Source organism: Microtus oregoni, unplaced genomic scaffold (genome assembly GCF_018167655.1).
Source record: "Microtus oregoni isolate MIOR12 unplaced genomic scaffold, Mior012 000021F_ref0000039, whole genome shotgun sequence".
Taxonomy (NCBI): Eukaryota; Metazoa; Chordata; class Mammalia; order Rodentia; family Cricetidae; genus Microtus; species Microtus oregoni.
In genome coordinates, this window is record NW_024543080.1 from 28,871,069 (window position 1) to 29,015,247 (window position 144,179).

Genomic DNA, 144,179 nt, shown 5'->3' on the forward strand with positions numbered 1-144,179 from the left:
CCATGAGAATCTTAGCTTTGGATGGTTAACAGGGAAGAAATAAGAGTGTCCCTACCTGTCCACAGGGACCGAAAAGCTCTGATTAGGTCATCTTAAAGTCTGGATAAATCTCATAATCCGAATTTCCTAATGCTTAAAAGGGTGATCTTTTTAGCTACCCATCCTAAGAAGTCAAGTACAAGCATGCAAGTAAATTCACAGGCACGAGGATCCATGTTCAAACGCTTAGGGTAGCTGTGATGCAACACGGCAATGGAGCAGCGACACTCGAGTGTTTCCCTAGTTATTCAACAGAACCCTGAAGCAAACTGCTAGTCTTGTTACATGGCTAAACACTAACATAGCATGTTTTTCCATGGTTTTAGCTTAGCTCAAAGATTGTTTTACACTATTAAGAAAAAAATTAAAGTATTTCCCCTTTTTAAATTTACACAGACGTTTAATTAGCTTTATTTACAGAGCAGGGAATTTGGTTGGTTTTTTTTTTTTTTTTGCAGTCTCCAATGGTGCCTAGATAACATCATCAGGCAAGAATGCCAGTTTAAAAGAAATTTATGCAGAATCCTAAAAATAACAGATGTTGGTGCTCCTCAAGAAGAGGTGAGCTTGGCTGGCAGCAGCTCCCATGCCTCAGTTACTCAGAAGCAGTTCTGTTGCAGTCTCTACATCCCATGATTTTGAAGACAAGGCCACTATTACTGCATTCTGTAAAAAGAGGACAAGAGCAATCACAACTCAAGGAAGCACTTGCTAAGCAATGAAAAACGTCACTAAGGTTTTACACTGAGAATCATGCATTCTTTCCTCTAGCAATGACTGGAATCAACAAAAAGAATCATTATTAAATTCAATAACAAACCACTATTAACCAAAACTAGATTTCTTTTACATTGTAAGTCCACCTGTTCCAAGGACTGGGAGCAGTTTAGAAAGAGGAAATCAAATCAACTCCTCCTGTACTTACCCTATCAAAGCCCATAGCACACAGGTTTTCTATTTTTTTGGTGTATTCTGGACTAGAAACTGGTGCTCCAGCATACACATGTGCCCAAAGTCGAGCTGTCTGCTTGAACATTTCAGGATTTTGTTTGTACTACATGGAGGAGGAAAAAACAATTAACATGACAATACAGTGATAGTCAACACAGCAGCCCAACTAAGGCTCTGACTCCTCTAGAGAAAACATGTCTAGTTAACATGGGACTCCTCTGGGCTGGGGCTGCAGAGATCAATGAATGGTAGTGCTAGCTTAATAATAAGCCCACAATCACAAGGTCAGTTACCAGCACTCCATGTGACAAAACACAAACTGGTATTCGTTTTCCACTGCGGATGTGTCATTCAAAAAATGAAGCTTTGTGAAAATAAAGGACAAAGTTAATACACTTTAAACAAGCATCTATTATTAAATGAACCCATTATTGAAATGTTCTAATCACTGTACAGCAAATCACACAACAAAATCAGCTGCATGTTAAATTACATGAACACTGGCTGATAAATATAAGCAACTATGTTACTGGGCAGAGCTCAAGGTGACACACCTCTCTTGGAGCCGCTCTGTAATCAAGTAAACCCAACCCTAACTTGTATCACTACCATTCAAGAAAATTTAAAATTCAGAATGCTTTTACATAGATTTGCCATATAAATTTGAAAGATGTGAGGTACATTCATTTGTAAAAACTGTCAAACTGTTTAATAGCTCCTTTTTTGTTGTTATTGTTTTGTTGTTTGAGACAGGATTTCTCTGTGAAAAAGCCCTGGCTGTCCTACAACTTGCTCTGTAGACCAGGCTGGCCTCAAAGTTACAGAGATCTGCCTGTCTCTGCCTCCTGAGTGCTGGGAATATGCGTACACCACCATCTCCCAGCCACTTAATATTTCTTATCAAAGTACTATTTGATAAAGATTTTGAAATATTTATTTACATATGTAAGTATGTGTGTATATATGCACATGCGTGTAGAAACCCCCAGAAAGGTCAAGAAGAGGGCAGTATAGAACTGCAGAATGCGGGTGCTGAGATCTCATCTCTGAGCCATCCATCTCTCTAGTCACAAGGCAGAAGGCAAATCAAATCAATTCATTCTTTACTTCTCTCCCCCTCTTTTTCTTTTGTTAAAATAAGTTCTCACTATATAGACTTGGCTGTCCAAGCACTCTCTATATCTACATCAGGCTTGCCTCAAACTTAGAAATCCACCAGCCTCTACTTAGAGAGTACAGTGGTGGTGCATGCCTTTTGTCCTGAACTATACAGAGAGGCAGAAGCAGGAGAGTCTCTGCGGGTTCAAGGAGAATTGGTTCCAGAATAGCCAGGGATACACAGAGAAACCCTGTCTCCAAAAATAAATAAAACAAAAGATATATTTAATGTATTTCAATACTCTATTACCAAACAAGCAAAATTATTTTAAGTGTTAAAAGTCAGCTTTGATCTTAAATCTCAATCTGTGGGAAAATCAAAGCTAAGCTTCTTAAGAAAGACTTCTGCTACCAAAATGAACAAACAGCATGTGTGTGCCAACAGTGAAGAGTCATAACTTCAAATATTTTGAGGTTCAGCAATGGAACTAAGGAGGCATGCATAGAAAAAATGAGATCGTCAAGGAGAAGGAAGAGAAAAAGTTGTCAAAAATATATATTTACATTAAAGCCATAAAGAGAAGCCTGGAAAGGCGACTCAGTGGTTAAAGAGCCCTGGCTGCTCTGCAGATGACGAGAAATCAATTCCCAGCACAAACTTCAGGAAGCCTAACTTCTACTCAGGGTATCCAACAACTTGACAACTTCTTCAGACTTCTACGGGTACTGGCACTCAAGTATACAAGAGATACAACAGAGACACATTTTAAAATATCTTTTTTTTTTTTTTTTTTTTTTTTGATTTTCGAAACAGGGCTTTTCTCTCTAAGAGCCCTGGCTGTCATGGAACTCGCTTTGTAGACCAGGTTGGCCTCGAATTCACTGAGATCCAGTTAGCTGCCTCTGCTTCCAAAGTACTGGGATTAAGGGTATGCATCACCACTGCCCGACAATAAGGTTTCCTTTTCTTTTAAGAGCATAAGGATAAAGAAATTTGGGCCAGAAAGATGACTTAGCAGCTAGGAACACTACCTGCAATAAGCCTGACAAATTGAGTTTGATGCCTGAAAGCCTGCCAGGGCTCCTAGCATTCAGAAGGCTGAAGCAGGCAGTTCTCGGTGAGTGTGATGCCTTCTGCTCTACAGAGTGAGTTCCAGGACAGCCAGGACTACACAGAGAAGCCCTGTCTCGAAGAAATAAAAACAAACAAAATACAAAAAGAGTTTGACGCCTGAAACCTGAGTAACATGGAAGGAGATACAGCTGTCCTTAGACGCAAACATTCCTGCCACAAGGTAAGAGTACCCACACTTAAACATTAAGTAGGCACGCATATGTGTGTGCATGTGCTTACACACACAAGTAATAAGCACTTTTAAAAAATTAAGGATACTTGATAAATGTTTCCTCAAAGAGAAAGCAAGAAAAACAGAATGACATAAAAATGATTATGATCTCAGAACTTCATGATCTCAAATCACAGGTATTCAAAGTGTTAAAAAAGTTACAAAGTGCCCAAGGATAACTTATCAGGAAGAACCTTTGCAATGTAAATAGTAGGCTCTAAGTGAGTGATAGTGAGTTCCTAACCACTTGGTTTTGGTTGTTTGTTTTGAGATAGGTTCTTTGTAACTCTGCCTGGCCTGGAATTTACTTAGTAGAGCAGGCTGGTCTACTAGAGTAGAGTGGTCTGCCCGCGTCTACCTCCAACTGCTGAGATTGGAGTGCACCTCCACACTTGGCAGTCGATGCTGTTTGAAAGAGGATTTGGGGGTTCAGGAAAAAAACTCAAGCACAAGCAGATCCTTGGCGTGCAGTGACAGAGTAGGCACTGTGATTATCCAGTGATCAATGCAAAGTTAAAAATAAGAGTGGGCTACAAAAGTTTTCATTAAAAGAGGGTAACAATGGCCAGGAAGTAGTGGACTGGGAGGCAGAGGCAGGCAGATCTCTCTGAGTTCAAAGTCAGCTTGGTCTACAGAGTGAGTTCCAGGAAAGCCAGCCAGAACTGTTATGTAGAGAAACACTGTCTCAAGAGGGAAAAAAAGAAAGGGAGGGAGGGAGAAGAGAGAGAAAGAAAAATAGAAACTGAGAATCAACTGTAAATATAGGGAGAGAAAAGAGAAGTATTTCATACATTGAGAGATGATGTTGTTTAACAACAAAAATGCTCAGTAAATCAGAATACTTACAGTAGAGGTTGGCAAGCTATGTCTCAAGGTATAGATACTCGTAATATTATTAGTAATTTACGCCTTACAAGTCTCAGAAAGCATGTAAACTGTCCCTATGACTGTAAATGACTCTGTTCCTACAAAATAAGATTACCCAAACCAGCCATAGTGGATGGGCCTTACCTTATCCTTAAAGGCATTAAAGATAAAAAGCAACACACATGAAAATCACTCCTAAGGCCACAACTGTGGACTCCACTTCTTTGGTAGGGGAAGAAGTCAAGAATGTACGGAGAGAGAGCTACACGGGTGCACAAATGATAAGGCGCATGTGAAAATGCTCACTATAGAATCTGGATGGTAGCTACATAGGGACTGCCTGTGGAATTCTTTCATACACTAGGAAATAGCATCTATCACATGCCCAATTAAACCATTTCCAAATGCGCTCCAATAAAGAATGTTCCTATGCTGACATCGTCTGAGAAAGTCTTTCAAAAATCTGTCTCCTTACCTGATTTGCTACTACTGCATCCTGGGGGTCATCTGGTTCTGCAGCTGCCAACAGTGCTTGCAATGACAATAATACCGTGCGGAGAGTCATTGCTGCTGCCCTAAATTTCAAAATAGAGAAATATCCTGCTTAAAACGGGCTATGAATGACGTAAACAAAGTGTATGTATTCTGAATTGAAACAAGAGTTAACAAGTGTGTGTATAATTGCCAATTTTTTATTCTTACAATGAGTCTATTTTTAAGACAATTGAAATCACATCCTTACCCAACCTTGCTTTTTCTCATTACTTTACCTATCCTGTAATCTTTATCTACTTGCTGCATTGTTAATTTGTTTTCTTCTTCTTCTTCTTTTTTTTTTTTTTTTTTTTTTTTGATTTTCGAGACAGGGTTTCTCCGTAGTTTTTTGGTTCCTGTCCTGGAACTAGCTCTTCTAGACCAGGCTGACCTCGATTTGTTTTCTAGATTTTATATGTATGAGTATTTTTTTCTTCATGTATGCATATTCACCTAAACGCGTGGTGTCCATGAAGGTCAGAAGAGGGCTCTGGATCCCCTAGAACTGGAGTTACAGATGATCCTGAGCTGTTGCAAGGATGCTGGGAACATGTGCTCTTAACCACTAAGCGACCTCTCCAGTCCCTTGCCCATAGTTCTTAATAAAGAGATAATTCGTTATTAATATTAATACAACCTATGGGATTTTCTGAAGGAATTTTGTTTTTAATTATAAGAATATTTATGTATGTGCACATAAATGCAGGTGCCTATAGAAACCAGAAGCGGCTGATACCTACAGCTGCGGTTACATACAGTTCTCTGTCACCCAACATGGGGACAGGGAATTCAACTTGGGTCCCCTTTAACCACTGACCCTCTCTGCAGACATCTCTTTTAAGAGCCTGCTAAATAAACTGCCTTTTAGAAGTTCTGCAATCAGTTCATAATATTCCAAACTGGGACAAACAATATTATCACATGGAGCTGGAGACAAATCACAGTTACATAAGTGTACTACTTTTGCAGAAGACCTGAGTTTAGGTCCTAGTAACCATGCTGGACAGCTCACAATTGCCTGTAACTCTAACTCCAGGAGATTTAATGCTTTCTGTCCTCTGTAGGGACTCATACAGTATATATACCAATACAGATACATAATTAAAAATAAAAATAAGCAATGCTTAAATAATGCTTTTAAATATACTTACAACAAACACCTTGTCTTTATGAAGCAACTGTTTGTTTAAAATGAGCTTTACTAATACTGAAATGTTAAAGAATATAAAATCTACAACACAATGTACTAAAGAATCATCAACAGTACAGTTTTCTGAGGCCCTGGAAAGCCTTGTTAAGGCAAGACACTCTACCACTGAGCTACGACCCAGTCCCGCCCGCCCCTAGCCACAAATGATCATTCTACATCAGCCTTTTCTAATTGAGTTTGTAATTCCTAAAAACAAACAAAAAACCCCAGTTCCCAGCCTCATCTACAGAGCAAGTTCCAGGACAGCCAGGGTTACATAGTGAGACTATGTCTCAAAACAAAACAAACCAAAGTAGCGACTATTTGCACTGTCCGCGGAAAATACAAGGCGATCCTAAATGTTCAGGCTACAAGGTAATTTATTAGAAACAGCATGTGTGAGATCAGTCAGTGTCATTAAGTGTCCTTCTCCCCCGATCAGCAGCATCAGCAGGACAAGGGCACCTGTTTTGGGGACAGAGTCTAGCTACAGGATGACGTACTGGTTCCTCCCAAGTACTAGGACTTTGGGACTGTATATCTCATGCTCGGCTAAATTCTCACTGCACACCTGCTCAATTAAACCTGGGGTGGTTTGAACAGATTGTCTAATGAAAATGACAAAAAGTAGTCATTTTAATTTAAGCTAACTGGCAACAGCTGTTCTACACCAACACAGTACGTGCAATGTAGGTTTCTATTCCATAGATTAAATGTTCAGTATGCATCGTTCTCTAAAATGATCTTTGGGAAGCCAGGCATGGTAACACAAATACAATCCTAGCACCTGGGAGACAAAAGCAGGAGGTCGAGCTCAGCCTAAGAAATAAAGCAAGACTGTCTAATTTAAAGGAGGAAGGGAAAGTAATTAGAATAAAAATATTTTTTAAAGATTGATTTATTTATTATGTATACAGTGTTCTGCCTGTATGTATCCCTGCAGGCCAGAAGAAGGCACCTTATCTCACTATGATGAATGGTGGTGAGCCACCATGTGGTTGCTGGGAAATGAACTCAGGATCTCCGGAAGACCAGTCACTGCTCTCAACCACTGAGCCAACTTTCCAGCCCTACAATGAAAATTTCTAATCAATTTATATCTCTAAGGGAAGCTAGAGCAATTAGGAAAACCTGGGATGATGCTTAAAAGTAGCAGCTTTTGCTACTGCAAAGCACTGGCACCTGGTAGACTCAGAAGACTAAGACTTGAAGGGAATCCTCAACTACATAAAGAGTTCTGGGCTACACTGAGACAGAGTGGAGTAAATAAAACAATAATAGGCTGGCATGCTGAATTAGCATTTAAATACAGTAGTTCTTTTCAAAGCTTTTAAAGCACAGGTTGGCAGTGCAAACCTTCACTCTCAAGAGTACTGTAGGCAGAGATAGGCAAGAGTTCAAAGCCAGCCTGGTCTACAGTTTCAGAACAACCTCAGCTACACACACAGTATTTTAAAACAAAACACTTTTCAAATAGCTATATAGCTTTATATGCTAGCCGACAAAGCAAACGATGTATTTTTCTCTAGATCTAGGTGTTTAATTTCCTAAGAACTTCAATTTTCAACCAAGACTTGTTAATATATTTTTATCACATACAGAGGCTGATGAGATGGCTAAGTAGATAAAGAAACTTGTGACACCAGGCTGAAGACCCCAGTTCATCCCCAGAACTCAGGTTCGAAATGAACAGAATCCATACCGATGTCTTATGATCTTCACACAAGCACTACAGACACACCATACACACATACAGTAAGTTCTTAAATAAAAGAGCAAACAGACATAACCAAATTTAGCCCTTAAATACTCATACTTGTCTTTCCATTACATAAAAAGATGAAAACTCATTCCTTAGAAGAGTTTATCACTCTAATTTTTGTGAATTTCAGGGGCTGGAGAGATGGTTCAGTAATTAAGGATCCCTGCTGCTCTTTAGAAGACAAGGTACAGTTCCAAGACCTCATAACAGCTTCCATCTGTCTATAACTACAGACATAGAGGTTTCAACACTCAATGACCTCCACAGGCTCAGATATGCACGTGGTACACATACATACAGCCAAAAGACCAAATATTAATTTTTTAAAAAATATCTTAATTAAAAAAAAACCTTTCCGCCGGGCGATGGTGGCTCACGCCTTTAATCCCAGCACTCGGGAGGCAGAGGCAGGTGGATCTCTGTGAGTTCGAGACCAGCCTGGTCTACAGAGCTAGTTCCAGGACAGGCTCCAAAAAGCCACAGAGAAACCCTGTCTCAAAAAAACCAAAAAAATAAACCAAAAAAAAAAACAAACAAACAAAAAAAAAAACACAAAGAACCTTTCCAAGGTTATGTTTTGTCTCTTCTGTCCTTCGTCTGTCTATCCTCCCGTCATTCTTTTTCTTTTGAATGTGCATTGGAGCTTTGTCTGCATGAAGGTATCAGGTACACTGGACCTGAAGCTAAAGACAGCTGTGGGAGCTGCCATGTGGATGCTGGGAATTGATCCCAAGTCTCTGGAAGAGCGAGCAGCCAGTGAGTGCTTCTGAGCCACCTCGTCAGCCTCTCTAAGGCTATTTTAAAAAGGCACAAGCACATTTAAAAATAGCCTAGATTTATCAGCAAAAGAATGACTTTTACTAGCAAAACACACACACACACAAAACATTTGGCGACCAAATGTTCTAAGGGACTTTGTTTTCAGTCAAGCACTCTCTAACATGGAGATCACGGAGCTTATGCCTAGGTCTACCAAGAACTTTCTTTTTTTTTTTCTTTTTCTTTTTTTTGTTTTTTTTTTTTTTTTCGAGACAGGGTTTCTCTGTGGCTTTGGAGCCTGTCCTGGAACTAGCTCTGTAGACCAGGCTGGACTCTAACTCACAGAGATCCGCCTGCCTCTGCCTCCCGAGTGCTGGGATTAAAGGCGTGCGCCACCATCGCCCGGCTTTACCAAGAACTTTCTTACAGCCTTCCTTTTTGCTCAACATTGTGGAGAAAGCATCTCACTTGGTGTCCTGAGAAGGCCTGGGACTAATGCTTAATTCCTATATTTAAAAAAAAATAATTATGTATGTATTTTGATAAAGTGTTTTTGTTTTTATTTTTGGAGCTAAGGTCTGTTAAATAACAGTGAATAAACTGACATTAGTTGGCCCAGGAAAGGAAGCAACAATGAAATTACCCTTTATAAAGTAGCTTTATTAAGGGAACATCTGAACCACGAGCAAATCTCAAAGAGGTAGAAAAAATAGAAAATAGTATTCATATACATGTGTGTGTGTGTGTGTGTTTCTTATACAGTTTTATATATATACACACACACATATATATGCACACACATCTGTGTGTTTTATATGTGCATATGTATGCAACAATGTAGGCATGCATCTGACTACATTTTTAATATTTATTTAATGTGTATGAGTGTTTTTTCTGCATGTTTGCCTTTGGATCATGGGTATGGCTGGTGCCTGAAGAGACCAGAGGAGTGTGTGGTATCCCATAACAGTGAAGTTAGTTGAGAGCTACCATATGGGTGCTGAAGAGTTGAACCTGGGTCCTCTGGAAGAGCAGACAGTGCTCTTAACCACTCTCTTCGGCAACTACATTATTTCTGTTAAGAAACTATGTTTGGACCAAGAAAAGAAATGTATGTTTGGGGCTGGAGAGAAGGCTCAGCAGTTAAGGGTGCTGACTACTCTTTCAGAGGACTTGGTTTCGATTTCTAGCTCACAACTGTCTGTAAATCCAGCTTCAGGGAACTAGAAACCCATGAAAAACACCAATACACATAAAATAAAAACAAGAAAAAAAATTTTTTTAAAAAGAAAAGAAGTTTGAGCCAGGCGGTGGTGGCACATGCCTTTAATCCCTGCAGTCAGGAGGCAGTAGTAGGTGGATCTCTGTGAGTTCGAGGCCAGCTGGTCTACAGGGAATTCTACGAGAGCTAGGGCTACACAGAGAAACACTGTCTCCAAAAACAAAACCAAACAAAAAAAAAGGAAAAAAAAAGAAAGAAAGAAAGATAGAAGGAGAGGGAGCGAGGGAGGGAGAGAGGCAGAATATGTTTGGTGGAATAGAGGCACTGGTGGCCAGCACTCAAAAAGCAGAGACTTGGGCTGGAGAGATGGCTCAGAGGTTAAGAGCATTGCCTGCTCTTCCAAAGGTCCTGGAGTTCAATTCCCAGCAACCACATGGTGGTTTACAACCATCTGTAATGGGATCTGGTGCCCTCTTCTGGCCTGCAGGCATACACACACACACACACACACACACACACACACAGAGAGAATATTGTATACATAATAAATGAATAAATTTTTTTTAAAAAAAAAGAAAAGGCAGAGACTTGAGGTTCTCTGAGTTTTGAGACCAGCTTGGTATATGGAGCGATTTCCAGGACAACTGGGAGGGAAGGGGGGAAGAGGGAGGGAGGGAGGGAGGGAGGGAGGGAACATGGTTGAATAGTAGCAAAGGAGAATTTAAATATATAAACCTCCTATCAGCTGGGTGCACACCATTAATCCCTCCTGAGGCAGAAGGAGGCAGAGCTCTGCCTGGTACACAGAGCAAGTTCCAAGGAAGCCAGGGCTACACAGAGAAACCCTGTCCTATAAATGGATGGATGGATGGATGGATGGATGGACGGACGGATAAAAACAAAGAAAGAAAAGAAAAAATAAATAGAAGATGACTATCAAAACAAAAACAGAAAATGACAGTTGCTAGTAATTTAATTGTCATTCACTGTTAGCAGAAACAATGTGGAAGTTCCTCAAAATATTAATAGAGGTAATATAATAAAAATTAAATAGAGACCCAGTCACTCTACTTCTGCGAAGAAACAAAAGCAGAGACTTCAACAGTCATTCATACCCTCAGGCTCACAGCATTATATATAATAAGCAGGTAAACACGGTTCCCACTGATGAATGAATAGATAAACAAAACACTTTAATTTTTAATTATTTAACATTAAAATGTAATCTGTGACATGTGCAATGCCACCATACTAATAAACCTCAAAAGCATTATGTGAACTAAAACAAAAGACATAAAAAATCAGATTATATTATGATTCTATTGAAGACAACTGGAGTATTCAAATTTATAGTTTTATCTTTTAGATTAAAAAAAGTCCTGGCCAGGCATGGTGGTGCCTTTAATTCCAGCACTGGGGAAAGAGGCACATGGATCTTCTGTTCCAAGTTCCAAGACAGCCAGAGACACCCTGTCTTGAAAAAAAAAACTAAATAATAAATTAATTCTTGAAACTGTCTGCGTAAAGTATATGGAACTTAAGCAAGTTCATGGAGAGGCCTCAAAGATTAATGACCCTGTGCACATTAAGATGTAAGAAACTGCCAAGAAAGGGTTGAAGACAGGGACTCCAAAGGGTTTACTCCAGAGTCGTCTGGGCTGAATATGCGGTGAGTCTAACTGTAGTAAGGAGGAAGACTTGCAAACCAAGCCTGAGAGATTATTTGCTATAGGGTTAGAATGAAAAGATGTCCTACATAGTGACATGTATTTAAACACTTAGTCCCCAGCTGAGAGGACTGTTTGAAAAGTTTACGGTAATTTTTGAATGTAGAACCTTGCTGGAGGAAGTAGTCAATAAACCAGGCTTCTATAGCCTCCCCAGTTCCAGATCACTTCACTCTGTTTGCCAACGAAATGTGCTAAGTGGGCTGGCTGCTCTGACTGTCTGCTGCCATTGGTCTATGTCATTATGGACTCTTGCCTTCTGGAACCATAAGATAAACTAAACACTTTCATTTCAATGTATACAACATATATGAAATTTTCAAAATAAAAAAGTATTAATTTTTTAAAGTAGTATTATCCAGGTGTGGTGGTGTGCCCTTAAATCCCAACACTCAGGAGGCAAAAGAAGATTTCTGACTTTCAGGTTAGCCTGTGTTTCTAGTGAGAGCTCAACCTAATAAATAATAAGTAGACAGATAGAGATGGATAGACGGATGGACGGACGTGCGGGTAGATGGGCAGGCAGACAGACGGTATAATGCTAGCCAATGATACTCAATGATACTTTGAAATAACTGTTAAAATACCACATAAAGCCAACTTAGTCAACCTTACAAACTATAGAAACGTGATCTTTGATAGCATAGCATTAACACATTTTTATTGTTTTATATTACTCTTTAAAATCTACACTTGTTAATGTGAAAAATTAAGTATCTGACAAAGTCTTGCATTCTATTCATTACTGCCACAAGTGCTGATTAAATTGTACTTCACTGAGCTTTTCAGCACTTCATATGTATAATTAATCTTATTTTAGGAAATACTCAAAGGAAAACAGAAATACGAAATTTCAAAATGTATTTATTAGCTTGGGGTAAGCAAGATAGCTCAGAAGGTAAAGGACCTTGCAGTGCAGGGTGGCAACCTATTCCCAGATTGGAAAGGCAGAAAGAAAAGTTGTCCTCTCACCTCCACCCATGCCCTGATACCCGAGCTCACACACCACCTACACAGAGGAGTGAATTTCCAATAGTAGGAACTGGCCAGCCATGAGGCTCAAAGTTCAATCACCAGCAAGGCAAAAAAGAAAGAGGAAGAGAGGGAGGGAGAAAGAGAGGAACAAAAGGAGCCCGCAAGAGAGCTTCACAACCTGAGTTTAATCCCCAAGACCCATATGGTGGATGGAAAGGGCTCCTCAAAGCTGTCCTCCGTCTGCCACAAGTGCACCAAGGCACACACATAAACACGTAGGCACAGACAGACAGACAATACAAATTTTAATGATACTGCTGAAAATGACCAGAGTAGAGCAGAGTGGGAGACTGAGGGGGACATGCCACTGCGGTCATCCAGATAAAAGGTAAGTGGACTATGAATCAAAGTGACAGTAGGGAAGTTGCTTGTGAGATTGCATGTTTATCAACTGCTTTGTGTAGACAGGGTACACAACACCAGAAAAAAGAAAAACCAGGCCAGGAGTGGTGGTGCATGCCTTTAACCTGAGCACTTGAAAGGCAGAAATCTCTGTGAGTTCAAGGCCAGCCTGGTCTGCAAAGTTACTTCCAGGCTAGCCAATGGCACACAAGGAGTCCCAGAATCAAAAACAACAACAACAACAAAAACCACCAAACCCAAGATCATACTGAGGCTTCCACCTAACCAACTGAACAAATTAAATGAGGAAGACTATGGAAAGAAGCAAAAAAGTATATTTTTTATGTACTTACGTGTATGGGCATGGTCTGTGTACCATGCTTAGTGCTCCCTACGCCAAAAGAGGGTGCTGGATTCCAACCTGAATTCTCTCCCAACGGAATTTTTTGTAAGTTAGTATTTCACTATGTAGTTAGTTCTGACTGACGTGGAATTGTCTATATAGGCCAGATTGGCCTCTACCTAACAAAGAGCTGCCTGCCTCTGATTTGAAAAAGGTGTGCCTCACTAACTCCCAGAACAGCAGATTTCAGATGGTTGGTTTTTAACAGACTTAAGATGTTCATTACCTAATTTAATTACAGATAAGTAGGCATCAACATGGGCTCGGAGTATAAGGAGAATACTTATGTGCTGGCAAGATGGCAAGTGAGGAGAGGCTCTTGACTTCAACACTCATCAAGTTTGATGGTAGAAAGAGGGTACCGACTACCAGAGGTTGTCCTCTGCCTCGCTCCATGCCCTACATTTTTACACGTGCACACACATACACAAACATGTTTAAGTGTGAAAATAAATGTAAATACATAAATAAGGATATCTGTAACCTGCCAGTTTGTAAATGGGAAAATATGAAATTAGAGTAGTTCATCAAGAAGCAAAGATGAAGGACAAGAATCTAAACTGATTCCTGCAGCATTCTCATGGGCAAAGACCAGGGAGACACAAGCAGGTTATGAAGTGGAAACAGGCTAGCTTCAAACTTAACTATCATCCGGCCTCTGCCTCCCCAGAGCAGGAATCACAGCTGAATATTGCCTTACTCAATTTCATTTTATAGTTCTGGACACAGTTTTTCCATTAATAAGATTATGTGCTAATTAAGAGTAAGAACATTCTATGGCTAAACCTGATCCATCAGATTAAGTACTATTAAAATATACAAGGCTTCATTCTAAATATATCAAATGAGCCAATGTATTTAAGTCTCTCAGGCCAATGAAGTAAACATGAACGTCATCACACAAAAGAGAAAGCCAAAGGGCACAAAATCTGCTGATAACCACACAACCTAACAAATGAAAGAAGGGATTTAAATCTGAGGGCTATAAGAACAGGAACTCCTAACCAGTCAACCACTACCAGGAGCAAAGAATATATTCCTATAATCCCAAAACTCAAACAAAAGGCAGGAAGAAAGTTCCAGTTCAAAGGCTAGCTTGGACTACAGAGCAAAATTTTCTTTAAAAGAAAACAAAAACCAAAACCAAAGCAACCCAGTGTCCTTGTATATGCACATGCACCAGCGAACAGTTCCACGAGTGAAGATGCCTGCTTCTTCCCACCAAGACACACTACCTTGAGCTCAGTCCTGGGACATGGACTTCTGCAGGCTGTTGCCTGACCTCCATGGTGTACAGTAGAAAGCTCGTGAGCACACTCACACATACTTAGAAAAAAAAAAAATCAAACCCAGAAATATTTAAATAAAATACAAAAAACTACAAATAACAGGGCAAGTGAAGTGAAACAAATTTATGCAAAAAAAAAACAACTGGTGACACCCAAGTGCCTTAGATGTGCACAATTAATACAACTCTTGCCTATAAATCATCTGAGTAAGACGACCGCTTCAACTTACATTTTCAGTCCACTACAAATACCCTCCTTAGACAACAAAGAGGGAAATTTACCAAAATAAGAAATAAAACTCAAGATTTTTTTAAATGTAAAATTAGTATCTGATATTATTTTAAAAGTGTCCATTTAAAAAGCTATCATATACTTTCAACTATGTGCTTAAGAGACTTTATAAACTTCTGCCTAAAGTATAACTTATGTTTTGGGGAATTAACACACTTAACATTCTTAGTCTTGGTTCTCCTATGCAACAAAGAAGAGAACAAATTCAGAAGTCTCTTACCATTGATCTTTCAGGATATCCAAACAAATAGCCCCTGTGACGGAACTAATATTAGGATGCCATATTTTAGTGATAAACCGGACCTAGAATATAAAGCACACTTGAGTTTTTAAGCAACAAGAGATAAACAAAACAAAAAAAAAAAACAAAACCCCAACATGTAAAGGTAAAATAGAACTAGAAGAAAATGACATCAAGAGAAATGATATACTTTATGACAGTTTTCCAAGGAAGCATATAGAAAGCAAAGCTTTCACAGTATGTCAAGGGTAAGGGCAAAGGTCAATGACATATGTTTAATGTTTCTAACGCACATTTCACATACAAACACACCTAACAGTTATCATATATTTACACTGTACCTAGAATTATGCTAGATGAGAAATAAAATTCAGTATCAAATCCAATAAAATAGCATGTAAAACCAAAAGGAAACATTAAATGATACCTACCCAAGTGTGAGATAAAGTGCATAACAGGCTTAAGGAAAAATAGATGCATATGTACTAGTGGCTTATAATGGTCCTAATTTCTCTATACAAGTTATTCTCAAACATTATTATATAATTCAGAAATATTTGAAGGTCTACTATTATATGTCTAACACTAATGACGAAAACTAAAATCAAGACAGGCGTGGTTGCTAACATCTTTAATTCTAGCACTGGGGAACCAGCAAACAGATCTGTGAGAGTTGGAGGCCAGCCTGATTTACAGAGAAAATTCATACCAGCAACGGCTACAAAAACAAAATAATAATAAATATTAAATCACTGTATTCAATGATACCTATCTTCTCTCAATAGCTCTAAAGAATGATCACTACTGATTGGATTCATTCACCTGGTATAAGATCATGCTATTAGCTTGACTTTAGACCACAGCTCAGACTTCATCCCACATTCTACTCTCTGCCTCAGTATCATATTCAAGAATTTTGTTGTTGTTTTTCTGCCTGAATTTTGTATGCCATTTTTCTCAGTACCATTTTCTATACTCTCTTCTCTGCACTAAGCTCATACTTTTAGCTTCCATTATTTATCACCTCGTCCTAACCTAATCCCACAGCTTTCTCTACTTTTTCCTGTCATACAATTAACTTTCCATCTTTAATCTCCAGTGTCTAAAGGACCTGACACTATTATGACAAAACTGTTATCCTGGGGATAAAACAAGAGCCTGCCCCCGCCCACCTTTTTCTTTTTTAGTTTCTCAAGTGAGGGTGTCTCTAGCTTTGGAACCTCTCCTGGAACTTGCTCTGTAGACCTGGCTAGCCTCAAACTCAGAGATCTGCCAGCTTCTGCCTCCCCAATGCTGGGATTAAAGGCGTTTACCTCTACCACTTGGCAACAAGAGCTCTTTTAAATACAGACAAAGTCACTAAGACATATAGGACTTATGCACAGTAACCATTTCTTTTATTTTTCCAGACAAAGTTTCTCTGTGTAGCCCTGGCTATCCTGGAACTTCCTCTGTAGACCAGGCTGGCTTTGAACACTGAGATCTAGCCTCTGCAAGCATCACCACGGCCCACCATGTACATGTGTGTACACACATGTGATGGCACTTAAACTACACTTGAATGGGTCCCTGAAAAGGCTAGAAATGGATGTCAGGTCACTTGGAGCTGGAGTTCGAAAAAATTGTAAGCTGCCTAAGATGCGTGTCTAGAACTGATCTCAGGTCCTCTGGGAAGGCAACAAGAGCTTTAAACTGAACCATCCAGCCCTCCAGTAACAATTTCTTTGTAAGAGATAAGCACAAAAATGTACTACTTAATAATCAATCAATACATTAAACTCATAAAGACATCAAAGAGTCACTGAAATTATCAGCAATATCTCAAGGAAAGCACAGCATTCTGTAATTTTTTAATATATTTTGAGACAAAGTCTCACTACGTATCCCTGACAGGCCTGGAACTATGTAGATCAGGCTAGCCAGGAGATCTGCTTACCTGTCTCCCCAGTATTAGGATTAAAGGTGTGTTCCAGTACACCCAGCTATACTGCAATTTCTTTGTTTTTAGATTTATTTTATGTATATGAGTGTTCCGTGAACTTTATGCCAAAAGAGGGCATCAGATCCCACTATAAGACAGTTGTGAGCCACCATATGGTTTCTGGGAACTGAACTCATGACCTCTGGAAGAGCAGCCACTCTTCTTAACTGCTGAGCCATCCATCTCTCCAGTAATCTTAAAGCTCTTCAACTTTCTATTTTGTTTTGTTTAGAAAATGATGACCTTGCCGGGCGGTGGTGGCGCACGCCTTTAATCCCAGCACTCGGGAGGCAGAGGCAGGAGGATCTCTGTGAGTTCGAGACCAGCCTGGTCTACAAGAGCTAGTTCCAGGACAGGCTCCAAAACCAGAGAAACCCTGTCTCGAAAAACAAAAAAAAAAAGAAAATGATGACCTCAAACTCAGGATCCTCCCATCTCTGTTTCCAGTGTGAAGAAATTTTAAAGCTGTACTACACTAATATAGCTAGCATTTGTAAAAATAGAATTTTAAATTATTACTAAAAATGCCAAAGAGTATTTTAGGCAAGTAATCTGAGGACAAGTAATCTTGTTCTTGCAGAGAGGGAGTGGGGAGCCAGTGTTGGATCTCAAACCTAGGACCCAGGGAACGCCATACTGCAAAGCACTCTATCTTGTTTTTAAAGGGAAAGGAGGGGGCTGGAGAGATGGCTCAGTGGTTAAGAGCATTGCCTGCTCTTCCAAAGGTCCTGAGTTCAATTCCCAGCAACCACATGGTGGCTCACAACCATCTGTAATGAGATTTAGTGCCCTCTTCTGGCCTGCGGACACACACAGACAGAATATTGTATACATAATAAATAAATAAACAAATATTAAAAAAATAAAAAATAAAAAAAATAAAGGGAAAGGAACCTATATATTATTTATTGAAGCTATACATGTACAGAACCAAGGAATTAAAGGGATCAAGGAAATTGTTAAATTAATTCTTATACTGATGTATAATTTACTGTTACAAAAATTTTGAATATAGATGATCCAAAAAAATAATTTTATTCAAGAAGACGATTATCATCTACCTCTTCAGCAGTGACAGACTAATACACCAGCATTCCATCTCTTATTTCTTTTTTTCTTATTGTTTTAATTACCAGCTTCCTACTTTCTCACTCTGCCTTTCCTGGGCCTTATGCTTCCCCTAAGCAACCACATGCTTTTCACTCCATTGTTCTAACCACCTGGTATCCACTATATATACCAACACTTCTCCCATTTCTTTAATTCCTGAACTGAGTTAACAGAAATTTAAAAACTTAAAAAAATAAAGTTGGCAGGGATGAAGTAAAAACTGGGAGGTAGAAGGAGAATCATAGATATAGGTCATAATTAGTTGTGTAGAGTTCTAGGCCTACCTGGACTGAGACTCTGAAAAAACAAAATCATAGGCCATGTGCTAGGGCACATGCTTTAATTCAGAACCCTTGGAAGGCCTCCGCAGGTGGACTGCTGAGAAGTCTGGGCAAGCATACTAAGTTACTAAGTTTCAGGCCAGCCAGAGATACATAGTAAAACTGTGTCTCAGCTGCTTCTGATGGTGGTGGTGGTGGAGGCACATGGCTTTAATCCCAGCATTTTGGCAGCAGAGGCAGGCAGATCTCAGTGAGTTCGGGGCCAGCCTGGTCTACGAAGTGAGTTTCAGGATAGTCAGAGCTGCTACACAGAGAAACTTGTCTAAAATAAAAAATAAAAGTTAAGGGGCTGGAGAGATGGCTCAGCGGTTAAGAGCATTGCCTGCTCTTCCAAAGGTTCTGAGTTCAATTCCCCGGCAACCACATGGTGGCCCCACAGCCACCTGTAATGAGGTCTGGTGCCCTCTTCTGGCCTGCAGACATACACACAGACAGAATATTGTATACATAATAAATAAATAAATATTTAAAAAAAAATAAAAGTTAAAAAAAAAGAAAAACAAAAATTCAAAACATACTAGCTATAGTGAGTGTTCAACTGCTACACAAAAATCTGAATATTATATATAGAGAAAAAAATTGTTACATAACAAAAGATATTGCTTAATCAGTCATATTAGTAACAATTATTCTCTCTTCCTGTGATCTCCATTTCTGTCACTCTATATCACAGCTCCTCCTCCATGTTAGACACAAGTTCACAATTCCATCATTAACTCTGATGAAAAACTTACAGATGCTATATTTGTTCCATAATAGAAAATACTTCACTCAAAGAAAAGACTGTATTATTTAAATAAAAAAGCAGACCTGCTCCTTAAGGATTGGTATTGGTGGGATGGAGAGATGGCTCAGTGATTAAGGGCACTGATTGTTCTTCCAGAGGACCCAGATTCAAGTCCCAGTACCTACATGGCAACTCTCAACTGTCTATAACTCCAGTTCTAGAGGATTGGACAACCTCGCACAGACAAACAGTGGGACACCAATGTACATTAAATAAAAATACATTTCTTTAAAAAATTACAAAATAATAAAGAAAAGATAGGTAAGGTATTTAATACTCAATTTCAGAGCTGAAGAAATGGCTCAGTGGTTAACAGAACTGGTCATTTTTCTAGAGGACTGGGGTTCAATTTCAAGAAACCAGATGTTTGTTTCTTTTTTTTAAAAAAAAATAAACTGATTTAAAGAGCCAAAGGTGCAGATCTTTACTGTCTTACTTTAATGTAGAAGGATGTTGTACATGCATTTATGTCTGTGCACCATGTATATTCCTGATGTCCAGAAGCCCAAAGGAAGGCACTGGATACTGAAGAACTGGAAGAACAAATGACCATTGCTGTGGGATAATGAACTGTACCCTGTCAATTGTATTTTAATAACATGCTGATTGGCCAGTAGCCAGGCAGGAAGTAGAGGAGGGGCTAGAACAGGAGAATTCTGGGAACAGCAAACAGTCAGTCTACAGTCGTCATCCAGTTGCAGAAGAAGCAAGATGTGACTGCCTCGCGAAAAAAGGTGCCAAGCCACATGACTAACACAGACAAGAATTATGGACTAATATAAGTTATGAGTTAATAAGAAGCCTGAGATACTAGGCCAATCTATTTATGATTAATGTAGACTTCCGTGTGTTTATTTGGGCTGAACGATTGCGGGACCAGGAGGGACAGAAACCTTGATCAACAGACCATGACCCTATGTGGGTTCTGTGACTCAACCAGTGCTCTCCAACTCCAGGGGATACACAGCACTCTTCTGGCTTCCAAGGGCACTGCATGCATGTGGTGCACATACATATATGCAGACAAAAGCATACACGTAAAATAAAAAAAAAACCTACTATTTCATGTATTAAACAGCTACATTGGCTAGTCCAGTACTGAGCTGCCTATACTAACTGGGAATTCAAACAACTATATCCCCAGCCTATCAGCATGTAATTCTAAATTATTTTTATTAACTCAAGAAGAAACCCTGGGTAAAAAGCATTTGCCTAGTAGGCACAAGGCCCCATGTTCAACCTGAACATAACAAAAATAGAAAAGGGGGAAAAAAAAAAAACCTGAAAGGGCTAAGGACATGAGCCAGTGAGAAAAAGCAAGTGATACATAAACCTGAAGACTTGCTACTGAATCTCTCTCTTCTCTCTCTCTCTCTCTCTCTCTCTCTCTCTCTCTCTCACACACACACACACACACACACACACGTGAGGTAATGATTTATTCTTACTCCTTTTGCATCAGGATCTCAGATGAATAATCAGCCCAATAACCTAACATACAAACAACCAAATTCTCAATTATCTGGATGCTAGTTAATCTCTTAGCCCAAGTTCTCTCACCTGTCAGAGCTAAAGGTCATTACAGAAAATGAAAATTCACAGCACAAGTGACAGTTATCACTATCGTTATCTAATACAGAAAATGTAGTGGCTATAAAGTCTATTCCTTCCTGTCCATTTCCATGTGAGAAAAAAAGACACAATAATGCTTGAGTCTAAGAGTTCAAGACCAGCCAGGCAACACAAGGAAAGCCCTTCTCAAAAACAAAAACCCACTGGGCATAGTATCACATACCTTAATTCTAAGGACTTGAGAGGTAGAGGCAGGCAGATCTCTATGAGTTACATAGTGGGACACAGTCTCAAAACAAATAAAAAACCCACTACTAGCCAGATGGCTCAGAGAAGGCACTTGTTACCAAACCAAGTCTTACAACTTGAGTTTGATCTCTGGACCCCAAGAGGTAGGAGAAAAACAACTCCCACAGTGTGTCCTTTAAAAAACATCAAATGTGTGCACATTGGCCCGCTTGCAATTACAGGGCGAATGTTTGTGAATACACAATAAGCAAATAATTTTTTTTAAATCCACTCATGAGTGGATAAATGAATTGGAATGTGTGCATGCAATGAAAGAAACATTCAGCATTAAAAAGAGAAAATTCTGACATGTTATAGCATGGTTGAACAGAGGCAACAAAATGCTAAAGCAGACACCAACGGACAAATACTGTGGGATTTGTCTTATAAAATGAACCCAGAACAGCCAAATTTATAGACAGGAAAAAAAAAAAAAAACAAGCCGGGCGGTGGTGGCGCACGCCTTTAAACCCAGCACTCGGGAGGCAGAGGCAGGCAGATCTCTGTGAGTTCGAGGCCAGCCTGGTCTACAGAGCTAGTTCCAGGACAGGCTCCAAAGCCACAGAGAAACCCTGTCTCGAAAAAACCAAAAAAAAAAGAAAAAAAAAAACAGAACAATGATTCTTCTTTGCTTTTATTGGGAGGAGGGGGGATTTTATGTAAGACAGGGTCTCTTCTATTCGGCAGCTCTAGCTGTCTTGGAACTTGCTATGTAGAACAGGTTAGCCTGGAACTCACCATTAAAAGAATGGCTTTTCCCTTCTACAATGTGAGCTCCAAAAAAGCAGAGAGTAAAAGACTTATTGATAAACTCCTCGGTATGACTTACTCATTTCTGTTTGTTCGTTTTTGTTATGGTTTGTTGGAGGTTTTCTTTTTGGCAGTAATTAACATAGAACCCAAGGCCTACCACATGCAAGCAAAGTGCTCAACCAATGAGCTAGCTAATCCCTGATCCTCAAATAATTTCTAAATTAGTGTAGAACATATACTTCTTTAAACAACATTTATTTAAAACAAGTAAGAACCTTTCTCTAAATTAGTAATATAGCTAATTAACTGAAGCTAGTATTTGGGCCATTATGAGATACAAATTATACTTCAATATACAGCAATCAATGGTTAGCTTTAGTAAGCTTTGCTTCTCATTATAACTTTAGAAGTCAATCATTGACCAGTGCCTGAAATCTTGTCCATTAAATTTATTCACATTTAACTCTGAATGTTGTAACTTTAATAAAGTACTTAAATATATTGATATTTACCATTAATAAGGTGAGTCAAGAAATACAAAATATTTTAAAACTACATGCATAAAAAAAGGTTTACCATACCTTAGGAGGATTAAATGGATATGTTTCTGGTATTTTTATCTCTAGCTGATATCGTCCACCTAAAAAAAAATGGGGAAAAAACAAATTTGAGAATGCTGATCAACTCTAATATGTGAAATCAAATGCACTGAAAGACTGTTTCAAAATAAGTATAATTGTGTATTGAGTGCTGAATTAAAATTCCAAAATAAACTAATCATTCATTTTATAATACTTAAAGCATAAAATGTCCACTGTATACATATTATATTAATTAGCAGTAACAGAACTAGAGAACCAAAATACATTAACTCTATAGAAAAACCAATGTCAAATATTTCATTATTAATTAGTAGCGTAAGGTTCAGAGGTCTTGTTTTTTTCTAGTCCACCTGATAAGAGATATTAACAGGAAATAAGTTTTAAAGGGGGGAGGGCAGCAAGCAATTACAGCATAGACAGTATAGAGACAAAATACACAGATATATCATTAATGAAAGGGAAGCTCTCTTAGCTAGATCTCCCCAGTTTCAGTCTTCCCATTTATGCCCCTTAGACAGGCATGGTGTCACATACCTATAACCCCAGAACTTGGACAGTATAAAAAGAAGAAAACCACCGTGTGTGTGTGTGTGTGTGTGTGTGTGTGAGAGAGAGAGAGAGAGAGAGAGAGAGAGAGAGAGAGAGAACGCACTCCTTTAATCCCAGCACTCCACTCGTGAGGCAGAGAAAAGGGATCTCTGTGAGTTTGAGGCCAACCTGGTCTACAGAGTGAGTTCCAGGACAGCCAATACTACGTAGAAAAACCCTGAGTTTTTTTGTTAGTTTGTTTGTTTTGTTTGGGGAGGTGTACCAGGAACTCAAGGCCAACCTTGGCTTCATAGAAAAGTTTAAGACTAGCTTGGGTTACATAAGATCTGTCTCAAACAAAAGAATTAACTTTTGTCCCTAAATTAGATGTCAATATTTTGTTTAAAATTTCAAAATAAAGCCAAAGAACAAAACATAAAACTGGCAAAAGAAATAACACTATCCTCTTCTAACAAAGTACTACAAAAAGTATTCCACAAAGTACTAACTGGCAAAAATTTATATAAACCAAAAGCAATATTCTGTTTGGTTCTGATGTTACCTTTACCAACCACAAGTTAAACAAACATTTCTAAAAATTCTAAAAATAAGAAAAATGTAGCTAGGTTCTCAAATTAAGTATTCAAAGTGAACCATAACTTCTTGTTCTGGATCACTGAAGGTGCAAGTCTTGCAAGAGATGAGACTGGCAAAGAATACCCTCTCTTAACTGGGTGTGCAGCACAATCCTACAATGCCATAGTACATGGTATGGGGAGGCTAGAAGATCTCCTGATTCAAAACCCTGCTGACCTACAGAGCAGAGAGAGCATTCAAAGTTAGCGTGCCTTAAACACTCTACTCCTCTCCTTCCCTCCTCCTCCTTTTTGTCTCTCTCTCTCTTCTTCCCCCCCCCAAAAAAAATTCTACATCCAATTAACCTCCCAGTTCTAGATTTCATGACCCACTAACATGAAAGATTCACTATTAAAAAACAGGTAATAAGAGACTAGAGAGATGACTCAGTGGATAAGAGCACCAACTGCTCTACCAAAGGAGCCAGGTTCAGTTCCCAGCACCCACATGGCAGTTCACAACTATCTGTAACTCCAGTTTTAGGGGAGAAACCTGACCCCCCTCACACAGACATACATGCAGTCAAAACACTAATGCTCATAAAATAAAAATAAATTTTCAAAAAAGGAAATAAAAGGGTGCTACTCAAATACACATGAAACTAATAGATTTTTCTAATAATCAGAAAATGAACTAGATTTTTAAAAAAAAACTAGCCACGTTACTGAATTAGTTATGTAAGCTAGATGTCTATTACAATATTATTCCTTCATATGCATGTGAAAAGTAACATAGAAGTGTGCTACTGGCATTATTAACATCAAATATTCAGTTCTTGAAAAATTTAAGTAGAGAACTGTTGTCAGTATATCAGGGGGTCCTACCAAATCTACCTTTCTCCACCGTTATGAACGTATGCATGTGAACCTCAGAAAAAATAAAGAGCATTTCACTGATACTAGATTCTTTAAGCAACACACACCTGCTGTCCCTCACAAATCCCAAGGTCCACTATGTAGCCCTCGCTGGCCTCAAACCTGCAGTTCTCCTGTCTCAGCCTTTCAAGTGCAGGGATTATAGAAATGCAACATCATTCTGCATTTTCAAAAGCTTTGATTCCAATTCTTTATGTCTTATAATTTTTTTTTGGTATAGTTCCCCTCTGTTAAATGGTATGTGAATTGAACAAGAAATCTGGATCAAGAACATATAGTAAAAGAGTAATATAAAAAAAAGCAGTCATAACAAAAGAAAGACAGGTAAGAGTACTAAAAAGAATTTTGTAAATACGGAGATGACCATTTATATTAGGAATTAAGTAACAACCCCAAATACAGGTATAATGCAATTGGCTTGAAAAATATGTAGACTCATCTTTTTCCTTTGTAGCAGTTTACTAAACGTGAGAACAAAACCACAGACTATACTCCACATGAGTAAGTGGCTCCAGCACACACACGGTGTAGGGCCCACACAGGCCCTTCTCTTCACAGAAGATCCTCTTGTTTTACTGACTAAACTCCCAAGTGTCGGCTTTATGATTTGTCACAAAGTTCTTTCTTCTTAGATGATTAAAACAATTTTAGGAGTAGTTTAAGAGCTACAGATATCTTACATAAATACTGTTAGATTGTGAGGGTATTTCTACTCCATTTTACATTCATTTGTCTAATATAACAATTTTCATACAAAATCACTGTAAGATCAGTCACGACATACAATAATTTCTGATTAACAATGGATATGAGAAATACATCATTACGTGACCTCACCTAAGCAAACATCATAACCCAATTGACTCTGGGTAATGTAATCTCAAGGGCCCACAGTCATACAAGTAGCCCCATCACTGAATATCTAAGGGACTTTTATAAGCATTATAAACAACAATCTTCAATATAACTTATTTACCTTTTGAGAATAGTTTTTATTCTATTTATGTTTTATGCCACTTTATTTTAGAGATAAGTCTTATTATGTTACACAGGCTAGCCTTAAACTGATAGACTCAAGTAACTCTTCCTCTACCCTCCTAAATAACTAACTACAGGCAAGCCACTACGCACGTTAATAGTTTCCAATCATCAAGCATTTAGCAACTTTTTTTTTACCTCGTGAGGTGGGAGTAAGTTGATGAAACACATCCTCTGTGGACTAGTTATATCTGGGACTTTGGGACTTAAGTGCCCTAGGGTGTCCCTGAATTCAGAGCAATTCTCAGCCTCCCCAAATGCTAGGGATACAAGCATGAGCCCACTATATCCAGAGAAACAATTGTGAACTTTAACATCCTCCAAAGAGAAGAAAAAAAGTAGATAAGAATTACTGAACTGCCCATTTAAATTCAACAAATTTGAAAGAACTTCTAGACAAAAATAACAAAATAACTTAGTTCTTTACCACTAAGTTATTTAGGAAAGGAAATTAAGAAAGTTGAGTAAGTGAAATGCAATATGAGAATTTTCCATGTTTATTTTTTATTTTTCTTGACAATCTGGGTTCTTTAATTTATATGTAAAATTGCTTTTTAATGATAATACAAATGAATATTTTAGAGACAAACTTTTATTTAGCTTTAAGTTAGACCAAAAATAAAAGCAGGCTGAGGAGATACAGCTCAGTCTTAGAGCTTGCCTAACAAGTACATGGCCATGAATTCTAAGGTCAGAATGACTATCTCAGTTCCAAAAAAAAAAAAAACAGCAAAAGGAAAATACAAACAAACAATTAAAAAAAACAAACCCATTGCTTCAAAAACAAAACATCAAGCCTTCTGCAGTAGACCAATCTTTCACCTGTGCTTATTTTCAGAAAGAAAAGTTTATTACTTAAATAGCACTTTTTTTCAAACATTACTGTAACATTTTTACAATAAAAAGATCTTAAAATAATCTACTCTTCAAGCACATGTCCCCAAATCTTAGGAAAGCTATTAAAAATATTGTCTTATTTTGAAGCACCTGTAGAAATGAGCAACTTGTTTCTAATAAATATAGAATGCTTTATCTCAATTAAGAAAAATTATATATTATCTACTTTTTACAAGTTCGTTTACATATGAAACATGGCTAATAAGGTAACATTCTTTTCACTGAGCTCAAGAGGTCCCTGTGTACTGTAAGTCTGCTGCAGAGCTCTAGAATAATAATACTATTTCTTGCATTTTAAAAATATCTGAACTATCTCAAAAAGCACTTCAGGAAGAATTATGAGGCTAGGGATATAGCTCAGTTATAAATGCTTGGGAACATGCACAAAGCCTTGAATTTGATCCTACGTATCACAAAAAAATAATAAAAGAGAAAAACAAAACACAATTATAATACTTGTCATAAGCTATTATGACATTATTAAAATCTTCTAATGGATGTCAAAAAAGCTAAATGAGCCAGGTATGGTGGTGCATGGTTTTAATCCCAGTACTTTGTGGGGCAGAGGCAGGCAGATTTCTGTCAGTTCAAATCCAGTCTGGTCTACATAGTGAGTTCCATGAGAGTCAGAGCTACATAGTGAGAGACCCTGGTGGAGGGAACACGACAAACATGTACAAGCCAGACATACTAGTAGGTATGGAATACTTTCAGTATAATCTTTGTTTGCACTTCAAAATTGGTGCCCGAGGCATATGGGTTGTGCTTGTGAGCCCAGCAACTGGAAAGTGCAATCAGGAGGAGCAGAAGCTCAGAACAAACCTCAACCACACAAATGCCAGTCTAAGAACAGTTTAGGTCACAAGAGAACCTGTCTCAAAAAATCAGAGGTGAATAGGGAGAGAGTAGGGGGAAAGCCAGACAAGGGTGACTCACACCTATAATCCCAACACTTAGCAAACTGAAAAGGAGAACCTGCTGAAAGTCAAGCTACAAAGAAAATCTCTGTTTCAAAAAACAAGAAAGAATTTATAACAATACTATAGAATCTTTTAAGGTCTTGAATGAAAACAAATTTGCCAACAATATTGGGTTTTTCTGGGGCTGGAGAGATGGCTCAGTGGTTAAGAGCACTGACTGTTCTTCCAGAGGACCCAGGTTCAATTCCCAGCACCCACATGGCAGCTCACAACTGTATGAAGATCCAGTGGCAGGGGATCTGACACCTTCGCACTAATGCACATAAAAAAATAAAGTTAAATAAGCCCTAAAAAAATTGGGTTTTTCTGAACTTCACTACAGATTATTACTGAGAGTATTATATTTAAAGAACCCATAAGCACCACTTCTAATACTTGGTGAATCCTGATTTAGTCAAAAGCAGAGTTATTTAAAAGCACATACTTTGAAGTTAAAGGCAAGCTAAATCTCAGCTTTTTCACTTAAGAAGTGTGGCCTTAGACAAGTGACTTATCTCTAAACTCAAATATGTCTATTAAACAGGAATTATTATACTTACCATCTAAGATTAGGTGAAAACTGAATGATAAAATACATGTAATGTTCTTACAAGGAAGGTCTACTACATAAGGCCATATGCTTTCTATTAAACAAATATTTGAATAGTTATTAAGCAAACTGTAAAAGTCATGGTTATCCTACATGACCCAAATTTCCAATTAATGAAAATCTGACTAATAAATCCAAATACTACACTTTCGTCCTTTATCATAAACTTAATTCCGGGTTCTAAAGTAAAAAGCTAAAAGACATAAATATGAAAATCAGCAAAGCTATTTTCTTGTTTTTGTATGTTTTAAAATAATCACAAGTAGTTTTAAATAAAGAACAGTATCTGAAAACCTATATAATAATGAGAGCAAATGAAATAAGAAATGATAGGAGCTTTTAAAAGTAAAACCAACATCTTATTAGTCAAAATGTTAAAACAAGGTTTGTTACTAGTCACATCAAAGGTATCTGAGTAAGTTCAAGGCTTAACACTCTATATTTAATCCTGTCATGCTATACAATGTGTGGCTACTTTAAAACAGAATTGAAAACAAGATAAAGAAAGAAGCTTTACGCTTTACGGCTTCGTAGAAGAGAATAAGACAAATGGAATGTTAAATTCTAGCCTATGTAACCTGTAACCTGGCTCTATGAAATGTATTTGAGAATTTTGTTAAAAATTAGCTAAAGCTCAGTAAGAAAAAAAATAGTCCAGTTAAGTGTAAAAAATTATCATTTTATAAACTGCAGCTTACCCTAAGCCAAATAAAATTACCTTCCATGAATTTTATATAGATGCTCAAGATAACTCTGACTCAATCTTTCAGACAAGCTCTAATACACACAATATTTTGATACAGAAAAAAGTACTTGCCTTCATATGGTGTGTCTGGAGGTCCTGCTATTTCTCCTCTTAATTCTGTAAAATTCTCATCTACAAGATCTACTTTAATTTGATTTTTGCTCGTCTTAAAAATAAACAGAAAATAAATGTTAGTTATACCAGCAAGAAGAAAGTCTATTTTAAAATATTACCTAGTAAAAAACTAAAACCCATTTTTCATATTTATCAGCTTTTGTAAACAAGTCAATGCTTTTCTAAAGCCTAAAAAATTTTTCAAGCAAACATATTTTAACTCAATAGTTTTAATAAATAGTACCAATTTGAACAAGAGCACAATTGCTTGCTGACCTTATAAGAATTTTATTAAAACCGGGCGATGGTGGCGCACGCCTTTAATCCCAGCACTCGGGAGGCAGAGGCAGGCGGATCTCTGTGAGTTCAAGACCAGCCTGGTCTACAAGAGCTAGTTCCAGGACAGGCTCCAAAGCCACAGAGAAACCCTGTCTCGAAAAACCAAAAAAAAAGAATTTTATTAAAGACAAATTATCTTTTTGGCCAATTCAGTGAATTGCTATTCATCTGCAGTTGGCTGCTAAAATACTACCTCTACACTATCTCTGCTCAATCACAACATCTATGGTTTAGTAAAAGTCATTTAGGTCATAAGCTCTCATTTGAATTAATCATAACAACTCTAGATATTGATTAAATTACTATACCATCCACTACAATGATAAACACTCTAGGTAAGGCATTCCTTTCCATGGTAAAAGCCTAAATTTGTTACTAGAATCTGCTAATGCCTTTATTTTTCTGTTTCATTATAATGCCTTATTTTTATGCTTCATTTACTTCAATGACAACTATCTTCTGACTGTAACAAACCTATTTTAAACTTATCTAAATCTATTTGTTTTGCACTTAATGCTTCTCCAAGTATTTTCATAACCTTGTGACACCCATCCTCAAGAGCCATGGTAACCTTAAATAATTCAAAAAAAACATCCAATGTGACTACGTGAGCATTCTCTTTTAAAGGATCTACCTCACCTGCCTGCAAATAAGCTGTCTCCACTTACCGCCTTATGCTTCCCTTGTTATTTTACTAGTCTACATACTGAACGCTCATAATTTACCAGTTTCCTCAACTTAAAACTAAGCTCCTAATGTACAAGTTTTTTATTTGAATTCCATATTTTAATAAGTAACAAGCTTACATTTATGATAGAGTTTCACAAAAGACTCAACAGTAAATGTTATGGTTTTTATAAGCACTTTCTAAATGGATGGAATAGCAAGAATTACTATTGCTTAATGTCTTTAGCATCTTCTTTCACCTCTAAAAAACCATCAATCAGTTTTACTATTTTATATAATATATATTTTCAGTATAGAAACACTATATAACTCAAAATCCACATTTTTAAGTTTTTATCCCTCACAGTATTTTAATAAAAGCACACGATGAAAAAACATGACTTTTATGCATCCTAAAAGGTAATGGTTTCTTTCATAACTTCTTTCTATCTGAGATGACAGTAGCTCATTTTTTTCAAAATATTTTTGTTAAAAAGATTATTAATGATAAATATACACAAGAACCTCTTCCTGTACGTTAGAAAATTAGCACTATTTGTATTTGTGGTGGGGGAAATGTATATTTTAGTAAAGTAAAAATACTTTATCCATTATGTACAAGAGTGATAAACTGGAGGCACCAAGTTTTAGCAACCAGTTTAAGCACTAACACAAGTATTAACTTCATACTTCATTTCTCCCACTAGGAATTTTAAGGAAATCATCAGTGCTTTCAAACACCACTACAGAGCATCCACAATCAAACTTCTTTGTAAAATGAAGTAAAATGAAAAATGTTGCAATAGGACTAACGGATCTAATTAGTCAAGTTTTTGAAAGGGAAAGAGAAGGTAATAAATTAGAAAGAAAACTGCTTTTCTTGCAGTTGTCCCAATTATTTTGTTAGTAAAAAAAAAACTAGGTAAATAATTATTAATTTTTAGACCTGTCCTTCTATCTGTCCACATTACCCCCATATTATAATTCAGAGGGGGAAAAATGGATCTTTTTTCACCCTTGAGAAAAAACATTATTAGTGCATGAAGAATTTACTAAATCAGCTCAAGAAAATACCATTACTATGATGAATCACAATATAAAGAATCATGGTCTAGAGTAGGGTCTTTATCTGCAGATAACTAAAGTTAAAAAAAATGAAAATTTAAAAACAAAAATTTTCAAAACTCAATTTCTCTATCAATTTAGTAATTATTTTTTAGAGCTTCATGGTTTGATTTAAACATCCAATTATTCCACAACCCGAACCTCCCACTATCCTAACAAAGATCTCAGTGTGACTCAGGAAGGTCAGGAAATGTGGGCAACAGCCCTAGAAAAGCCGAGGCCTCTGGAGTCAACTGTGTGCTGAGCCCGGCTGCCCCTGACTCATGCAGTACTTCAGGGTACATCACTAAACCTGGAACTTTCACTTTTATTACCAGAAAATGAGAATTTGTCTTACAATAATTTTGATAACATAAATTTTACTATTTCTGTAAGTTATTTCCTTTTGTTGTTTTTGTTTCTAGAGGGGGTAGTGGTGGTACTGGGATCAGTCCCTGGGCCTCTGGGCATGCTAGGTAAGACACCACCAGCACCTTCCTCAGAGTAAATAAGTTACCTATTACCCTTTGCTTAACAACAAGTACCTACAAACCTTTGATTACAAAGCCTTATTTTGGTTTGGTTTTGTTTATTGTTTGGTTTTCCAACACAGGATTTCTCTATTTAACAGCACTGGCTGTCCTGGAACTCATTCTATGGACCAGTCTGGCTTCGAACTCAAGAGATCTGCCTGCCTCTGCCTTCCCAGTATTGAGATTCCTTAATCCAGTCCCTGTGCCGCTGCCACCACCCAGCTACTAAACCTTATTTTATAATTTACTTCTCAGTGGAGGCTGCCAGACTACTAATGGAAACATAATGTCTAAGAAGGAAAACCAACATGTTACCCATGAAGAGTGCAACAACCAGAGGCTGTAGCATTTACACAAACCCCTGAAGGGCGGTATTTTGTCATTGCAACTTCAGTGAGGGTAACTGCAAAGCTGTTACCCTCATTGAAACTCGGTAACTTTCTTCTACAGTTCTAGTCTTGGGTTATCTGATACTCCTTTGATCCACAAAGTATTATTAATGCCTAAGTACAAAATTGATGGCCAGGCACGGTGGTGCACACCTTTAACTGCAGGACTAGGGAGGCAGAGGCAGGCACCTCTTTAAGTATGAAGCTATATAACAAGCCCCAAGGACAGTAAGAAAAACCCAGTCTCAAAACTTAAGGGGGAGGGAGAAGAGATGAGTAAAAGACAGAGCTCCTAGTAAGCAATATAACTATTAAAACACAACAAAGCAGCCGGGCGGTGGTGGCGCACGCCTTTAATCCCAGCACTCGGGAGGCAGAGGCAGGCGGATCTCTGTGAGTTAGAGACCAGCCTGGTCTACAGAGCTAGTTCCAGGACAAGCTCCAAAGCCACAGAGAAACCCTGTCTCGAAAAGAAAAGAAACAAAAACAAACAAACAAAAAAGCAAAGCACCATAGAACACTGAAGATAATATGTATGAAGATAAGTAAATGGACATTACTGCTAATGAAAAAGTGCAGAATCATTTGGTTAAGAGTGCCTACACAGCATATCTGAGGCCAGCCTAGACTACACAAGACCTTGGCTCAAAAGAAGGAAAAAAGAGAAAAACAGGGGAGGAGAAAAGAAATGGTAAGCCACATGGTTCAGTAAGCAAAGGGAGTTGACACTTTCTAAAGTGTGAAGTAGCAATTTGTGTTATTACTGTTTTTTTCAGTCTCCCTATGCAACCCAGGCCAACCTCAAACCTGTGGCAATCTTTCTGCCTCAGCCTACTAAGTGCTGTGATTTTGGTTATGTGTCGCCATCCACACGGAATATTGAAGATCAAAGCAAGGCTTTTGCACATGCTGGGATAGGCACTCTACCCAGATGAGATGCATTACTAGCCAATAAATAATGTATTTGTTGTTACTGAGTATGGGTGTTACAAGTATGTAAATGCCTGTGCACTACTTGCTTGTCTAGTACCTATGGAGGTCAAAAGAGGCTATTGGATCCCCTGGAACTGGAGTTACAGAATACGATATCTGGGAATTGAAACCAGGTCATCTGGAAAAGTTGCAAGTGCTCTTAACTCCCAAGCTATCTCTCTAGCCCAATGACTACATTTTTAAAAAGTAAACACTTTCAACTACATCTTGCTTGCATTTATTCTAAAATGAAATTTTCATCCAAATATCAAGCTAACATGGTAGTGAATATCTATAATCCTAAGCATTAGCAACGCAGAAGTATAAGAATCACTCAAGTTCAGGGCCAGCCTGGTCTATCTACCTATAAAGTTCCAATCCAGATGGACTACTTCGCCAGACTGTCTGAAAAGGGAGTTGGAGCCGGGTAGTGGTGGCGCATGCCTTCAATCCCAGCACTCAGGAGGCAGAGGCAGGCGGATCTCTGGGAGTTCGAGGCCAGCATGGTCTACAAGAGCTAGTTCCGGGACAGGCTCCAAAACCACAGAGAAACCCTGTCTCGAAAAACCAAACCAAAAAAAAAAGGGGGAGGGGGGAGTTGGGATATGCGCTTTCATGCACCTCCCAAGCTGTGGTAAATAAAAGTGGGTTTACTTCAGATTACCCATAATGTTACTATTATTTGATGTTTCCAAGCAGGGGTTGTCCTAGTAACTACATACAGCTTGAACTCACGTGAACTTTGCTCACATGATGTTGCTTAACCCTCCAAATACCATCAATATATAAACTAACTGGGCTGGAGAGATGGCTCAGAGGTTAAGAGCACTGGCTGCTCTTCCAGAGGTCCTGAGTTCAATTCCCAGCAACCACATGGTGGCTCACAACCATCTGTACTGAGATCTGGTGCCCTCCTCTGGCGTGCGGGCATACATCGAGGAAGAATGTTGTATACATAATAAATAAATCTTTAAAAAATATATATATAAACTAACTGATGAATAAAATTGGCTATTACATGAGACTTTAGTCCACTATTTTTAGGCTACATTCTCAAGGTTCATGCTACAACTAGAGCAGTAACACTCTACCACAGAGTTACATCCCTCCACCCCTAGAATAAAGAAGTTATCAATTTAAACCGTGCACTGGTGACAAATGCCTTTAATCCCAGCCTGGTTTACAAAGCAGGTTCCAGGCAGCCAGGGCTGTTACAGAGAGAAACCCTGTCTTGAAAAACCAAGAAAGTAAAAAATAAAGAAATTATTAATTTAAGATGGGCATGGTAATTCAAATTTATAATCCTAAACACTTGGGAAGCTGGAGACCACACTGGACTAGACAGTGAATTCTATGCCAGTCTCAACTACATAATGAGAACCTATCTGAGAGGAAGAGAAAGTACACCAGAAACTGAGGGAAGAAAATAATTTGATTCTCCACTAATTGTTTGAAATACAGATTATTAAAGTTTAGCAGCTACCATTTGTTAAGTTACAAAGAAAGCTAGGACTAGTCTCAGTACCTGTCACTCCTCCCAGTAAGTCTCAGCCCCCTATCCCAAATCTCTCCCTCCCAGGGGCTGGGTTTCCCTTTCTCCGCCTTCTCTTCCCTAGGTAACTCAGGTATTTTGACTATATGCCCCCCTTGGTTTCTTGGTTGCCTCTGCTCCTGGATCTCTTAGTCTGTTTGCCCCTCCTTTCTCTTCCTCTCTCACCACCCCCCTTCTATCTCATAGTCTGGTTCAATCTGCTTGTCATGTTCCGTCTGGACCCTTCCAGATTCATCAAATCTATAATAAACCCTCTCCTTGCCATACCTTAAAGCAAACATGACCTTGTTTTTTTATTCATCAATATTTTTTTAATTTAATACATAATTCTACAACATGCGTTGTTTACCTTTCATTTATTACTCAACAGCTTGTATTTGAATAAGTCAAAATTTTTATCTCTCCGGGTGGTGGCGGTGCACGCCTTTAATCCCAGCACTTGGGAGGCAGAGGCAGGCAGATCTCTGTGAGTTCGAGACCAGCCTGGTCTACAAGAGCTAGTTCCAGGACAGGCTCCAAAGCTACAGAGAAACCCTGTCTCAAGAAAAAAAAAAAAATTTTTTTTTATCTCAACTTTTTTTGGTTTTGGTGCTGGGGATCAAGCCCATAGTGCCTTGGGCATGATTAACAGGATTTCTACCAGAGCTAACACCTATAGTCCAAAAACAGATTTTTTTTTTTAAATTATGAAGCATGAGGTGTGTAATGTTCCCAAAGAAGAGTTGACATGAGGGGCTGGAGAGTTGGCTCAGAGGTTAAGAGCATTGCCTGCTCTTCCAAAGGTCCTGAGTTCAATTCCCAGCAACCACATGGTGGCTCACAATCATCTGCAATGGGGTTTGGTGCCCTCTTCTGGCCTGCAGGCATACATACAGACAAAACATTGTATACATAACAAATAAATAAATAAATATTTTAAAAAAAGTTGACATGAAAACCCAGGGAATAAGACATACTAGGAAAGTGAGGACAGGCAAACACATTAAGAGCAGGTTTCTCTGTGTAGCCCTCAATGTCTCTGTAGACCAGGCTAGCCTCAAACTCAGAGATTCACCTGCCTCTGCTTCCCATACTGGAACTAAATGAGTGTGCTACAACACTTTACTGCTTTGTGGTATTGTTTTATTTTGGAATTTTTTTTACTTCATAAATTTGTTGGTTGGCATGTGACGGCCTAAACAACGGTTGCACTGTTCATGACAAAACGGGACATCTTGTGTCATGTTTCACATGTGCAAAAAAGCTTAATAAAAGGAGTAAGCCCTGCCCAGTGTGCAGACAACCAATTCAAATAATTGTGCTTATTTCAGCTAGCTGACCTGGCCATAGAAATAGAATTATATATTTCTAACTATATAACCCCCAAATTAGATAACATGAGTTTTATTTTTATCTGCATATACTAAAGCAAAAGTGTCTCAGTCCATATAAAATTTGTTGTATGATCTTTAAAAAAGACAATTTGTTGGTTGGTTCGTTAGTTGGTCAGTTTTGGTTGTGGGTTTTCTTTTTAGCCAGGGTATCATGTCTAAAATTGTTTAGTATTTATTACCTGTAAATGTTTGATTAGTATACCAATAATACAAACTTATATACTTAAGAGTACAAAAACATTTCTTGGGCAGTAAAAAATCATAATTAGAAAAAGTTCAAGAAGACTTAAAATTAGTTATGGTAATACCTTAAAAGAACCACTTACATAGCAATTTTTTAAAGACTTATTTATTTTATAAATATGAATGTTTTGCCCACATGCTTATCTGTGTGCCATGTGCTTGCCTAATGCTCAAAGAGGTCAAAAGAGGGAACTGAACTGGCAAGAACTAGAGTTACAGATGGTTGTGAGCCACCTTGTGGGTGCTAGGGGCTGAACCCAGGTCGTATAAAAAAAGTAAGAAGCGCTCTTAACCTTATTTGTCTCTCCAGTCCCCTAGCTATTTTTCTTAAACTGGCTCTATATCCACTAATTTACAGCACCCCTATGATGGTATGAATGAGGCCCGTAGATCTGAATGCTTGGTCATTAAGGAGTGGCACCACTTGACAGGGATTATAAAGTGCACTCCCGTTGGAGGAAGTGTCACTGGTGGCGAGCTTTGGGAATTCAAATGCTCAAGCTAGGCCTAGTATCGATCAATCTCTCTTCCTGCTGCCTGCCACTCCTGAAGTAGAACTCTCGGCTACCACACCAACACCAGTCTGCCTACATGCCACCATGCTTCTTGCCATGACAATGGACCAAATTTCTGAACTATAAGCAAGCCCTAATTAAATACTTTCCTTCAGGAAGGCATGGTGGCACATGGCACACACCTTTAATTCCAGCATTCCAGAGGCAGAGGTAGGTAGATCTCTGTGAGTTCCTATGATCCTAAAGGTGGAGGACAGATAAATTCAAGACCAACACAGATTACATAGTGAAAACTGTCTTTAAAATATATTTTATGTGTATTTTATATATGTGCATATTTTATGTATATTATTTATATATATATATATATATCACATATTAATTGGCATGAGCTTGATGAACTCATGACTTTAGTAATAGTTAAGTATAATACAATTCCCCCTTTAAAAAACTTATTAGCTTAGGGCTGGACATGGCTCAGGGTTTAAGAGCACTGACAGCTCTTTCAGAGGTTCCAAGTTCAATTCCCAACAACCATCTATAATAGTATCTGATGCCCTCTTCTGGACAGTAGGTTTAGTTTACATGCAGAGCACTCATACATAAACTATTAATAGATAAAATTTAAAAAGAAAAAAGCTTAACTTAGAGGCTGGAGAAAAGGCTCAGTGGTTAAGAGCACTGGCTATTCTTCCAGAGGACCTGGGTTCAATTCTTAGCCCACATGGTAACTCACAACTACCTGTAATTCCAGTTCCAGGGGATCTACCCTCACACAGACAAACATGTAGGTAAACACCAATGCAAATAAATAAGTCATTTAAAAAAAAAAGCTTATCTTAGGTAAATAAACTCAATTCCATAAAAAGATATCCCACTCAGGATTGAACCGTATAGTGAGAAAATACTAAAACATGTTTAAATTTCAGTGTCTACAGTCCTTATAAAGAAATACTTAATGTAACAAAGAAAATATGTATATTAAAGGGGGAAGACACATATAGCATACATAAGATTCTACTTTGATTAAATAGGGGTGGGGGAAAGACCTACTAGATAGATGTCTCAGTGGACCCAAACATCCATACAGCAGATCCTAACTATCTGTAACTCCAGTTCCAGGACATCCCAAGTAGTCTTCTGGCCTCCATGGGCACCAAGCTCACATGTAGTAAACAGACATACATGCAGGCAGTACCAAAAAAAAAAATTTTTTTTTAATTCCTTTAAAAAAGAAAGAAAAAGAAACAAAGAAAGAAAGAATCTAGGGCTGGTAATTCTACCTACTCAGGAAATTGAGGCAAGATGATTTCAAGTTCAAAACCAACCAGATCAACTTTTTTTTTTTTCCCCCCGAGACAGGGTTTCTCTGTGGTTTTGGAGCCTGTCCTGGAACTAGCTCTTATAGACCAGGCTGGTCTCGAACTCACAAAGATCCGCCTGCCTCTGCCTCCCAAGTGCTGGGATTAAAGGCGTGCGCCACCACCGCCCGGCAACCAGATCAACTTAGTGAGAGCTTGTGCCAAAATAAAAGGTAAAGAGGGCTGGAGATGTATGTAGCTCTGTGGCACAGTATCTGCCTAGCATGGGAGAACTCCTGTGTTCAATCTTCAGGACTATAAAACAAAAGACAAGAACGCTGGCATCAATGACAATCTTGTACAGCGGTTCTCTGTGGGCTGCAACCCCTTTGGGTGTTGAGCCACCCTTTTACAGGGGTCATATATCAGATATTCTGATTATCACATATTTATATTGCAATCTGTAACAGTAGCAAAATTAAAGTTATGAAGTAGCAATGAAAATAACCACAACGTGAGGAATTGTACTAAAGGGTCACAGCATCAGGAAGGTTGAGAACCACTGATCTAGTTTTATGAAAAACAGTATAGGCTTACTTTCATCTTTTTGTATTTAGGAAAGGCTTTTTAAATTTTATAGGAGGAAAAAAAAACCACCAGGCAATGATAGGGCATTCCTTTAATCCCAGCACTCAGGAGGCAGAGACAGGTAGATGTCTGTGAGTTCGAGGCCAGCCTGGTCTACATGCCAAGTTTGAGGACAGGCTCCTAGCTACAGAGAAACACTATCTTTAAAAAAAAAAAAAATTGGGCTGGAGAGATGGCTCAGTGGTTAAGAGCATTGCCTGCTCTTCCAAAGGTCCTGAGTTCAATTCCCAGCAACCACATGGTGGCTCACAACCATCTGTAATGAGATCTGGTGCCCTCTTCTGGCCTGAAGGCATACATGTAGACAGACTATTATATACATAGTAAATAAATAAATATTTAAAAAAAAAATTATGTGTATGAGTGTTTTGCTTACATGTGACCTGCAAAGGTCACAAGGGGGCATCAGATTTTGGAAATGCATAGTTGTAAGTTACCATATGGGTGCTGGGAATCAAACCCAGGTCCTTGGCAAAAGTAACAAATGCTCTTTATCACTGTACTGAGACATCTCTCCAGCATCAACTGAACATTTTTTTACTTCTCACAAAAAGCAATAAGACAGGACTGTGTTACAAACAATTATTGATTAATAAACTACAAACCCTCATTCTTCTATTGATTTTGTTGTTGTTTCTTTGTTTGTGTGTGCTTGGAGACAGGGTTTCTCTGTTTAGTGCTGGCTGTCCTGGAACTCACTCTACAAACAGGCTGGCTACCTGCCTCTGCCTCCAGAGTGTTAGGATTACAGGTGTGCACCACCACAGCCCGGCTTCAAACCCTTATTCTTAGGATAATCTCCAATTTTTTAATCAACAAAAATCATACCTTCCCCCCAAATTATTTTATTGCACCCAGATTCCCATTTGCCTTGAATTAAGGTCACTTTCTTTAGCCCTGCAAACCCAACAAGCAGCTAGCTTCAATCCACCATGAACACTCTGGTTATTTATAATATCCTTACTTTTCTCCTTAGTTCAGATTCCAGGAACATTTGTTAATTAACACTCTCACTCTTGACAAACCTGATTTGTTTTCTTTCATGGTATTCATTTTTAAAAGCCCCCATTTAACTCATTTCCCAATTAACTTAAAATAAAATAAATAAAATAACCACTGTTCCTCTCACCCCAAGGCACCACTAATAGAGAAAACACAACCACTGTTAATTGGTTTGTTAAAGGGCAGACTGAAAATTCCAACTAAAAATTAACATTGTCCTAAGTGTTTTCTATTAAAGATTAATCTTCCCACTTTGTTATGAGTGCCACCATACCCTTTTCTTTTTCAGAAACTTTGCAACTTCCCTTGCAATCTTGTTGGGGAAAAAACATTCGGATTACTCTCTAGCATCATCAAGTTCTCCTACCACCAACACACAACTCACTGCACTATCAGTTCTTTCCAGAGCTCCCTCCAGCCTGACTGCCTCAGCTCAACACGCCCTCTCATCTCCACTCTCCTATGCCACTTTCTCACTACCTCTCAGTAACCCATTCCAATCAGACTTATCTTCACCTTTCCAATACAAACTCCAGCAAGGACATCTATGGCAATTACACTGAAAATTCGATGGTAATATTCCTTTCAGCAACCTAACGGGCCAATTTCTTTCTAACACTCTATTCTTGGCTTTAGTGACACCATGCACTTCAGCTTTTCTTAACACAAGGAATAACTCATTCTATCCTCTGTTAGTGATCTTCAGTTACAATTTCAGTATGTACAAAAGGCTAAACACAAAGACCAGGACTTCATCCTAAATCTCTATTTTAGGCTATTTCCCCATAAGACTCCCCAGCTGAGGCTTTAAATACATCACCTGCTTACCTTACCTATGTCAAATCTCTCTCCAGATCTCGCCTCCAGACTCATAAACTCAACTGCTTGCTTGTTATTTCCACCAACATAAACCTAAAAAGGACATAGCAAAATTCTTGCTCTTTTCCATCTATCTCAAAAATTAGCACTGCCACTAATGACTAAAAGCAAAGCCAAGTTTTGCTAATCCACTGATCTTGCTGCTGTGCCTTTTAAGCATATCCCAGCACTACCAATACTCTTCAGGTCCCTACTCAACTCAGGCCCAATTTACTGTCATCTCTTGTCCAAGTTACCTAGACAGTTTCCCAAATGATCATTCTGCTTTTTTCCCTACTCTTTCTCCATAGCAAGCTAATGAATCTCCCTTCTGAACAGGGTGGTACAAACCTGGGCTGACACCACTTGAGACAGGTAGGAAGATCTGGAATTCAAGGCCAACCTACTCTACACAGCTTCATACCTGACGAGAAAAACAGACAATTTCCCCTTTTCTTTTTTACTGGGAGTCTATCAAAACACATTCTTGAACATTGTTATTTATCTGTGCATGGGGTAGGGGGGCATGTATAGATGAGAAGACAATTTGTAATAGATGGCCCCTTTCCACCATGTGTGTCTTTTCCTGCTGAACTTCAGATGTTATCTGGAAAATTATTTTGAGAATTTAAAAACAAAAGGCACATCCTTAAGGACTATAGATTGAACATGAAAAGTAGTCTATTAGCTGGGCATAGTCATATCTTTCTGTAATCCCAGCACTCAGCAGGCTGAGATAGAAAGGTCAAGGTTAAAGCCAGTTTAGGAAACAGGTCACATACATAGCAGGACCCCATCTCAGAAATCAATAATGCTAAAACCACCTGGAACACCTCCTTTAGACTTCCCCTACTTATCTAAATTACAGATTACTATCTTGTTTCTTGTTATATCCAGAAAGGCAAACCTCCAGATCAGTGGTTCTCAACCTGTGGGTAGCACCTGCAGATATTTTCATTACAATTCCTAACAGTAGTAAAATAACAGTTATGAAGTAGCAACAAAATAATTTTATAGTGGGGATCACAACATGAGGAACTGTATTAAAAGGCTGCAGCATTAGGAAGGTGGAGAACCACTGATTTAGTTCCTTTTTCCTCTAATCCCACCCATACCCTCACACCCCTTACCTCCCAACCCCCTTCATTCCCCCCATTCACTCACTCTCACACACACACACACACACACACACACACACACACACAAACCACCCAAACTTTGTCTTTTCCTTTAAACCCCACATTGACTCCCACAGTTATTTAAAACCCAAATTTCTCTCTTAAAACATGTGATCTGGATCCTACCAGATCATCTTTCATCACTGCCCAAATTCCTACTATGTTTAAACAGACCCCGTTTCTTCTGAGTACTGACCTTAACAGTTTCAAGACCAAGGACTATGCAGTAAGACTACCACTGCTAATGTCTGAAAACAATAAAGCGGGGGTGGGGGGTCAGATGCAGTGGCACACACCTTTAATCTCAGCAACCAGACCTTTAGTGACTTTAGCACTTGCAAGACAAGAGGTAGGTGGACTACGAGTTCAGAGTTCAAGGCCAGCCTTGACTGCACAGTGTAGCTGAGTAGCTGTTACTTCCAGGACAAACGAGGCTACACAGGGAAATCCTATCTTGAAATTAAAAAGGTCAATGGTGGTGAAAAATTCAAGGTCATTCTCAGCTACGTAGTGAAGTCAAGGCTGGCCTGGGATATAAGGCCTTGTCTCAAAACAAAATGAAGACGTAGATGAGAGATAAAAAGAAAAAGGAAATATTTCCATGGTGGAATTACACATAACCTTTACTATCTATCTAAAGCAAACCTGTAGCATATATTTACAAAAACTAAGAAGATAATTAAACCGAGTGGTGGTGGCGCATGCCTTTAATCCCAGCACTCAGGAGGTAGAGGCGGATCTCTGTGAGTTTGAGAACAGCCTGGACTTGAGTTCCAGGACTGGCTTCAAAGCTACTGAGAAACCCTGTCTTGAACCCCCATCTTCCCCCCCAAAAAAAGAAGAAAAAGTAAAGTAATTAAGCTGGGCAAGGTGAGCCCATGCTTTCCATCTCAGGAGGCAGTATCAGGCTCATCTCTGTCTACAGCCTGATCCACATAGCAAGTTCAAGACCAGCCAGGGACACATATGACACCCTGTCTCAAAAGAAATGGATGGGGAAAGGAGGAAGACAAAAAAAAAAAGATAATTAAGTAATTTCTTACCATCTTTAGTTGTCATCATTATCAGCTTTCCATACATAAGTAAATATATTCAAATTTACCCTCCAAGTATTGTTGTGTAAGGGTTATTCCCAAGTAACTCTCTCTCTGAGGTCAAACTAAATTACTCAACCTTACAGCTTCCCTTAGGCTATACACACACACTTAAAATTAGCTGTTCAGTATCTCACTGCCTTAGTAGGCAAAATCTACTCAGTAAAGCAATGACAATGTCTATTTTATTAACGCAAGCAATACTCAATATCTGTTGAATAGAGAAAAGACTATGAAGATAAACGAAAGAACCCACAGATACAGATGATGTCATAATATACTACATAGATATCCCTTGAGATCTTCAAAGGGGAAACAACAAAAGCCAAAATAACTTCCTTTTGCAACCTTACTTCCTAGGTTTTTTGTTTTGTTTTGGTTTGGTTTTTGGTTTTTGGAGACAGGGTTTCTCTGTAGCTTTGGAGCCTGTCCTGGAACTAGCTCTTATAGATCAGGCTGGCCTCGAACTCACAGAGATCCACCTGCCTCTGCCTCTGCTGGGATTAAAGGCGTGCGCTACTACCACCCGGCAACTTCCTAGTTTTTCACCTGGACGTTCATTTCTAAATAGAGGACTCAACTAAATTAGTAGCTCATACATTGAATAGATGAGCACCCTGACCTGGAGCCCATCTTTAACAATTTTACACTTCTCCTAGTTACAGAGCAGAACAAAATTATTACTTTCATGATGGCTGGGATAAGCTCCCCAAAAAGATCTTTAAATTTATTTAACTAGGTCACCACCTTTGATGATACATCAGTAGTTTTTTGTTTGGTTGGTTGTTTTTAAAAAAAAAAAAAAAACAACAACAGGGTCCTCTGGGTAGCCCTGGATGTCCTGTCTCTATAGAAGCAAGAGATTCTCCTGCTTCTGCCTCCCAAGTACTGGGACTAAAGTTGTGCACCATCACACCTGGCACATCCCCATTTCTTATGGGGCAATTGGAGGATAGTGCAGCACCTCACAAAGTAAACATCTTAGGACAAAAGGTATGAGCAAATCCAGAGACATTTAAAAAAAACAAAAAACAAAAACGGCCTGGAGCTGTAGAGATGGCTCAGAGGTTAAGAGCACTGACTGCTCTTCCAGAGGTCCTGAGTTCAATTCCCAGCAACCACATGGTATCTCAAAATCATCTATGAGATCTGGTGCCCTCTTCTAGTGTGCAGACATACATGCTAACAGAACATTATACATAATAAATGTTCTTGGTGGGTTTTTTGTTTTGTTCGAGATGTGGTTTCTCTGTGTAGCTTTGGAGCCTGTCCTTGAACTTGCTCTGTAGACCAGGCTAGCCTAGAACTCACAGAGATCTTCCTGCCTCTGCCCCCCCAAGTCCTGGCAAGTGCCACCACTACCAAGCTAATAAATCAATCAAAAAATAAAAAATGAATTAAATAAAATTTTTTTTAAAAAAGGCCGGACAGCTGGGCATGGAGGCACACACACCTTTAATCTCAACACTCTAGGAAGAGGTTAAGAGTTCAAGACCTGTTCTATATAATGAGGTCCAGTCCAGCCAGGCTACACATACCTTGCACGGGGACAAGGTCTGACATACATAACCATCCAGGGCTGGGGATATGACTGAATACTACAAATGAGGTACTAAGTTTGCATGGAAGCAGAGATATCTTAGGCAAGCACTTGGGTTAATTTAGAAACCAGACACAGCATAAACCTGTAATCCCAGCATTCAAGAAGCTGAGGCTAAATTGTAAGCCCTTTCTCATTCAAAATAATAAATGGATGAAAGCTGTTGCAGGATATTTGTATACTGTGTGAAAATGTAATCTGTGATTGGTATAATAAAAAGCTGAACGGCCAATACCTAGGCAGGAGGTATAGGTAGGACTTCTAGGCACAGAAAGGACTACGGGAAAAAGAGAAGCAGAGTAGTCAGCCAAACGTGGAAGAAGCAGCAGGGGCAGTACAGAGAGATGAGTTAACAAGTCACAGAACAGTATATAAATTACAAAATACAGGTTATGTGATAAGAACTAGTTAGGAACAAGACTAAGATAAGGCTAAGTGAGCATTCATATTAGTAAGAAGTCTCTATGTCATTCCTTGTGAGCTGGCAGCCCAAAGAAAAAATGAACTACAGAAAACATTTACTTATAAAACAATTATTTAGCCCAGCAAAATTCTTCAAAGACTTCGAAAGAATGAAAAAGCAAAAAACCCAGGATAGCCAAAACAATCCTGGGCAATAAAAGAACTTCTGGAGTCATCACAATCCCTGACTTCAAACTCTACTACAGAGCTACAGTACTGAAAACAGCCTGGTACTGGCATAAGAACAAACAGGAGGACCAATGAAGCCAAACAGAAGACCCGGATATCAATACACACATCTTTGAACACCTGATCCTTGATAAAGAAGCAAAAAGTATCAAATGGAAAAAAGAAAGCATATTTAACAAATGGTGCTGGCATAACTGGATATCAACATGCAGAAGAATGAAAATAGACCCATATCTATCACCATGCACAAAACTCAAGTCCAAATGGATCAAAGACCTTAACATAAAGCCAGCCAGCCACACTGAACCTTATAGAAGAGAAAGTGGAAAGTACACTTGAACGCATTGACCGCTTCCTGAATATAACCCAGCAGTACAGACACAGAGAAACAATTAATAAATGGGACTTCCTGAAACTGAAAAGCTTCTGTAAAGCAAAGGACACAGTCAACAAGACAAAACAGCCTACAGAATAGGAAAAGATCTTCACTAACCCCACATCAGACTGATCTCCAAAATATACAAAGAACTCAAGAAATTGAACACCAGAAGATCATATAATCCAATAAAAAAAATGGAGTACAGAGAACTCTCAACAGAGGAATCTAAAATGGCTGAAACACACTTAAGGAAATGTTCAACATCCTTAGTCACCAGAGAAATGCAAATCAAAACAACTCTGAGATTCCATCTTACACCTGTAAGAATGGCCAAGATCAAAGACACTGATGACAACTTTTGCTGGAGAGGTTGGGGGGGGGGGGGGGGACACTCCTGCATTGCTAGTAGGAATGCAAGCTGTACAACCCCTTTGGATGTCAGTGTGGCAATTTCGCAGAAAATTAAGAAACAACCTTCCGGGGGCTGGAGAGATGGCTCAGTGGTTAAGAGCATTGCCTGCTCTTCCAAAGGTCCTGAGTTCAATTCCCAGCAACCACATGATGGCTCACAACCATCTGTAAAGAGGTCTGGCGCCCTCTTCTGGCCTTCAGGCATACAGACAGAATATTGTATACATAATAAATAAATAAATAAATAAATAAATATTTAAAAAAAAAAAAGAAAGAAACAACCTTCCTCAAGACCCAATAATACCACTTTTGGGTATATATCCAAAGGATGCCCAATTGTGCAACAAGGACATGTGCTCAACTGTGTTCATAGAAGCTTAGTTTGTCATAGCCAGAACCTGGAAACAATCTAAATGCCCCTCGATCGATGAATGGATAGGAAAAATTTACACAAAGGAGTACTACACAGCAGAAAAAATAACGACAGCTTGAATTTTGTAGGAAAATGGATGGAGCTAGAAAACATTATTGTGAGTGAGGTAACCCAGACACAGAAAGACAATTATCACATGTACTCACTCATAGGTGGTTTTTAAACATAAAGCAAAGAAAGCCAGCCTACAAACCACAATCCCAGAGAACTTAGACAACAATGTGGACACTAAGAGAGACTTACATAGATCTAATCTACATGGGAAGTAGAAAGTAGAAAATGACAAGATCTCCTGAGTAAATTGGGAGCATGGGGACTTTGGGGGAGGATTAAAGGGAGAAGGGGAGAGGCAGGGAGGGGAGCAGAGAAAAATGTAGAGCTCAATAAATATCAATAAAAAATAAAAACAAGCCGGGCGATGGTGGCGCACGCCTTTAATCCCAGCACTCGGGAGGCAGAGGCAGGCGGATCTCTGTGAGTTCGAGACCAGCCTGGTCTACAGAGCTAGTTCCAGGACAGGCTCCAAAGCCACAGAGAAACCCTGTCTCAAAAAACCAAAAAAAATAAAAATAAAAAAAAATAAAAAATAAAAAAAAACAAATACTTATTTAAAAACTACATCCAAACAGTTAATGAGAAATCAGTATATATCTTTCATATATACACTCAAAATACTCAGCAATAAATTGGAAATAACTAATGTCTAACAAATGTAGAAAGTATTCTGAACTTTTTTTTATCTAGGGACTAAAGAAATGGATCAGCAGTTACCAGCACTGACCGTTCTTGCAAAAGACTTGGAGTCTATATTCTCAACACCGACACTGTGATTCCCAAGTATCCCTAACTCCAGTTCCAAAAGACCCAATGCACTAGGGCAGCCAGATATGCACACGATATACATTCATACAAGCAAGCAAAACAAGCATGCTTATAAAATAAATATAATCTAAAAGAAAAAATACTCTTTAATATAGACTGATTTACAAAGGAAACACAAAATGCTTTATTATCAAATGCTTTAAGAACAGCATTAAACAAGCTAATTCACAGATGAGTAAGAATCTCAACAGACAATTTGAGGCAAATCTAAAAAACTACCCAGTCATCACTAGAGAAGAAAACACATAAAAATTGAGAGAAGCTAGAGAGATGATTCAAATGATTAAGAGTGCATGCTGCTCAGTTCTCAGCACCCATACCAGGGGGCTCACAATTGCTGTAATTTCAGCTCTAAGGGACCTGACATGCTCTTCTGGCCTGCTCAGGCATACACAAATACACAAGCTTTCTTTAAAAGACCTACTTTAGGTGGTGGCACACACTTTTAATCCCATCATTCTTCCAGAGGCAGAAGCAGAGGCAGACAGATCTCTGAGTTCAAGGCCAGCCTGGTGTACAGGACAGCCAGAGCTACAGAAAAACCCTGTGGTTTAAAAAAATCCATTATGGAGCTGGGTGGTGGTGGCGCACACCTTTAATCCAGCACTTAGGAGGCAGACGCAGGCGGATCTCAGTGAGTTTGAGACCAGCCTGGTCTACCAAGTCAGTTTCAGGACGGCCAGGACTGTAACACAGAGAAACCCTGTCTGGAAAAACAAAAACAAAACAAACAAACAAAAAATCCAATAGGGTTAGGATGTAGTTCAGCAGGTAGAACATTTGCCGGGCATGACAAAATCCTAGGGGTTCAATCCCTATTCCCCATAAACAGAATGTGGTGTAGACCTGTACTCCCAACACTTGAAACAAAGGCAGAAGGATAAAGTTCACCGTCTCCTTCAGCTACATATCAAGTCTGAGGTCAGTCTAGGCAAGAGATCCTGACTCAAAAATAAGCAGAGGAACACAAAAGCAAAGTGTACCTATCAAAGGTCTGAAGCGATAACATTTTAAAATATCAAGCTATTACATTCCAGGAATCTACAAGATGCCTAAAAGAAAAGGATTCTAAGAACTTTCAAGGAGTTTTCTAGAAGTCTATCAAAACCAACAGACAATAATATCCTGAGTGCACTAATAAAGTCTGGCAGTGACACTTGAGAACAGGAGTAAACTGAGGGTTCAAGACTCATCAAGCGCATTTTAGCCAGGCATGATGACACATATGACCCATAATCATAGTGCCTGGAAAATGGAGGCTATACAGCATGTTCAAGGTCAGCATAATCTACAGGAGATGCAATCTTCAAAACAGTAGTAGCATTTTAGGATAAGTAAGTTTTATTTCTTTTTATGAACAAGAATTCCATTTTCTTGCTCAGGTAGGGCTTTATCTCCTAGTTCTGATGGTTTCTTCTAGCCTCATCCCATCCTTTGGGGTGCTGGGATTATATGCATGTGTTCCATATACTTGGCATAAGGATGTTATAGAACCAAAGGACTTGTAACAGGCCTTTAATCCCAGCACTAGGGAGGCAGAGGCAGGAGGGTCTCTTATGAGTTGGAAGTCAGCCTGATCTACAGTGAGTTCCAGGACAACCAGGGCTACGTAAAGAAACCCTGTTTCAACAAAAACAAACAAAAGCAAAGAATTGGGAATTAGGAAGTTGGATCAGCAGGTAAAGCAAAGACTGGTAAAATGAAACTGAGCTCAATACCATTAATCCACATGGTGGAAGCAGAGCCAATTCCTGCAAGCCATCCTCTGAGCACACACACACACAATTCATTTTTTTTAAATATTTATTTTATTTATTTATTATGTATACAATATTCTGTCTGTGTGTATGCCTGCAGGCCAGAAGAGGGCACCAGACCTCTTTACAGATGGTTATGAGCCACCATGTGGTTGCCGGGAATTGAACTCAGGACCTTTGGAAGAGCAGGCAATGCTCTTAACCACTGAGCCATCTCTCCAGCCCCCACACAATTCATTTTTAAGAAAAAGGGCTAGTGAGATGGCTCAATGGTTAATCCACATCTGCCATACACACTAATAAACTCAATGGGGGCAGGGGGGGAACATAAAAGTTTGGTCCAAGTCCGACAGCTCAACTTAACAGCAGCTTCACTACTATTCAAACTTTGAAATACAAATACAAAATCTGGTTTTTTTTTTTTTTTTTTTTTTTGGTTTTTCGAGACAGGGTTTCTCTGTGGTTTTGGAGCCTGTCCTGGAACTAGCTCTTGTAGACCAGGCTGGTCTCGAACTCACAGAGATCCGCCTGCCTCTGCCTCCCGAGTGCTGGGATTAAAGGCGTGCGCCACCACCGCCCGGCCAAAATCTGAAGTTTATACAGGGATAAAAGTATAAATCTGAGCCTTGATAATAAATAGGCCAGAAAAGCTATAAAGGCTATGACTATAAAATAGTCAGCAGAGAACATAAAGGAAAATGACAATATAAGATCATTTTCAGTTTTTTTATATTTCATGTATGTATTTTTGAAATAAGGCCCTAGCAGATATGGAACTTACTGTGTAGACCAGGCTAGCTGTGAACTCACAGAAATCCACAAGCTTATCTCTCAAAAGCTGAGATTAAAGGCTTAAAGGCATGCACCACCACACCTGACCTTTTTATTTTTAATTACATATACAAGCATGTGTCTTCATGGTCCATGTGAGTGATGTGTTCAGGGTGGCCAGAAGAAGATAGTGAATAGCCTGGAGCTGTACTTACAAGAGGTTGCAAACAGCCCAAAGTAGACACTTAGAACCAATCCTGGGCAATCTGCAGTTGTAACTACTCTTTACAGCTGAACCATAACACTAACCCCTATTTTAAATGTTTGTGTCTCCGTAATGTAGATGGAACTAGCAGTCAATATCATAGAACTCAACTTAATTTTTATTATATTTATTTATTTTCTGGAGGAGGGATGCACATGTGTCATGGCACAAGCATGTGGGGCTCAGAACTGCAGGAGTCAATTCTCTACTTTCACTAGTGGATCCTGTGGATCAGGATTGGAAGCAAGTACCTTTACCTGTTGAGCCTTCCTGTCAACCCCTCACCTTATTTTTTGAGCCAAAGGTCTGTGAACCTGGAGCTTGCAATTTCAGCTACACTAGCAACCAGGGAAGCACCAGATATCTGCCCATCCCTGCACCCCAATGCTGGGGTTACAAGGCATTCCACTGTACCTGGCTTTTATGAGAGTACTTAGGATCAGTACAAGGCAAGTGCCCTACAAATGAGCTATGTTCAAAGCTATGTGCATTTTATCATACCTTTAAAGAGTAAATAAAAATCAACCACATATAGGGAATATCAAATAAATATAAAGAATCCTTAGCCAGAAAAGTGATTTTAAGGGCATTTTCAAAACCCTCAAACTTTAACCATACAGTATATACTCATATCTATTCTTTTACTCAGACACTAATCTGTGCTACAAGAAATGAGAAAAGGTGGACATAGGGGCACATACCTTTTATCCCATAGGACTGAGTAAGCAGTGAATTCAAAACCAGCAGGTAGGGCAGAGCATGGGCACTCGCCTTTAATCCCAGCACTTGGGAGGCGGCGGCAGAGGCACAATCTGTGAGTTCTACATAGCTAGTTCAGGACAACCAAGACTAGAGTTTGTTTCTGTCTCAAAAACCAAAACAAACAAACAACAACAACAACAACAAAAACCCAGCAGGTCTACAAGGCATGTTTCAAGTCAACCAGGGCTACATAATGAGCCCTGAGATTTTTTTTTTTTTTTTTTTTTTTTTTTTTGGTTTTTCGAGACAGGGTTTCTCTGTGGCTTTGGAGCCTGTCCTGGAACTCGCTCTGTAGACCAGGCTGGTCTCGAACTCCCAGAGATCCGCCTGCCTCTGCCTCCTGAGTGCTGGGATTAAAGGCATGCGCTACCATCGCCCGGCCTGCCCTGAGATTTTTAAAAACAAACTGAGAAAAATAACTGGTGGCAGAGTACCTATGGTACAGCTATACTGTACTTATGTTACATGGTTTGAGCACCAGTCATACTGTATATGTACTCTACTTTGATATGGAAAAGGGTACTTTTCCCCAAAGATAACAAACAGAATTATAATAATTTCACTGCTACAGACCTTTCTGTTCTAAACAGATAAATCAATCTCTCTTGCCCACCCCGTCCCTCTCACCTGTCTGTGCCAACAAGTTCACTAAAGTCCATCTCAACCTTTTTTCTGGATCCGGCCCACAAACCTCTTCCATTCTCATACCCATAGAATACCCATGACACTTAACTTTTTGCACCTAGCTCCCCCTACTCCAGTGTTAACGACAAAAGCCACAGTCTTACAGGTGTTAGGCAAGCACTCTCCCACTGTACTCCCAATCTTTTTTTTTTTTTTCCGAGACAGGATTTCTCCGTAGCTTTTGGTTCCTGTCCTGGAACTAGCTCTTGTAGACCAGGCTGGCCTCAAACTCACAGAGATCCACTTGCCTCTGCCTCCCGAGTGCTGGGATTAAAGACGTGCGCCACCACCGCCTGGCTTGTACTCCCAATCTTAACCAAACACTGCTACCCACCATTTATTTACTACTCTATCAGTCTAATCAAGAAAGTCTTTGAGGTGTTGAGATCAACATGCTCAATATGTTCACGGAAAATAAGGATATACTTTACAAAGGAATGACATGCCAAGGAAACCAAGATGCATCTAAACATTGGCCACAGACCAAAGTCTCTCTTTTGTAGTGCTGAGGATAGAATCTAGAGCCTCCCACAAGCAAGACAAGTGTTCAATCACTGAATACATGTCCAGTCTTACAGTCTTCTTAAGAGTAAAGTAAGCCAGTGGTGGTGGCACACACCTTTGATCCCAGTACTTGGGAGGCAGAGGCAGGCAGATCTCTAAGTTCGAGGCCAGCCAGAGATGATACACAGAGAAAAAAAAGAGTAATGTAAAGGTCATGGATAGTGATGTATGTGTTTAGTCCCAGCACTAGGAGGGGGAGGTAGGCAATTTGAGTTCAAGCCAGACTGTTCAACATAGTGAGTTACAGCCAGGGCTATGAAAAGACTTTGTCTCAAAAAAGAAGCAGCAGGATGGTAGTAGTGCACACTTTTAATCCCAGCACTTGGAAGCCAGAAGAAAACACATCTCTGAGGACAGCCTGATCTACAGAACTCTAGGACAGTCAAGGCTAAACAAAGAAACCGTGTCTTGAGGGCTTGGGAAGACAAAACAAAAACTAAAAGAAGGGTAAAGTAAAACAAGAAATGTAATCCAACAATATCATTTGTACCGGCTTTTGTTTTTTAAAGTACTCTGTAAGGCTGCTAAGTTCAGTTCTCTCCAGAACCTCATAAGGCATACTAAACAATCCACACAAAACTGGAGCTTATGTAACTGAAGAAAAATTCTATTCTTGCTGAGCAGTGGTGGCAAAGGTCTTTAGTTCCAGCGCTCAGGAGGCAGAGGCAGATGTATCTAAGTTCGAGGCCAGCCTAGTCTACAGAGTGAGTTCCAGGACAGCCAAGGCTACACAAACCTTGTCTTGAAAAACTGAAAAATAAAAATCTACTCTTAAAAATTGTTGGACCTCAGGTATATATATTCAGTAGTGGAGCACTTACCTACTAAACATAAAAAAATCTGTTAAAATTTTTTCAAACTCTAGTTACGTTTCTTATAGATAACTTTACCTTTTTCTTTAAATCAAAATGGAGACAAGGTAGGATATAGCGCAGTGGTAAAGCACTTACCTACATTAACTCACACACACACACACACACACACACAGAAGAGTGTAAAGGAAGGGGAAAGAATTAAAGGGGAAAACAAACAATCTTTTGTTCTAAAGACAAAAGATTCAACCAATCTTTGGATAAACACTACACACCTTACATAGTGACAGTCTTATAAGTTCTTCAAAAGGAGTTCTGTCTACAGTAGTAGGTCTTACCAACTGGCAGTCGAGAGACATTTACTAGACACTACTGACAAGGGTAGTAGGTTTAGCAGCAGTAAGAGCACCAGTGTTAGACACTGGAGATACTCATGCACACCTTATGATGCACTGGAGACCCAGTTACAATTTAAAAAAACAAAAAACTGCTCAAAATGTCATTAATTCTAGTGTTAAGAAACTATGCCTTAGAGAGGTATGGTGGCCCATGCCTTTCATCCCAGAATTCAGGAGGAAGAGGCAAATGGAGCTCTGGGAGTTGACACCAGGATGGTCTAAGCAGTGAGTTCCAGAGCAGCCAGGACTGCAGAGAGGAGAGTTTCTGCCTTAAAAAAAGAAAAGAAAGAAAAGAAAGACAAAAAAGAACTAACAAAAAGAAAAAGAAACTATGTCCTACAAAAATCAAAACATATTCTTTCATAAGTTTGCAAGCTACTTGCATATAAGATAATCAAGGCCAAGCTAGATCAACTCTAGTAATTCATAAATTTTAAACTTATTATGAAAGAATAAATGCTAAAAAAAAACAGTAGACAACAAAAAAAATGAAACAACTTTGTTTATACCACAGTAAACATTCCCTTTGAGAATACAAGAAAATGTCAGCAAACTATAGCTAAGAATTATGTATTAAAAAAGTGGCAGATATGAGCATAAATATAAACCAATTTATACACTTATTTAAGGGCACTTTATATCACTGAACTGCAAATTTAAAAATATTTTATTTTGAAATTCAAGTTAACCTTTAAATTATAGGGTACCAATGAGTTTATACTAACATTAACTAGTGCTTAAATGCTTTAACAAGTAATACAAAGTACTGTAATAAAAATGTAGGCCCAATTTTGATAATTAAAAGTACATCTATCCTTACCAAGCCATGACAGTGTAGTGCATATTAACATAAGCAAACCCAAATTCTAAAGTCATGTTTGCAGACAATTTAACGTCTCTGAACCTCAATTTTCTCACCTAAAAAAATATATCTACTTCAAAGACCTATTGCTAAGAATTAGCAGTAATACATAAACAATAGAAGAGGAATGTTGCAAATGGCAGCAGCAGTAATTGGTAGCAATACAACCCATGAATATACTAAAGAAAGGCTTAATCTGTTGATCATCATCACAAGTAGCAATCCACCTGACTTGACTCATAAACTGTAATATATTCTAGGTAAATTTTAATTCTGAGCAACGCTCAACCACTACTTAAAATCAGTCATATTCTAGAGTATTTAAAAGATAAAAGGCCCATCTCCAAATAGTACTTTATGAAAAAATAGATGCCACCTTTATTTCATTAAGGACCATGCACATGACTCAAAGTTCAAAGTGCCCAGTCATGCAACTTCCCAGTTTTACCTACTTCTCATAAATCCTTCTCTGCACTGTACTGGCAAACACACATCTCCCCTTTCAATACAAATGTGAGTGCCTCTCCACAATACCTGGCTAGGTCTTTCACATTTATGTTAAATGCTTATATTTTAACTAATACATTCAGCAAATTCCTATGATCAGAATTCAGTGAATGGCAGCTATCTTTACTTGTATTTTTTGAGACACAATCTCTCTCTGTATCCCTGGCCATACTGGCTAGAACTCACTGCTTTTGCCCACCACCCCTCTGCACCCCTCCCCCAACCCCAGCACTGAGACTAAAGGCATGCTCTGTAGTTATCTTTACAAAGTACTTAGAAACAGATCAAAAGTAAGTCATTAGATCCACCAAAATTCTTAAACGCTAGCACATGAATCAAACCTGGTACACTGAAGATTTACATGAGGTGATATGCTGAAACAATTACTTGATTAGCTATTTAAAAATTACATTTATATTCTTAAAAAAGAAAATATATAGACTGCACTATGGGTCCTTATTGAGGTGAAAATTAATTAACACAGCCTACCTATGGAACTGGACATAATAATGTATGAACTAAATATTGGTTAAGGATAAAACTATCTGTTGGTTGAGCTTTTTTACATTATTAAATGATTTTTTTGTTTTGGTTTTTTTTGAGACAGGGTTTTTCTGTGTAACAGCCATGGCTGTTCTGGAACTCACTCTGTAGACCAGCCTGGCCTCCAACTCACGGAGATCCACCTGCCTCGGCCTCCCAGTGCTGGAATTAATGGCGCATGCCATCATGCCCAGCTTACGATATTAAATTTTATCTGATCTTTCACTAGTATTCTTTGCAGCTTACTTTCCTGGATTAAGTTCCTGCTACGTTTACAGAGGCACTGTTCCTGGATAACTTGTGTTCCTTAGAAAAACTGACAATTTTCTTTAATTTCATACATTAGAAAAGCTTTTATTGTATTTCATGTGTGGGTATAGAGGTCATGTGGGTCCTCAGGCCTGAACTCAGGTCCTCAGGCTTGGCAGCAAGCCTCCTTTACCCACGGAGCCATCTCCTCAGTCCATCACTTAAATAGAAAGTCACATCACATAAAGCAGATATATGGATTTTCAAGGCTTTTAAAAGAAGCGTTAGAGGTCTAAAGACTTGTCTAATCTTACTGTTTTAGGGTGCTAACAAAATATTCTCTTATCTTTCATTAAGAATATTTATCTACAATCCCAAAGTACATTTGCTTATTAAAGAAAAAGTTAAAATTAATGTTAAAATTTGTGAATATGTGAATACAGACATTCACACTGTTTCTTCATTGTTCCACAAAAATACAAAGTCATCCTTCCATTTAGTTTTGGCAAATGAATACAGAGGTCAGAGTTCATGCTTTGTAAGACGGATCACTACTTATTATTTCTTAGTCTGTTCACTAAGTCTGCTAATATATCACTTCAATTTTGAGTAACTTTCTACATGTCTACTTGGAAAGATATTTGCAGACTCTGACACAATAATGCTGGAGCGCTAAAAGATTTTTAACAATTACTCATATACTTAAAATGCCTAATTTTAAAAATCATTATTGACATTATTAAAATATCAAGCATATAAGAAAAACATAAATAGCACTACTTATTGGACAATGGAATGTGAACCTTGAGGAAAAACAACTATTTCCAGAATTTTCTTGCTAAATACAAACAGAAAATCTGGCATTTTTGTTCACTCGGGTCTGAAAAGTTGTACTATTACTTGCACAGCTAAGTCAAATTATTAAATCACTTTCTATATTCCACATATGTCTGGCCAGTATTAATGTATTTAAATTCTGAAGGACTCACGGGTAGCAAAAGTCTTATTTTTTAATAAGCTATTTCGTGGTATGCTATTTTGTGTCAAAACAAACCTAACTCAATAATGAGCTCCAACAATGTGCATCTGAAGAAATCGCTTGTTTTTACTAGGGCTCTTTTCAAAAGTTAAGACAAGTACGAGGGACATCGCAATGAGGTTTCACAGGACACTAGTCACAGCGGCATTGCCCTAGGAGAAACTCTGATACTGTTAAACACTATTTTGAAATAAGCCACTCGTCCACTTCATTATTTTCCCTAGACCAAATCATTTAACATAAACAACTTGCCTTTCACCACACAAAGCGCTTTACATTGTCAATGCTGAGGCGTAGGTACTGGTGGAGTATGTGGAAAACAGGTAACTAATTTAATTTCCTAGATGTAGTGAAAAATGCTTCAACGCCCCTTCCAAATACGATACTGACCATTATGTCTCCATGGGGCCCCCAACAGTCTACTATAAGGGAGTAATTGAATGTCTTCTTTTCCTCCATGCCTAAGGACTCTGTAGGCGCCGTCCTCAAAGAAAAGACAGCAAAGCCCTGGCAGGTAATACCCAGGGTCCCCCCTAAAAGTGGGGGCCTAGGAGGTGCGCTGCTGCCGGGGATCTAGTTACTCTCGCCCCCCTTCCCCCAACCCACTTCCCGGGTTTTCTCGGCCTGCTCCTTCCCCACCCCGGAGTCACACATCCAGATGTTGCCGCCGCCTCGGGGCTCTCTCTCCAGAGCTCACGTGTCCCCGACAAGTGCTTCTGCATCTGCCCCCCAAACCCTGGTCCTCCCCAGGCCGCCCAGCCGCCCGCGAGCCCGTCTATCCCAGGGCCCCGGGAGGGGAGGGAAAGGCGGCAGGAGGAGGAGGGGAGACCGCCGCTTCCCCATCGGCAGCGGCGGCCGCAGCGAGGCCGGCCGGGGCCGCCGGGGTCGCGGAAGGAAGGGCCCTCCCGCCCCGGGCTGACATGGGGGTGTCCGGTAGCTCATTTCTGACCTCCTCGCTCTTCAGCACCTCCTTGAACTCCCGCTTGATTCGCTGCACCGCGATGTTGGCCATGTCTCTGCCCGCAGCTGATTCGTACCCGCCTCCTCCGCCACCGCTACGACCACCGCCACCGCCGCCACCTCTTCCTCCACCGCCTCCTCCCTCAGTGATTCAGACCCGAGCACACGAACGCTGCCACTGCCACCCTAGCCGCCGCGTTCCCCCCTCAGTGTAAAATCACCTCCGCGCCCGGCCACCAAAATGGCGCCGGGTCCGCGCATGCGCACCACGCTGACCCGGGCGGGCGGCGCAGCCGCTCCAGTGGTAGCCCCATACGTCTCAGCAGCGAGCCCGGGCCCGCGCGCCGCGCCGCGCGTCTGTGCCGGGGCTTCGGCCGCGTGGCTCCGCCCTGCCGGCGTCTGGGGCAAGGAGGGTGCGGTTTCCGCGCCCGGTCAGTGGGGTCTGGGCCTGGCGAGCCCTCCCCTGCCCCTTTGGCCCGGAGGCCCGGAGCCCCACCCGGCCTGAGCCCCGCTCTAACTCTGCCAGACCCAGAGCCCACGGGCTGGAGGTGCCTCCCTGTGTCTAGCCGAGGAAAAAAGCTGTGCAGGAACTCGGTCCTATCCTGCCGTCCGTTGGTAAACCCCCCTGCTGCCGTTGCTTTTGTTCTGGAACCATGATAACGCAGCTATTATTCGGTCATCGCAGGTATTACAGAGACCTTGAGGTTGTGTAATGGTTGGATCCCACGGCTTGTACTTGGTCCAGGTATTGCCAGGGAGAGGCCCGTGGTTGGTTTAAAAGCCAGAAAATCTTTAGCCTGTTTGGAGAACTAACGTGTTTTTCAAACTTGAATGTCTTCAGGATCCCCGGAGAGCTTGTTAGATTGCTAGGCCCTATCCCTAGAGTGTGGATGGGCCTAAGAATTTGCATTCTTAGCAAGAATCCTGGCTACCTGTTTTTCAGCGAGAACGGCTGAATTAAGCATATGAAAATCTCTATATATATTATAGTGGAAGTTGGAGAAAGAGACACTCCTTAGGAGGAAGAAGGAGCGTTAGACCTACAAAGGTGTTCGGCACTGGTAGGTTTCAATAAGCAGTGAGTAAGTATAATTGAATGGAGAAGAAGATAAACGAGTAAAATGTTTTAAGTGAACAATAATCTTGAAAGGCTATTTGAAAGTAGCTAATACCGAGAAGTACTTTGAAAATAACATTTAGAGATAATGAAAGTGTTATTTTAGTATGTTTCATGTATTTCTTCACCTAATCAATCAGTTGAATATTCTAAGACTAATACAAGCTGAGTATGGTGGTACACACTTGTAATTCCAGAACTCGGAGTCAGAAGCAGAAAGATCATGAGTTCGAGACCAGTCTTAAGAGTGCTACAGGAGCCGAGAGGATTTTTTACTCCCCCTTCTGTCCTATGCCACCTCCGTTGTCAGCTACGATTTCCTCATCTGTGAAATAAGAAGGTTGTTTAGACTTCAAAGAATCCAAAATTCTGAAACATCTCAAAACATTTCCCTGAGTAGACATAAATTATAAAAACTTGTAGCAGAGCCCCCTAGTGGTTTTAAGGGAGCTCAACTGTTAGAACTAAACACTACAAAGAATTTTTGCCATGATAGAAACCTAAGAATATTGTAGATATTTGTGCCCACACGACTTAAAATACTTTTTATCGCACTCTGCCTAACCTCAAGAAACTTAACAATAATCCAACAGAGAACAAGTTAGAAAGGTCTGATAATTTCTTTGAAAGATAGGGAGTCGGTAATGCTTCTTCTGTGCCGAAGCTTGACCCCAGGGCCTGTGCATGCCGAGTATGTGCCCTGCGGACTGTGCGTGCCGAGTGTGTGCCCTGCGGACTGTGCGTGCCGAGTGTGTGCCCTGCGGACTGTGCGTGCCGAGTATGCGCGCTGCGGACTGTGCGTGCCGAGTATGTGCGCTGCGAACGGCCTGTGGCCCAGCCAGGTTGTGGTGTGTGTTTATGCTTAGGCAGGCTCTCATTATACAACCCAGGCCGACCACCAACTGAAAGTTTTCTGACTCGGCCTCCCTAAGGCTCAGACTATGGACAGACACCACCACACAAGGCTCAGGTTTATGAATTTTTTAGTGCAAGTAATTATTTGACGGCAAATCCCACTTTTGGAATTCATTCTAATAGAATAACACCTTAACAACATTCTAGAGAGCTGAAAGGATGTAGCTGGTGATACCTGAATTACTTCATGAGTAGGCTCATAGCAGTGTTGATGTCTTAGTTTTGGCAATGCTCCGCAGTAATTTACAATGTTCGCATTACCAGAAGGTGAGTAAAGAACATACAGAAATCTCTACTATCTTTGCAGCTTATCTGTAAGGCAGTCATTCTGAACTGGGCTTGGCGCCTTACTCCCAGAACCCCAACTACTTGGGAAGCTAGGGCCAGAGGTCAGCCTAGAGGAAGAAAAACATCTGATCAAGAGAATGGTATCTCTGGTCTGGGTGGAGACCCACCCCGCCGGTCCAGCTGGGCTAGTTGAATCAGCTAAGGGACCACCTTCTGCCTACTAAAGAGAGAGATGGCATGATTAGTTCTTTAATGATATGCTGTACTTTTCCTTCCCAGAGTCTCCGCCCCTAGTGCAGCTCAGCATCTGAGCTTTGTATGGTTGTCAGTCTGCCCACATTTCTGAATTACTCAGAAAAGTTTACTTTTACTGTTTGCTAAGCATGCTTTTCCTTAATGCTTGGGCTTTTCTCCCCAGCATTTTGGGCTTCCTTAACTCTTTCTATACAGCTTCTCACTGTATGACTGTTTATTTTTCATGTGTCTGACCTTTATGTCACCTTAAATGGCTTCCTCCCCTCCCCATCTCCTCCAGCTAACTGCTGAAGTGTAGAGCTCACCTGGCTTGGGTTTTTATTTTCTTTATCTGTTTGTTCTTGAGAAAGGGTCTCACTGGAGCTTTGGCAAGCCTGGAGCCTAGTGGTAGACCAGGCTGACCTCAGAAAAGACCCATCTCGTGCCAGGTGGTGGTGATGCATGCTTTTAATCCCAGTACTCGGGAGGCAAAGGCAGGCAGATTTCTGTGAGTCTGAGGCCAGACTGGTCTACAGAGCAAGTTCCAGGACAGGTAGGAGTGTTTCACAGAGACAGCCTGTCTGGAAAAGCTAAAAGAAAGAGAGAGAGAGGAAAAGATCCACCTCCTGAGTGCAGGGATTAAAGACATGCATTTTTGTTTTAATTATCTTTATTTCCATTTGAGTCCATCCTTAAGTTCTTTTATTAATGAGACTAAAAACCCAAAGGATAGGGCTGGAGAGATGGCTCAGTGGTTTAGAGCATTGCTTGTTCTTCCAAAGGTCCTGAGTTCAATTCCCGGCAACCACATGGTGGCTCACAACCATCTGTAATGAGGTCTGGTGCCCTCTTCTGGCCTGCAGACATACACACAGACAGAATATTGTATACATAATAAATAAATAAATAAATATTTAAAAAAAAAACCCAAAGGATAATCCCAGTATTATCAAGACCTTCACTTAAGAAGGTTTTTTTTTTTAATTATTACAAAAGAATCCAGGCAGAAGTGATGCCTATATTAAAGGTGCTTTTAATTCCAAGCACTCAGGAGGCAGAGACATGTGGATCTCTGAGTTTGAGGCCATCCTGGTCTACAGAGTTCCCTCACAGCCAAGGCTATGCTAACCTTGAAAAATATATATATATTCCTAAAGAAAGAACTTAAGATGTGGGGGGAGGGAGAAGTCATGGCATATGTGTGAAGGTTGTTGGGAGTCAGTTCTTTCACCATTCGGTTCCAGGGATTGAGCTCAGGTCATCAGGTTGGCAGTGTTAGAAATAACCTCAGGGTTGAGAAAAGAGCCCACCATTCCAACTGCAGTGTCTGCACAAGGCCAACTTTACTCCTGACCGATAAGGTGTGCTCAGAAGGAAAAACACACTGAGACAGGAAGTGCATTTGGTGTTTCCTCTCACTCAGGTAGTGACTGTGCCTTTTCCTCAAGGGCTGGCTGGCTCCCACCTCCCAGTCTTGATGTAATTGGTATAAAAGGAATTGGTGTGCAGGAAATGAAGGGAAGCGAAAGAAAGAGAGTGAAAGAGGTCACTGCTCTAGGTCATCGGATTCCGGGGATACTGCAAACCTTGGACCTTTGTGTAAGCAAAGGAGGGATTACAATATTTGCTTAAAGTCTTACAAGGTGGGAGAAGTGATAAAAACACTTGGACTCCTTGTTTTAAACACAAGTTTTAGAGTTTGATAGAAAAAGACCCATTTGATATTTCTACTACAACAAGCAACTCCCTGCTGAAACATCTCACCAGCCCCTAGATCTGTCCCTAGTAAACTACTTCCTCTAGGACCTCCTTAAAAAATGTCTATCAGCTCCTCAATAATAGCATGAAATTATGAATCCATCAATGCATCAATATATTGATTAGGTCAAAGCCCTCATGATCCAGCTGCCACTCAATGCTTGGGTCCACTGATTGGGGGACCAGATGTTCGAAACATGCATGGTTTCAGGGAGATACTTGATGCCCAACCTATAACAAACACTATGCAATGCAATTCATATCAATATATTACCATTTATATGCCAGGAGAGATTACATTTGCATATGTAGTGTTTGTGAAGTGGTACTGGAAAAATTTGTAAGCAGCTGAACAACAGTAGCCATCCTTGGAAAACAAACTTAAGTATTTGGGGAAAGAAAAGGAGGTTGTTAGGGCCTACCAGTGAGTGCTGAGCCTGACAATTGAGTTCTTTCCCCAGAAAGCACGTGACTTCCACCATGCACGCAGGTGCACACAAGTAAATAAAGTAAGTGAATGTTCACCATATATCCTGTTGTGTTGGCTTATATTTTTGTTTATTTGAGGCAGGGCTCAGTGTGTACTGAAAACTGATCTCCAACTTGTGATCCTCCAGCATCAGCTGCCCAAATTTTAAACATGTGACTCCACACTAGTCTGGAGATTGTTTTTTTTGTTTTGTTTTGTTTTCTTTTTTCAAGACAGGGTTTCTCTCTGTAGCCCTGGCTGTCTTGGAACTAGCTTTGTAGTCCAGGCTGGCCTCAAAGTCACAGAATCCATCTACCTCTGCCTCACAAGTGCTGGGATTAAAGGCATGTGCCACCACCGTTGGGCTAAGATTTTTTTCTTAATGTTCTCTGTGATTAAATGGCAAAGTGGTATTTTAACAAAGTCTGCAGTAAAGCCACTTTGTGCCACTGAGTTATGAAGAAAAGACCACTTTATTCATGGGACACATTTTTTACTGGAAATGGCTGAAGCATGCAATATTCATGCAGACTGAGTTATTTAGTAGGCTCCCTGACCTGGAAGGCTCTCCTGACTCTTCTTCCTGCTGCCCACTGAGAGTCTGAGGTCCACATACAATAGCCTCACTTCTCCCACAGATCACTGGGCCTCTCCACCCAACACTGGCATTTCCCACCAGTGAGGACTCTGGACTCTCGTGGTTTCTCACCTTTTGACCTCGTTAAGCCTTGGTACCAGGCAACCATGGCGCTCTTGGCCCAGAGCCTTTGGCCCCTGCTCTGTGTTTGACAAATCACTGAGGAGCCTGTGCCTTCTCGAAATTGACCATCTCTGAATTCCTGGGAGGCTAAGAATTACAGACTCTTGGGTCTCATTTATCTGCCTCACTCCTGGGAACTTTGGCATCGTCTATACCTCCAGCTTTTGCACTATTTAAGGGCTTCTAAACTTGGCCGCCTTTGCAATCAGCTTTGGCCCAAATACCCCTTGGATATTGCTTTCTGTTCCACTCTCTTCCACCTGCAACCAATCTGCTTTCTCGTTCACTGGCAGCTTCACCTTCCATTCAACTGCTGGCAATTGGGTCTCCAGTGGGTAGCCTCTAACCATTCCCCTGGATGTGAGGCTTCATTTCTGGAGCACAGTCCTCTCCTCACCTTCTGGCTTTTCTCAAAGTCCTGGTACCAGGCGACTGTGTCTCTCTCCAGCTCAGAGCCCTGTGCCTGCTTCAGCTGCTTCTTTCTGAGTTCCTGAGACTTTAGGAATTGCAGACTCTTGGATCAATCTTCTCTGCTTCACTCTGGGAACTGTGTCATCCATCGTCTGTATGGCCACGCTCCCATTGGGATGTCTTTTGGAGACCCACTGACCACTCCTTTCAAATCAAATCTGGCCTCAGTATTCCTTAGACCAGGCAGTCAGGAAACGGAGAAAGAATTCTCCACTTTCTTTTTCTGTCTGCACTCCCTCTCTAAATGTCCTGTCTGCTTGCTGCAACATGCAGGTCAGATGGATAAGCCAGCTTCCTCTTGCTCAACACACACCGGTTTTCCTTTTCTTTTTATTTACTCAAGTCCTGCTTCCATTTGGCCCTGGTGACCTTTCCCCTGTCACTTTTCCTTGCCTTCTCAGGAGACAGCCTTGATAGTTTGGTACAAATTTGTTCTGTTTCACTTTTTACTATTGACTGCCCTTGGTAATCAGCCACCTGTGTCTCCTGTTGAATCGGCTAGAAAGAGGGTGTCGAGGTGCTGCTGTGGTGATGGGGAAGGAACAGGCGCCTTAAGTTGTGAGCTCCAGGGAGTCAACTTGGATTCACCTCAGACAGCATTTTACCAGATCCAAGTGGCGCCTGACGGTTCCACGGAGCCCGGACAGTAAAGTAAAAGTCAGCTGCCCCAGGATGTGGCCAGCACCCCAGCTTTCTCAGGTCCCCCAAAGATGACTGATGCTCCCCAGGTCAACAGGAAGCAGTCTCAAGAACACGACATTCTCATCCCTGCCTCACCCGCTATCCCTTTCAAACTCCTCACCTTTTTATAATAAACGAAAGGGAGGAGGGTTAGTATTCACGCATGTGTCCTGGCCTGCCCTTGGGGTCCTGACAGGATACTCTGCTGCAGTCACTAAGGGCGCCTTTTGTGCGCATGCCTGCTCCCTCTCGCTCTTCTCTTACCTCTTTCTCATTCTCTCTCTTCTGCCACTCTTACCCTCGTGGACTGGTCTCTGTCCCTCTCTTTGTCCCCTTTTCTGCCCCTCTTTCTCCTCTTCCAATAACCCATGTGAGCACTGTATGATGTGTCTCCTTCCTGGCCGCTTTTTAAATTATAACACCGTGTCTCAAAATAATAATAATAATAGTAAAAGGTTTCTGTACCCTGGTATTAAGTCTCTCCACAAATGTAATGAGCCAGATCAGGCCGAATAATTATGTTCATGTTTAATCTGAGCAAAGCATTCCCGGTGTACCCAGGGAAGAGGAGAAAAACCACGAGGGAGAGCCACGTGGCAGATTGGAACCATGACTTAAATAGCCTGTGGGTATGGCCTTTAGCATCTCAGGGAGAGGAGCTGCGAGTGGTGGGCTTCCTTAGGGGTGGGGCCTGGAATAGGAGGGGCGGGACTGAGTGGAGCTTCCCAACAAATAATAAGGAGGTCTCAGAATTTCCCTGTTTATAGGAAATATGCAGCTACAAGTGAGAAGTAATAGAGCCGCCACGTTTCTCACTGGGATCACCGGTTGCCTTTCCCGTAGGCCCTCTGCTAAGATCCCAATTGTCATTGCTGAGTTAGTTAATTCCTTTCACCTCTCTAAAGCAGAACACTTTTAGAGCCTAGAGTCACTGAGAAGCCACAAGGCTCACCTCAAAGGCCATGCATTGACCAAAATGAGAACTTACTGCTAAATGAAGTTCACACCTAGTTTGCATTTACTGAATATTTTAATTGTGCCATTTGCTTATCGTTCATTTAGGAGCACAAATACTTCCTAAATACATCAACGTTACTAAGTTGAATATGTTTGCTCTCGCAAATTAATTCTCAGTCCTCATCTAGTCTGCTCTGTGCTCTAAGTGCTGGAAGTATAATCTACAGTAGTCTCTGCACCAGTGGGCTCCCTTGAAATCTGTGTTCTCTTTAAGTGTGGCTAAAGGGACACTGACAGAGGTGGAGCTGAGGGGCGGGCGATGATGCATTCATTTTCTTCCAAATCCCACACTTCCCGTCCAGTGGCTCTCCCGATAGCGCTTTCATCATTCCACTGATGTTACATTATTCAAGCATGTGGATTCCAAGGCTTCCTGATATTGTTAGCCTTTGTCATCTTTAATGCTTATAAACAATCTCCATCAAATTCCTCTGCGTAGCAACCTTGAGATGAAGCTATGCCTTACTCTAAGTTACTAAACATTGTAGAACAATAGCTTTCAGACTGTACATTGCCCTGTGTGAATCCATTGTATAAAACAGCAGTACTCTTCGTCTTAAGTTAAAATGACAAGGCCTAATGACTTCACAACTGTTTGTGGAGGTAAACAACCACCATCTATCCAATATAAACCATGAGGCACAGACTGATAGATAGCTTATTTACACAGAGTATTAATATTTAACAAACCTATCAGGAACACTTTGGCATGCAGAGTTTTCTAATACTGTTTTGATATCATGATCTGCACATACTGGGAAAAAAAGAAAAAAAATGTGGGTTATCTAAAGGAGGGATCTCTCACGTTAGGTATAGTGGCACTCAGCGCCCCATCAATAGACACCTGTCTGTCCCTGAGCCTTCAGCATGCTTCTGCTGCTTGACCTCGTCCACTCAAACTAGAATTCCTGCAGAACTCTAAGATAAGCTCTGTAATTGGATTTTAATGTTAAGATTTATTGTGTGAGCTGGGCACATGCCTGCCTTTGTGAGTTCCAGGACACCCAAGGCTACACAGAGAAACAAATTGCTGCGTGACATTTCCTGAAGAGAGGTATGTCTATTCACCCTAGATAAGATAATGACAGACCAAAGAAAGGATTCTATCCAAATGATTTTAGTGAACCCACAAGTTTATTGGGGTTACTTACTGGAGTGTAGGTGACTCCTGAGCAGCTGCATCACCAAGAAGTGTCACCCCTCCTATTATCTGCCACACACACCCAAGACCCCATACAGCACAGTCAAGATTGGTCCAATGGGACAGGAGGGTGTGGTGACAGAAATTTCAAGTGAGGGTATCATGAATCCACCCTTCTCTTCCCTACTAACCCTCACCATGATTAGTAATGGGAACTTAGTTGGGCTCACCTGCTGTTTTGTTGGAAGGACTGCAGGCCAAGGTTTTCTGTAGGTCACCAAAACTGCTGCTGCTTTGTCATAGAGGTGGTCATGTCACAAGAGGAGATGTTAACATTTTTAGGAACCAGAGAGATGGTTCAGTGGTTAACTTACTATTGCAGAGGATCCAGGCTTGGTTCCCAACACTCACATGGTGGCCCACACTATCCATAACTTCAGTTCCCAAGGGTCTGGGTCTACTGAACTTTACAGGCTTCTACATATATGTGGTGCACCTACATACACTCAGGCACACACATATACACATAAATAGGCATTAAAAACTAGTAAGTCTGGGCTAGAGAGATTGTTCAGCAGCTGAGAGCGCTGGCTACTCTTCCAGAGGTCCTGAGTTCAATTCGCAGCAACCACATGATGTCTCACAACCATCTGTAATGAGATCTGGTGCCCTCTTCAGACATACAGACAGAATACTAAAATATGTAGATGATGAGCTGCGGGCAGGCCTGCTTTTCATCCCGCCCAGTTTCCACACGGCTAGTTTTACACCCGAAATAACAACACACAAATTGTATTCATTTAAACACTGCCTGGCCCATTAGTTCCAGCCTCTTATTGGCTAATTCTCACATCTTTTTTTTTTGTTGTTGTTTTTGTTTTTCAAGACAGGGTTTCTCTGTGGTTTTGGAGCCTGTCCTGGAACTAGCTCTTGTAGACCAGGCTGGTCTCGAACTCACAGAGATCCGCCTGCCTCTGCCTCCCGAGTGCTGGGATTAAAGGCGTGCGCCACCACTGCCCGGCTTAATTCTCACATCTTGATTAACCCATTTCTAATAATCTGTGTAGCACTGAGAAGATTCTTAACCTGCGTCCATCTCAGAGAGGAGAACTATAACGTCTGCTTCACTGCCTTCTTCCTCCCAGAATTCTGTTCTGTTTACTCCACCCACCTAAGGGCTAGCCTATCAAAAGACCAAAACAGTTTCTTTATTAACCAATGAAATTAACACATAGACAGATGACCTTCGTACATCAATAATAAATAACTTTTACTAATAAATCTTTAAAGACCTATATAAACCATGGTAGTGTATACTTTTAATTCCAGCATTCAGAAGGCAAACACAGGGATCTAGTGAGTTCAAAGCTAGACTGGTCTACTTGATAAGACCCTGTCTCAAATAAATCTTTGATGTCTAATCCTCATTGCCAACTTGAACAGATTTACAGTCACCTCAGGATGTTTCTGTGAGGATATTTCCAGAAAGGTTTAATGAAACACAATAAATAAAAGAGAGAGAGGGAGAGAAAAATTGGGTTCAACCTGAAGATCCAAAAAGCAAAGCAGCCAGCCACTGGCTCTTACCTCTACCTCAGTCAGAAACAATGATCCTGCCTCCAGGAACCTCAGAATGAGACTATGTCTGAGAGCTGTCTCCTCCGTTTTTAATCCTCTCTAGGGATGGGATCAAAGGTGTGCACCACCACTGCTCGGTTTCTACGGCAAACGAGTGTGTCATTGCTGCCTGATCTGCAAGGCCGATCAGTGTGGCTGTTTTACTTTTTTGATCCTTAGGCAAGCTTTATTTATTAAAATACAAATGAAATGCCACTTCAGTTTAACTGAAGAGGGATAATCCACCCTAAGTGTGGGTGGAACCATTTTGTGGGGAGAAATTGAAAACTGAATAAAAAGGAGAAGGTAAGCCAGGCAGTGATGGTGCACACCTTTAATTCCAGCACTCCGGAGGCAGGAGCAGAGGCAGGTAGATCACTAAATTCAAGGCCAGCCTGATCTACAGAGTGAGTTCCAGAACAACCAGAACCACACAGAGAAAAAAGGGGGGGGGGGGTGATCAAAGCATAGCTTTCATCTTCCTCTGCTTTCTGACTGCAGAGGTGATGTGACCAGTTGCCTCTCACCCCTTTGCCCTGCCTTTCCTGAGATGGTGGACTGTGCTCTGAGCCACAGTGACAATGTCCGAAGTTGCTTTGGTCAGGTATTTTATCGGTGAGAAAACTAGCACAATTTCGTTATGTAGAGTGTAATGTCTGCCCTGAAAGTTACCAATTAAAGTTGGAATAAAAGAAGCCTATCTGCAAGTCTTACGTCTTTGGGGTGTTGCTAAAGGAGTATGGGGGTGCCTGTGAGAGCACAGAGCCTTTTATGGTTCTGTCATGCTTATCTTGAGAGGCTGGCATCCCAGAAACTCAATGACCACCTAAGCCAGGGGATTCCAGATATTTGCCTCCTGAATTCAAAGAATGAAATTCATAGACCACAGAGAGGAGATTTAGAAATTTATTTAGAAAAAAGGCAGAAAGAAATCAATAAGTAATGAAGGGCATGCTAAGGAAGTTATAAGAATGTTTTCTGTTGTTTTGAGACAGGATTTCACCTTGTGACTCTGGCTGGCCTGGAACATATGTAGATCCAGCTGTCGAAAATGCACAGAGATCTGCATGCCTCTGCCTCCCAATGCTGAGATTAAAAGTGTGTGCCATCATATCTGACTACTTTTGGTGAAGAAAACTAAAAATATTCTTATATGAAAATTTTTGTATAGTAGGGAAGGATTTTGTCCTAAAGAGACCATGACAAGTCAGAACTACTGGACTGAAGTGGGACATGGTGGCTCCTGCTTGTAATCCCAACACTTGAGAGACTGGTGCAAGAGGTTTTCTGTCTCCAAGCCTGAACTAGTCAGTTCCAGACCTTACCTAAATAAAAACAAAAATAAGCCATGTGTGGTAGTGCACACCTTTAATCACAGCAGAGAGGGGCAGAGGCAGGAGGATCTTTTATGAGTTTGAGGCCAGACTAGTCTACATAGAAAGCTACAAGTCAACCAAAGCTAACAATGAGACTGTCTCAATGTCCCTACACTGCCACCATAAAATACAATCAAAGCTGTCCCAAAGGGAGGGAGTTTGTATCCTCAGAGACCAGTTCTCTGACAAGTGGGAGAATGTATAGGTGCAGAAATTAATCTGACTACTCTGAAGGAGAATTTATGAAAAACTGTGTCTCTAAAATCTTATCGACTAAATGAAACTTCAATGCCTGGAGATTTTGGAATGTTGCAGTCTAAAACCTAATTAGAATTTATCTTCGGCTATCTTTAACACCTCTAAGGAGCCATTCCTCGCAGCCACTGTGTCAGACCTAACATCCTGATAAACAGATAAAAGCCTTGAAATTTATCTACTTGGCAGAACCCTGTCTCCAGCAAGGGGCTGAACATTGCTATTAGAGATCTAAGCTTTCTCATGTTCCAGTAATGTATTTTTCACATGCCTTGATGTATTACATCTTTGTTCTGTTATAAAAACTCCATGAAGCCGGGTGGTGGTGGTGCATACCTTTAATCCCAGCACTTGGGAGGCAGAGGCAGGTGGATCTCCGTGAGTTCGAGACCAGCCTGGTCTACAAGAGCTAGTTCCAGGACAGGCTCCAAAGCTACAGAGAAACCCTGTCTCAAAAAACAAACAAACAAAAGAAACTTCATGAAACTGCTTCCATGGTGGACCATGGTATTTGGGGAGATCCAAATCTATGTTGCTGGGCCATGGGCATTCACTTTTGGCTCCAGAATAAACTCTTATTCCCTTTTAAATGAGAGCGGTTTTTTTTTCATAGACACTGCTTGTGCAATTTTGTACCTTACCTGAAGCTTAAAATTACATCAAGTGCCAACCTTTAGGATGTGAACTGAAGCAGCCCTGACACATTCAAGCTCATCCTTTTAACCTTTTGAATCCTCCTCCATGACCTTGAGCTGAATATACCCAGAAACACACCTCCCATCTTCCCTTGAAATAAATGCAGTATCCCAGGAATATGCCCTCCCTATGTGAATATGTGTGGGCTGGCCAAATGAAGTCTTCAGGATTTCTTTCCTGGAAGAAGCACTGTTTGGGAATAAACACTGTGTGCTGTTCTATCTCTTGGCTGTGCTTTGCTTGTGTGTGGCTGCGTTTCTGGGTTTCAGACCCAGTGCCTCATGCCTGCCTGCTAAGTGTATTAGTTCTCAGTGGCATGATGTCATACCTGACAGAAACAACCCATAGAGGTTTATTTTGGCTTGTGATTCGGGGGTACAGACCATGATGGCTGGGAAGATACAGTACCTGGTGAGTCTTAACTGTGTTTGGAGCAATCATTACATGCTGGCAGATCAGAAAACGGTGTCTGATGGACCTGCAGCTGGACCCTAAATCCTCAAACCTTCCTACCTGTACCCCACATCATCCAACTAGGTACCATACATCTCCTGAAATAATGCTGCTAGCTCTGGGACCAAGTGTTCATACACATGAACCTGTAAAGATATTTTAGATCCAGATCTTAACACAACCACCAAACAAACACTCTACTACTGAGCTACTGCCTTACAAACATTTGATGTGCAGGACCATGATTGGTGCCATTGCTGGTTAGCCTTTACACCATGATAAGCAAATGCTTGTAATAGGAAATAGTAAGTGAAAATTTTGAGCATGTATTTAAGAATTTCTCATTTTATCTCACTTGAAATGCAAGTGAATCCAGTTCTATTCTGTGTATTTATACAGCCGGTTTTGTTGGTTTTTTTTTTTTAAGCACACATACATTTTGGGTTTTGGAGATGATTTCTTTTTTTGTTTGTTGTTTTATTTTTTGTTGTTTTGGGTTTTTTATTGATTTTATTGAGCTATATATTTTTCTCTGCTTCCCTCCCTGCCTTTCCCCTCCCCTTCAACCCTCTCCTCTGGTCCCCACGCTCACAATTTACTCAGGAGAGCTTGTCTTTTACTACTTCCCATGTAGATTAGATCCATGTATGTCTCTCTTGGGGTTCTCATTGTTGTCTAGATTCTCTGAAATTGTGATTTGTAGGTTGGTTTTCTTTGCTTTATATTTAAAAACCACTTTTGAGTGAGTACATGTGATAATTGTCTTTCTGGGTTGGAGCTGATTTCTTTATGTAGCCTTGGCTGTCCTGGAACTTACTTTGTAGAACATGCTGGCCAGCCTTTGCCTCCCAAGTGTTGGGATTAAAGGTGTGTACCACTACCACCTGGCTTATTTTCTTAATGATAGCCATCTTGACTGGATGAAATGGAATTTCAATATTGTTTTAATATTTCCTTGATGGCTAAGGATGTTGAACTTCCAAAATACTTATTAAGACTTAGTTTTGCTATGTAACCTTAGCTGGCCTGACACTTGCTATGTAGTCCAGCCGGACCTGACACTTGTTAGGTAACCCTGGCTGGCATAATGAAATGCTTGCTGTGTAGAGTAGCCTGGCCTGGATTTTCAGTGATCCTGGTGCCTCAACTGCATGAGAGTAAACATAGTTTCTTATATTTATTGGCCATTTGTTTTTCATACTTTGAGAATTACCTGTTCAGTGAATTTACCTATTTATTGAATAGATAGTGTCATTTCTTGGTAGACTTTCAAATCTTTACTTTTTATTTTAGATATTAATCTTCTGTCAGATTTTTAGCTAGCAGTCTTTTCAACCATCCTGTAGGCTGTTCTTCGCTTAACTGTTTCTTTCACTGTACAGAGTTTTAGATTTTTATTCAACCCCATTTGTCAACTTTTGGTTTTATTTTGTTGTTTTGATTTGTTTGGGGGTTTTGTGGTTTTGTTTTGCTTTGCTTTGTTTTATTTATTTGTTTGTTTGTTTCTTTATGTATTTATTTATGAGACAGGGTCTCACTATGTAGCCTTAGCTGGTCTGGAACTTGCTATGGAGACCAGGCTGACCTTGAACTCACAGAGATCTGCCTGCCTCTGCCTCCTGAGTGCTGAGATTTCAGGCAAGTGCCACCACCACCCATCCAAAATTTTTACTTATTTATTTTAGAATATCTTCAATTTATTCTTTGGCAATTTCATGATTCATGATTTTTTTTGGTTTTTTGATTTTGTTTTTGTTTTGGAAGGGGGCTCTAGACAGGGTTTCTCTATAGTTATGGAGCCTGTCCTGGAACTAGCTCTTGTAGACCAGGCTGGCCTCAAACTCACAGAGATCTGCCTGCCTCAACCTCCAAAGTGCTGGGATTAAACGCATGCGCCACCAACACCACCACCCAGCTGCAATTTCATGATTGTATACAATGTACAATGTATCTTGACCATACCCACTCCCAGCTTTCTCCCCAGGTTACTGTGACATCTCCCAGCATGTTTCCCTATCACTTCCTGTCCTGTTTTGTTTTGTTTTTTTTTTTAAAAAAAAAAAAACCTGAGTCCAGTCAGTAGTGGCTGCTGGACTGTTTGACTGGCTCATCTTGACTATCTGCAGATCTTGCCCAGGTAGCCATCCCTGGAGTGAAGTCATGAGTGCAACAGTCCTGTCAGCTCAGAAAATAGCATTTCTCAGCACTTGTCCCCGTCCTTTGGTTCTTCAATTCTTCCTGGTCCCTTTCTGTGATGTTCTCTGAGCCTTGGAAGCAGGCGTTGATACACAAGTCCATTTAGGGCTGGGCACTCACCCATCACGTGTTCTCAGCACTCATCAGCTGTCCGTCTCTGTGTTACAGAGGCAGGTTTTTCCTGCCAAGGCTGAAAGCAACACTAATCTATGGGTGTAAATCAGTATTTAGACGTCATTTGGCAACATATAAGTTCCCTAGTAGGGCCTATGATCTCCTTACCCTTCTCCCTCATCCTCTCACCCCCACATTTACAGTAGGAAGAGGCATGAATTTCCTGCTGTAAAGCATGCCTAGGAGCCAATAAAAAGCTGGCTGGTTCTCCACCTTGTCATAGCAGTCCCGCAACCATCGCATCAGTAATCCTCTTTTTGTCTGGCCAGGAGGTATACAGCGTTTTTCAGGGTCCTGTGCTGGTAAGACTGCTGATGTCTTCTCTCCTAACAAACAACAAAAACTAACCCATCAGGGAGAAGTTTTCAAGTCAGTGCCAGCTTGATTTCTCTCTAAGTCCTACAACCAAAGTGTGATGTGTCTACAGCAATAGTAGCCTATCTTCTACTCATGGCAGGCAACGGTGCTGTCTAGTTTTATGTCAGCCTGACACAAGCTAGAGTCATCTGGAAAGAGGGAACTCCAAGTCAGAAAATGACTCCATTAGATGGGCCTAGGGGTAAGCTTTTTTTTTATTTTAAATATTTATTTATTTATTATGTATACAATATTCTGTCTGTGTGTATGCCTGCAGGCCAGAAGAGGGCACCAGACCTCATTCCAGATGGTTGTGAGCCACCATGTGGTTGCTAGGAATTGAACTCAGGACCTTTGGAAGAGCAGGCAATGCTCTTAACCTCTGAGCCATCTCTCCAGCCCCTAGGGGTAAGCTTATAGTGTATTTTCTTGACTGATGATGGATGTGGGAGGTCCATCTTGCTGTAGGCGGTGCAGCCCCTGGGATGATGGTTCTGAGTGCTCTAAGATAGCCATGGGGAGCAAACCAGTAAGCAGCATTCTTTCACGGCTTCTCCTTCAGTGACAGACTGATGCGGACGTTTGAGCATAATAAACCATTTCCAATTGTTTGTGGCCATGGTGTTTTTCACAGCAAAGAAAACCCTGTGACGGTAACTAAGAGCAGTAGCTATGTTGCTATGGGAGTCTTTGAGGCCTCCCTAACCAATAACTATAGGGATATATCCCATGCCTAGCTAGGATTTTCATTTAATAACCATATCTGCATGAATACCTGTACCTGTATTCAAACTCCTAAAAAAAAAGAAGTATATTTTTAGGTAGTTTACAAAAGTAGTGGGGTGGGGCACAGAGAGATGGATTGCCAGATTAAGGCACTTGTCACCAATCCAACACCCCAAGTTCAAGCCTTGAGACACACATGGTGGATAGAGAGAACCACCTCTAACTAGTTGATCTCTGACCTTCACGTGCATGCCACGGCACAAATGCAAATGTGCATTCATGCACTTGCACGTGCGCGCACACACACGCACACACAAGTAATCAGATCTTTTTCTTGGGTTTTTGTTTCTTTGCTTGGTTGGTTTGGTTTTGGAGACAAGGTTTCACTATGTAGCCCATCCTGGAACTCACTCTGTAGACCAGGATCACCTCAAATTCGAGATCTGCCCACCTCTGCCTCCCAAGTGCTGGGGCTAAAAGTGTGCACTACTTTGCCTGGCAAGTAGTGAGTTTTTTTTGTTTTTGTTTTTGTTTTTTCGAGACAGGGTTTCTCTGTGGTTTTGGAGCCTGTCCTGGAACTAGCTCTTGTAGACCAGGTCTCGAACTCACAGAGATCCACCTGCCTCTGCCTCCCAAGTGCTGGGATTAAAGGCGTGCGCCACCACCGCCCGGCAAGTAGTGAGTTTTCATAAGGACTTTTCATACATTCTTGGCTTTGAATAACCTATCCTTACCCTAACTCCTCTGCTGTTCTCCTAGCTCACCCCCATTTAAACCTTTCACCTCCAGCATTGCCCCTCCCTGACTTTCATATTACGTGTCTACTCTTCTGAAACCCCTTATGCAGTTTCTTTTATTGTGGTTAACTGTTTTTTTGTTTTGAGACAGGGTCTTGTAGTCTTGGCAAGCCTGGAACTTGCTTTGTAGATTAGGCTTCAAACTTTAAGAGATCTGCCTGCTTCTGCCTCTCAAGTGCTGAAATTAAAGGTGTGCATGATCATACCTGGCGTTCAGTGAATTGAACCGAGGGCCGAGGGATACTTGGGAAGTGCCTTACCACTGAGCTACACCTCCAGCTCCAACGGTTTGTTTTGTTTTGTTTATTTCTTTTTTCTTTTCTTTTGTTTGTTTGTTTTTCAAGACAGATATTCTCTCTGTAGCTTCAGAGCCTGTCCTGGAACTCACTCTGTAAACCAGGCTGGCCTCGAACTAACAGAGATCCACTGCCTCTGCCAGATGAGAGCTGGGATTAAAGGTGTGCACCACCACAGCCCAGCCAGTTTTATTTTTATATTTGCATTTATTTATTACTTTTTGTATATGTTCGTGCACACACACACACACCACATACACGAATGCTCTGATCAGTGAGCAGCTTGTTGGAGTCATTTCTCCCCTACCATATGAGTTCTTGGAATTGAACTCAGGCCATCAGTCTTGACAAGTACCTTCATCTACTGAAGCACATTGCCAGTCCAAATTTTAGCTTTGTGAGGTTTTGCTTGGTGAGTCATCTGACCTAAATAAAGTCTTTGTTTGCTGTGAATTACTGTAGTAAGTTTTTATTGCTCACTAGCTTCCTGCTCCTCTATCTACCACGGTTGAAGCAAAGGCTGAATCAGCCTAGAGTACTTGGAATGATGAGCCTGCTTTTGCTTCTGTAACACAGATAAGGTTGATAAGGTTTTCATTCAGGGTTCTGAAAGTGGCATTTATATTCCTTTCAAACTGCTTTCTCATTGCAAGAAGGGACTGTGCACTGTCATCTCTGACATCTTGTAGCATCTTCTGAACAGACTACCTCACTTTTGCTCATCTATCTGGTTCTGAGGAGGGCCTGCCCTCCATGAGATCAAGTTCAGAATTCTCTGCTGTAGTGATTTCATGTAGGCTCTAAAAACCATCCTATACCAGATCCAGATCTACCCTCAGCCCCTTAGCCACGCTCCCCATTGCCTTCCTACTCTTGGGTGTCATAGCTACAGCATTCCTGCCCTAGACAGGACTCCTGGAACACTGCAGATGCCCTGGTCCACCATGATCCCCTCCTTCCCCTGAAGTTATGGAGTCACACCTCTCATGCTGTTCTTGTTATTATGACTTGGATGTCTTTTGAATCACATATGGCGGTGCCTCCAACATTGTGTTTTTGGTCTTTGTTTGGTTTTGCTCAGGATTGTTTTTTGTTTTTTGTTTGTTTGTTTGTTTGTTTTTAAATATGTATTTATTTATTATGTATACAATATTCTGTCTGTATGCCTGAAGGCCAGAAGAGGGCGCCAGACCTCTTTACAGATGGTTGTGAGCCACCATGTGGTTGCTGGGAATTGAACTCAGGACCTTTGGAAGAGCAGGCAATGCTCTTAACCACTGAGCCATCTCTCCAGCCCCCTCAGGATTGTTTTTGATCGTTGTGCTGCAATATGAATTTTAGGGTTTCATTTCCTATTTCTATGAAGAGTGAAATTGGAATTGAAAATAATAATGTTTTGATAATTTCATACATACAGTGCATGTTGATCATATCTGCCCCTCACCCCCACACCTTTAGCACCCCTGAATCTTCCCCCAACAGCTCCTCCCCAACTTCAGATCCTCTTTTTATTTATTAATTTTGAGAGAGAGAGAACACATAAAGTTTGATGGGTAGGGAGGTGGGGAGGATCTGGGAGGAGTTAGGGGAGAAAAAAAATATGATTGAAATATATTATTTTCAAAATACTTGTTATTAGAATAATGAAGTAACAAAATATATTGTTATTAAAAGAATGAAAATTTTTAATTAAAAAAAAAGTCCAGTGTGTGGTGCCGATATTCACATGGGTATGAGCCCATCTCCTGGAATAGTAGGAACTTTGCGGTAACCACACACCCCGAAAGGAAAAAGACTGCTCCTCCACCAGCAGCAATCAGCTGGCAATGGAATCCACGTTCTCCTGCCCATCCACGCAGGAATTTTGTCAGGCTTCATCTTGTGCAGGAATGATGCACTGACCACAGCTGCTATGAGTTGGTGAGTGCAGTGGTCACACTGTATCATCAAGACAGCGCTCCTCCCCAACCTCTGGCCCTTCCAGTCTTCCTGGCCCCTTGTCCCTGGCGTTCCCTAAGTCTGAAGAGGGAGCCTGTGTGTGAGCCTGTGTGGGGCTGAACACTCAGAAGTGGCATACTCTCAGCACTTTGACCAGTTAAGAGTCAGCACTGACTACTGCCCACTACAAAAACAAGTATCTCACCAACCCTGTGCACCAGTAGTTTATGGAGTGAATTGCTGGCACAGCAGTACGGAGTTGAAGGTTAAAGTTCTTAGATCCTCCTGGTTCTAGCAGGTTCCACATGGCAGAGAGGAGGATGGGAGTCTTGTCTCAGCATCCTCCATGTTTGTGGATACTGGCACATGGAGTAGGGAAAGGTTGTAAGTTCTCTCCTTTGTTCCCCAGAACTCCTGCAATCCACTGTGAACTGGATGTCCAGTATATGTGTCACACTGGGATTTTATTTGTTTTGTTTGAAACAGGGTTTCACCGTGTAGCCCTGGTTGTCCTGGAACTCTCTATAGATGTAAACTCTGCTGGCCCTGAACTCCCAGATATTCACCTGCCTTTGCCTCCCAAGTGCTGTGATTAAAGGTGTGAGCCATCACATCTGCTCCTATTTATTTTATTCTTGTGTATACATGCCTGTGTGTATCTAGGGGTATAGTATGCACATGCATGAGGAGCCCAGAGGTCAGTATTGGGTGTCTCTCTCATTTACGCTCTACCACTGGTCTGGCTAGCCCAACTGGCCAGCAACTTCCAGAATTCTCCTGTGCCTCCCCAGCACTTAGATCACGGGTGTGAAGAGCATCTACCTCTACATGGAGATCTGAACATAGGCCCTCTGCCTTGAACAGCAATCACATTACTGACGGGGTCATCTCTCCAGCCACCAAGGTATTTAAGCTCCTGTGAATGAGATTGTTTCCCTGACTTCTTTCTCAGCATGTTTGTATTGGTATATGAAAAGGTTACTGATTTTTGTGCACTGATTTTTTTTTATCCTGATTCTTTCCTGGAAATGTTTTCAGTTCTAAGAGTTTGTTTTATATATATAATATATATTGCTTTGTTTTATTTTTCTAGTTATATTTTTCAAATTTATTGTGTGTTTGTGTACATGGACATGCTACAATTTGCTTGTGTAAATCAGAGGACAGCTGGCAGCACTTGGTTCTCTCCTCCCACCATGTGGGTCCTCAGAGTGGAGCTCAGGTCATTGGCTTGGTAGAGGCAACTTCAGATGCTGAGCCATCTCACTGGCCCCCTATTTCATGATGTTTTTCTTGTCACGCTGAGGACCAGATCAAGGGTCCCTGTGTGGAGTTCCACCCCAGTCAAGAGCACTGAATTACATCCACTTGCTGCTTACCACATCCATGCTGTACACCCTGTCTTCATCCTAACATCTCAAAAGCCATTTATCTAATTATCCTTTCCAGGATGTTGCCAAGGACAAATGTGGTCATGAGTTTATTGTTTTTTTCTTTTTAGAAAATGAGGACATTTGTCCCTTTCTAGTCACTTGGTACCTTTCCCATTCCTAATGCAGACATTTCTGGTTCTTTAATCAAACCAGGCAGGTAAAGTTTTGCCAAAGGTCTAGATCCCGTCTCTTCCTTACTGTCTTGGCCTTAATTTCCCTCCTCACCATGCAGTTCTTAAAGAGATGAAAGCCAAGGAGGAACTGATTAATTTTGCTTTTTTCTTTCATCTGTCATCATTGCACCTTCTGTTCCTGGTCTGTCCTGCTTGGAACATCAGCTTTCCTGACATTTGCATATACTGCTAGAAAATGCTATTATCATAGCTAGTATTTCTGGACTAGCCTATTAAATGCATCACAGTCAGCTTAATAAAGACCTTACTTTAAAAATATTTCAGCCTCTCCAAAGTATATTTACTGTTGTTCTCTTGTGTAACAAATAATAATTGTAACTCATGAAATACTATTTCTATGAAGTATTTCACTTGTAATATTTATCCTAAAATACAGACTTTCAGACAGTAACACTCCTACCTTAGTATTAAAATGGAATCCTTTAAAAATGGCAGAAACAGCCGGGCAGTGGTGGCACATGCTTTTAAGCCCAGCATTTGGGAGGCAGAGGCAGGTGGATCTCTGTGAGTTCGAGGCCAGCCTGGTCTATAGAATGAGTTCTAGGACAAGCTCCAAAGCTACAGAGAAACCCTGTCTCAACCCCCCCCCCCACACACACACACAAAATGGAAGTAATGAAAAGAGTTCTATCTCTCAAAGTACAAAATAATAACTCGGGAAAAAGACAAGATGCTATTTTAATAGTGGAAATTTTGTTATAATACTTTTCCCTCTTCCAAGTAATTCATTCTCTCTGGGGAGATAAGCCAGCCTTTCATTTTACCACTCGATCTGAATTTCCATACATTGAATTTTTAGCAAGAAATCAAAAAACTGAAACTCTATGTTTAATTGTAACATTTATGTAATTTCAAATCTCAAGAGACAACCTACAGTCATCTCTTTCCACTGGCAGAGTTTATACAGGACAGTTTTGGTGTTTAATTTCTTCTCTACCCTCCCTAAGTTCTCTTACTGTGGCAGTATTTTCAGATCAGTTTGGTAAACTGTTCAGAGCAGTTACTATCTATCAGCCCTCGCTTACTCTTTGGCTATAACCGAGTCAGTGTCTGCCTTGAAGGCACCGAAGGTGGTTATCTTGTAGTAGACAAGATAGTTAAGAACAAAATCCAGTGTAGTGTGTGATGCAGGAACTGCTTGGGGGTGATGTCCCAGGAGGGTCTGTTCCCACTGTCAGTTCAGGTAACTGCTGGAGAGTGCACGCAAATGTGTGGCCAGAAAAACTTTCTGTTTGTAGCTTTTGGAGACTAGGTCTCACTTTGTGGCACGGGCTGGCAGATTCACTATATAGCCAATGATGACCTTGAACTTCTGATCCTTCTGCCTCCACCTCCTCAGTGGTCTAACTGTTGAGGCTATCTGAAAAGATGGATAGGTGTAAAACAAACACATGAGATAGAAAAGATGTTCCAGACACGCAAAATGGTTTTGTTGTATGCAGGAAGCAATGAGGCAACTGAACGAAGCCAGAGTTTTTCAGAACGGACTATGGATGGCCTCCAGCCCGGTTCCCATAGTCTATATTCCCTACTGCAGTCTCATGAGCTGAGTCTTCACTGGCAACATTATTCTCATCAGCTTGGTCTTCCAAGCTCTGACCAGAATGGCCTCACTGGCTCTGCCTGCCGTACCTAGGTCTTCTCTAGCCTGAAAACTCCCCCAACGCTCTTCCCGAGTGTCACCTGATGGAGTTTATCACGGTTTGGATCCCACTCCTGGCACCAGTTTTCTGTATTTGTTACTTTTCTCTATCCAGTCACAAATGCTTCATAAGGAAAGAAGGGCTCATTTAAGGTCATAATTCATTGTTGAGGGGAAGCTATAGTTGTAATGATTTAACAGCAGGGGAGGGTACCTTAACCACCTGGAACCAAGGGGTACCACAAAGTCACACCACTGCAACAGAGCTCACGTGAGAGGTTTATAGGTGTGTGTGTGTGTGTGTGCGCGCGCACATGCAGAGATGGCCTATGAGTGAGGGGACAGAAGAAAGAGAGGGGAGAATATGCTGGCTTTTTAAAATATTTATTTATTATGTATACAATATTCTGTCTGTGTGTATGTCTGCAGGCCAGAAGAGGGCACCAGACGTCATTACAGATGGTTGTGAGCCACCATGTGGTTGCCGGGAATTGAACTCAGGACCTTTGGAAGAGCAGGCAATGCTCTTAACCTCTGAGCCATCTCTCCAGCCTGGCTTTTTTTTTTTTAAGGTTTTTTTGAGACAGGGTTTCTCTGTGTAACAGTCCTGGCTGTCCTGGAACTCACTCTGTGGACCAGGTGGCCTCAGACTCAGAGATCCTCCTGCCTCTTGCTTCCCAAGTGCTAGAATTTAAGGCATGTGCTACCAACCACCTAGTGATGCTTGCTTTTTATAAGGGGATACAGCACATGCGTAGAGGGAAACTGCGACTCAGTGGCGGCAGTAGCCACAGTATTGTATCTCGGTCGCTGCTGCCGTCCTGCTGTTGCTGGATGCCGGTGTGAATGCCTGGCTGCTAGCGAAATTACAAGAACGATTCCACCTGTAGAGTCAGGAGTCTGAGACAACAGTCATACTGCATCTACCATGTCAACGAATCGCCGCCTCTCCCTCTGTTCCCTTTTGATTCAGTGCTGGACTGTGGAATGGTGTAACCCACACTCAGAGTTGGTTATTCTTTTTTACGTAAACATCTCTGAAAAAAACTCCTCACAGACACACCCAGAGAGGTGTCTTCTAGATTCTAAACCTAGTCAAGTGGACAATGAAAATTAATCATCACAAACTCCTGGCAGAAACTCACCACCAAACAGAGACTTTGTGACTTTTTACCTCTGAAATTGGGATAAAACTATGCTTATAAAAGTGGTGCAAATATGGGGCTGGAGAGATGGCTCAGAGGTTAAGAGCATTGTCTGCTCTTCCAAAGGTCCTGAGTTCAATTCCCAGCAACCACATGGTGGCTCACAGCTACCTATAATGAGATCTGGTGCCCTCTTCTGACATGCAGGCACACATGGAAGGAATGTTGTATACATAATAAAAATAAATAAATCAAAAAATAATAAAATTTAAAAAAAGTGGTGCAAATACAAAGTGTTATTACTGTAAAATATAAGAAGGCACTATTTCTCTATAGAGCAAAAAATGAATAGAACACAAATTTCTTATATCTGAAACTTCTCTTCTAGCCCAATTTCTATTCTAAGACATAGCAAAAGAACGTTATGACAAGCGTTTAAAGTGTACATTTCTACCGTGCACCCAGCAGTGAAAAGAAAATGGAAAAGGAGGAGTGCTGAGATAATACTGAAAAAAATGTAAATACAATAAAATGGACAGAAATAAAAAGGCTGCAGGGCGTGATAAAGAGAAGGGAATGCAGCAGGGCAAAGCGAGCTCCTTTCCCACAGTGTGGGAACTGTTTCCCTTGCCACAGCCTTTGGCTGCGTTGTGCTGAGAAACACTCCTTTGTAATTATTCAGTGTTTCTCAGCTCTGAAATGGCTCCTTCTCCAGTCTGTTTCTCTCAATTCTGCCTTAAAGGGAGAACACTAGAAATGCATCGGGATCCATAGGGAGGGAGAAGCGGATGAGGGGCTGGAGTCACCATGAACATGCAAAGCTCTTCTGATTGAATGGAAGAAGGAAAGTAGCCAAACGCCCATGTTCCCCTTCAGGGAAACTTGGATGAGATTGAGGGATTGAAGGGATGCTGAATATTGGCAAACTAAACTGGCATGGATCATTTGATTGGATGCTTTTTTCTTTTCCTTCTTTTTTTTAAAAGATGTATTTATTTATTGTGTATACAGTGTTCTGTCCGCATGTATGCCACCAGACCAGAAGAGGGCGCCAGATCTCATTATAGATGGCTGTGAGCCACCATGTGGTTGCTGGGAATTGAACTCAGGACCTCTGGAAGAGCAGGCAGCGCTCCTAATCTCTGAGCCATCTCTTCAGCCCCCTGTTCTTTTCAATTTTAGTTATTTGATTGTTTAGACAGGGTATCACGTATTTCATGGCTTTGAACACCATGATAGATAGATTGTTGTGTTTGGATGGTGGCACACGCCTTTATTCACAGCACGGGGGAGGCAGATGCTGGGGGATCTGTGAGTTTGAGGCCAGCCTGGTCTACAGAGTGTGTTCCAGGACAGCCAGGGCTGTTACACAGAGAAACCTTGTCTCAAAAAACAAAACCAAAAACAAACAAAAAGTTTTGTTGTAAGCCAAGTGTGGTGGCACCCAGCAGTCAGGAGGCAGAGGCAAGTGGAACTCTGTAAATTCAAGGGCAGTCTTCTCTACATAGGGAGTTCCAAGGACTACACAGAGAAACCCTGACTTGAAAAACGAACCAAGAAAAAAAACCCTCTTTGCTGTAGAATGTATGTTGTAGATGGAAAGTGATGTCACTGGTGAATAGTAATTGGGGATGACAATCAGGAACTAAGACAAGTTTTATGGAGACAAACAGCAGAACACCATGACTGGAACAGGAAGGCACCCAAAATGACCTAGACTAATGAGAACCTTGATGCAATCACTTCTTCAATTTTGTGCCGACCAGAGATCTACTTCAATGTGTGCATCTCATAGTGAACCTGAATACAAGAGATAAAAGCTCCTACTCAAATTGGCTAAACACTAAGAACAATATTTGGCTTACAAGTTTGAAAGGTGGAGTAGGCTTCGAGTCGCCCTGCAGTACCCCCAGTTATGTTTTCTAGCAAGTCTCTGAAATCTGCTTTCTTCCAGGGCAGTATTTTCCCTTCGGCTGGTTTTGAAGACTGTACTAAAGCTAGGCTGGCAAGATGGCTCAGGGCATCACAGCCTTGCCCCACGAGCCTGATGATCTGAGCTCAATCCCCAGAACCTATGGTGGGAGGATAGAACTGACTCCCAAAAGTTGTCCGTTGGGGCTGAAGAACATGGCTCAGCAGCTAAGAGCACTGGCTGTTCTTCCAAGGGACTCAGGTTCAATTCCCAGCACCCATACATGGCAGCTCATAACTGTCTGTAGTTCCAGGAGATCTGACACTTTCACACAGACATACATGCAGACAAACTACCAATGTGTGTAAAATAAAAAGAAATAAATCATTAAAAAGAAAAAAACAGTTGTCTGTTGACTTTCACATGCTCATTGTGGCACACAGTTGCCTGTAAAAAGAATGCTTTACAACATAGTCACCTCATGACTCGTGACTATGTTGGGCAGGGGAAGGGGTCTTTTCTTCCTTCCAGTGCCTCGATTGGGTCTCATTTATGCCAGCACAAAAACCATTCCTTGGGACTAAAAAGTGTTTGTGCTTATTTAAACCAATCACTTACAAGGCAAGGGATTTGGCCAGGATCTGTAGACAGTGAAGGGGACCCTCAGAACCAGAGTGTGACAAAGAGAAGATAATCACAAAGCCCATTGGAGTGGATCTAGAAGGCGGGTGGAATGTGATTCCAGAGCGTAGAGATACAGAGTTGGAGGTCATTTGCATTGACGTTAACTTGAAGACTTGGGAGAACCTGAGATTATTTAGAGCGATAGTGTTTTGTGAGAAGAACAAGAGAAGACAGAGAAACAGAGAGCCAGTTCTGGGTGATGGAAGACAGCAAAGGAAGGTGAGATGGGGCCTAAGAGGCAGTATTTGTGGGACCAAAGTCAGAACAGCTACTTGTTAACTCTGAAGCCATGACTTGAATGTTTAAGAAGTATATTTTGCAGTGTTGGGAAAATGGTTCAATCTATTAAGTACTTGCCTTGCAAGCATGTATAATATTTTTTTCAATTATAAACTGATTGGCCCAGTATCTCAGGCTCTTCTTATCAACTAATTCTTATAACTTACTTTAACCCATTATTCTTATCTGTGTTAGCCACATGGCTTGGTACCTTTTTCAACAAGGCAGTCACATCTTGCTTCCTCTGAGGCTGGGTCACGACACTGGACTGAAACTTCCCTTTTCCCAGAATTCTTGTTGCCCTGCCTCTACTTCCTGCCTGACTATTGGCCAATCAGCATTTATTAAACAAAAGAAACAAATCTTTACAGGGTAAAACCATTGTCCCATAGAGCATGTATATTTTTTAGTGTTGGAGAGATGGCTCAGTCTATTAAGTACTTGCCTCAATCCCCAGAACACACGTTTTTAAGAAGCCAAGGTAGCCCAATGAGATGCTCAGCAAATGAAAGTATACACACACATTTGTATTTTGTTTTCTTAGTCCTCCAACTCAGTGAATTTCTTCAGGGGTAAATGCTCTCCCGTTTATTTCATTTTCTCCATCACTATGTCCTTCAAAGGTTGTCTCTTCTCTAATTTTTAATTTTTTTTTTACTGTATCTGTGTTTTTTGTGGATGTGAGCATGCCACAGCAAATGTGTGATCAGAGGCTGGCTTTGGGGAGTCAGTTCTCACCTTAGACTTTGCTGGGGCGTGGTTTCTCTTGTTTCTGCTGCTGAGATGTGTATCTCAGGCTAGCTAGCCTGGGAGATTCTTGAGTGGGTCCCTTGTCTCTATCTCCCAACTCCCTAAAGAGCTGCTAGGATTTCAAATGCATGTCACCACATCTGGCTTTGTTTGTTTGGTTAGTTTTTCGAGACAGGACTTCTCTGTGTAGCCCTGGCTGTCATGGAACTCAGTGCTGTGGCATGTTGGCCTACTAGGAAAGCAAGGGGTGTTACAAGATTACAGACTGTTGTTATTATCGGGACACTAAGGAAATGGGATTCAAAGGGAAAACACAGACTCACTGAACACCCGACAAGGTGGAAACGGTCAAGTCCCACCACTCTTGCTGACCTCTCAAGAGAGCGAGCATGTCTCTTCTCTCCACTAATCAGTGCACACATAGCACCTCAGACCACACCATAAGGGCTGGTACCCCAAAAGCTATTGGCTGAATGAATTCCACAACAATTCCCCCTTTTGTCTAAATAAGAGGGTTCTAAACCTAATATAAAACTATATACAATAAGAACAAATATCAAAAAAAGAAAGAAAAAGTAGAAGCTTGCACAAAAATAGAACTACAACCAATATGAACAACATCAAGCAAGAAACACATTCTAGGGGGCTGGAGAGATGGCTCAGCAGTTAAGAGCACTGGCTACTCTTCCAGAGGTCCTGAGTTCAATTCCCAGCAACTATATGGTGGTTCATAACCATCTATAATGAGATCTGGTGCCCTCTTCTGGCCTGCAGGTAAGCATACAGGCAGAATACTGTATACATAATAGATAAATAACATCTTTAAAAAGAAAAGAAACACATACTAAAGTAACATCTTAAAAAAAGAAATACATACTAAATGTCCAGTCTATAGGTAATTAGCAAATAACAGAGATTATTTCAATAGTTGTCCTATCCTGAGAAGTCTAAGTTTTGTACCTAAAATGTCTTAGCTAAGTTATGAGAGGAAAGTAGTCTTCAACCCTATCAAAGATCTAAGAAGGAAAATAACATTACCTTGCTTGCAGGAAGTGCAAGTAAGTGACTTTGAAAAGGTGTAAGAAATGAGAGAAACAGCTGGCCATCTGGACAGTCACCCAAGGTCTCACATTAACGTTGGCACAACCAAGTTTGGCTAAGGCCTAGAATATCTGACGGTATGACACTGTCCAGACTGGACAAACAGGATACAAGTAAAAGTGACTGCTGGACCTTGTCCTTCAGGGTTCCTGCTTCACAGAGGAAACTGCCAGACATTCTGCAGGACACAGAAGAAAGTAACCGACGAACTTTGCCAGTACAAAGCATAAGAGATCTTCAAATTTCCTGCTTCATGGAAAAGTCGGCCAGAAGCTGTGGGCCTGTAGGCTAAATATGAATGCCCCAATGTTAAAAAACTTTGGGTGACTGTTCAGGCAGCGAGATGTTTCTGTCAATTCTAGAGTTTGAGAAGTTGCTTACAATGTACTTCCTGTTTACTTAGGTAATATTATATCCTTCTGGAGTCTTTGATGGAGTCAAAGACTAGATAGTTATAATTATAGTTTTCCTTAATTATAACAGAGAATAAATTAGACATAGAGCTTTGGACTCACAAAGATAGACTGGATGATAAAGTATTTTCTTTAATTTTGCCAAATACAAATGGACTAAATATTGTTACTATGATTCTTGCTTGATAATTGTTTTGTTATCTGTATAATTTTACTCTGTTGAAATTAAAACATTCCTTTTTAAATAATTTATAAGAGAGAGCTAGCCAGTAAGAAGCCTAAGCCATTGGTCAAACAATTGTAACCAATATTAACCTCAGAGTGGTTATTTCATAACTGGCTGTGGAGACCTGGTGGGCAGATCAAGTGAGACCACCACACGGATAAAAATCACCATCTACATGTCACTCAGACACGTGTATTCACACACGCACACACACACACACGGATAAAAATCACCATCTACACGTCACTCAGACACGTTTATTCACACACGCACACACACACACGGAGAAAAATCACCATCTACACGTCACTCAGACACGTGTATACACACACACACACACGGAGAAAAATCACCGTCTACACGTCACTCAGACACGTGTATACACACACACACACATACACACACACACACGGAGAAAAATCACCGTCTACACATCACTCAGACACGTGTATACACACACACACATACACACACACGCACGGAGAAAAATCACCATCTACACGTCACTCAGACACGTGTACACACACACACACACGGAGAAAAATCACCGTCTACACGTCACTCAGACACGTGTATACACACACACACATACACACACACACACACGGAGAAAAATCACCATCTACACGTCACTCAGACACGTGTATACACACATACACACACACACATACATGGAGAAAAATCACCGTCTACATGTCACTCAGACACTTGTATTCGCGCATGCACACACACACACACACCTGACTTTGACGTCGGAAAACTGAGACAACTTTATGTTCCTCAATTTCTTCATCTGTAAACCTTTATGATAGTGTGTGTTTTTGAGACAAGGTCTTACTCTATGGCTCTCGCTGGCCTGGAACTCACTGTGTAGACCAAGGCAGCCTCAAAGGTGCAATAGTTCTCCTGTCTCTGCATCCCCAGAGCCAGGGTGATTGGCATACACCAGCACACCCAGGCTAATAGTAATACTTCTGATAGCACTGTTGGAAAAATCACATACTGTCCCTAACACCAGCCAAGACTGGGCCCAACAGTGCTCACCTAATGGTGGCTGATACACCTTCGGTTTCATTGTCTGACCCTACAGTTCTCTCCACTCTGTTTGCAAGTAATTGGCAGACAGAACCGTTCATAATTTAAAAACAGTTGTTGCTCAATGTGATTTCCAGTATTTAGGAGGAGAACTACTTGGCAAAGCCAAGGGCTGAGTGTTTTGTTTCTACATCATGCTTAATCAGGCCTTCACCACCATGTATATGTCTGTGGCCTTACATTTTTCAGTGGATTTAGGATTTACTCGCTGGAAATGGCTGTCTGAAGCTATGTTCTTTAGTAGTATCTCTTTCATGGTGGGAGAAGCAGATCACCACTGTTATAGATACTAGTGTTTTCTATAATGTCAGTATACGTTTTATTTGCTTTCGACCTGTTTCATTGTTACCTGCTGGGTCCTAGTTCATTTTACACTGTCTCAAACTTTTTGCCCTCCTACTTAGCTTATAACAAAATACTGAAAATTTGTCCCCAGATTCCCATCTCCTTTTCTTTCCATGTATGGGTGTTTGCCTACATGTATATCCGTGTGCCACTTTGATTGACATCTCTGGGAGGCCTGCTCTTTCCTGTAGGGAAACAGATCTGCAGGTGTGGGGAGGGACTGGGAGGAGTGGAGGAAGAGGAAACCAGTCAGGATGCAAGGTATGAGAAAAGAATAAATTCAAAACTTAACAAATTCAAAATGTATACTTAAGATTCTTGATATATCTCAGCACCAATACTCCAGAAGGCCCTCAGTGTATTTGACTTTTTAAAAAGATAGCCTAGGGGCTGGAGAGATGGCTCGGTGATTAAGAGCATTGCCTGCTCTTCCAAAGGTCCTGAGTTCAATTCCCAGCAACCACATGGTGGCTCACAACCGTCTGTAATGAGGTCTGGTGCCCTCTTCTGGCCTGCAGGAATACATGTAGACAAATATTGTATACATAATAAATAAATATTTTTAAAAAAGATAGCCTAAACTGTTCAAACTCACTATATAGCTAAGGATAACCTTGTACTCCTAATCCTCTTGTGTCTGCCTCCCAAGTGCCGTGAAAGCAGTATATGCCACTATATGTGAGGCAATATAATTGATCTTTGGATGCAGGGTCTTGACCTCAAACTTGACGTGTAGAGTAGACTGACCTTGGACTCCCAGAGATCCTTTAGCCTCTGCCTCTGGAGTCCTGGGATTAAAGGTGTATACCACCACACAGTTTCTCCCACTTCTTTAAATGAGCGTGTCATCACTTCCTTCAAAAGTTTGCTAACATGTTACCTGTCATCCTCCAATCTCCAGCTGGACCAGGAGCAGACTGGTTCAATTGATTTATTTCTCCTCAATTTGAAGTAGGAATTTACAGACTTTTAAAAAATCCACTCCCTTGCGGCTGGAGAGATGACTCAGAGGTTAAGTGCATTGCCTGCTCTTCCAGAGTTCCTGAGTTCAGTTCCAAGCAACCACATGGTGGCTCACAGCCATCTATAATGAGATCTGGTGCCCCCTTCTGGTGTGCAGGTGCACATGGAAGGAAGGCTGTATACGTAATAAATAAATCTTAAAAAAAAAAAAAAAGCCCGGCTGTGGTGGTACACACCTTTAATTCCAGCACTCGGGAGGCAGAGGCAGGAGGATCTCTGTGAGTTCAAGCCCAGCCTGTTCTACATGAGCTAGATCCACTACAGGCTACAAAGCTACAGAGAAACCCTGTCTCCAAAAACCAAAAAAAAAAAAAAAAAAAAGAAAGAAAGAAAAAAAAAGTCCATTCCCTGTTGGTGTGTGTGTGACTGACTGTTCTGGAGATCTTGAAGGACTTGAGTTCAATTCCCAGCGACCAGATGGCTCTCACATATCTGTAATGAGCTCTGGTGCCCACTTCTGGTGTGCAAGCAGAACCTTGTATACACAATAAAAAAACAAGTCTTTTTAAAAATTAGCATAAGGGGCTGGAGAGATGACTCAGCAGTTAAGGACACGACTACTCTTTTTTTTTTTTTTTTTTTTTTTTGGTTTTTCGAGACAGGGTTTCTCTGTGGCTTTGGAGCCTGTCCTGGAACTAGCTCTGTAGACCAGACTGGTCTCGAACTCACAGAGATCCGCCTGCCTCTGCCTCCCGAGTGCTGGGATTAAAGGCATGTGCCACCATCGCCCAGCCAGGACACTACTACTCTTGCAGAGAACCCAGATTTGGTTTATGGTACCCACATGGCAGCTCAGTGCCTGGGACTCCAGTGCCTTTTCTGACCTCTTTGGGCTCCTGCATGCATGTGGTGCACACACATACACTCAGGCTCAGGCACAGCCACATATATTAAAATTTGCATAAATATTTTGCAAGGTCAGGGAAATTAAATGTGGGGGAGATTTATGGAATGTTGAACCTTGGTGGGTAGTTATCTTTGATAAAAAGAAAAACCATTTGTCACTATTAACTGCATCACTTTTTACAGGGATTCTGAAGATTTTGAAACTCTGGTCCTCATTCTTATGCAGCAAGCACTCTTCCTGCTGTGCCGTCTTACCTGCCCTTACAAGGCAAATCCTAAAACTTTATATAAGTATATGTAATATATATTCATATGAGTATATATTATATATTCATATACATAGCTCCGTTATTGATGCCTGTGCTGCCAATGGCCTATGGCCATATCCAGAGAACATACTAGAACTTCTTCAACACTTCCAATAGCTTGCTTCCCAATGAACTTTCCTCTTTAATGTGCATAGCCTTCTTCTCAAAGTAAAAGAGCTCTGATTAAAGGTTGATGCTAGATTAAAACTCTTCTCTGGTTTCAATTCCACTAATCGGACATTTGGATTGTGGTATGTGTGTGTGTGCTCCCTCCATCCCTGTGCTGAGCTTAAAACCCAAGACCTCACAAGCTCTGGAAATGCTCTACCCCTGATCCACATCTTCAAACCCACTGGACTCCATATCAGAACCTTTATACCGTCTATCTAACTGCCGTTATTTACCTTTGGTATGTGATAAGAAATGGTCTTAGCCTCCTTGGAAAAGCAAACAGGTAGTCCGTGAAAGGTCTAATAAAACTCCCGGAAGTCTCTTACTCCTCCCTAACTCCACTCCCTTCTCTATTTAACTTAGGAATTGTGTATTCTTTTATATTATAGGTGAGGCAAAACCATCTGTGAATTGAATCAGATAAAGACGTAATATAATAGCTAACAATAAGTGATATCTAAAATTCTCCTGTAATGCTCAGGGACCCTTCATGATAGACCCAGGGACCCAGGGCCCCGCTGATTCTGTGGGTCCCTGTACTCACACGGATACCTTCTTCACAAAGACAAACACACATGATTCAAAATAAATCTTAGAAAGTTTACATGCTAAGCCGGGTGGTGGTGGCGCACGCTTTTTATCCCAGCACTCAGGAGGCAGAAGCAGGCGGATCTCTGTGAGTTTGAGCCTGGTCTACAAGACTACAAGAGCTAGTTCAGGACAGGCTCCAAAGCTACAGAGAAACCCTGTCTCGAAAAACCAAAAAAAAAAAAAAAAGTTTACATGCCAAGCTGGATGAAAGATCCTAGCACTCAGGAGGCAAAGGCAGGCTGATCTCAGTGAGTTTGAGGCCAGCCTGGTTTACAAAGTGAGCTCCAGGACAGCCAGGGTTACTACACAGATAAACCCTGTCTCAAAATGTCCCTCCCAACCACCCAAAAATTTCCATGCCAATCTGGATGTGGTAGGATTTGTTTCTTTTCTTTTTTTTTAAAAAAAAGATTTATTTATTATGTATACAACATTCTGCCTCCATGTATACCTGCGTGCCAGAAGAGGGCACCATATCTCATTACAGATGGTTGTGAGCCACCATGTGGTTGCTGGGAATTGAACTCAGAACCTCTGGAAGAGCATCCAGTGCTCTTAACCACTGAGCCGTCTCTCCAGCCCCAATGTGGTAAGATTTGTAATACTACCATTTGGAAATGGGGAGGCAGGACACTCAAGGAGTTCAATATTATCTTCAGCCACACAGCAAGTTTGAGAGGCCTTATGTAGACCAGGCTAGCCTCAAATTCATGGAAGGTCTACCTGTCTCTGCCTCCTGAGCTGGTACTAAAGTCTTGTGCTATCATAACCGGCTAAGACAGTTATGTTTTGTTTTGCTTTATTTTATTTTATTCCCTCCCTTGTTTTGACATGGAGACTCTCTACAAAGCCCTGGCTATCTGGAACTTACTATGTAATCTGGGCTGGCCTCAAATTTACAGAGAGCCTCCTGCCTCTGCCTCCTAAATTCTGGGATTAAAAGTATGCATTGCGGGGCTGGAGAGATGGCTCAGAGATTAAGAGTATTGCCTGCTCTTCCAAAGGTCCTGAGTTCAATTCCCAGCAACAACATGGTGGCTCACAACCATCTGTAATGGGGTCTGGTGCCCTCTTCTGGCCTGCAGGCATACCCACAGACAGAATCTTGTATACATAATAAATAAATAAATATTTTTAAAAGTATGCATTTCTGCACCCTGCTTTAGGACTGCTAATTTCACGCCTTTAATCCCAGCACTCAGGAGGCAGAGACAGGTGGATCTCTGTGAGTTCCTGGCCATCCTGGTCTATAGATTAAGTTCCAGGCTCCAAAACTATACAGAGAAACCCAGTCTCAAAAAAACAAACAAAAAAAAACGAAAAAAAATTGTTAACTTCATAAAAAGAAAAGAGAGTCAAGCATGGTGGCACATCCCTTTAATCCCAGCACTCAGGAGGCAGAGGCCGGCAAATCTCTGAGTTTGAGGCCAGCCTGATCTACAGATTGAGTTCCAGGACAGCCAAGGCTACACAGAGAAACCCTGCCTTTTTTGTTTTTTGTTTTTGTTTGTTTGTTTGTTTTGTTTTTTTCAGAGACAGGGTTTCTCTGTGTAATAGCCCTGGCTGTCCTGGAACTCACTCTGTAGACCAGGCTGGCCTCGAACCCCCAAGTGCTTGCAAGGATTAAAGACCTGTGCCACGATTGCCCTGTCTTGAAAAACAAAACAAGCCAGGCAGTGGTGGTGCATGCCTTTAATACCAGCATTCAGGAGGCAGAGGCTGGTAGATTTCCAGCCTAATCTACAAAAGCTAGTTCCAGGACAGGCTCCAGAGCTACAGAGAAACCCTGTCTTGAAAAACAAAAAACAAAACAAAAAAGAAAAGTAATATGTAGATATGAAAAAATTTGATTCATACACACAGATAAATAAAAAGGAAGTCACTCATTTTGCCCCATCCAATTCCAGGAGCACATAATGTAATGCTAATTTCCTCAGACTATTACTTTATATCTTTAATACTTTTAGACCCTAAGATATAATGTATGTGTCTTTTCTTGATTATCATACAAAAGCTAGTTCTTTATTTTGTCTAATCATATAAATGAAAATTAGTAAATCTATAATAATACTCTCCATTTAAACTTATTTTACTAAAATAACTTCCTAATGGTGAAATTGGGCAGCTAGGGCTGTTATACAGAGACACCCTGTCTTGAAAAACTAACAAAAAAACCCAATTACTTGGATACTACATTAGAGAAATACCTTTATTTTTCAAAGATTTCTAAAATGATTGTAAATTTTAAAAATCATTTTAAATTACATGTGTATGTGTGTAAGTTACTAAATGTTACTACAAGGTTTATGGAGGCCAGAGGTGGTGTTGGGTCACCTGAAGCTGGAGTTACAGAAGATTGTGAGCTGACAAAGGGGGGTGCTGGGAATCGAATTTAAATCCTCTGTAAGAGCAGCAAACTCCTAACTGCTGTTTTTTTGGGTTTGTTTGGCTTTGTTTTGTTTTTTTTCCAAGACAGGGTTTCTCTGTAGCTTTGGAGCCTGTCCTGGAACTAGCTCTTGTAGACCAGGCTGGTCTCGAAATCACAGAGATCCACCTGCCTCTGCCTCCTGAGTGCTGGGATTAAAGGCATGCACCACCACCGCCCGGCATCTGCTGAGTCATCTGATCAGCCCCAAAGAGAAATTGTATTAAAAAGAACATCTGGTATAAGTGCTCTTAACTACTGCTGGTAGACATGTAAACTGGGAAGTGTGTTTTGACAATCAATTTGGCAATATTTCAAATTTCCTAAAAAAAACATTCATATGAACTGGTATGGTGGTCTAAACCTGTAAGTTCATTACGCTAAGGGAGGGAGTATTTAGAAAGATCTTGAGTTCCAAACCAGCCTGGGCTGTATTTAAGAAATTTTGGCTGGATGGTGATGGCACATGCCCTCAGGAGGCAGAGGCAGGCAGATCTCTGTGAGTCTGAGGCCAGCCTGCTCTACAGAGTGAGATCTAAGATGGGCTCCAAAGCTACATAAAGAAACCCTGTCTTAAAATCCCTCCCCGCCTCAAAAAGGAACTTGCAGGTGAAATGGTTCAGCAGATAAAATGGCTGAGTCTAAAGACCTCAATCCCCACTCATGTGGGAAAGGTGAGAACTAACTCTGACTTCTCCTTTGGCTTTTACATGCTCATGTGTCATGCATGTAAACCAGTCTTCCAAATAAACACACAGAAAAATCGCCGGGCTGGGGGTGATGGCATGTTGGGGGCACAGAGGCCCTGTATTCACAAAGAAGCCCTAAGGAAAACCGGGAATGTTGAACACACAGGGGTCTCTGCTCAACGTGGAGATAATACCTGCTTTCCTGCCCAGAAGGCTGGGAGGAGATTTTTTAACAACCGCATGACCTTTTTGCTACCCGTAGAGGCAGACCTCACCCACCTTTTGCTATAAAGGCAGACCTCGCCCCAATTCCCCAGAATGATTGATTATTCCAGACTCTTCCCTCCGTGGACCCTTACCAGTCCTTAGGAGACGCCACGAGTTCTTTCTGGTCTCTAATGCTATTGGTCGGAGACCACACTAGATTCTAGGCCTTGTAGCCAGAGAACCCCCGCCCCCCCCCCCCATCAAGGTCACATGTAGTCAGTCAAAGTCTCTGCTTAGTTACACCTTAAGCTTTATTGTGCACGCACCTGGATTGGACTGACTGTTGCCAGCAAACCTTTTCTCGAATGGTACAGTGTTTTAAATATGCCGACAATGAACTGCCTGGCATTAGATTCCCCGAAATCTGATCCAGGTTGACAAAGTCAAACTGAATTGGTGCTTCCCTGTGTGACACTTACAGGTACACCCATCAGTGGTGTGCAAAGGTAGGTCTAAGATTTCGGCCTGAGAGGGACTTTGGCAGGTCGGGGACCACGCGGGAAACAGAACACGCCATGCAGAGAGCTTGGGGAGTATGAAGTTTTATTTAGCAAGAGGGTACTGGAAAGGTTTGGGAGAGTACCGAGGAGGAAGGGTGAGAGGAGATGAGAGAAACAGAAAGGGAGAGAGAAGAGAGAGGAGGAGGGGAGAGGCAGAAGAACAGTGGAGAGATAGGAGAGGGTGGGGAAGAGGTTTGCCTTAGGGCGCGAAGAGAAACTGGGAGTGGGCAGAGCTTGACTCCTAAAAAGAGAGGGTACTGACAGGGAAGGCCAGTATAATCCTAATAGTAGGTGGATCTCTGAGTTCCAGACAAGCCTGTTCTAGAGAAAGTTCTAGGACATCCAGGGCTACACAGAGAAAATTTGTCTCTAAGGAAAAATAATCACATTAAGGTGTCCCACACAGTGTGCATGCCTTTAGTTCTGCGGTTCTCTACCTTCCTGATGCTGCAACCATTTAATTTCCTCATGTTGTGGTGACCACCAACCACATCATGGCTACTTCATAACTGTAATTTTGTTTCTGTTACGAACCCTAATATAAGCAAAAACCTTTATTCTACCCATGGAAAGAATCAGCCCAATTTCACCATTAGGAATTTATTTTAGTAAAGTTTTAAATGGAGAGTATTATTATAGAGATACTAATTTTCATTTATATGATTAGACAAAATAACTAGCTTTTGTATGATAATCAAGAAAAGACTGGTCTACAAGAGCTACTTCCAGCACAGGCTCCAAAGCTATAGAGAAACCCCTTCTGGCTTTGTACTCACAGAGATTCACCTCCCTCTGCCTCCCAAGTGCTGGGATTAAAGGCACATGCCACCACTGCCCAGGTTCAAGTCCCTGCACCCACATGGCAGCTCACATCTGCCCGTAACTCCCATTCCAGGGGATCTGGCACCCTCACACAGGCATACATGCAGCAAAACACCAAAATAAAAATAAATATACTAAAAAAAAAGCGATCAGGCCTACATCTGGTGCTGGTGGCACACCTCTCTAATCCCAGCACTCTGGGAATTGAATTGGGTCCTCTGGAAGAGCAGCTAGTGCTCTTAACTGCGGAGCCATCTCTGCTAAACCATCTCTACAGCCATTAGGGACCGATCTCTTAAAGGTTATTCTCTACTACCTCCTAACATACTTATTCTCCAACTTTAAAAAAAAAACTTTTAAAATTGGTCTTTTATTCAATCTCCTCTTTCAAAAAGAAATCATTCAACCAAGAAAAAAATAGTTAAGATATTTTGGGGGGATAAAACTCTTGAAACAAATACATGTCTGTAAAATTTAATTCAAATGCTAATATGTAATGAAAATATGCTATATTTAAAGCTTGTTAGTTGTAAAATTCTGAATTAAAAATATCCTGGAAATTATACCATTGAAAGGACAGAGTTAGCTGGGCAGTAGTGGTGCATGCTTTAATCCCAGCATTTGGAAGTCAGGTGGATCTCTGTTCTGTGAGTTCGAGGCCTCTTTCGGGGGGGGGGAGTGGGAGGGAAAGCAAAATTTTATGTGAATTATACTTCAGCAAGGATGTTAAAAATGAAATAAATCTTAGGAAATTTATTCCAGTAAATTTAAATTTTGACAGCATATACTTATGTAGAAGAAAAACAAGAAAGATGGATTGGGTACCCAGGGTGTGGTGATGCACACCTTTAATCCCAGCACACAGAAGGCAGAGGCAGGTAGATCTCTGAGTTCTAGGTCAGCCTGATCTACAGAGTGAGTTCCAGGACAGCCAGGACTACACAAAGAAAGCCTGTCGTGAAAAAGAAAGAAATGTCAAGAGCATCCAACAGGATAGGAGCAATTATGCTGTCTTTGGGGGCTGGTGAGATGGCTCAGGGGTTAAGAGCACCGGCTGTTCTTCCAGAGGATGGTGGTTAAATTCCCAGCAGCCACATGGCAGCTCAGAACTGTCTGTGGCTCCAGTTCCAAGAGATTCGACACCCATATACAGACATACCTGGAAGCAAAACACCAATGCACATAAAGTAAATTATAAAAGAAATGCTGTTTTCATAAAATGCTAGGATTGCATGAAGTAGATAGTGTCACTTGGTGGATGTAGAATCTCTGAAAATATTTCATACAGATAGCAAAGAAAATAATAGAGGAGTTTATGGAATAAAGTAAAAATAAAACAAAAAAGTAGATCTCCAGCTGGGTTGTCAGGGTCAGTGGTGTGTTTGTTTGCTTGGCAAGTGGACATCTGCTTCTCATCTATTCTTTTTAAATACAAAGTCTGTTTATTTTTCCTCTTTTGAAGATGGATTTAGAAGATGTTCATATCTTCTTTTTTTTTTATTTATTTAACTTTATTATGTTCGTTGGTGTGAAGGTGTCAGATCTCATGGAACTGCATTTTCAGACAGTTGTGAGCTGCCATGTGGGTGCTGGGAATCGAACCCGGGTCCTCTGGAAGAGCAGTCAGTGCTCTTAACCGCTGAGCCATCTCTCCAGCCCCAAGATGTTCATATCTCAATGTCAGGAGCTCCCGTTCCCAATCAGCTGCCTAGAACAATCCTGCAACCATCTTTACAAAGGCCTGGCACATCTTCCTAGCAGCTGACAGAGTGCTTCATTGCAGGGGTTGTCTGGGCAGCGGCCTCTCAGGCCTTCACCGGAGAACTGGACCGGGCCCTGAGTCAGCCACAGCCCTGGCATGCCATCCCATGTGTGCCTCTAAAGCCTACCTGACACTCCCTTGCCAGAACTTAACTGTCATGTAGGGTAGGGGACCAAAGAGCAGAAACTGCCCAAGTGCCTTCAGCTCTCAGCTTCCCTCCTAGGCTAGGGCTCACGGTTGGATGCTAGTCTCAGAAGCCTGGCTGTCGGGGTGCGTGCTGGCCAAGTTCAGTGCAAGTTAGAAGTGTAGTGATGGATTCCAATTTTTTTGTTGTTATTGCTTTTGTCTTTCAAGATAAGTTCTTTGTGTTGCCCTGTCTGTCCTGGAACTTGATCCGTAGACCCGGGTGGCCTCGAACTCAGAGATCTGCCTACTTCTTCCTCTCAAATCCTGGAATTAAAGGTGTACACCACCGCTGGTTTTTTTTTCTGGTTTTTCTTTTGACAGGTTTCTCCGTAAAACAGCCCTGGCTGTCCAGGAACTCACTCTGTAGATCAGACTGACCTTGAACTCACAGAGATCCACCTGCCTCTGCCTCCTGGAGTGCTGGGATTAAAGGCCTGCACCACCACTGCCCAGCCAATTTTGTTTTTAACTCAGTAACTGAGAATGAGGGTTTCTATTTTTTTGTTGTTGTTGTTATTTATTTTTCAGGACAGGGCTTCTCTGAGTAGCACTGGAACCTGTCCTGGTACTGGCTTTTCAGACCATGCCGGCCTCTGCCTCCCGAGTACTGGGATTAAAGACATGCGCCACCACCGCCCGGCTTCAATGACTTCTTGTAGTTACAGTGTAGCCAAGCCAGAGCTTCGGTGTTTGTTTTCTTGTGTTACTTGTAACCTTACCAAAGTGTGCAGACCCTACCTCATTAGAATCCAGAAACTATGAACCACGCAGCTGCATGCAGACTGGACAACACTGTTTTAAAGGGTCATGTTTCTTTGTTTCCATTTTAACATATTAGGGAAGAAAAGGAAGTAGTTGTCCTTAGATGTTTTCTCAAGTCATTATTTTTGTCCAGACTTTAAATTCTGAGAATAATTTTTTTCTTCTGTTTACTTATCACAATACTCTTAGTTTGTCCACAGTTCCTTGAAGTCGTTTAGACTACATGCAGAATTAAGACTTCCCCAACTGCTTGCAAAGATGCTTTTGCTTACCAGGCCCCACACTTCTATTTGCTGTTTCCAGACCTTTCTTGTTTCCTTACATAGATGTGAAAAGTTGTCTTTGGATTGTTGAAATACTACTTCCTAGGCTCCCTAGCCCAATTAAGGAAGCTACTTACTCTCCTTTGGCTTGGGTTCCTCTCATTTTTTTTCTTTTTTTTTTTTACAAAAATTGAGATTCTGTATCGCACTGGCTGACCTCGAATCGCACCCCCGCCCCCAACACACACACACACACACACACACACACGGTTTCTCTGTGTAGCCCTGGTTGTGCAGGAACCACTGCCCCACCCCCCTGTGCTGTTGCGTCACCACACCTGGCTTCGACACCTTAACGTTAAAGCTGAGCTTCATTTAGGTCTGCTTTCCCGGCCCAACACTGTTTGGAGCGTCATCGGGATCACTCAAACCCCCACGGTTGACGCGCTTCTGTCCTCGGCGAGTTCCGATGTTCACGTGGGTCACCACCTCTGCAGGTAGACCGGGTCTCAGGAGACACCAATTCACGCGCACCTCCACCTACGTGTGACTAAACACTGCGGAGGACGGAAGCCAGTCCCGCAGCACGCGGACGCAGACGTCAGACGACGGTAAACACACGGAGACGACGTGGGACAATCCGACGGCCCCCGCGCCCTTCCTTCACAGTGCAGCAGCCCCACCCCTCCCCACCGGAACTCCCCCCTCCGCGCTCGGCGCGCCCACGCACGTCAGCGCCGGAGCTGAGGGAGCCGCCCCCCTCCGACGCCGGCAGCCAGCGCGACACGCGCATGCTCACTCGGTGGGGTCACGGGCGGCTCGGGGCGCTGCAATCTGTTGCGCCGCCCTCGGGAGCCGGCAGATCCGGGTCTCGTGGCTAAGAGTGACGTGGTCTGTGGAATCCAAACAGAGGGGAGGAGGCCGGCGGCGGCCAGCAGCAGCGGCAGCGACAGCGGCGTCCGGAACGCTCCCGGCTGCCACCCTCCCCGCCCGCCGCTTGTTTGGGCGGGTGAGTGTCCCCCTGGCCCACCACCCTCCTCGGCGACCGTCTTCGCGTCGTCGCTTCTATTTCTATGCCCGCGCGCTCCCGGGGACCGCTGCGACAGAGAGCGCAGCTCCGACTGGGCGCTGCACCCGGGGAGCCCGCGGCCGGGGCCGGGCAGCCTGCAGCTGGGCTGGACGGGCACCCACACTCCGGGTGCTCTCACTTTCGGGGCCCGATAGGCAGCGTGGGCGTGCAGGGATTTGGGACAGTAACCCCGAAAGTCGGGCGGTAGCGTTCGCCTGGTGGGTCCGATGAAGTCACCCGGACGCGGGCCTTTGTTGTGGTGTCTGATAGCTGCCATCCTGAAAGCCACAGCTCCTTTTAGCCTCCATTGTGCTGCGGATTTAAAAGAGTCCCCTTTCCTGTGGGCTCTGTATGGGGAACTGGGCTGAAAATGAGCAGGTAGCGGCAACACCGTTATTGGAAGGAATGCAGGGCGATAGCCTGGCAAGGGCTTGAGATCCGAGTCGCTGCTTAAAGCCGAAGTTTTCTGAAGTACTGTTTAAACGTTGGGATTTTAGCCAAGATGATACTTGCTAACCTTAGAGAGGCGGCAGGATGTTTTCAGTTGCCCCAGTTGGAAAAACAGAGAACGTGGTCTTAATGGAATGCCTTGGGTTTGCGTCTGGAGCGCCGGATGAGCCCCATGAAGCATTTATACCTGCATTTGTAGAAGAGACCCTCCCGATCTTTTTGCTGTCTTGTCAGAAACTGCTAGCAGCTTTTCGTACAACAATTTGGAAAAGCTGCAATTTTCCAAGTGTTGAGTCTGGAGACGCTTAGGAGGTATTCTTGCTGCCCTGGTCTGATGTGGAGGTTAGGGAAAGCAGCTGCATGCGCTTCAGCGCTTCAGGTGACTCAACGCTCACGCAGATTCCTTTAGTGTGGTCGCCCACCCTTCTGCTGCCCTCTGTACTCAGATCAGAAACCAAACTTGGGTGACCCAGCGCGGTTTAAAAAGGGACATCTTCCCCTCTCCAAGATCCTTTAGTGGAAGTGTTTCTGTGGTAAGCGGTAGGAAAGAACGGAAAAAAAAAAAGTCTGATTGCTTTCCATCAAATCTGGGAAGAATTCTTATTCTTAGGAATTTAGATTCTCTTTGAAGTGCATGTCCTACGGCAGTAACGGACCTGTTACCAAATCTTTTCCTTCTGTGTAGGTCATGGGCTTTTTTAAATTTTATTTTTACCATACTTGGAATGCTCTTGCTACAGATACAGGGAATTTTGTTTGTTTTGTTTTTGCACTTCCCCCTTTTTAGCTTAAAAGAAAAAAAAAACCCTTTGTACTATCCTAAAACATTATTTTTGCTTGTACGACATGTTTTTTTTTTTGATGAGTGGAGAAAATGTTAGGCGTACATGAGGAGAAAATAATAATTCTGTCACTCAACTTCCCAGATGTTAGTTTATATCCTTCCAAATACTTTTGCATTTGTTTTATAAAAATATGCTATCATGCTGCATTTGCTTTTTTGTTTTGTTTTTGTTTTTTGGAGACAGGGTTTCTCTGTGTAGCCTCGGCTGTTCTGGAACTCACTCTGTGGATCAGACTGACCTGAGCTCACAAAGATCTGTCTGCCTCAGCCTCCCAAGTGCTGGGATTAAAGGCGAGTACCACCACTGCATTGTTTTTTAAAAAATAAATTTATTTATTTTGATTTAATGTATATGGGTATTTTGCCTATATTATGTCTGTGCATCTTGTGTGTTCCTTAGTGCCCAGGAAGTGTTAAATTCATGGGACTGGAGTTACAGGTGCTGGGAACCGAACCCAGGTTCTCTGCAAGAGCAGCTAATGCTCTTAACTCTGGAGCCATCCTCCCCCCAACCATGCATTTGCTTTTTTCTGTGGGCTTCTTATACTGGCGTTCTCTGTCTCCTTCTTTCTTCTTTTTGGTTTTTCAAGACAGGGTTTCACTGTAGCTTTGGAGCCTGTTCTGGAACTAGCTCCTCAAACCAGGCTGGCCTCAAACTCACAGAGATCCGCCTGCCTCTGCCTCCCAAGTGCTGGGATTAAAGGCATGCGCCACCATTGCTCGGCTATTTTTATTTTTTTTATGTTTTAGAGACATGGTTTCTCTGTGTAGACATTGCTGGCTGTCTTGGATCTCACTCTAGACCAGGCTGATCTCAAACTCGGAGATCCACCTAAGTGCTAGGATTAAAGACATGTACCACCGACTACCTGCAACTGCCACCCCCCAAAATAAATAATTCTTTCTATCTATCTATCTGTCTGTCTATCTATCCATTCATTCATTTTTTGCAGCTATGGACTGTGGACCTTTTCAGGTAAAATCCACTGTTGAAAAAAACAATAGTTTTTTTTGTTTGTTTGTTTGATTTTTTATTTTTCTAAACAGGGTTTTGAAAACTTGCTGTGTAGACCAGGCTGGCTTCGAGCTCACAGAGATCTGGCTGCCTCTGCCTCCCTAGTGCTGGGATTAAAGGCGTGCATTGTCTGTGCCACCATTAACAGCTATTAATGCCATGGTGCTGAAATTTTTCCTCCCATGTCTTTTTGGCGATGATGTTAGATTTAAGAACTCAATAGACATGGAATGACATGTGAGGTTTCACTTGTTAAAGTCTCAAGGGAGCGAGTGCAATGTGGAATTTGAGAAAAGTCTGATTTAGTGTAATTCCAGTCAGGTAAGTTTATGTGCAATCCTTAGTTATAGCATTCCAACTGCAGAGTAGCTGTTAGCACCCCAGCCCAGAGGCCCTGGAGCTATTTTACTTTGCTCAGAGCACTTAATGTACTTCATTAGCATTGGGAGTGTGCTTTCTGGTACAGGGTTTTTGTTCTTTCTAACCACTGATGCCAAAGGAGAATGCCCTCTTCACCCCAGCTTCAAAGGCTAAGTACCATGAAGTATCCTAAATCTGCTAATGCAATTCGGGCTTCTGTCTTAGAAGCTTTCTTAAGACCTATAAGTTTCTATTGTCATTATCTCCTGAGTAACTAATTCCACAGGCTTAGTACACTCTGACTCGGTTCAGTTTTCATTAATTTTTACAAGTCTTTTTTTTCACAAAATTTTTACATTTGTGAAATGTGCATCTGTGTGTGTGTGTGTGTGTGTGTGTGTGTGTGCGCGCGCGCGCATCTGTGTGCCAAAGGAAGCCAGAGGAGAATATTGGACTCCCTTGTGCTGGAGCGGTTGTGAGTTTGGTTATGACCTAATGCCAGACAAGGGGATTAGGAACCAAACTGGGTCTTTTGGACAAGTAGCAAGTGCTCTTAATGGCTGAGCCATTTCTCTAGCCCCTTTAATTAAAAGAAGTTATAGCACACTGTATGTATTCTTTCCCCACCCTGTTGCTGCCATCCTTGCTAGACTGTCCCCATCTCTTATGTGGTCAACTGAAGTAACTTCCTGGCTTCTCTTCAACATCGGCTGCTTACTGTGCTTTCTCCCATAGCAACCTAAGAGATTCCTTAAAATGTAAGTTAGATTGTCGCACACACAGAGATTCACACCTACACACGCACAGGCACACACATGCAAACACTCCTCCTTGCCTCTGCCTTCCTTTCTTACCATGCTTGTGTGCCTGTATTCCACCTAGTCCTGTACAGGAGTCTGGCTGCATCAGAATATTTCCGCTTTCCATCCCTTTTGTTGTGTGTGATGCTAGTGTTGGAGCTGCCTTAAGGTCTTCGCTCTTCCTGTACCCTGGGGCTTCAGTATTCTCCCAGTTTGCTTTAGCCAATTCATTTCTGTCATTCGGGTTGTAGCTCAGATGTCGGCTTTCCTGAGAAATGACATCATTTCTCTATTCCTTTTTTTTTTTCATTTTATTCACAGCATTTCCTACTATGTGGATTGCCTTAATTTTCAGTTTTTTTTTTTCTACTTCAAGCTGGAAGGTGGTGTGGACCCCTTTCACCCTAGCTCTTGGGAGGCAGAGGCAGGTGGATCTCAGTGAGTTCAAGGCCAGTCTGGTCTACAGGTTAAGTTCCAAGACAGCTAGGCCTACACAGAGCAACCCTGTCTCAAGGGATAAATTCTGCATCTGATGGCAGTGCTTCAGGTTTGTATACTGGAACTCTGACTGTTGGCTGAATGAACTGTGGATGTACGTATCTGTGCTCTTCTTTAGGCCTGTTCTTTCTCAGAAGACTAATGTTCAGCTTCTTATAGGACACTTTTAATCCTTGGTGTTTGAGTCAGAAAACATTCTCATTCTATTTTAGACCTATAGAACCTTAGAGAGATTGGTTCGCAGAATCTGTATTCTCCTCTAATCCACTTTTCTGTAGTGTTGGAAATTTAACCTAGGCCCTCGTGCCCAGACCTTGTTATTTTTTTTTTTTTTGGAGGGGTTTTATGTAGCCTAGGCTGACCTGGGACCTGTCTTAAACTTCTGATCCTACTTCTTCCACCAGGCTTTGTTTTTTTTTGTTTTATTTTGAGGTGGCGTCTCCATAGCGAGGGCTGGTCTTGGTTAACTGGAAGTCTTCCTGTCTCTTTCCCCCAGAGGCTTCCCCAGTGTAATTACAGACATGAACCACCACACCCAGCTCCAAATTTGCACTTTCAACAAACCCTTTGGGTGATTTTATTTTATGTTTAAGTTTGAGAATGTTTCTTGGTGTTTTATGTCTCTTTTTCTGGAAGATAGTTCTTTTATACTAGTTCTGATTTGGGGGAACAGTATGTTAGATAAGGTTACAATGCTAAGTATTACTCTTTATTTTTCGTGTAGCTGCAGAGCAACCTAGGTGTAAGTGTTCCTACCCACATCTTACAGATGAATACACTGAGACATAGTGAATGGTTGAAGCCCAGTTCTGTGCTTCCTCTGCTTGTCTCGCTGCTTGTGAGCTACAGCGTTTAGAGCTGCACACACAACTTTCACTAAGCTGGGTTGTTTTCTGTTAAGATGTATTTATTGTATGCATATGGGTATATTGCAGTACTCACAGAGGTCAGAAGATAGCACTGGATCCCCTGGAACTGGACTTGTCCACCATGTTGGTGTCAATCCTCTGCAAAAGCAGCCAGTGCTTTTCACTGACAAACCATCTCTCCAGCCCTAAACTGGGTTTTCATTAAGGACAGATAGTATTTTCTGTCCTATTTGCAATCTACCTGGAAGATATATATATATATATATTTTTTTTTTGAGAAGTTTTTGTTGCTGCTGTATTTGCCTGAAGTTGCAGAGTTAGGAGACGATTTTGAGAAATACTCTAAGCATAACTCTATTTCTGGTTACTCAGGATGCTGAGGTAGGAGGACTATTTGAGACTAGCATAGGCAGCATAGTGAGGCATTGTTTCTAACGGAGCAGCAGCAACAACAACAGAAGACCCTGAAACCTCCCAGGTCCTCTTGCTTTGCTCTGTGAGCCTACAGGTAGCTTGAAATCAGTTGGAGTGTTTTCTTCTTCCTTGTGCATTTCTTTATCTTCATCTCATCAAAAAGATATCCTTGACGATGAGGTCATTTGTTTCTGCATCTGTTGATGTGAGTGTCTTACTCTTTGGACTGCCTAGGACAAGCATAAACTCCAGAGTTCTCAGGGCAAGACCTTTTGCAAATGAGACTGGTGTTCTAAGTCTTCTGTCTTGTTAGCCTCGCCCTTTCCAAGGAGGCTTAGGTCACACATGCCGTTGGCCAGCTCTGGCCTCACTTAGGGACTTTGGGCTTCTATTAGCAGCCATGTATTTCTCCGTCTATTTCATGCACTTGTTACTGCAAAGTTACAATGGGCAGTAGCATTTAAAACCAACTGCGGTTCTTGTCTCGTGTTTTTTAATTGTTATTTTTATTTTATGAGTATGGATGTTTTGCTCTGTCTGTCTGTGCACTGTGTAAGTGCCTGGTGCCTGAGAAGAGGGCATCAGATCCCCTGGAACTGGAGTTACTGATGGCTGTGAGGCACCATGTAGGTGTTGGGGATCAAAACTGGGTCCTCTAGAAGAGCAGCCAATGCTCTTAACTGCTGAGCCATCTCTCCAGCACTTTCTGTTTGTTTTATTGCTTTGTTTTGTTTCTTGAGAAAATCTCAATATAGCCCATGGTAGCCTCTTAACTTCCTTCCTTCTCTTTTCTGTCAGTGCTAGAAATTGAATGGAAGGCCTCTTATAAGCTATGGAAAGACTCTCTCGTTAAGCTCCATGTTAGACCCACTAAACATGGTTTCAACTGGCTTTATGTCATAAAATGTTTTAAATAAAATCACTTGAAGTTTTTAGTTCATTCTGGGAATGAAAGTAATTTCGATGCTTATAAACCATGTTAACTCAAACTTTGAAGAATTGCAGCAAGCAGTTTAATTATAAAACAAGCCATACCAGGGTGTGGTGGCACATCTTTGATCTCGGCACTCAGGTGCCAGAGAAAGGCAGATCTCTTGATTTTGAAACCAGTTTGATGTACCTGGTGAGTTTCATCCCAGGCAGCTACACAGTAAAGCTGGGGGGAAAAATAAAAGAGTTGGAGAGATGACTTAGAGATTAAGAGCACTGGTTTTTCTTCCAGAGGTTCTGAGTTCAGTTCTCGGCACCCACATGGTGGCTCACAACCCTCTGCCATGAGATCTGGTGCCCTTTTATGACCTGCAGGCATATACAGGCAAAGCACTAGACATAGTAGATAAATAAATTCTTAAAAAAGTAATAACAAATAAGTATAAAACAAACCATATTTAGAACATTTTAATGACTCAAAATGAGATTAATTGTAATTCAGAAAATCTAAGCAGTATGCATATACTGGGATGTGCTTAGAAAATCCACAAGAAAGCTTGTATTAGAAACTGCCTCTGAGGAGAGCTCTTTCCATTTGTTTTTTTCCTGGAGTGGCAGGATGACTTATTTGAAAGTTTTTAATTTGAAATATGTGTTGTTTTAAAATAATCAGCTCTGAAAACATGCATATTTTTCTAAACCAGCATTTAGTTGTAGAGTGGAGCTTATACACATGTATTTAGTAATATTTTTAATGAGAGTGCTTTTATTTTGGAGAAAGTTTTCCCCTGTTGCTTATTTTCATACGGGATTTTCATTTCCCTTTTTGCTTTTTTTCAATTGCGGTGAAAACACAGATGGGTTAGCTGTGTGCTAGGGCAGAGTGGAGCTGCTTTCCGCTTGCCTGCGCTCGCTGTGGGGTAGAGCTCCTGGGTTTTCCCACCTAAGGGTGCTCCTCAGCTGGATGTGGGTGCAGCAAGCATCTTCACCGCGTACACTCCAGAACTCCAGAGGTCAGTGCTTCAGGGCTAGTGCCTTTTGTCGTCCATGACATTTGGGTTTTTGTTTGATTGATTGATTTGGTTTATTTGTTTTAAATAGGGTCTTCCTATGTAGCCCTGGCTAGTCTGGAACTCACTATGTAGACCAGGCTGGCCTCAAAGTCTTAGAGATCTGTCAATGTCTGCCACCATCACAATCAGCTGTCATTATATTTGATAGAGCTCACTAATTCTAATGCAACTCTTGAAAGCTACTTTATTAGCCTTTGTATGCAACATGTCCAGAGTAATTACAGATATCTAGTGTGGCTAGTGTGGATTTGTTTTTTTTTTGTTTGTTTGTTTGTTTTTGTTTTTTGAGACAGCGTTTCTCTGTAGCTTTTTTTTAAAAGATTTATTTATTTATTATGGGTACAGTATTCTGTCTGCATGTATGCCTATAGGCCAGAAGAGGACACCAGACCTCATTACAGATGGTTGTGAGCCACCATGTGGTTGCTGGGAATTGAACTCAGGACCTTTGGAAGAGCAGGCAATGCTCTTAACCACTGAGCCATCTCTCCAGCCCTTTCTGTAGCTTTTGAGCCTGTCCTTGAACTCACTTGATAGAGCAGGCTGGCCTCAAACTCAGGAGAACCACCTGTCCCTGCCTCCTAAGTGCTGGGATTAAAGGCATACACCACCACCGTCCGGCTTTTTTTGTGTGTGTGTGTGTGTGTATGTGGTTTTTCGAGACAGGATTTCTTTATGGCTTTGGAGTTTGTCCTGGAACTAGCTCTTGTAGACCAGGCTGGCCTTGAACTCACAAAGATCCACCTGCCTTTGCCTCCTGGGTACAACCCCACCACCCCACTAGTGTGGATTTTTTTTCTTGTAATATGATGCTTTTCTAGCCCCCACTCCCCCTGTATGTGTGTATTGCTGAGGACTGGACCTAAGGCTTTGTACACAGTGGGCAAGTCTGAACTATAGCTTTGCCCCCCCCCCCCCCCCCCCGGAGTAGTAAACACCCTTGAGAAGAAATTTTAGGAACTATTTTCAAAATTTGAAACTTGAGTGATAGTGAAGACAAATAAATAGTTAATTTAATTGAAACATTATTTGGTCATTTATGGTGATTTTTTTTCACCTGTGCCTTGACCAGGTAGAGAGATTCTTGTAGAATGTCCATGAGTTAAGTATAGCGAGAAAAGATGAATAAGTGGAACTTCAGAATAGGTAGTCCACTTTCTTCTTCCCTTCCCTCCTGTGCAGGAGAATAATATCCACAGTCCCTGGAGGATGTCAGCAGTGTAAGGCAGCACACAGTTGAGGGTTAAAGATCCCGGCCACTCTCAGTTTCTAAAGGACTCCTAAGAATTCTCACTTGATCCTTGCACACTCCTTTAAAGTGAATAGTTTCTGTTGTTATCAGTCCTGCTTTATAGACAAACTAAAGGCCCCAAGGCTAATGATTTATTTCTCTCAGTAACTTGAGTCCTTTAAGACACTTTGTGTGCTAACCCCTTGATGACTTGGTAAATTGTCTAAAGTGATTTCTGGAATGAATCAATTACAGATATTAAAAAGTCATTTAGAAAAGGCTTGCCAGGAACTGGTGGTATGTACCTTTAATCCCAGCAGAGGCAGGCAGATCTCTGAGAATTCCAGGCCAGGCTGGTCTACAGAACAAGTTCTGTCCAGGACAGCCAGGGCTACACCAAGAAACTGTATCTCGAAAACAAAAACAGATCTCCCAAAAACCTAAAAAAACTAAAGAAAAGGCAATGTTGAAAACATTGTATTATCCAGAATGTCTGTATTTCTTCAAAAAGTATCTTTAACTGGCCACATGGTACTATTAGGAGGAACTCTTGTGACACACAGCCTGAACCCCAGCACTTCACTGTGGATGCAGGAGGTCAGCGGCTCAGGCAAGGCTTCTGCATGAGACCCTGTCTTAGCACCTCTTCCCCACACCTTTTCCAGACAGAGCCTTAGAAGTTTGCTGCTTCTGTCTCATCGACATAGCCACTGTGAAGGGGACTTAGTTCCTGGAGTGTGAGCAAATGTTTGCTGTAGTAGCTCAAACACACTCAGAGTGAACTGGAAGCAAGAGTAGGCGGCCTCTTCAGCAAACACCTAGCTGGGAAGCGGTTGTGCACCTGTCCAGTGCATAGACACTGGTGTTTGTAAAGTGCACAGCAGTAAGCTTCTGTGTTGACAAACAAATGCATCCTTTCAGGATGATTTTGGTGAGGGCTGAGGAGAGAGCTGCTGGTAAGCCTTACTCTTAGAGAGTGCTTCCTGAATCGTCCTGTGCTCAGCCTGTGCATGGGGAGAGCACTAAGAAAGCTCGCCTGTGTTTGGAAGAGTGCAGGACAGGGCCAGCCAGACTGTTTTGTTTTGTAGTGAGCATTGGATCTCAGGCTGCCTTTAGATAAGGACACAGGTGATCAGGTACCTTTCATAGATAGACAACCCCAAAAGCACTTTCAAAATTCTGAGACTGCCCTCCTATCGGCTGGCCTAGAGTTCAGAAGGTTGAAGGGCAGAATGCCTAGGAGCTTCGTGGTGCTTCCAGGTTCCAGAGGGACTGCATGTTCTGTGGAAGCCGGCCTTCCTATGGAAGCCTTTCCTTCACAGATAGCTGACTGTCACAGGTTCCTGTCTGAGATAGCTGACTGTCACAGGTTCCTGTCTGTAGAACGTTCTGTCCCAGGATGAGCCGTACACTGACTGTGGCCCTTGTTTAAATGACAGCCATTCAGTCGGTAGTCAGCCTTGTGCTTGGCAGGTACTGTACCCCTGACCTGCATTCCCAGCCTGATGGTACTTAGGTAAACTTTTGGGTTTCAGATTTACTTTTTATTTATTTATATTTATTTATTACTGTTGTTATTATTTGGTTGTTTGACACAAGAGTTTCTCTGTGTAGCCCTGACTGTCTTGGAACTTGCTCTGTAGACCAGGCTGGCTTCAAACTCACAGACATCTGTCTGCATCTGCCTCCTGAGTGCTGAGATTAAAAGCATGTGCCATCGCGCCCGGCCCAGCTCAGATGTCTTTAATATATGGGAGTTTTATATATATTATGTATGTTGTATTGATTGATGTGCACACGTGAATGCAGGTGCTTACAGAGTCCAGAAAAGGATGTCAGTTCCCATGGAAGTGAAGTTATGAACCACCTGATGCGGGTGTTAGGAATTGAACTTGATATGTGTATTTAACTACTAAGCCATCTCTCCAGACCCTAGACTTCTTTACATTTGTGACAGGAATCTAGGGGTGAGCAAGAGTGCAATGATGGCTTGTGTGGAGGTCAGAGGACGGTTTGAGAAAGTCTGTCCTCTTCCACTATGTGGGTCTAAGGATCAAACTCGGCGTTGGTCTTGGCAACAAGGCCCCGTTACCCACTGAGCAATCTGAGACATGACTTTAGACTTTGGTCTGACACAGGGGTAAATATTGATGGGGGGCTATTAGAATGGAATGAGGTGTTTTATATTTGAGAAGGACATGAATTTTGTGAGTTTTGGGAGTGGGCAGGGGTGATCTGCCATGGTACTAATGTGCCTACTTCATACACTGAAAGTCTAGTCACAAGTGCAATGGGAGATGAGGGCAGAGAGCCCCACAAGGTGGCTAGCGTTCTTGTGAGAGAGGCCCTGAGCTTCACCTTTCTTGCCACTCAGTAATGCAGTGAGAACGTCCCATTAATGTGCAGAGAGCAGGCCCTCCCTAGACACCAGTCTGCCATTTACTTGGACACCTGCACATAGCTGGTCTACACACACAGACAAACAGCATGCACATAACTAAAATAAGTTAGCCTAGGAGATATGTGTGTTTGTGTGTATTTTGAGCTTTTTGCTGAGGTTGGACGGTGAAGTAATTTATAATGTTTATTTGGGCAGATATTTGTGTGCTGGAATTAAATTACATTGTGTTAAGTAATTTTAGTACTTCAACTCTTAGAGGTGGGGCTGCCCGTTGGCTCTTCTGTATCTTCCTGTAAACTCTTCTGCCTGTTGTTAGGGTCCCTAAGGATTTATTACCGAAATTGTTTTTAGGAAAGGAGAAATGAGAGGACTTGAGGCCCGCTTCTGTGTGCCGTGTGGTTTTGGGCAAGCCACTGAAACTCTCGGACCTTAGTTCCTTCCTCTTTATTTCAGTATTTTTTCTTTTACATTTCTCCCCTGCCATTATTTATTTACTGGAGATGGCGTCTTCTGTGTAGCCTTGGCTGACCTGAAACTTCACTGTTCAGCCCAGTCACCTTGCAGATCTAAGGCACCATGCCCAGCTAGCGCTCTCTTTAAATAGGTAAGGGCCTGGGAATGTAACTCAGTAGTACCTGCCTAGCCACACGAGCCCTAGATTCGATACTCAGCACTATACTACCTCAGCCTTGTAGTCCGTGACTATAATCCCAATAATCCCAACACTTTGCAGATAGAGGCAAAGGACTAGGCTCTTATTCCAGCACTCAGGAGGTAGAAGCAGGTGGATCCCTGTAAGTGTGAGATCAACCTGGCCTACGTAATGAGTTCTAAGCCAGCCAAAGCTACATAGTGAGACCCTGTCTCACTTGTAAGATGCCATTTGTTGCCTATATACCCAAACCTTGCTCCAGTGTCCCTTAGTGCCTTCCCAGCCGCCATGCCCCTCTGTTTGTGTTTCCATTCAACTTCTGTACAACTAGATGTTTATTGTCCTTTTTATTGCTCTCTTCCTTTTCAGAAAAGGATACCTTTGAAGTTTGGGGACCCCCCTCATACACAGGGTTTCTCTGTAGCCCAGGCTATCTTGGTACTCACTCTGTAGACCAGGCTAACCTTGAACTCACGTGTTGGGATTAAAGGGGTGTGCCACACCGCCCTGCATTTTTTGGTCTTTTTAAAATGTTAGGATATACTACTGGGCGTGGTAGCACACGCCTTTAATCTCAGCATTCCAGTGGCTGAAGCAGCTGGGTCTCTTGAGTTTGAGGCCAGCCTGGTCATCAGTGTGAGTTCTAGGATAACCAAGACTACACAGAGAAACCCTGTCTTGAAAAACAAAACAGAAAGTAAGAATATAAGGTGGGTTTTGTTTGTTTGCTTGTTTTTTTAAGCTGTGTTTATCTGTGTCTAAATTAGGACAACTTCCGGGAGACAGTTCTACCGCAATATGGGTTCTGGGGATTGAATTCTGTTTGTCAAGCTTGACAGCAGATAGCATTTAAACCACTTTTGACGACCCAGAGATAACTTTTTTCATTGGTTACAATTGGTTACTATGATTGGAGTTGGGGGAGTTTTGACTCCTAGGCAAAGAATAATTGATATTTTCAGTATAAGATAGGTTTATTTTCTTGATAATTGAACTATCTTTAGTACAGCTTTGCAGTTTTTAACAGTAGTGGGCAAGCCTCGAGTCTGTCTTTTTCTTGCCTGTTTCCCAGCAGAGATGCTAGTGTTGTTCAGAAGTGTGTCGTTAAGGTGGGCAGTGGTGGTGCATGCCTTTAATCCTAGCCCTCAGGAGTCAGAGACAGGGATCTCTGCGTTTGAGGCCAGCCTGGTTTACGAAGCAAGTTCCAGGACAGCCAGAACTGTTACACAGAGAAACGAGAAACCCTGTCTCGAAAAAAAACCAAAAAAAAAAAAAAAGTGTGTCGTTAAGTAACGGAAAGCCCAGGACTAGCTGTCTAATTTTTTTTTTTTCTTTTTGGTTTTTCGAGACAGGGTTTCTCTGTGGTTTTGGAGCCTGTCCTGGAACTAGCTCTTGTAGACCAGGCTGGTCTCGAACTCACAGAGATCCGCCTGCCTCTGCCTCCCGAGTGCTGGGATTAAAGGCGTGCGCCACCACCGCCCGGCTGTCTAATTTTTGTAGCATTCTGAAGTTGTCTTTGTAACCTTGAAACAGTTGTAATTTGCATAATTGGTCCTGTGTCAAATGGGTACTGAAGCCCCTTCTGGCATTTACACTGTGACTTCCTGTCCAAGGCCTGTCATATACAAGACATTTGAGGGTGATGAAATTGCTTTCATACCTGAACCAGTTTTCCTCTTGAGATAGCTGTAGCTCAAGCTGTCCTCAGAGTCACTGTGTAGCCAGAGATGATCGTGCACTTCTTTTTCCTGTGTGTGTGGATGCATGTGAAAGCCAGAAGAACATGAAGATTATCTTCCTCAGTTCTACTTGTGTATGCGCATGCAGATGCCCTCAGAATCCGGAAGAGGCCATGGGTATGAGCTGCCTCACCTCTGCTGAGACCAGAGGTCAGGAACCCTGCCAGAACCAGGTTTGCTCTTAGCTACAGTGCCTTCTCCATCCCAGCCTACCCAGTGCTGAGGATCAAAGCTAGGCCTTATGAGTGCTCGGCAAGGCTCTTCCCACTCGTCCTGCGTCCCAGCCCACACTCCCCCTTTTCATACAAGGTTCTCGTTAGGTAGCGCTTGACTGGCCTAGAACTTGCTTGAACACAGAGCTATTTGCTTCTTCTCAAGGCAGGGTCTCACCTTGTGCTTATAGCTGGCTTTGTGACCCAAGTTTGAACCCCAGAACCTTTGAAAAAGTGTTGGCTGTGGTGGCACACATCTGTAATCTCAGCTCCTATGGCAGAGTGGGTGGCATCACCTTGCTTCCGTGTATCCACACTGTGTGCTACTTGCTTGCTAGTCACATAGTCACCATTTACTTATCAGTGGTCAAGAACACTGTATTCAGTTTACTAACAGGCCTGGATGTAGGAGCAGTGATCCGGTGATTTGAATGCTGAGAAGAAGCTGTAAAGAGTTCCCTTTCAGTGAGAAGGTAGAAATTCTCAATCTTATAAGGAAAAAAATATGCTGGTGTCACTCTATGGCCAGAGAGAGTTTTGTGTCTATGACATTGTAAAGAGGGAAATGAAATTCATGTTAGCTGTGCTGTCATAGATCAAAATTTAAAAAAAGGTCCATGGCTCATAAAACACTTTGAGAAGCTTGGCGGCGGTGGTGGCACACACCTTTAATCCCAGCACTTGGGAGGCTGAGGCAGGTGGATCTCTTGAGTTTAAGGCCATCCAGTCTATGGAGTGAGTTCCTGGATAGGTTCCAAAGCCACAAAGAAATCCTGTTTGAGTTGTACTTATCCCTGGAGATAACGACTCTAGTAAAAGAAAGTAAGTTCTGGTCTGGGGCTGTGCTATAGCTCAGTAGTACACAGTACAAGTGTCTAGGCTCATCGACGTGATAAAGACAGGGGGCCTGGAGAGATGACTCAGCAGTTAAGAGTACTTGTTACACAGTCATGGAGACGAGTTCAGACCCCAGCCCTGGTGTGTGTGTGTGTGTGTGTGTGTGTGTGTGTGTAATCCCAGCTCTGAGGAGGGCAGATACAAAACCATGGCTTTCCCTTGCTGGGTTCCTGCCTGGCAGAGAAAGCACAACCCAGATTCAGATCCTCCAATGGATTAGGCAGAGATGCCAGAAGAGGATCCCCAGTACCCTCTTGTGTCCTCTGCACATACATACACACACTTACCCAAGAAAGTTTTTATTTTATTTTTATTTTTTTATTATTTATTTATTTATTATGTATACAACATTCTGCCTCCTTGTACGATGTACACCAGAGGAAGGCACCTGATCTCATTACAGATGGTTGTCAGCCACCATGTGGTTGCTGGGAATCGAACTCAGGACCTCTGGAAGAGCAGCCAGTGCTCTTAACCACTGAGCCACCTCTCCAGCCCCCCACAAGAAAGTTTTTAAACAAAAGTAAAACTTGGAAATCTTTAGAGCATACACATTAAGTTCAGAAGACACAGGCTTCAGAGACAGGATCTTGTTCTGTCTAGACTAGCCCAGAACTGGGCTCAAGTTGTTCTTGTCTCATCTCAAATAACGGGGCTGTAGCCTCATGCCGTTCTTTCCTTCACGTCACAAGAAATTAAACTGTACAGTGAGGAGTCTCATTATTTCTCTCCCCTTTGCACGTAGCCCATAGGGTATGGAATGGGTTTAAATAACAAGATGGTCTGGGTGTGGTGGCACACACCTTTAGTTCTAGCACTCAGAAGGCAGAGGCTGGTGGATTTTTATAAGTTCCAAGCCAGCTTGGTCTGCAGAGTTCTAGGACAGCTGGAGCAACACAGATCAAAGCAAAGAAAGACAGAAAAAACAAACAAAAATACGTGGGGTTTAGGGCTGTTTGTATTTATCTTTTCATAGATAAGTATTGTAATGGTTTAATAAAAGTTGCGGATTCCCGGGGAGCTGCAGTAGCAGAAACTTTGCTGTAGGTCCCTGAGCGGTGAAGGGAAAAGGAGGAGAAGAACAGAGAGGGAGGAAGAGAGGAGAGACAAAAGCTGTCTCTTCGAGAGGGAGATAGAAAAGGAAGAAACTCAGGCTGTAAGCAGGAAGATCTGCCTGCCTCAGTGGATGGGGGAGGGAGTGGGTGTGGCTTGTTTCTTAAAGAGACAGAACATCATTACAAGTATCCTTTCCATTATTAAAAATGTAGCAGGGTGGCTTACTATATGGGACCTTTTGTTTGAAATCCTTTAAACATTAATTGTGTGTGTGTGTGTGCACCTGCATTGTGTGCACATATCGTGGAGATCAGAGGACAGCTTGCAGGCATCAGTTCTCTACCATATGTTTCTCATGAATTGAATTTAGGTTACCAGGTTTGGCAGCAGGCACTGTTACCTTTCTGGCCATTTCATCAGCCCAGTATTTTTTTTAAAAAAAAAAGGTTTATCTTGCTTTTATGGTGTATATGTGTGTGTGTCAGTGGGTGTGTTTCTGCACTTCTGAGGCCACTGGAATCAGTTGATCTGAAGACAGTATGGAACATGACTGCTCTGCTCTTGCTACTGATTGCTAACTGGTTTGGCCGAGTCACAAACTACTCTTCAGTTTTATTTCTTTAAGGAGTCAAATCGGCTGTGAGCAGCATTCTCAAAGGCACACTGCAGTAAAATCATGTCTCTTTCCTGACCTCCACAGTAAGCAGGCCATTAAATTTAACCCTGCCCCCAAGGTGAAATTAGGCAAGGTGAACCCACATACCAGGCCTGAGTATTTGGTAGATTATGAACTGACACTGGGAAATTTCCTCACTGGATATAGAAGCAACATGATTCCACCAACTTTCTATTGTCAGATGCCACTAGGAAAACTCTTGGTTGAGAGAGGCTGACCAGCTCCACAGCAGTGGGGATTGTTGTGGCTTCCTGCCAGCCAGCCAGCATCATTTTGCTGCTTTTCCTTACTCTAAATTGTTTAGAAGTAGGTGGGCTTGAGAGCTTGCTGTGTAAACCAAATTTTTCCTTTGTACCACATAAACGGTGTATCAGATTCTACATACAGTTAGGTTGTTGTCACAAATAGTAACTTCATTAGAAAAGTACTGACACTGTAAGGTAAATGTTTAGTGTGAGTTATTTCCAAATTTCAAAGTAGGGTCTTTGAAATGAGGCCCTTACCTGATTTCATTTTGCTCAGAGCCATTCTTACTTATGCCCTTGTGTAATTCCTTCAACTTCCCTAGATTATCTGGAAATTTTTTAAGTGTGTTTTAACTTTTAAGCTATTTATTGATGTGTGTGTGCGCGCACACGAGCACCTTTGTGATTAATGTGTATCATGTGACTGCAGGTACCCATGGAGGTCAGAGGGCATTGAACTGGAAGTACGAGTAGATGTGGGTGCTGGGAACTAATCTGGGCCGTCTGCAAGGTTTTACAGCATTTACAGGCATGTGCCACCATGCCCTCCTGGTTTGTTTATGAGGTTCTGGAAATCAAACCCTGTGTGCCAGGCAAGCCTGCTGTCAGTAGAGCTGCAGCACGAGGTCCTGGCTTGCACATTTTTAGGAAACATGTCTTGAAGCTGGTTGTGTCCCCAAGGATTGGGCCCTTTCCTTTGACATCGATATTGTTGCCTAACTTCAAGGATGTCTGCTAAAGAGGCAAGCAGCCTTCGCAGCAGGGAAGATGGGAAAGCAGAGTTTTAAATGCCTCCATCAAAGGCCTCTTTGAGGCTGATTCCCAGCAAGCATTCTGACTCTTGCCCAGCACAGTGCAGCTTCACAACGTCTCTAAAGCGAACGTGAAGGGAGATTGGTTGCAGTGTCAGCTTTAGTTGCGTGTTGACACTCTCGTTTCCTGACCAACTCTGTCCTTTCTGTTGAAAGGAAAAGTACTTGTTTTGTTTTTTGTTTGTTTTTAGACAGGGTTTCTCTGTGTAACAACCCTGGCTGTCCTGAAACTCACTCGGTAGACCAGGCTGGCCTTGAGCTCAGAGATTCACCTGCCTCTGCCTCCCAAGTGCAGGGATTAAAAGCCTGAGCCACCACACCCACAGAAAAGGTTATTTTAAGATGGGAACTGTAAAGTGGAGATTGAATAGAACTGAAAATAGCTGTTTCCCGATAGAAAGTCCTGTAGAGGTATAGTGCTGTTAAGTAGTGTCCTAGCTTAAAAATATTCTCATCTATAGAAGCTAATCAAGATGAGCATAAATTAAGACCCCAGTCTGCCTATACATTCCTGGTACGTAAAGGTATAAACATTATCAAGAATTCCAGCTGGGCAGTGGTGGTGCACCCCTTTAATTCCAGCCCTCGGGAGGCAGAGACAGGCGGATCTCTGTGAGTTCGAGACCAGCCTGATAGACAGAGTGAGTTCCAGGACAGGCTCCAAAGCTACAGAGAAACCCTGTCTTGAAAAACAAACCAAAAAAGAATTCCATAGGACTGGAAAGATGGCTCAGCAGTTATAACTGCTCTTCCAGAGGTCCTGCGTTCAGTTCCCAGCCACCACATGGTGGCTCACACCATCTTTAATGGGATCTGATGCCCTCTTCTGGCATAAAATTGATAGAGCACTTATATTTAAATAAATTTTAGCAAAAAATAATTCTTTTTTTTTATTTTTCTATTTATTGAGTTCTACATTTTTCTCTGCTCCAATCCCTGCCTCTCTCCTCCCCACTTCAACCCTCCCCCCAAGGTCCCCATGCTCCCAATTTACTCAGGAGATCTTGTCTTTTTATACTTTCTACTTCCCAAGATTAGATCTATTTAAGTCTCTCTTAGTGTCCTCATTTTTGTTTAAGTTCTCGGTATTGTGATTTGTAGGCTGGTTTTCTTTGCTTTATGTTTAAAAACCACCTATGAGTGAGTACATGTGATAATTGTCTTTCTGTGTCTGGGTTACCTCACTCAGAATAATGTTTTCTAGCTCCATCCATTTTCCTGCAAAATTCAAGCTGTCATTATTTTTTTTTCTGCTGTGTAGTACTCCATTGTGTAAATGTACCACATTTTCTTTATTCATTCTTCAATCAGGGGGCATTTATGTTGTTTCCAGGTTCTGGCTATGACAAACAAAGCTGCTATGAACATAGTTGAGCACATGTCCTTGTGGCACAACTGAGCATCCTTTGGCTATATACCCAAAAGTGGTATTACTGGGTCTTGAGGAAGGTTGTTCCCTAATTTTCTGAGAAATTGCCACACTGACATCCAAAGGGGTTGTACAGCTTGCATTCCCACCAGCAATGCAGAAGTGTTCCCTCCCCCCCCCCCACAACCTCTCCAGCATAAGTTGTCATCAGTGTTTTTGATCTTGGCCATTCTCACAGGTATAAGATGGAATCTCAGAGTTGTTTTGATTTGCATTTCTCTGATGACTAAGGATGTTGAACATTTCCTTAAGTGTCTTTCAGCTATTTTAGATTCCTCTGTTGAGAGTTCTCTGTACTCCATTTTTTTTATTGGATTATGTGATCGTCTGGTGTCCAATTTCTTGATTTCTTTGTATATTTTGAAGATCAGACCTCTGTCTGATGTGGGGTTAGTGAAGATCTTTTCCTATTCTGTAGGCTATTGTTTTGTCTTGTTGACCATGTCCTTTGCTTTACAGAAGCTTTTCAGTTTCAAGAGGTCCCATTTATTGTTTCTCTCAGTGTTTGTGCTGCTGGGGTTCTATTTAGGAAGTGGTTCCCTGTGCCAATGCGTTCAAATGTACTTCCCACTTTCTCTTCTGTAAGGTTCAGTGTGGCTGGCTTTATGTTGAGGTCTTTGATCCATTTGGACTTGAGTTTTGTGCATGGTGATAGATATGGGTGTACCAAAAAAGAATTCTATAAATGTATTTTTAGTGAATGCTGTGGCTTGAAGAAGTAAGGGAAGTGTTGAGATTGGTGGTGACTGATACGGATTCTTTGGGAGGAGAGACAGGTCAAATTGAATTCTGTTAATAAATTTAAAGACAGACTTGTAGAGAGCTGTGTTTGCACTTGTGATGAATTGTCTGGGATAGTAGCAAGTCTGTCTTTTCCAATTCTGCTAGTGCCAGGCTGGCTTCAAACTCACAGAGATTGTCTGTCTCTGCCTCCCAGGAGCTGGGATTACATTTTGGTATTTGAATTTCATTTTCAGAACATTTTAGTGAAGCTGGGTATGAAATGCACCTGTAATCCCAGGATTTGGGAGGTGGAGGCGGAAAGGTTGGAGACGAATCTGGGCTACATAAAGCCTGGTTTGGAACAACACTGTGTTAGCAGAGGAAGATTCATCTAGGAGGAAGGAAAGACGTGGGCTAAGTCACACTCTGAAGGGCAAATTTAATCTGCCTATAAACATTGATATTATTTCAGATACCTCATTTTTCTTTCAGAATATTTTTAAATTTTTTTTTTTTTTGGTTTTTCGAGACAGGGTTTCTCTGTGGTTTTGGTTCCTGTCCTGGAACTAGCTCTTGTAGACCAGGCTGGTCTCGAACTCACAGAGATCCGCCAGCCTCTGCCTCCCGAGTGCTGGGATTAAAGGGTGCGCCACCACCGCCCGGCTAAATTTTTTATATATGTATTTGTGTATCTGCATGAGTTTACATGTACCACATGCCTATAGTAGCCTACAGAGGCCAGAAGAGGGTGTTGGATGCCCTGGAACTGGAATTCCAGACAGTTCTGAGATGTTCAATGTTGGTGCTTGGTCCTCTAGAAGAGTTACAAGTACTCCTAACTACTGAGCAATCTCTCTGTACCTCTACCCCCTTTTTTCTAACTATGTAGCTTTAGACTTGTGTAGTTGAGGCTTGTTTTGAATTTTCTGCAGCCTCCTAAGTTCTGGAATTACAGGTATGCATCACCATACTCAAAATCAAGCATAAAGATTGCTTTAAAATTTGAATTTTTATTTCAGTAGCAAATAAAGTTTAGGAATTAAGTAAATAGGCCATAGTATCAGGGACAAGTCCAGTTAGAGCACCCAAAGATACTTATAGGAAGTTGTTCTGCTGGCAGAAGGACCAGTAGCTTATGCAGGCTCATAATTCATATAATAAAGTTGTAATTACTATATAGGAGAAATAGTTTCATAAGGTATATGCCATTGATAAATGAAGCATGATTAATAAAAACTCAGAGACAGAAACTGGGGTTCAACCTGAAGGTAAGAAAAGCACAACAGCCAGCCACTAGCTCTTACCTCTACCTCAAACCAAAATGGTGATCCTGCTTCCAGGAATCTCAGAATGAAACTTGAGAGTTGTCTCTTCCTGTTTTATAATCTCTACTTCTGGGATTAAGTACGTCCACCACTACTGCCTGGTTTCTATGGCAAGCTATTGTGGCTGCTGGGGTTAAGGGTTAAAGGCCAGTGTCATTGCTGTCAGGTCTATAAGGCTGACCAGTGTGGCTGTTTTAGTTTTCTGATCCTCAGGCGAGCTTTATGTATTAAAATACAAATGAAATGCCCCTACAAATAAATATGGATTATACATAGCTTAAGTAAATATTGTAAATCGTGCAGTGTATGAATTTTTCATAGCTGGAGAGAAGCTCAGCAATACTCTTAACTATTATTTTCTTTCTTCCTAGGTTTAAATAGTTGAGTAAGATCAAGCTGGGTGACCATGGCTGAAGGTGGATTTGATCCCTGTGAATGTGTTTGCTCTCATGAACATGCGATGAGAAGACTAATCAACCTGGTGAGAGAGACAGAGTCCTGCTCAGAGCTGATCTGTGTCCTTCCTGGGTTGTGGGATTACGGCTCCTCTCCGCTACCTTTCTGTTGCAGCCATCAATCATGACCCAGGAGCTCAAGGCGGGAGGCTGGAGGCAGTAACTGAAGGAGAGGCCACGAGGAACATAGCTTAATCGCTGTGCCCTCTGACTTGCTTAGCTTGTTTTCTGAACAACACAGTATCAGCAACCCTGGGGTGGCAGCACCCATGGTGTGCAGGGCCTCCCACATCTATCATTAATCAAGAAAATATGCCTGCAGGCTTGCCCACAGGCTGATGTGGTAGAGACACATTCTCAGCTGAGGTTCCCTCCTCCCAGAGTACACTAATTTGTGTGTAACAGACAAAACATCAACAAGCACAGAGGTTAATAGAGGATTGTCTCAGGATCGTCACTAAAATATTTGATAATGGAAACTTCGTGGTGAATTAAAACATAATGATAAAGCACCTCAGTACTTTTTTTCTAAAATATTTATTTTATAGCCTGTATGTATAAATGTGTGAGGTTGCTGGATCCTGGAGTTACAGACAGTGTGAGCTGCCATATGGGTGCTGGGAATTGAACCCTTGTCCTCTAAAAGAGCAGTCAGTGCTCTTAACCGCTGAGCCATCTCTCCAGCCCTGTCAGTACATGTTTTATTAGAGATGAAAACTGATTTTCTTTACTTCTGTAGGTTTGTTTTAAGGATGTTTGACATTCTGGTTAGTTAACCACAATCATGTTGAGGCTGTTGTATTCGTGTTGGAACAGATAATTGTTTTTTTGTTATGTGGAGTTTGATGCCAAGCTACTATGAAACCTTGTATCCTTTCTGATATACACAGTTCAGTCCTTCTCCAACAGTAAGAGAGTCTCTGTAGAAAGCATTTCTAGAACTGGAAAGGTGGCTCAGAGGTTAATAGCACTGACTGTTCTTCCAGAGGTTCTGAGTTCAATTCCCAGCAACCAGTGGTTGCTCACAACCATCTGTAAGATCTGATGGGCTCTTCTGGCCTGAAGGAATGATGCAGATAGAAACACTGCATAAGAAACAAACAAACAAATCCTCAGAAAAGCATTTCTTTTTTTTTTGAAATTTATTTATTATGTATACAATATTCTGTCCGTGTGTATGTCTGCAGGCCAGAAGAGGGCATCAGACCTCATTACAGATGGTTGTGAGCCACCATGTGGTTGCTGGGAATTGAACTCAGGACCTTTGGAAGAGCAGGCAATGCTCTTAACCACTGAGCCATCTCTCCAGCCCCAAGAAAAGCATTTCTTTATCTAGTAAGTTGAGCTGGGTAGTTGTGGCAAACACCTTTAATCCCAGCACTCCAGGGACAGAGGCAGGCAGATCTCTGAGTTTGAACTAGTTAGAGCGAGTTCCAGGATAGCTAGAGCTACACAAAGAAATTCTGTCTCAAAGAACCAAAAAGGAAAAAAAAAAGAAGAAAGAAAGAAAAAAGGCTTTCTTAGTTCATAAGCTTAAAATTGATACTATTTATATTATAGTGTATAGAAAGAGAAATTTGACCATTAATAATAATAAAGTACTTTTTTAAGTATTAGGGATTATACCCAGGGCTGCTGAGCTATTTCCTCAACCTCTCTCAAGTCTTATTCTGTTAAAAAGTATTTTATTTTGTGTGTATGGGCGTTTTGCTTGAATGTGTGCTTGGTAATCTTGGAAATAGTGTCTCAGATCCTGGTTGTAAGTCTCAATGTGGGTGTTAGGGATCAAACTAGTGCTATTTGGAAGAGTAGGCAGTGCTCTTAACCAGTAAGGAATTGCTCCAGCCCCTTGAGTCTTAAATTTAGTCCAACATAAGGCATAATTTTAAAAATACTTTGACAATAATAGCAAAAAAAATTAACAATTTAACTGTGGTGAAGCAGGGTTCCCATTTTTAATTAAAAATTACTATCTCTCTTTAAAATTTATATTTTAATTTGGTATCTTTTTAATGTTGTTGTTCCAACTTGGCTACATTTTAGAAGTAATTAAAACTGGGAAGTGTCTACCCTTTCCCTTGCGTGGGTGTATGCATGTGACCTGGTTTCTAACTTTAGCTCAGTTTCTAGGTCAGGGTGCATGAGAAGGTGTGGTGGAAAAGGGTAGTCATGGAGATTTTACCATGAAAGAAGAAACCGTCTCTGGACCAAGCCTCGGACTCATACCTTAGGACACAGAGTCAAAGAAATGTAAGAGATGTCCATCCAGCAGATAACTCCAGGATGGAAATAAAAGAAAAGGATAAAAAGACAACTCCTGAAGTTCATAACAGATTCCAGAAACATCAGAGACGATACAGCAGTCGAGAGAGATCTTGTCTACATACACAGTGAAGAGGGGGATTGTTAGAGACCCAAACAGAAACCTTGAGAATGAGCAGCTTGTGAAGTCAGAGAGCAAAGAGTTTCAGCAGCAAAGTGGATGAAAGAAGAAATAAGAGAGGTTGAAGACAAGACTTTTGAAATGTCAGTGCCAGACATAAATGAAGAAAAAGAAGAATGCAGAGAAAATGGGAGCGCGTTGGGAAACCTTTAAAGGGTGGTGTTTTCGGCTCATTGGTGGACCCTGTGTAACCAGAGCCTCAGGATAACATCAGAAGTGGGCTGGAGAAATGGCCCAGTGGTTAGGAGGGCTTACTCATCTAGAGTTTGGTTCCAGCTCACCCCTCAGGCAGCGCACAACCACCTAGTATTCAGCTGCAGGGATCCAGTGCCCTCTTCTGGCCTACAGTTCACCCACACACAGCATATTCGGATACAGACACACAAGTAAATAAAAACTTTTTAAAGAGGAAGGGGGGTGACTCAGCAGTTAAGAGTACTGGCTTCTCGTCCAGAGGATTTGGCCCAGTTCCAAGTGTCCAGATGCCAGCTCACTTCAGTTCCAGCGAATCCAATATAGGCACTGCATGCATGCATACATACATACATACAAACATACATGCAAGCAGGTACATATACACATAAAATCAACCAATAAATCTAAGACTTAAAATTCCCAAGCAAAACTTGTAATTTCAGTGAATACAAAGACGCATGTGTTTCTCTTCCCTTCCATGAGATATAAAGATTGCTGTAGACCTCTGCCAACAGGCTAAAATTAGAAGTTCTTTCTAAGAAAAGGCACCGGGAAGGCTCCTCCTTGGGATGTTAAGGAACAGGAAGGAAGCCAAGGTGATGTCAAAACTCCGGAGTGGCTGTAAAGTAACGAAAACAAAGACTGCTTGGCTCAGTGAGATAGACTCAGACTAAATCTTCTCTGCGCTGAGAGCCACTCCGCTCTGCTTTTGTGCTTGGTTAGGGAGGGAAGCTGTGTATACCCCAGGCCTAACTGCTCACTAACCTAATCCTTCAGTAATAAATATGAACCAAAAACGTGCATATCTAAACAAAAGGATCAGTGTACTCAGCCATAGATATATTGGAAGATGGGGTGAAATGTTTTTATTAATTTTTACATTTATTATTCATTTAATTTATGGTGTTTTTAGACATGTGTGCTGTGATATACTTGTGAAGATCAGAGGACAACTTGAGGAGTAGTTCTCTCTCACCATGTGGGTTCTGAGTATCAATCTCGGGTCGTTCCCACTGAAGAGTGTTTTCACATGCAATTGTAAGATTTGAGAGGAGAGGGGGCTGGAGAGATGGCTCAGTGGTTAAGAGCATTGCCTGCTCTTTCAAAGGTCCTGAGTTCAATTCCCGGCAACCACATGGTGGCTCACAACCATCTATAAAGAGGTCTGGTACCCTCTTCTGGCCTGCAGACATGCACACAGACAGAATATTGTATACTAAATAAATAAATAAATATTAAAAAAAAAGATTTGAGAGGAGAAATAACGTCCCACAGTGTTTAGCTTTTTTGTTTTATTTTGCTGAGAGAAGGCCTCACTTTGTAGTGTGTGCTGGCCTGAAACTCCCTTTGTTAACCATGGGGCTTAGCCTCCTGAGTGCCCGATTGCAGCCTGAGCTAGCTCACCCGTCACTCCTTAACGCTGCATCTGAGCCCTAGTCCTTTGCTTTTAAACTTTTTAAGATTTTATTTTTATACCAGGCACATGCTTTTGGATCTCTGAGTTGGGGGAATGTTTAGAAACTTTTTGTGTGTGATTTTTTTTTTTTTTGTAGAACATTTTTTAAAATGGTAGCTGGAGCTGTCTCAGTGAGTTAAGCAAGCAGTGACCTGTGTTCAGATACCAGGTACCCATATAAAAATCATGTGTGCTGGCGCATACCCGTGCCTCCACCCCACCTGTGCTGTGGGGACAGAGCGTTACCAACCCTGAAGCATCACCGTGAGCTAACCTAGTGAAAAGAGAGTTCCAGGTTCAGTAAGGGAGCCAGGTGGTGGTGTACACGCCTGTAATCCCAGCACTCTGGAGGCAGAGGCAGGCAGATCTCTGTGAGTTTGAAGCCAGTCTGGTCTACAGAGTGAGTTCCAGGACAGGCTCCAAAACTACACAGAGAAACGCTGTTTTGAAACCCCCGCCAAAAAAAAATGAGTTGGAGAACAATAAAGACACCCAGTGTTATTCTCTGGTCCCCAGTTGTAAAGGCATAGGCAAGCAAACACGTGCACCCCATAGACCGTACTCATGCTCACAATGGAGCTCCTACATCAGAGCGTAGACTCTGTTTGCTCGTTCCCTTTCCTAGGCTAATCCTTTAGGCTTCACCTATTAAATCCTTTCTTTTCTTTTTGTTTTGAGACAGGGTTTTACTATGTGGCCCTGGCAGGCCTGGAGTTTGTTGTGTAGAACAGGCTGGCGTCAGTGCTGTGCATAAAGGTGTAAGCTACCTCCATGGCATGACAAATGAATTCTAAAAAGAGGTAGATGAGGGGGCTGGAGAGATGGCTCAGAGGTTAAGAGGAGCATTGCCTGCTCTTCCAAAGGTCCGGAGTTCAATTCCCAGCAACCACATGGTGGCTCACAACTATCTGTAATGGGGTCTGGTGCCCTCTTCTGGCCTGCAGGCATACACACAAACAGAATATTGTATACTTAATAAATAAATGTTTTTTAAAAAAAGAAGTAGATGAGAATACACAGTGAGTCCCTTTAAACTGAAGTATGTCTTCATTGTATCACATATTTACTGTATAAATGGAAAAAGGCCAGACCAAAGCTCAGTTTAGACATAACAGCCTGTTAAGCTGTTGAGAGTATTCTTTAGAAAAAGAAGGCTGAACTGGGCGCTGGTGGTGCTTGCCTTTAATCCCAGCACATGGGAGGCAGAGTCAGGCAGATCTGACGCTGTAGTTCATAAACCAGCCTGATCTACAAAGTGAGTTTCCATCAGCCAGGGCTGATCTGTGTACAGAGAAACCCTTATTCTTTTAAATTATTTAGGTCTGTATTTCAGCTGTGTATGTGTGTGAGAGAACACGTGTGTGGAGGCTGGAGTTTGATGTTTCTTTATTCTCTTCATCTTTTTTTAAAGATTAAAAACTATTTTCAAACATAAGATTGAGAGTTGTGTGTGTGTGCCGCATGTCTTTAATTCCAGCACTGTGGAGGCAGAGGCAGGCAGAGCTCTGTGAGTTCAAGGCCAGCCTGATATATAGATTAAGTTCCAGGACACTCAAGGCTTCACAGAGAAAGAGAAAGAGAGACCCCCATCAACACGTTTCCCCCCCTAATGACAAAATATAAATCTTTGCTGAAGATGGGGGTCTACTGTAGACCGTAAACTTGCTTCACAAGTTCCCTCCTGCACGCACAGGTATACGCATACTACAGTGTGAGCTCAGAGGACAGCCTGGAGAAGTTGGTTTTCTCCCTACACTGTGTGGCTCCAGTGTGTACACAGTGTGAACTCAGGTTGTCAGGCCCGGCAACAGCCACTTTCACTCACTACACTCTTCTTCGCCATCACAAGCCTCTGGGAACTCTTAACAACCCTGTAGCCATCACCATACAGACCAGAGGGAGAGCACTCCTTGCTGGTCATGCAGTGTCCTTAACTCTTACCAGGTTAGTACAGATGTGGTCCTTTACCCGCATGAGGGGTGATACCAGGATTGACATTCTCCTTGCCCCGGCGCCATAAAAGACTTGTCTAGATTTTTCTTGCCTTCTTTTGATCTTTATCATTAGTGGAGTGGGCTGAGCTGGTAAGGGAGACAGGATGGCAGACCCAGCAGCAGATGAGATGTTATAGGGGAAGACCGAAGGGGTGGCAGCGGTGAGACGCAGCTCAAGTGGTCTGAAGACGAGCTGGGCAGAAACAATGAGGAGCAGAGGTATCTGAGGCAGGAAGAGAGAGAATGGAGAGTCAGAAGAGGGCAAAGAGCTGAGCTGAGGAGGAGGAATGCCTCCCCTCAAGCCCCAGTACCAGACACTGAGGTCTCGGGTCCCAGCACCCAGCGTCTGACAGCTGTCACACTTGAGGCACTGCCCGCTGCCTGTTGCTGCTTCGCCATCTCAGCTCATTGCTGCCAGAAACCTACAGTACCTGCCAAGCACCAGGGCAACTGTGGTTAAAGCCCAGAGCAGAGGCTGCAACCTAAGTGGCTGCAGCAGAGGTCTAGTGTCAGAAGCCAGAAGGCCTTGGGTCTTGGTATTCTGAGCTGCTGGTTTGGCCAGGCCAGCCTCTAGAACTGCAGTATCAGGAGCCCCCATAACAAGACAAGAAGGGCTTCTCCCTTGCCCCCCACAAGCTCCTGTCCAGGGAGAGTACAAGACTCACAACTGATAAGTAACAGTAGAAAATGACTCGATTGCCAAACTAGGCTGCTAAACACTCAGAAGAAACAGTATGCCCTCACGGAGCAGCCTCATACTCCTGCTGGTCATCTTTAATTTAGGAGGTGTTTTTCTAGGTAAGTTATAGCCAACATGCTGTAAGGTCTGCTGAGAGGACAGTTGCCATCTCAGACCTAGTGTCTGGGATGCTCTTTGCTTGCCCCATAAATTGGATTTAACTAGCTTTTTCACACAAGAACAGATGACCTGAACTCACAGAAATCCTCCTGTCTCAACCTCTAGTGATTAGATAGGGTATAATCATGGACTATTTACTTTTTTTTATGGTAGGGTCTTTCTGTGTAGTCCTAGCTGTCCTGAAATTCACTTTATAAAGCCAGCTGGCCTCAAACTCAGAGATCCACCTGCCTCTGCCTTCCAAGTGCTGGAATTAAGGGCATGTGCCATCATGCCTGGCATCAGCTATCCACTGTTCCAATGTCTAAATGATGCTGTTGAAGATTATTAAGACCAGCCTCAACAGGGTAGGAGCATGAGGTCATTCACTTTTATACCCCAATACAAAAGGGGCATAAGAAAGCAGAAGACTGCTTTAACTGACACAAAGGATAACCAGAACAGTTACTTGCTTCAGTACTCGAGACATGAAGCCATTATTTCCTGAGTAAAGTATGACGTCTTGGGCAGGATATGCAGTGAATACACCCTAGACCAACTATTCTATAGGCAGCCACTCCCTATGTCAAACCTCCCATTTTAAGTGAAGGAGCACAGGAGTATACTTGAATTCTCTAACCTTTGCTCAGGGTGTAGTGGATCCATCTTATGTCCAAAATACCAAGTAACCACACCCTAGGTCAGGGTGTGTAGCTACACCTGTTTCAACAACTTTGAAAGAGCAAAAACAAGCTTATAGTCTCTGACTTCCAGTCAAGGTGGAACAGGCTCACATTTGTTTAGAGGTGTCAAGGACTTTCCCAAAGTCTTGAAACACTAGAAAGTTGCCTAGCCTGACTTGAAGACAGTGCCTGTCATTCTGCAGAGCCCATACTTAGCCAGCGGAGCAGTTGCACTCTTGGTGTTGTGGGTTCCTCGTACACTGTGTGAAGATATGATTGGTGTAGTAAAAAGCTGATCGGCTAATAGCGAGGCAGGAGGTATAGATGGAATTTCCAGGGAGAGAGAAAGAAAGAGGAGAAGGAATCTAGGCACACAGGAAATGCCAGGAGCCGTGGAGAGAAAATGGGTACAAGATGGGAGGGAGGTAATGCCACATAGTAGAACGCAGATTAATACAAATGGGTTAATTTAAGTTATAAGAGCTAGTTAGGAACAAGCCTAAGCTATAGACCGATCTTTCATAATTAATAAGAAGTCTCCGTGTTATTATTTGGGAGCTGCCTGGTGGGATAGAAAAAGACTCGTTGCACTGGGCTGGCAGCAGATGCGGTGGTACTGAATATCTAAGAGAGTGTCAGTCATGAAACTGAATTGAAAAGTTGCATTTCTTCACTCTCTACCATCCAGTCATCTCTAGTGAGATTTTCATTTCTCAACCACCTAAAAAACGGTGGCATAAATTCATTCATAATTTGACTTGTGTAATTGACTGATGGATTTTAAAATATTTTAAATTCCAAAACCAAAGGTTTTATTTGTCCAAAATGTTATATTTGGACATGGTGACTATCCTAGTCTTTGGGAGGAAGAGTCAAGGAGGATCAGGAGTTTATGATGTTCCTCTGCTGTGTGGTGACTTTGAGGCTAGCCTCGTCTCCATGAGACCCTGTCTCAAAGTAAAGGTCCTGAAGAGATGACTCAGCAGGTTAAGTGAACTAGCTCCTCTTCCAGAGGTCAGTCCTGGGTTCACTTCCCAGCACTCACAGGTAGCTTAAATCCCCTGTGCCCCCTCCCCCAGCCTGATACCCAGTGATGACCTTGGTTGGGCACCAGGAATGCACGTGATGCCAGACAACCATGCAGACAGGATACCCACATAAAATAAATATGTCCAAACTTTCAAAAAGCTGAAATGTGTGGTGCTGGGAATTACATGCAGGGCTGCACGCAGGCTGAGCTAGCTCCAACACTGAGTACTGCCCCTCCCGCTGCCCCAAACCCATGCTGGTGGCTCAGCAGCTAACTGTCCTTTCCTCTCGCCGCAGCTTCGGCAGTCCCAGTCCTACTGCACAGACACGGAGTGCCTCCGGGAGTGTGAGTACCAGTGGGAAACCGGAGGGCGGGCGGGGCCAGAGTCAGCAGACAGTATTCTCCCTTCTTTTTTCAAGACAGAATTTCTACGTGTAACAACCCTAGCTGTTCTGGAACTCACCCTTTAGACCAGGCTGGCTTCAAACTCACAGATCCTCCTGCCTCTACCTCCTGAGTGCTGGGATTGAAGGCATGCCATACCATCACCCGATATATTATTTTTATTTATTTTTTATTTTTTTTATTTTTTTTTTAATATTTATTTATTTATTATGTATACAATACTCTGTCTGTGTGTATGCCTGCAGGCCAGAAGAGGGCACCAGACCTCATTACAGATGGTTGTGAGCCACCATGTGGTTGCTGGGAATTAAACTCAGGACCTTTGGAAGAGCAGGCAATGCTCTTAACCACTGAGCCATCTCTCCAGCCCTTATTTTTATTTTTTAAAAACAGTTTCATGAGCCGGGCGATGGTGGCGCACGCCTTTAATCCCAGCACTCGGGAGGCAGAGGCAGGCAGATCTCTGTGAGTTCGAGACCAGCCTGGTCTACAGAGCCAGTTCCAGGACAGGCTCGAAAACCACAGAGAAACCCTGTCTCGAAAAACCAAAAAAAAAAAAAAAAAAAACAGTTTCATGGAGAGAGAGCACTGGCTACTCTTCCAGAGGTCCTGATTTCAAGTTCCAGCAAACACATGGTGGTTCACAGCCATCTATAAAAAGATCTGGAGATCTGGTGCCCTCTTCTGGCATGCAGGAGTATATGCAGGCAGAATACTGTATATATAATAAATCAATCTTTAAAGGAGGAAAAAAAAGCAACAAGGCTGGCCTTGAATATCTGATTGTATGGCTTCCACCTCCCAAGGTGCTACAATTATAAGCATGTACCATCTTGCCTGGCTTTTAGTTTATTTTATGATAAGTGGCTCTTGGTTATATATTTGATGCTTAATATATACTCAAAAATGTTTTTTTGGGCTGGAGAGATGGCTCAGTGGTTAAGAGCATTGCTTGCTCTTCCAAAGGTCCTGAGTTCAATTCCCAGCAACCACATGGTGGCTCACAACCATCTTTAAAGAGGTCTGGTGCCCTCTTCTGGCCTGCAGACATGCACACAGACAGAATATTGTATACACAATAAATAAATAAATATTAAAAAAAATAGAATAAAAAAAATGTTTTTGACTGCTTCAAGTGAGGGTACAGGCGCCTCAAGGAAGAGTCACTGATTTATAGCTCTTCTCTCATGGGTAGAAGTGCATGGCTGAAATCCCACACGGGAGGCCAAGGCAACAGAATGGTGAATTCTAGGCTATTTTGTGGTACATGGCAAGACCCTGTGTGAAAAACAATTTACTACTTGCTTTGTAGCTTCTTTGGCTAAAAACATGTTTGTGGGAGACGAATAGGACAAATAGGGGCTCCAGGCTTCCAGGGTGGGAAAGTACAGGAGGGAATTTGTGAAGGACGTTTACAGAGTCTACCGTAGATGTCCATCAGTCTCTTGACAAGGTTTCTCTGTGAAGCCTTGAGTGCCCTGGAACTTGCTCTATAGACCAGGCTGGCCTTGAATTCAGAGATCCGCCTGCCTCGGCCCCCAGAGTGCTGGGATTAAAGGCATGCACCACCACTGCCCGATAGAAGCTATTTTCTAATTTGATATTTCTAACCTGATTCCAAATCAAAAATAATTTTTTTAAAGATTTACTTATTTATTTATTATGTATACAGTGTTCTGTCTGTCTGTATGCTTGCTGGCCAGAAGAGGGCACCAGATCTCATTACAGATGGCTGTGAGCCACCACTTGGTTGCTGGGAATTGAACTCAGGACCTCTGGAAGAGCAGTCAGTGCTCTTAACCTCTGAGCCATCTCTCCAGCCCCCAAAATAATTTTTACATTAAAAAGCATACTCACTCATTCTGAAGTCTCATGCACACATCCAAAGGCTCCAGCTGCCAGATTATGTTCTTTATTTATTGTGCGGTGCTAGTTTTCTGACCTTGCTCTCGGTCGTGCTGGGTAAGTGCTCTGCTTCTGACTAGCCCCAAGTTACATTTATTAATAGGTTGGTTGTTTATATTTATCATTAGGGGTGTGTGTGTGCGCGCGCGTGTGCATAGGCCAGAGGTAGACATTATGTATATTCCTCAATCACTCTCCACCTTGTTTTTAAGATAGGGTCTCTCAACTATGCTGTTGTAGCATCTGTGAAGTCCCAGATTTGATCCCCAGCATCAAATAAACAGGATATTTTGGGAATACATACCTGTATTGCCAGCACTGGGAAGCATTAGAAGTACAGGGTCAGTCTCTGCTACTTAGTGAGTTAGAGGCCAGCCTGGCATACGTGAAACCTTGTCTCAAAAGACAAAAAATTAATTACTCAATTAGTCAACAAACCAGGCAACTATAAAATAAATAAAACAAAAGCCAAAAAGATAAATGGTAGAGAAATACTTGTGTTCCCATTTGTAGAATCTACATGAGCTTTGGCATTAGCCAGTGAATATGTTTTAGGTTTTTAAGTTGTAAGTTTTAATTTATTTGCACGGTTGCTAAAGGCAGCCCAGTGTTTTTTCTCTTTGATAGTTCTTTGCCACTTTATACTGTTTATTTCTTTTATCAAAACTTAACTTTTAGCCGGGCAGTGGTGGTGCACGCCTTTAATCTCAGAACTCTTTGATGCCTATCATCCTCTTAAAGTAATTGGTGCTGCCAGGAGCAGATGTGTCTCTCTGTCATGAAAAGTCTTAAGTTCTTAAAACATTTTAAATTCCATATCCCATAGGACTTTGAAAGGTTTGAAGATTATCTAACTGAAATATCTCTGTATGTCTAGAGAAACTAACATGACTACAAACTTGACTATTATAGATGACTCTCTATTAACATATATTTCTTAATTATATATTACATTTTTAATTAACTACACAATCACAATACCTTAATCAAGAGCAGAAATATATGTATAACAAAATTCACCTTAAATTTGTATCAAACCAAGATCTATACTAATGCAAATCTTTATAGCATATCCCCCTTTAAATGTAAACAAACATTTATAAACAATATTTGGGAATTTGGACATACTTCTCTCCAGACTACTTCCTGCTTTTTGTTGGGTAAAGTAATTTTTGGAGTATTCACAGAGACTTTTCGGGTGGTCTTGGTCCATAAAACCACATTAGTCTGGAAGGATTCCACAGGTTCTCATCCTCTGTTGAAACAAAAGAAGAACCTCTTTTCCAAAGCAACATATCCTTAGACTCAAATTTTGAAGTCAAGAAACCCATATGTTGGTTTAGTTTAGCAATCCCCAGAACCAGTTAAGAAATTCAAAGAAAATACAATAATATACATAATCTAGACTCTCTTTGTATATTCCATATTTACTTGGCTTATTTTTCTTTATTCCTTTTAATCTATGACTGTACTGTTTCTTTTTTATAACTCTCTTTGCTCTTTTTCTTCTCTCTCCCAAGCCTGTGCACATTTATCCAACATTGTGACCCATTTAGAGGTCTTTTCCATCTGAATTTGTCTTTATTGTGTATCTGTAATCCTTTTCTGACCTGGACTGCTTCTTAAAATGCTAAGTGCTTCTTAAAAACCTAAGCAGCGGCATTACTAGGGCAAATACGGCTCTGTCTGCTTGTTCCCGCCCAGTCTGACTTGGCAGAAGCCTGTTCACTGCGTCTGAGACTGCTGGGTGGGAGCCGTCCTCACCACTTCAACTCTCATAACCAGTTGGCCCATGCTGTCATCAAGTAACTTGCAGCACACTGCCCACAAACCCCATTTAAATGCTTGGCCTCCTGAAAGAGCCAGAGTTCACACTGTCAGCACAGCTCAGAAAGCCACCATTTCATAACTGCACAGTTTTTTTTCTGCTACCCCTGAATCAGGAAAACCTCTCTTAAAGGAGCCACAGGCATTAAGTCATGCTAAACTGTTTTGTTTTTGCCTAGAATTCCTTTCCAAACTCTCAGGTTTTAAGTGGGTTTTAGTTTGCCATGTTTGCATGGCAAACACATCATTGATGGGGCTGTCTACCCAGCACAATCCTTGACATAATTTCCTATCTTCTCCCATTTCTACATAAAGCTACCCTTTATCTGCTGTGAACCTGTGATTGTTCAGTCTTACAGGTCTTCCCAACTCTCTCTATCCATGTTTTCCCTCCGGTTCTAACTTTCTAATTACTCTGTCTTCCTTCTCCCCCTCAGGCCTCATTAGCTCATTCCCTGGAGCTGCTCCCTTCCTACACTCCCTTGGTGATGTTCTCAAGTCTCCTGACTCATTACTTATGTGCTGGTGACTGTCTTCTGGACATGTCTACTGTGATGTTTCACAGGCACCTCAAAACTGTCTTCTTCAGAACTGAGCTCCTAGAAGTATCTGCCATGGCTGCATTTCTTCCTTTGTCTTTCCCATAAGTTTATGGTTTCTCTGCCCTGAAAGTTACCCTTGACTCTCAGGGGTCTATCCATAATCATCTACCTTTAGGATTTAACCAAAACTATACTTCATACCACCCCATTCTGCCCACCTGTTCCACCTCATGTAAGTTTTTATAACAGGTTCCTTTTGTTTGTTTAAGACTGGGTCTTACTATGTAGCCTTGGCTGGTCTGGAACTCGATATTTAGAACAGGCTGGCCTAGAATTCACAGAGATCTGTCTGCCTCAGCCTCCCAAGTGTTGGGATCAAAGGCTCTTGTCACCATAGCAGCCTTATATGTTCTTAACTATCTCCCTGCTTCTCTGTTTTTCTTAACATAATAGCTGGAGAGAGTAGCCTGTCCAAATAACAGTTTGCTTTGCCTTCTTTTCACCTAAAACTTTCTTTTAAAGATTTGATTATTTATTACAAATACAGTGTTCTTCATGCATGTATGCCAGCATGCCAGAAGAGGGCATCAGATCTCATTATAGATGGTTATAAGCCACCATGTAGATGCTGGTAATTGAACTCAGGACCTGTGAGCCACCCCGCCAGCCCACTCATCTAAAACTCTTAAGGGGTTTTTTATTTGATGCATAATAGAAGGTTCGTGTTATGTCCTGGGAGGGCTATGACCTGGCTGTGATTGACTGCTCCTGTGATGAGTCTTTCTCTGGTATCCAAACCTCATCCCACTTCTAAACTAGTGATGGTCAGTATTGAGCACATCCCACATTCCACTGGATCCTCATGCCAGGGCATCATTGGTTCCCCATGCTTGGAATATTCTTCCAGATAGCCTCACAACTCCCGCTCACTCTGCATCTTTTTTTTAAAAAAATGTCTCGAGGATGGTATATCCTAAAAAAAATATTGGAGGATGGTACCCAAACTCAGGTCATCAGGCTTGGTGGCAGGTGCCTTTAACTACAAAGCCATCTTCCTGGGCCTCACTCTATCTACATTTTGACAATAGTCTTACCTTTTTTTTTTTCTTTTTTTGGTTTATTTGAGAGAGGATTTCTCTGTGTAACAGCCCTGGCTGTCCTGGAACTCACGCTGTAGACGAGACTGGCCTCTAACAGAGATCCACCTGTCTCTGTCCCTGAGTGCTGGGGTTAAAGGCCTGCACCACCACCGCCCTGCCCATAGTCTTACCTTCTTAGTGGTACCATTCTCTGTTGGTTTTTTTTTTTTTTTTTTGCACAATATAGACATGAATACAATGTTTTTAGACATTATCAGTAGTAAAACAGAAACCACTTGCCATACAACTTAGAAAAATATACTTTACACAACTTAAAATTCTTTATAGTTAGAAACCTAGAATCTCTGTTGTTCTTTTTTTTCAAGATTTGTTTATTTATTCTGTATACAGTGTTCTGCCTGCATGCCTGCACGCCAGAAGCGTGCACCAAGATCTCATTACAGATGGGTGTGAGCCATCATGTGGTTTTTGGGAATTGAACTCAGGACCTCTGGAAGAGCATTCGGTGCTCTTAACTTCAGACCACCTCTCCAGTCCTCTGTTGTTCTTAAAAACTTTTTTTTTGGTTGTTGTTTGTTTGTTTGTTTATTTATTTATTTATTTATTTATTTATTTATTTATTTTTGCGAGACAGGGTTTCTCTGTAGCTGTTGGAGCCTATCCTGGAACTAGATCTTGTAGGCCTGTCCTGGAACTAGATCTTGTAGACCAGGCTGGCCTCGAACTCACAGAGATCCCCCTGCCTCTGCCTCCCGAGTGCTAGGATTAAAGGTGTGCGCCACCACTGCCTGGCTTAAAAACTCTTTTTAAATTTTTTTCCTTTGTCTAGTAACTATGTATCTAGTGACTCTTGGTCCTATAACTAGTAAGTATGTTTTACTTAGGCTTTTTTTTGCTGGGTGCAGATTAAAGGTGTCTACCTGCTACCACTGGCTACTTAGTTATCTTATGCCAACTGTTTCTTGAGGGCAAAGAGACTTAGGAGGCAAATCCTTTTTGTCTTCTAGATTCCCAGCACAGAGGTAGTAATCTCTGGCTCCCTGGTTCTGCTGGCAGTTGCCTGCTCTCTAGATCTACACTTGCCGTGCCTTAGCATATTCATCCTCTAGTCCCTGCATTTTGTAGCTCCCTTTTAGCAAGGTTTTCTTATTACAGAAGGCAGCCATCTGAAGAGCATTTCTAGGCTTTTCATAGAAACACCCTGAAAGACAGTTCAGAGGTTTGTCTGAGTATGAAAAACATTGTTAGGGCTTTGTAGAATCTTTTTTCTTTTCTTTTTTTCTTTTTCTTTTTTTTAGTTTTTCAAGACAGGGTTTCTCTGTGTAACAGCTCTGACTATCCTGGAACTCACAGACGTCCCCACCTGCCTTTGCCTCCCAAGTGCTGGAATTAAAAGGCTTGCACCACTGCCTGACAGAACATTTTTAAAAGACTATTTCTTATACTGTTTCAGATCAAACTTCAGTCCTTATGCCTGGGAGGCAAGCACTCTACTACTGAACCACACCTTGGCCCATCTCTCTTCACACAGGGTCTCGCTGTGTGCTTAGGCTGGCTTCAGACTCATTACCTAGCTCAGGCTATCCTTGAACCTACTGTGCCCGACCTCCTCAAATCCTCTTTAGTATGTTCTTTTTAATGTCTAAGCATTGTTCCTTCCATTCCTTTCTTTGCTACTGCTTAAATTACTTCACCTTTGCCTTCTGCTTCACCTCTGGTTTGTAGAACCTTACTGTGCTCATATGCCAGATTTACTTCCTAGAATGGCACTAATTAAATTTCATAGTTCAGCAAACCAGGAGTAGTGCTGCAGGCCTGCAACCCTAGCATTTTGGAGACAGAAACAAGAGAATCAGGAGTTCAAACCACTGTGGCTACATAGCATATTTGAATGCATGAGATGTCAAAACAAACAAAGCAATGACCAGTAAGATGGCACAACAGATAAAGCTGCTTACCTCCAATCTTGGTGATCTGAGTTCAATTCCCTGGGACACACACACAGTAGAAGAGAACTAACTTTCCCATAGTGTCCTCAGACTGTAACACGTGTGCTATGGCATGTATGCTTATACTCATGCATATACAAAATAATAATGTAATTTTTAAATAAAATCAGACTAAATTATATTCTCTATGTTAAAAGCTTGGTGTAGACTGGAGAGATGGCTTGGCAGTTAGGAGCTTGCTGCTCTTGCAGAGGACTGAATCCAGTTTCCAGCTTCTTTTTTTTTTTAATTTTGTTTATTATATATACAGTTTTCTGTCTGTGTATATGCCTACAGGCCATAAGAGGGCACCAGATCTCACTACAGATGGTTGTGAGCCACCATGTGGTTGCTGGGAATTGAACTCAGGACCTTTGGAAGAGCAGCCAGTGCTCTTAACCTCTGAGCCATCTCTCTAGCCCCTAGTTTCCAGCTTCTATATCAGGCAGCTCATAAGCACCTTCAGACTAGCTCCAGAGCATCTGATGTTCTCTTCCAGTACCCACACAGATACACACACCACTTAAAAATAATTTTTTAAAGCATTACTTGTCACCTACCTCTCCGTGACTGCTTCAGGCAATTCTTTCTTCTTCTTTCTCCTTCCTCCTCTTCTTCCTCTTCTTTTTTTTTGAGGCAGAGTTTCTTTGTGTGGACCAGGCTAGCCTTGAACTCAGAGATATAGCTGCTCAGCACATCCAAGACCCTGGGTTTGATCCCCAGCCTTGGAAATCAGTGGCAACAATCTGAACATCTAATTAAGGAAGCTGGGAAGCCATTTCTTCAACTGAGAAATGCCATGATACTTTGGGGAAGGCAGCGGGACAGTAGCCAAAGGAATGGGATTGTTATAGAAAAGGGAGGTAAAGAGTTAATGGGAGTTGGTTGTGAACTAGACAGGGTGGAGGATATGGGGTGCTTTGGAAGGACTGAGTTTGCATGAGTAGTGTTGAACTATTATTACATCATATTCATTTGGGAAGGTTTAAAAAAGTATTAGACCACACCCATGTGCTGCTCCTGAATCAGATGGTCTGACGCAGGGCCGCAGAATCTATGATGTGGGTTACAGGCCTTATTGGTGTACAGCCAGGTGAGGGAAACATTGGCTTAAGAATGTGGAGTAACTAGAAGAGATATTATTGGAAGAAGGGAAGATTAGATAGGTAGGGCCAAATCACACCAGCAAAGGTCAAACCAGTGTGCTCAGAGTCGGATGGATCAGCAGTGGTTCCTCACTGGGCTGGTCAGCAGAGAGGTTCATGTTACTGGAGTTTTGAATGACACACTTGTTTGGGAGTTAGGGAAAGGAAAATCAGGAATGTGAGGCCAGCCTAGGTTACCCTGGAGACCTGATGATAACGAATGATGGATAGACCTGTGTAAGAAGAACAGGATCCAGTGAAGTCAGGTCAGGTGGCTCCGCTGATAAAAGCACTCAGCACCAAGGCTTATATCCTAAATTCAGTGCCTGGGACTCACCCGGTGAAAAGAAATAACCAGATCTTAAAAGTTACCCCCTGACCCACACACAAATAGAAAAGGATAAAGCTGGGCGGTGGTGGTGCACACCTTTAATCCCAGCACTCAGGAGGCAGAGGCAGCCTGGTCTACAACAACTAGTTCCTAGACAGACACCAGAGCTACAGAGAAACCTTGTCTCAAAAAAAAAAAAAAAAAAAAAAAAAAAAAAAAAAAAAAAAGAAAGAAAGAGAAAGATAAGAAAAAAAATAAAAGAATAAACATTTTGTTGTTGTTGTTTTCAAAAAGGGGATTTCTCTGTAGTTTTGGAGCCAGTCCTGGGACTAGCTCTTCTAGACCAGGCTGACCTCGAACTCACAGAGATCCTCCTGCCTAGGCTTCCCAAGTGCAGGGATTAAAGGCGTGCACCACCATCAACCCAGCTAAATTTTTTTTTGTTTGTTTTGTTTTTGAGACAAAGTTTCTTTATGTAGCCTTGGCTGTCCTGGAACTCTGTAGACCAGGCTGGCCTCATACTCAGAGATTCACCTGCCTCTCTCTGCTGAGTACTGGGACTAAAGGCTTGTACCACCACCACCTGATTCCATTAGGTATTCTTTTTTTTTTTCCTTAAGATTTATTTATCATGTTCAGTGTTTTGCCTAAATGTGTGCCTGCAGGCCAGAAGAGAGAGGGCACAAGATCTCATTATAGATGGCTATGAGCCACCATGTGGTTGCTGGGAATTGAACTCAGAACCTCTGGAAGAACAGCCAGTGCTCTTAACCTCTAAGCCATCTCTCCAGCCCCCATTAGGTATTCTTAATCGGCTTCTTTAGGTCTCAGCAAATCTATGGATTTGTAATTTCCTAAGTCCATGAACCTTCTGCAATCAATGCAAAACTGTCGAATATGTGCAGCTCATGGAGTGGCGTAGTGATAAGTGTCTTCCCAGAGTCTCAGTTTTTTCTTAAAACAAAATATGAATTACTACATTCTGCTGGGCTGCCTCTTGTGGAGGCCCAGAGTTCTGTCCCCAGCATGTGTGTCAGATGACTCAAAGTCTGCCCATTACCCCAGCTCTGGGGACCCTACTCCTACACAGACACATAATAAAAGATAAAATTGTAAAGAACTATTAGACGGGGCTGCAGAGATAATAATAATATTATTATTATTATATAATAAACAATTACATAATAAACAAATAAAAAGAATTAAAAAGAACTATTAGACTAGTCAAATTCTTTACTATAATGTGTGACTAACAAAATTATGTTGTGACTAACATAAGTTATACCTTGTAGATTTTTCTCACTTGAAGGAACAAGAAATTGAAATATATTAGTTTATAGCTTTACTCTAAATTATTAGTGTTTTTCTTACTGTGATTTTTAGCATTAGAATCTATTTTACCTTTATCTCACAGTTTTACAGTGTTGCTACAGCTGTTCCTCTTGTTTGTCTTTAGTGCCAGGACCCTCCAGTGACAACAGTGTCAGCATCACTGTGATCCTGATGGCCTGGATGGTGATTGCAGTGCTCCTGTTCTTACTGAGGCCTCCTCATTTGAGAGGCTCCAGCCTCCCCGGAAAGCCCTCCAGTCCTCACAGTGTAAGAATTAGTCATCCTTTCGGGTTAGCGTGGGGGTGTTTGTTTTGACTGAAGTATCTAAATTATCCAGGGGAAGACTTAATTTTTGGACTGAATTCTTTCATGTAGTCATAATAAAATTTTCAGTCCCCGGTTGTCTTTTGTGGAGGTAAACATAAAAAAATAACAGATTACATCTGTAATCCCTGCACTTGGGAGGGTAGATCAGGAGAGTTACCACAAACCCAAGGCTAGCCTACTCTACTTCATGAGTTCTAGGCCACCTTGTACTACACCTTGTACTATTTTAGGAAGGTGATAGTATCTATAAAATGACACAGCATCCAGAAAAAAAAAGTGTTCAGGCTAGGGATATGGCTCGGTTGGTAGACTGCTTCCCTAGCATGCTTGAAGCCCTGCATTGGCTCCTCAGCACCTCACACACAGGGTGTGGTGGCACACCTGTAATTCCTGCACTGGGGAGGTGGAGGTAGGGCACTCAGAGGTTCAAGGTCATCATTTGCTAGTTAGAGCCAGTTAGCTAGACCTAGTTAGCAAGTTAGAGCCTAGTTTGGAAACCCCGTCTCAAAAAAACAAACAAAATAGCTTTTTTTTTTTCGTGTTGAAGCCACATGTTGGAACCAAATTACTCTTAATTCTGTTATTCATTCTTCACAAAGTACGGTTCTTAATTGCTGCATTTTTGCAGCCTTATGTTGTTAATGTTAGAACTTATAAGGAAACCAAGTATACAGTGAGAATCGGGCTGCACCGTGGAGCTTTGGTAGAGCAGTAGGCATGCCCATGCTGAGTTAGCTAAGAATGGCGTCAGTGGCACACACAGGTTTTCGTGTGCAGGCTGTGATGGTGTACCCTTCAACTCTGACACCTGGGAGGCAGCGGGAGTTGAAGGTCAAGGAGAGAAGAAAGTAGAAAAGAAAGCTTTAACATACTTCAGGCTTTTCTTGGAAAAGGGAAAGTGCATAAAGAACTTGCTTGTATAGAATATTTTTTTCTTAGCCTTTTTTCTTACACTGTGTGTACACCTTTATTATTTTTATGTCAGGGAGCAATATCTCCAATGTTTAGAAATAAAGCAATCCAACTTAAACTGACTTAGAAGTCATCACAGGTGATACACTTATTGGTCCAGGAACAGTAGATTCTGTGTCTTCATCAAGGAACAGAAAAACCAAACTGCAGTAGCAATACTGCCCCCCTTACAGCATGCCAAGGGAAGGAAATAACGCCTTCCCAGGAGTCCTAAAATTTGGTTATTCTCTCTCTCTCTCTCTCTCTCTCTCTCTCTCTCTCTCTCTCTGTTTTTGAGATAAAAGTCTCCCTGTATGGCCCAGATAGCCTTGAACTCACTTTGTAGCTCAAGCTGGCCTCAAATTCGGGCTCCTCGTACCTCAGGCATAGCTTTCATCATCTTTTAGCTCAGACGCTTTCTAATGCAAGTAGCAAAAACCAACATAAAGTGACTAAATAGGTGGACTTACTGGTTAACAAACCAAAAATCCAGTTAGTTTAGTGTTGAGGAAGTTTGACGATCTGAAGCAGAACATGCTCTACCCAGTTGTGATCCCAGCACATAGGCCACCTAACAAATCCCCTTGTCTCAAAAGAGACAAAAATTGGCAGTGCTCTCATATGCTCTGAGGAGATAGCTTAACGGGGAGTGCTTGGCCAATGTGTGTGAAGCCAACCTTTGAGGTACCCGAGACAGCGTGCAATACCTGTTCTAGACACATATATACATACATGCACTCGTGCATACGTGGCCAGTTTCTGTTCTCTTACTACAGGCTTCACTGCAAGGTGGGCTTCCCTTCTAGTGGTAAGATGGTTGCCACGAGCACCCAAGCCACATTCTGGTACACATCCCACTGTGAGAAGTCGGAGTCTCCAGTTGGGAGTGTCTGCACATCAGGGAGAAAGAAGACTGACACTACCTCATGGTGGCTGCTTCCCTTTCTCCACACACAAGCAAGCATGGGGCAGACACTGCCAGACCACAGTTCCCTGTATAAAACCTTATGTTCCCTGTATAAAAACTTGAGGACTCCAAGTACGAATTTAGCACGACGGGGTTGGGGACAGGTGTGCTGCCCCTTTTTTACTTCTTAGATGTGTTAAAAGTCTCTCAACCCATTCTTTTTTAATGCCAGGGACAGGACCCGCCCGCTCCGCCTGTGGACTAACGTTGTCAATGCTGTGCACGACCAAATGACTGAAGATGACCAGAGTACTCTTAGCTGTTTTTCCTTTTCCATCTGCGATTGGGATGGTATTGTTTTCATGAGCTTATAGAAATTTCACATGCAAACTGACTTTTGCTTCTTGTGTTGCTCAGTTCTTATTTACGGTATACCTGAGTAAATGGATCTATCAAAACGTTCACAGGGCTTTGTTGGTTGGCCTAAGCTTAAACATTCCACTCGTTGTCCCTGGAACCGTGATCATAATGTCTTTGGTGGTTTCTTGCCCAACTGAAGGAAAATTGAGATTTCTGCATTTGAGTATTTTAAGTGGTTTTAATAGATTTTAATTTTTCCATAAGGTATTTATTTGGGGTTATCTGGTGTGAGTGATGGAACCACACTGTATTTCCTTTACCTTGGCAGTTTTCTGCAGTTCTTGGGACAGTGAAGCTTTTAGTCTATTTTCCTTAGAGCCTGCAGCCGTGATCCGGGTGGCTACAGATGGCTCATGTGGCTAGAATAGGAAAAGTGAACTGGTTGATTAATGATTTTTTTAAATTAACATTAAAAATTTCTGATGTTAAAAATACTTTAAATAAACATGATTGATTAATACAGTGGTTGGTTTAGAATCCGTTGCGTGTCGTTGGAAGCCACTGTACACTAGCCTTACAGGGCTCATGAAAGGAGGAGTCGGTTCTGCCTTTGCCAGATACACTCTACCCCGGGCTAACACAGGCTCTATTTGTCTGTCTCTTGAAGCGAATGCCTCTCAGCAAGCCTCTCTCCCATTCCAACACTTACCTGTTAGAATGGAATCATCCTACATCTGTGTGTGGGGTTGACATTTATTTTCACACCTTTTTATTTGAAAAAAAATTTTTTTTAGTCTTTTATTGCCCTTCTGACATGAAGAAAAATTGGTTTATTCCCAGGAAAAGGGGGAAAATGTTTTCATTTCCAAACAAGAATACTTCTCACCTCTTGGCTCGATTGATTCTGTTTAGTAGTGGGAAGTGGATGTATTGGAGTGGAAAGGAGTATCAGAAACTGAACTTTTAGAATGTATTTAAAAAGTAAGAGGTTGCATTATTCTCCTCAGCTCAAAAAGCAGCGAATACAAATGGCATCTGGACATTCGTGGACGGCCTGGAGTTTTTGTGTAGGAAGTAGCTGCGATGATCTGTTGGGGCCCGAACATACTTTGCTATCAATGTAAAGATTTCCTCCCCGAGGTCAGTCTGGGCTGTCACTGTATAGATCTGAGAAACTGTTTGTGTAAACTGAGTAAACTTGTCTGTCATTGTGCCACTGACAGACCTCTGGCCCGGCTCCATGTCACTGCTCATTCCCCTGTGTGCTGGGTTCGCTCTGGCCCAGAAGCATGGCTCAGGGCATCACTGTGGCCTGTGCTATGGTCCTGGCTGCCAACATTCCTCCTGACTCAACGCTTGAAATAATAGAACCATCTTTTAGGTACTTGTGCTTATAAAGGGTGATTTAACCCAGGTAAGTTAAACCCTGAACAAAAGAAGACCACAGGTTAA

The 144,179-nt window shown here is 41.7% G+C and overlaps 2 protein-coding genes across 2 annotated transcripts; one reads left to right on the top strand and one right to left on the bottom strand.

The window, feature by feature from the left end:
• Positions 1–418: 418 nt before the first annotated feature.
• Positions 419–57,842, bottom strand: Ube2k (ubiquitin conjugating enzyme E2 K). The gene is made up of 7 exons (XM_041671054.1): positions 57,217–57,842; positions 28,890–28,983; positions 22,509–22,567; positions 15,075–15,157; positions 4,777–4,876; positions 965–1,093; positions 419–705 (listed from the first exon to the last, which is right to left on the bottom strand). The coding sequence occupies exons 1-7, from the start codon at positions 57,277–57,279 to the stop codon at positions 631–633; spliced, it is 603 nt and encodes a 200-aa protein (XP_041526988.1). The 5' UTR covers positions 57,280–57,842; the 3' UTR covers positions 419–630.
• A 41,739-nt stretch (positions 57,843–99,581) lies between these two features.
• On the top strand, positions 99,582–143,249 carry Smim14 (small integral membrane protein 14). Its single transcript, XM_041671420.1, has 5 exons — positions 99,582–99,802; positions 120,885–120,994; positions 129,904–129,952; positions 140,307–140,449; positions 142,600–143,249. The coding sequence occupies exons 2-5, from the start codon at positions 120,920–120,922 to the stop codon at positions 142,630–142,632; spliced, it is 300 nt and encodes a 99-aa protein (XP_041527354.1). The 5' UTR covers positions 99,582–99,802; positions 120,885–120,919; the 3' UTR covers positions 142,633–143,249.
• Positions 143,250–144,179: the final 930 nt, after the last annotated feature.

Bases quoted from the DNA above. Each gene is read 5' to 3' on its own strand.
- Ube2k (XM_041671054.1), bottom strand. From the start codon at position 57,279: ATGGCCAACATCGCGGTGCAGCGAATCAAGCGGGAGTTCAAGGAGGTG. The intron at 28,984-57,216 runs GTCAGAAATGAG...TTTATTTTTAAG, and splicing joins AGGTGCTGAAGAGCGAGGAG to ACGAGCAAAAATCAAATTAA. The intron at 22,568-28,889 runs GCAAGTACTTTT...ATTTTTTTTTAG, and splicing joins TCCAGACACACCATATGAAG to GTGGACGATATCAGCTAGAG.
- Smim14 (XM_041671420.1), top strand. From the start codon at position 120,920: ATGGCTGAAGGTGGATTTGATCCCTGTGAATGTGTTTGCTCTCATGAA. The intron at 120,995-129,903 runs GTGAGAGAGACA...CTCTCGCCGCAG, and splicing joins TGAGAAGACTAATCAACCTG to CTTCGGCAGTCCCAGTCCTA. The intron at 140,450-142,599 runs GTAAGAATTAGT...TTTTAATGCCAG, and splicing joins AGCCCTCCAGTCCTCACAGT to GGACAGGACCCGCCCGCTCC.